The following is a 136,723-nucleotide window of genomic DNA, read 5'->3' as shown; positions in this document are numbered from 1 at the left end:
GTGTGTGTGTGTGTGTGTGTGTGTGTGTGTGTGTGTGTGTGTGTGTGTGTGTGTGTGTGTGTGTGTGTGTGTGAAAGAGAGAGAGAACTCATGTGGTCATGGTAGAGAGTCTGGAGAGTTAAGAGTGGAGCCTAGAGAGTAAAGATAGCATAGTTGGGCCTGGTCTTTTTTCCTTAAAATGGACATTCTGATAGGAATCAACTAATCAGAACAAAGGGCTATAAGAAGGAGTATCCTTCCAGTGTGAAGTCCAGGAGCAGGATTAGGAGTCAAGAGTAGGTCCTGGAGAGGAATAAAAGCATATCTGGCCAGGGATTTTTTCTTAAAATGAAGGTTTTTTTAAATGAAATCAATTAGAGGAATAATATACTTTAACTATGGTGGACTAGCAAGTCACAATGACATTTTATTCTGTAGTTTCTAACCAGCATAGTATGAAAGTTTCTGACTGTACCCAAGACAGCCTAAGAGCCATGGTACAAAGGAGTAGCAGTTAATTCTAGAAGACTGGGTCCAAGTCTGCTATGGGCCCTAGCAGCAACAGCTACCAGACAGAGATGCAGGTTCTACTGAGAGAAGCAGGCTCCAGGAAAGCAGAGAGCAGAACTGGTCCCAGTGCCAATAGCTTAGCAGAAGAATCAGCACACATAGAAAGTAGCAAAAAGCAGATCAACTTTCTGTTATTGCTTATTGTAATCTAGTGCTGATTGACTCCTCCACATTGCTGCCAGCAAAATCCCCAGTGAGGACTTGAAGGCAACAATGGGTGACATTGTTGGGAAAGTCTTGCTTTCTGGTAACAAGGGGAAAAGTATACTTTTCTACCCAGCTCTCACAGAAGACATGAGGAGTCTTTCAGAGGCCTGTCAGGGGATAGAGTTCAAATTCTGTCCCCTTCCTGCCATGTACTCAAAGGGAATTCCTGATTGACCAGAGAACATTAAGTGGGGAGTGTCACACATCTCTGTCACTCATCATAAGCATTGGTAACCAGCAGGATCAAAATATTCTCTATAAAGTCCAGTTTAAATGGTTTCACTACCTCTTAATTGGCAAGTTTCCTTTCTTTTAATACCGGTCCCCATAACAAATTTTGAAAAGACAATTTTACTTCCTATATACCAGTAAAAAAAACCAAAGTATCAAAATAAACCAACCTTTAATCTTCCCAAAACCTTGTCTAAATCGTCTTTAAAGAAAGAAAACCTGCCATATGTGTACATGTACATATACACATCCATATGTATATATGAACATGTCTCCTGTTTTCTAATGAGAAAAGTAGCCATTTATATTGTGGTTGTATTCCTTTGGAGCTTATTGTGGTATATGGTATAAAATTTTTGCCAAATTACTTTCCAGTTTTCTCAGAAGTTCAAGTTAAATTTCTCAGTAAATTACATTCTGGAGTTTATCAATCATTGGATTAGTGTGCTTTAAGCCTCCCCACCTCTAAGCCCAGTTCTTATTGTTTAGTCTGTTCCCTGATTTACTTTTCTATTTTTTAAACCAGTATTGAATATTTAAAAAATTAATTTTTATTTTATTTTCAGCTCCAGATTCTCTCTCCCACCTTCCTCTCCAAGTATGGATTAAATTAGAAAATCAAAACTCAGTGCATATATAGTCAAACAAAGAGATGGAGTTTTTAATTTTTTAAAATTTGTCTTTACAATTCTGTTATTGTAAAAAGGATTCTCTTGGTTTTGCTTGCTTCACTTCTATCACTTCAAACAAATGTTCGCAGATTTCTTTAAAAGTATTCCCTTCATAATTTCTTACAAACAATAGTACTTCATCAACTTCCTATCATAACTTGTTCAGCCACTTCCTTGTTTTAGGGGGGAAACCACTTAGTTTCCAATTCTTTGCTACTGCAAACCAAGTGCTATAAATATGTTTGTACTAGGGGTTCTTTTTCTCTTTCTTTTATGTCTTTGGATACAGACGCAGTATCAGTATAACTGAGTCAAACGGTAGGTAACATTTTGTAACTTTTGGAGCATAGTTACAAAATACTTTCCAGAACACAAAGAACAGCTCACAACTCCACCAACCACAAGTTAACCATTAATAGACCTGTTTTCCCACAACCCATCTAGCATTTGTCATTTTCCTTTTCTGTCATCTTTGCCAATCTGATGAATATGAGGTGATACCTCATGGTTATTTTAATTTTCAGTTTTCTAATAAGTGATTTAGAACATTTTTCATATGGCCATTCATAATTTGTATTTCTTCCTCTATAGACCTTTGACCATTTTTCAACTGGGGAATGACTCTTATTTTTATAAATTTGAATCAGTTCCCTCCTGTATATCTTAGGAATAAAACCTTTATAAACTTGCTTCAAAGATTTTTTTTCTTGCTTCTCTTTTAATTATTTTTGTCTAAAAGCTATTTAATTTTATGTAATCAAAATTGTCCATGTTATCTCTTGTGACCCTCTCTGTCTTTTGTTTGGTCATGGACTTTTCTACTTTGCATAGATATGACAAGTAATTTCTTCCATTCTCCTCTAATTTGTTTATGATGTCACCCTATATAACTAAATCACATGCCCATTTGAAGGTTCTTTTGTTATATATGTTAGGTGATGTTAGTCTATACCCTGTTTCTGCCAGGCTGATTTCTAGTTTTTCCAATAGTTTTTTCTCAGATAGTAAGTTCTTCTTTTTTTCTTTTCTTTTTTTTTTTTTTTTTAAAGCAATTGGGGTTAAGTAACTTGCTCAAGGTTACACGGCCAGTTATTTCTGGGTGTGGTGCTGAGTATCTGAGATGGGATTTGATCCAGGTCATCCTGACACTGGAGCCCGTGCTCTTACTCGCTGAGCCACCTGGCCGCCCCTCAGATAGTAAGTTCTTGCCCCAACAATTGACATCTTTGGGTTTATCAAATTCTATGCTACTGTGCTCATTTGCTTCCATATATTTTGTACCTAATCCATTTTGTTGATCGACCGCTCTATTTCTTACCCAGTACCAAAAATGTTTTGATGACTATGTCTTTGTAGTATGGTTCTCTCATTTTATTACTCTAGCTAGCATTTCTCGAACTTTTAATAAAGAGAGGAGAGGGCATATACTTTTTTTCTGTGCTTATAGTACCAAACCTTCCAGTATTTTCAATTTGCAAATAATGCTATTAATAATACAATGCCAAATAAACTCTGCAAATTCTTATCTTCTTTCAATGTGTATTATCATTCTTTTGGATGTATTAATTCCAAATCAATAAACAAATATTTATGTATGTATGCAAAACATATATGTACCTATATGCATAAATATATAGGCACATATGTGTATATGTGTGTGTTTTCCTAGTACTATTTGTGATAAATACTACTAGAAGCTAGAAGCTTTCTCAATAAAGACATGAATAAAGCATGGATGAAATTATTCGTGCTTTCAGGCAATGTGGTGGCATATTTAGAAAGTGTTAGAAAATCAGCAAATGAACGAATTGAACTGATTAATAGCTTCAGAATAGTAGTGAGAGAAAAAATTCACAAAAGGAATACATGTATATATACATATGTGTATATATTAAGACATATATATGTGCCCTTCTTTATTATGATCAAAAGGATATAGGTATAAATACCTATATGCTTTTGTTAATAATAAAATGACAATAAAAATGACAGAAAGTAATTTTTCCCAAGTGCTTAAAATAGCAAAGTGAGGGCACAATTTAGAATATATAAATCTTCTTCTTGAAGTTGATTAACTTCATCAAGAAAACTACAAATCTATATCTTTATTATGTATATAGATGTAAAAAATTATTCTAAAAGACACTTATATAGATGAACATTTTCTTTCCTTATAGAAGAATAAAAGTTGAATATAATTTTTGCTATACAGACGACTATGCTTTTTTAAAAAATTCAGCCACTTTATTTTTTTTTCTAACCTATCTCCTATTTGATATGCATTAACTCCTTGTGGATAGATAGTTTATTTTATTTTGACCTCTGAATACATAGCCTAATATCATATGCAATTGAGTTTAATAATACTCTGCTGAAACATAGGAGTTCTAAGTGTGTGTGTGGGGGGGAAGAATCATTTGAATTTTCATAAATTCAACACAAAATTCACATTTACTCACCATTCTGATGCCTCTTCTACTGTCCTTCTTCCTGTAGCTGCCAATGCTTTTTGTCTATGGAAATTTTAACATAGAATATAGCTAAAGACTTAAATTCACATAACTGAGAAAGAAAATAAGGAACATCCTAATGATCTTTCACAGTTGTCACTAAGTCTTTTAAAGACATAAACAAAATAGAACCAGGAAATCACTTATTTTTCAAATCTAGGCCCCAAGTCACATTTTTTTTTTCAGAACTAAGTTTAAAAATCCAGAAAATGAAATAGATGTAAATGGAAACTGTGATCACATTTAGACTTACATCGTTCAGATGTTTTGGATTTTCCAGAATAATCTAGCTTTCAAATATTCTATAATCATTCCCATTAATTATTGAAATCTCATTGAAATTTGAATATTTCATCAAATAGTACTTGAACAAATCAAATGAATAAGCATTATAAAATAATTACAAAAAATTGAGAGGCAAAAGAGATGAAGAATCATAAATTAAAAAACACCATGATTATTCATGAAAATACATCTACACTCATCTTTATATATGTTTTATAATGCAAATATTATTAGTATATAGCATAATATGTAATGTATATGTAATAAATGTGAGGTAGATGGTAGATTGAAGGTGGAGTGGAAGTAATGATAAATAATGAAGATGTTTTTCATCATAAAGATCACAAATTCCATACTATTATAAAAACCTATACAATTATGATACCAGAGTGGTTGATTTTTCACCGATCTCTTTTTTTGTAAAAACTTGTGAAAATGTGTTCATTACATATGTATATGTATACACACATATAATTATTTTGTTTAAAGAGGGAATACTGCTTCACAAATAACAACATATAGCTATCATAAATAACATTTTGATCTGACCTAAACATCTCTTGAAAAGCAAGTGGGGCTTGTGCCAATAAATATTCCAAAGAGAGTTTTTTTTTCCTTAGGAAACTCAGTTGCTGAATGAATTACAAAAGCCTTCTCTATCCCTGAAAACTCATATGATTTTCTTCTAGTCATAGGGATGGATGTGGATACTGGTCTAGAATGGCACTAATGCCTTCTAAATGAATACCAGACCATGTTTCTAGGAGAGCTTGGGTTGGATTTAGTTTAAACTTAATCTCTAGTATTTCAGGTCGGTTTTTCCGAAGTCTGGCTAGAACATGCAGTGAGAGAAGGAGGATTCTGGTTGTGAAGTTTTTTAAAGGCCAATCAGAGGAATTTATATTTTATCCTAAAGGCCCCTGAGTTTATTAATTATGAGTGTGACATGGTTAGACTTGTGCTTTCAGAAAATCACTTTGGCATCTGGTTAGAAAATGCATTGGACTGGGGAGAGACTTAAGGTGGGGGTACTAATTTATTTTTAACCCAGGCCAGAGGTGATGACGGCCTGCCCCAGGGTAGTGACTATGAGAGCAGAGATATATGTGAGAATTTCTGGGGAGCTCAAAGGGACAATGTCTTACAATTAATTGAATGGGGTGAAAGGGGTAGGGGAGGTTAGCAACAAAAGAATATGGAATAAAGAATAACACCAAGGATTACTAGAGGGTGGTGACCTTGGCAGAAAGAAGAAATTTCAGAGAAGGCATGTTTTTTGGGGGGAAAGATGAGTTTCATTTTGGAGAAGTTGAGTTCTAAATGTTAAATATTTATTTTTATATTTTCTGTAAGAAATATTTTTAACTCTACACTAGTAAATGCTTATTGAGTGTTTGTTAAGATGGACTTAAAATAAAGAATGAGACATACTTTTTGGTCATGGCCAATGTGTGAATTTGTTTTGCTGGAGGTAGGGAGAGAAAGTACGGTGGGATGGAATGATAAATATGCATATAAATAAATGTTAATTGCCAAAAAGACAATGGAGTCATGGAGAACTCACACAGGACAAGCACTCACATGGTGGTTAGAAGTGATACAAGGACACTCTCAAGGTCTCTCTTAAGAATTTTGGAATTGATTGTGTGACATAGGAGACACTGGCACAGGACCGCTCAGTGAGCATGGTGTGCCCTCATCAGAGAAGGTCCTGTGTTCTATGAGCTAAGCATATTTGAAGCAATTAAAAAAGTGCAAGATGTACAAATTTAGAGAATCCACCCCAAATGTTCACAAGGACTTTGTGCCTGACCTGTGGTAGAACATTCTTGAGTTTATATCAATCTGATCAACCACAGTTGGACATACTGTAACTTAATTCTAGCATAGTGATGTCATTTTGGTCCTCTTAAAGAATGAAGGACAACAACCTATCTACCTACCTAATTCATTTATTCATTGAATTTGGGTGACTCTTGCCCGGGGTCAACCAGCTTCTAGATGTCAGGCAGAATTTGAATCCCAGGTTTTCTTACTCCAAGCCAACATTCTATCCACTATATAATGTTGCTTCTTTCTAAGGCAGAAGTCAGGATATTTGCTACTGAAGTACAGAAAGATGTCATCCATGTTGGAAACCATTCTTTGCCAAATTACACTACCCCAACTAACAACCAAAACAAAAATAAGAGGCTTATTTGTGGTCCAAATGGGAAATGTTGTTGAAATGAATTGCTTTTTTTTTTTTTTAGCATGCTATCTAGCATCTATCCATATAGATGTTTTTTGGATGATTAAATATAAAATGTTTTTTGGATGATTAAAATGATAATGATGATAATTCAGTTTACAGAGAAAAGTGTGAGCACTGAAGGTTATTTCATTCAACTTACCCTGTTTTAATATTAAAATTTAATTAAAAATTTTTTTTTGTCTCTAACCAAAACCTCAAAACCTCCTTGTGCCCTAAAGATACAACTGTAGAATTTTTTTCCTGGTAATTATAGATCTGAAACAAATTCATCCTAACAACCCCTGAAGTCAGTTTAACACAGAAGTCTTAATTTAAATGATTCACATAGTAGCCACTAAATACTGAATTATTGGTGGTAACAGTGCCTCAATTTTCTGTCCTGATAAATGGGGATTAATAATTTATAAATTTTTGACAGAAAGCATATTGACACAGCAGATGGAAAAGGAGGAACCCAAGAAATGTGATAGATCCATTCACAAGAAAACAGCTATATTCAAACCTATTTACTACTTTACCTTGGTAGTTAATAAAACTTTGCATTTCCAAAACTGCTGAAGTATATAGTAGACACTCAATAAATTACTGTTTATTGATTGATGGAGTACTCCTTGACACACAAACCTTCCATGTGATCATCTTCATTAAGCAAAGTATTTCTGTAAGGTTCTGAGCTACCTAAAGCATATATTTAAAACATTTACCTCCAAAAAAGTTAAAGAACATTGTTTTCAGAGTCTAATATTCAGTTAAACTTCTGGAGGAAGAGTTTCAAGCTTGAGATATAAGCCAAGAATGAGAGAATGGTAGTAACAGATGCCTGTGGCTTGAATTTCAAAGAGCTCAGAGTTACAGGTTCTCCAAGGCAAGCTTTCAGGCATATCAAAAGCAAAATTTCTAGAAAAGAGTACTCACGCTGTGTGCGCTGGGAACCCCATGGCCAGAAGTGCTTCCAAAAAAGGGAAGGTGGTTTGGTCTTTAAGCTTCTTAGCAATCTTTGTGTAGAGCTGAGTTTCTCTAGCAGCCATATTTTGCTACCTCCAATTAAATAGCTATGCCTGACAGACTAAAATCAGTATATTTAGTTTTATAAGAGAAGAGAGATTGAGGTTAAGTACAAACCCTACATTTACTTATGATCTCTCTGACAAAGCCAACATCCTGTTTGCAGGATGGTGGTTTCCTCTAGGCATTTAAGTAACATGAATTCTCATTTTTTCTTCTTCCTACTACATGCTTTTACTTGAACAAATCTATAGAGATTCTAGATGTCCAGTCACACCCATGCCAGGGAACTCTATGTAGATGAAAGAAAACTTAATGGTTTCAGTAATCATCTCCAGATTTATTTGTTTCTTGCATGTTTATTGTGTGACTTTTCATTTTTTTTAGAAGTCATCTCATAGCTGGGTGATTTAAATTGACCTTACTAGAGTGAAAATAAATGTCAGTTCCCCACAGTGTGAAAAAATTTGAGGTCCGAGACTCAATCTCATATTAGATATATTTTCTTTTTTTTACAAATTATTTTCACCTTTAAGAGAGATTGAATTAATATACATTGCATATCACCTTAGAAGTTAGCATTCTGGAGTGGATCTAAGATGGCAGAGTAATAAGAAGTACAGTGAGCTTCCCTCTCCCCCCACCCCCAAACTCCTCCAAATGGATCAAAGAAAATGCACCAAAGTCTTGATTAGGAAATCCTATAAAAAGTCACTGGGGGGTATTTCTACATCTCAGTCAGCATAGAAGACATACAGAGAGGTCCGTGGTCTCTGGTGACAAAGTCTAATCAGAAGCAGAATGCATGGAGCATTCTAGTACAGGGTAGCAATGTACCAGGTCAAAAAATGTCCCCAGATCCTGGGCTCTAAACCTGTGGAGGGTGGGAGAACAGATGCTAATTGGCATATTTGCCATCTCCTACACAATTCCAGTTCAAAGACCCAGGGCAGATTGAGGAGGAGATATCATCATGGGTGGTATTCTGGGGGTAAAGAACAGTTGCAGGCCTTTAACTGTGTTCTAAAAGGAGTAATTTTAGAGGCAAGAAGCAGCTGGGTGATTTGGCTCCCTGGAGCTTGCCAATATTTCCAGTCCATATTCTAACCCTGCCTGAAACCCACAGAAGACTAACCAGGGCAGGTATCCGAGACTAAAGAGAAGACTAGAGGTCTGTCACTCTGAACCAGCAGAGCTTTTCAGCTAGATGATAAGTGGCTGAATTCTTTAGCAGTGTACTGTTTCTCAGACCTAGACACAGTTCAAGGACTTGCAGAACTCACACCAGGGTGGGCAGCAATTATACTTTGCCCTGGATCAGACCACTTTAAGAGCACTGAAAGTTTGCAAGTACCCAGCCTGAGCTTTCCCTGACATCCTGAAATAATACAACATTCAATGTCCAAAGAAAGCAGCAGCAGGAGTAACACAGATTTTGAAGTACTGCAAAGCCTAGTCTTAACATCAAATTGAAAGTCAGGAAGTAGATTAGAAGAATGAATAAACAAAGAGACAAAAAAGAATTACCCCTTAAATGACAGGGATGCTTCAGACACAAAGTGAGAAGACAATGACTCTAAATCATCTACAAGCAAAGCCCCAAAGGGAAACACCATGTGGGCACAAATTAAACAAGAATGATTGAAAGAAATGAAGCAAGAGTTAAAAAAAATCAAATTATTTTTTAATATAAATGAAACAACAGGGTTGCAGGAAAAACATTTCCATGGAAGAAGGAACCAGAAAGGGAATTAATAGCTTGGCACAAGACATACAAAGACTTAGTCAAGCAACAAACTCTCTGAAAATTAGAATGAACAAAAGAAGCCAATCAACAAGACATTTTAAAACAAAGTGAAAAGACTGAAAAAAGAAGAATATTTAATATATAATAAAGCAAAAACAAATGACCTGGAAAATGGATCAAGGAGAAAAAAATTAAGAATTATTGGATTATTTGAACATTATGACCAAAACCAGAACTTAAACATTGTGTTTCAAAAGATTAGGAAAGAAAACTGCGGGGCGGCCAGGTGGCACAGTGAGTAAGAGCACTGGCCCCAGAGTCGGGATGACCTGGGATCGAATCTGGGCTCTGATACTTAGCACCACACCCAGAAATAACTGGCCATGTAACCTTGAGCAAGTTACTTAACCCCAATTGCTTAAAAAAAAAACCTCATGTAGGGGCAGCCAGGTAGTACAGCAAGTAAGAGCACCGGCTCCAGTGTCGGGATGACCTGGGGATCAAATCTGGGCTCAGATACTCAGCACCACACTCAGAAATAACTGGCCATGTAACCTTGAGCAAGTTACTTAACCCTGATTGCTTTAAAAAAAAAATATATATATATATATATATATATGAAAAGAAAACTGACCAGGTGTCTTAGAACCAGAGGGCAAAGTGGAAATAGAAGAATCCACTGGTTATTTCCTGAAAGAAATACCAAAACAAAAACTCCCAAAACATTATAGCCAAAGTCCAGAGCTTCCAGTGCAAAGAAAAAATACTGCAAGTCAACAAAAAGAATTTAAACACCGAAAAGCCAATCAGAACCACATAAGATTTTGCAGCCCCCATAATGAAAAAAACAAGAGTTTGGAATATGGTATTCCAGGAGGTAAAGGAGATAGACTCACAGTTAAAAACAACAACAATGTTTCCAGAAAAACTAAGTATAATGCTATATAGGGAAATAGATTTTTTTAAATGACATAGAGGTCTTCCCAGCACTCCTGATGAAAAGATAAGAGCTGTACAGAAACTCTGAAGTTCAAATACAGGAGTGAAGAGAAAAATAAAAAGATAAATATGAATGAACAGTAATAAGGGATTGGACAAGGCTTAACTGCTTATATTCTATTATGAGAAGAGCATAATGTGTCCCCCTGAACCCTATTATCATAAGGGATCATAGTGGGAACCTAATTAGAAGAGGCCTGAGAGTCAATTTATTATGTCTTAATGACATTAAGAGAAGAATGGGGAAGGGAAGAGGAATACACTAGTGAAAGAGGGGAAAGAAAGATTAAGGAAAATTACCTCATCTACTATATAGGTATACAAGTAGAAGTCTATACTGACAATGAGGAAGGGGCTGGGAAAGTGGCTGACTTTAAAATACACACACACACACACACACACACATACACACGCACACATAGCTTTTTGGAGGGGCATTTGGGGATAAGTGACTTGCCCAAGGTCATATGGCTAGTAAGTGTTAAGTATCTGAGGCTGGATTTGAACTTCTGACTCCAGGTCTGGTACTCTATTCACTGTGCCACTTAAGCCACCCCAGTGGTTGACTTTTGAATTGGGCTCTCATCTGAATTGTTTAAAGGACAAAAGGATATGCACATACAGTTGGTACAGAAATACATTTTACTCAACATGGAAATATAGAAAGGGTCAAAAAAGAAAAGAGAATTAGAGAGAAGGAAAACAATTTATATAACCACAATATTTTAAAGACAAATGAAACAATTAGGAACTCTGATGAGTGTAAATGAACATTCTGGAGCACTGATGGATACAATATGTTACCCACCTTCTTATAGAGAGGTGAAAGACTCATTGTGTAGAATGAGATATGTGTGTGTAACCAATGTGAAGATTTGTTTTGCTTGACTATATATATCTGCAATCGGGATTTTCTTTCATTCTCATTTGGAGGTGTGGGGGTGGGAATGAAAGAAGGCAGATTTTTTATGATTAAAAAAATTAAATTGTTTCTAAAGGAGTTAAAATTCTGTTTATTTCTTTGGAAAATAATACAAAAAGATTAATTTGTATAAGAGATATTACTTCATTTTACTCAGCTTCAATTTTTGCCCACCCCCCTTTAAAAATTCCTATCTTAAAACTGTCAGGATAAGATCTTTCCCAGTTACTTAATCCTAAAATATTTCATTCATCCTATGGAAAACATATGTAGCAGTGGACTCTTCAGCTCTCTTTCAGATTTAGATATGCTAAATTTCTACTTTCCTTGCAATCCCTGTACACAAAACTCATACCTTATGGACTTTTGTACAGGCTGTCCCTAATACCTGATAGACTCTCCTTAGTTTATGTCACAGAGAAACTCTAGTTTCCTTCAAAGCTTAACTTTGCTGCATCTCCTACAGAAAGCCTATTCTGATACACCCTTCCTTACTTTCTAGTGTCTTCCCCATTCCCTGGAATTTACTTTTATGCACTTTGCATAAATTTTGTATTTATTCCTTTCCATAGATGCTTCCTCCTGATAGAATATTGGCCATCAGAAGTCACTATGGCTGGCCAGGGTGTGACCTTTGCTTGAGGTATCTGCTCCCTTGACCCTCTGTCAGGCTGGTAGAGGAAAACTCAAAGATTTCTAGTGCAAAGCCAGCTGTCATCTAGGAGAAAATTATATTAGTTCAGGTGGTGGAGTTTTCAATCTAAGTCCTAGTTTTTCCAGCCCCCCTCCCCCAACAACAACAAAACCCTGAATATTTGAATATATGAATAGTAAACAGTTCACAAAATGCTTCTATCCGCCAGGCAACATTTTCGTTGACAAACCAGGAGAATGATTTTACATCCAGTTAAACTGAACTTTTTCATAGGTTTCTCTTCCTCTCTCTATATTGCAAAACACAAACTTAGGAAATAGTTAAAATGATCTTACCTTTATCTAAACAGGGAAAAATCATTGACTTTAAAGTTTGTCTCTTGAAGAGAGTCTTCCATCTGGGTTGCTCCCACTCCTCCCCCGTCCCCAGAATTGCAGCTTGCATGCATGGCAAATTCCATCCAGATAAAATATCACTAAGCAACTAGGTGGTATAATGGATAAAGTAGTGGAGTTGGAATCAGGATTGACCTGTATTCATATCTAACCTTTTCTATCTAGACATTCATTTGCTGTGTGACCCTTGGCAGTTCATTTTAACTGTTGCCTGCCTCAGTTTCTTTCACCTGTAAAATTGGGATCAAAGTAGCATCTATCTCACAGGGTTGTTGTAAGAATAAAATAAGACCATATCTATAAAGAAACTAATCATCATTATTAAAATAATTATATTCTATTTTTTTTTCTCCCTTAAAGCAAGAATTACCACTTCATAGTGTTTAAATAATTATCCTGGATGTAGACTATGGCTGAACCAATGGGGGATGGATAGGACATGCATTATAGCTCTGAAAACCATGCTGCCTTGTCCCCATAGTTACTTCTGGAAGAGTTAGGGAAGAAGAGCAAGAGAGCATTTATTAAGTGCCTACTATGTATAAGGCACTGTACTAAATACTTTTACAAACATTGCATTTCATCCTCATTTGACTTTTGGTAGGAAAAAAGAGTATCTGATGTGTTATTGATTGTAATAATACATTAAAATAATGATGTGTTTTTGAATACAAAGTGAATTTTTTTAGCTGCCATGTAATTATGATCAGTTATAATAATGGAACAAGAAATAAACTATAAGAGCCCAATTTTATCCTGTTTTATAGTCATCAGAACTATGTGAATGTATTATGAAAGTCAGTCTCTGAAAAATCACCATGTTGCTGGTCACCAAGTTGAGAGGTGGTAATGACTATGTCTAGATAAAGAGAAGGCCCATTGCTCTTAATATGCAGCAAAGACAGGATAAATTGATCAAGAAGCATTTTGGGATATACCACCTGCTACATGCTAGGTGCTCAGAATCCTACCCATATGAGGGGGAAAAAGCATCTGAGATGAAGTATCCTAAGTATTAGACTATCCACCAGCAGGAGAAGAAGGATTGTATTCTAGTTGATTGGATTCTAGTAGGAGAGGGATGTAGAGATGTGAGTGTTATCTTGCCTTAGGCACCTCCTGCCTGGCCATTCAGCTGCCAAAATGATTTTTCCTAAAATGTAGTTCTGACTACTGGAATTTGTTGACCCATGTTTAGGAAAATCACTTTGGTGGCTTAATGGAGGATAGACTGTCATGGGGAGACACTTGTAGCAGGCAGCCCAACTAGCTGACTGTTGTAATAGTATAGACATGAGGAGATGAGGGTCTACAACAGGATGGTGGCAGTATTGGAGAAGAGAAGAGGGGACATTGAGAGATATTGCAAAGGTGAAATTTCTAGGCATTGGCAACAGATTAGATATGGGGAGAGGAGTGAGTGAAAGTGAGAAGAGGATGACAAAAAGGTTGTGAGCCTGAGAGATTGGGGGAATTGTGGCACTTAAAGTCGTAATAGGGAATTTAAGGTGGATAGGGTTAGGTGAAAAGATAATCAGTTCCATCTGGGACATGGTGAGTTTAAGATATCTGCTGGACCTATGGTTCAAGGTGTCTGAAAGGAAGAATGAGACTGGAGGTCAGCAGAGAGGTTGGGGCTGGAAAAATAGATTTTGCAATCATTAGCACAGAAATCATAATTAAATATATGGGAGCTAATGAGATCATCAAGTGAAATAATACAGAGGGCCCAGGACTTAGTGCTGTAAGATGATACCTATGGTTATTGGTAATGATCTGGATGAAGATTGAGCAAAGGAGACTGAGGAATGGTCAAATAGGTAGGTGGAGAACTAGGAGAGAGGAATGTCATGAAAACCTAGACAGAAGAGAATATCAAGGAGAGGAGGATGATTGACAACACCAAGGCCTGCAGAGACTTCTAGAAAGCCTAGAGAGATATTATTGTTCAATCATTAAGTGAAACATTTAGAGAGATTTTTATTCAATGGTATTATGACCTCAGGGTGGAGCCCTTTCAGAGTCATTGACATTTTGGGTAAGGAAACAAAAACTTATAACAGAAGAAGCTATGATATTCTCCTTCCCAAAGGCAATAGGGCAGGCTAGAGACTTGATGATGTAATGGTGTTTCTTCTCTTCCCCACAGCAGGCTTCATACAGGTAAGAGATAGAATATGATCATAAAGGACTCACCTCTCCATTTCACAAGCCAAAAGGAGACTGAACACCAGGCTATTACCTGAACCTCTTTATTCTCAGTCTTATATTCTTTCTAGTACAAAACACTACCGCTTTCCAATATAGCTTACAGATAGGGAAGCCTAAATTGAGATGAGCTTAAGCCTATACAAGGTAAGAGATTGAACTGCATATCTGTGTAATTTGCTTTGTAAAGTTTCATATATAATTAGACTTTGAGACTTTGATTTGCCTCTTTACAGAGGACAGGTACAAACTTGGACTAATATGATATCTATTCTCCAAATTATGTCATTTTGAGAACAAGCCAGGGGGTGGAAGGCCTCCATACTAATTCACTTATTTTTGTTTTATTCACAAGCTGCTTCATTGGACTATGAATTTCTTGAGATCAGAAATTTAGTTTTATCATAGGGGAGAAATTTCATGTCATGTCTTAGTGTCCAATATTTCCATGAATATGATAGACAATTTTAAATGTATACTGTGGTTCATAGATAATAGAATTTAGAGATAAAAGGACCTGTTGAGATAATTTAGTTCAATCGCCTTATTTTCACAAGGGAGATCAGAGGCACAGAAGGTGAATAGTGTGTAGCAGACTAAATATTCTAACACTTTAACTTTAATCCTAGACTATTTATTACTATTTTTATTGGACCAGTAAAATAAAAGGACCAATAAAACAAAGTTCAGCCTTACCCTAGTGAGAAACTACCATTGTACTATCCCTAGCTTCCTATGCTATTCTTAATGAAAATGAAAACAATCTATTCAAAAGATTCTTTTTTGAGAGGTCCCTGGAAGGGTTTGATTACCTTAGCTGCTCACACTAATTGAAAAAGAGGCAGCCTTTTTTTTTTCTCCTTCCCCATTTCTGTAGTCCTGCCATGTAGGCTATCAGATATCCATAGATAGCTTGAATGTCACAGACCAAAGCAATAACATCGTTTGCTACAATTACTGAGTCTGCAGTGCTGAGTGATTGGTGAAAATATTTCCAAAGTGGAGTAATTTGTTAGACTAGTTTCCCACTGAGTTGATTTTTATAATGAAAAAGGAAAACCTTTTTGTTTTGAATGATGGATTCTCCAGACGTGGTGAGTAACATGGGGGTGGGTGGGCAGTGATGTATCTTTGAAAGGAAGAATTCCTCATGTTTTTCAGTGTGCTATATACTCAATTACCTGTTTGAGAGAGAAGATTCTGTACTCATAAGTTTTACATTTTAAAAAGCATTTTACACTCTATCTCATTTATCTTTGTTTTTTTTCTCTTTGTTTTTCTCTTTTCTCTCTCTCTCTCTCTTTCTTTCTTTTTTTCTTTCTCTCTCTCTCTTCCTTCCTTCCTTCCTTCCTTCCTTCCTTCCTTCCTTCCTTCCTTCCTTCCTTCTTTACTCTAAATAATTTGCTGAATGCCGATAGTAAGCTGCAGATACTAGCTGGGATGTGAAAACAAAATGGCTGAAGTATATACTCAAGAACTACATTGGATATTCCATACAGCTAACAGAATGAAGGAGTGGAAGGCAAAATATCAGCATGTTTTTCTTATTTGGAATTGAACTGTGTGTTGAAAAAAAGATTAGATTGAATTTGTGTAATAGGAAATGGGGCTGGTCAAATAGTCCAAGACCAGCCCTGGGCCCCCTGTTACATGTTTATATAGTTTAATAAAAACACCTTTGAAACATTTATAAAGTAAAGGGAATTAAAAAAGTAAAGTGACGAAGAATAGTGTCAAATATCTGTTAAGATATATGTTTTAAATTTGTATTAACTATAGCTATGCAAAAGTTCTTGACTGCTTCATTGGGGAATAGATGGAATTCCTTGATTAGGGAATGAAGCCATGCTATAGTAGTTGTTGAAAGTGAGTTGCTCTATGCTTCTTCAGACTTTGCTATATAATGGCAGCTAAGGGGACAAAAGTGCATAGGGGACACCCAGCTCCAGCATTTATTCTCATCCTTAATTAAGCCACATGTTTAATGACCAGAAAAAATTTTGTAGAGGCAATATTTAGAATTGTCTTCAGAATTAAAATGTATGGTAGTTTCATGAGCATGAATAAAGATAGTACCCTTGGAAAGTCATAGGCTTCACCTCATGAAAAAAAAAGCCTAAGGGTAATCACAAGACAGAGTAATCAAAGATTTGAAAATATCCTCTCTCTCCCTCTTTCTCTCTCTTCATTGAAAAGGAGGTGGAAGTGGAGTTGGAGACCAGCCATGGAAATTCTGAAGTAGTCACTGGGACTAATTCTGAGCTCTCAACAGCTGAGGCCCCTTTTTCTTTTAGATCATTCTTTGGTTTTGATGATTTAAAAATGGAACCTGCTGACATTGGACCAGGTAGGTTTCTCTCTCTCTCATCCTTATGGTTAACACTATACAATATGCCTTTTAATCTCCCCATGTGTTTTCATGTCCTAGAGGGTATCGGATAAACTTCTTATGATCACAGAATGCTACAGTCTTAAACAAAAACAAGTGATTTATTGGTTCAACACCCTGCCACCTTCAGCTAGGTATTCAGAATGGATAGTTATTGAATTTCCTAAAGCCTCCTCTCAGTAGCTTGTTAACAGTGTTTTATTATGATGACAATCAAATTCTCCCTCATCTCTCTTTTTGGATGAGATCATTATAGGGAGGTTTCTGTAAGGAGCTTCCTCTATCATTTCGGATGGGCATCTTTTCTTACAGAATTTCTAGGGGGTCCTAAGATTATGTGACTTACTTAGGGTCAGAGAAGGGACTTGAACTCAAATCTTCCTTTCTTTGAGGCAAATTATTCACTGACACATTGTTCCTCCCTACACTTAGTAATTCTTTCTTTTGTCCAACCAAATCCTCTACCTTGCTTTAAACCCATTTTTCCATTAGTATTCCAGGAGCATGGAAGCGTCTGAAACATTATATATGTAAAGGAAAGAACATTGAATTGAAATATAAGACCTTGATTTGAGTGCTGGTGTCACACACAGCTTAGGTACTTCTCTGAGACTCAATTCTCTCATCAGTAAAATGAATAATGTAGAATTCATACTATATATTTCACGGAGTTGTTTGAGAAATAAAAGCAAGATGCATGTGAAGAAAGTGCTTTGTAACCTTAAAGCATTATACAAAGTGTTTTTATAAATTTACAGCAATGTATGTCATAAGAATATGCCTGTCCCTCATTAAGACCTTTTATAGAAATGAATCATCATCCCTTATCTACTTCAGTTCAGATCATATTGCTTCTTATGTGAAATCAGGTGGTTGGTTTTAAGTTTCCAGAAATATTTGTAGCAGGTTGCAGGGGAGGAGGAGCAAGATGTGTTTTTCACCTTATTCTCTGATTCATGGGGAAAACAAGCTGTATGAATTATTTAAGTTATGAATGAATGAATGAAATGGCATTTACCAGGTGCTTACTATGTGCCAAGCTCATGTAAAGGCAGTGAGGATATGAATACAAAAGCAAAAAGAGGCCCCACCCTCAAGGAATTTTGTTCTGTTGTGGAAAAATCACCTACCTACTCCTACTAATGTCAGCCAAAGAGAGCATTGGATTAAGAATATTACCTGAGGGGTGTCTTGGTGGTGCAGTGGATAGAGCACTGGCCCTGGAGTCAGAAGGACCTGAGTTCAAATCAGACCTCAAACACTTAACACACACACACACACAATAGCCATGTGACCTTGAGCAAGTCACTTTAACCTCAATTGTCCTACCTTCCCCCTCCCTCACCCCAAAAGCAAAAACAAACAAAAAAGAATATTACCTGAGATTGTGAGGAAAGCCATTGGGTAATAAATTGACACATATCATCTAGGAGCAACAGCAGGTTTGATATGATCATCAGTGGCTCATAGTTTTCAGAGCTCCAGGCAAGTGGGGAAGAAAGTGTTCTGGAATAGATAGTTGGTAAAGAGGTATAACCCCTATCCCAAGACTCATCAATACGGGACTCTTTCCTTACTGGTGGAAATGAATGCTCTGCCTTGCATGAGAGGCAGAGAGGAGTTGGGGAGAGGCAAGAGTTTTAGTTCTCCACCAATCCCTTTTGGAACTCTTCAAGGTCAGTTGCTTTGTGACTCTCCAAGCATTAGTCCTCTTCAGGACTCTTAAATCTTCGAGGTTTTTTTTCAGAACTCATCAAGTGTTGAATTGCTTTGGATGCTTCTGGCTTCCAGCTTTGATAGATAGCATAGCAGAAGTTAACCCCATTTCAGGTTACTGAAGGAAAAGATTCTGGGAAGACATGAATAAAGTTGCCAATCTTCATAATGTCCCTAATCCCAGTTTACTACACTGAAGACTTTCAGGAATTTTCCCTCGGATGAAATCCAAGACTCCCTTGAATTATCTTAATCCCAATGGAAGTTTCTTCATTCTGTACTGTCTAACACATATTCTCCTATGTATACCTTCTCTGGTTTCTGCCTTTCTGTGATTTATATCAATGTTTTTCTTTGCTATTTGTTATGCGTGTTCATTGCAGAATTTTTCTTAGGTGGGCAAGGAGTCAAACCTTGGATATAAAGCTTGAGATTCACCTTCCCCTTGATGATGATGACCAAACAATTGGAAGTTAGATTGAATCCCTAGATCATATCCTCTAGACTAATAATATTTAAGGGAGTACATATAATTCTAGTTCAGTATCTCTCTCTCTGAGTAGAGCAGAGAAGCTTCTGGTCCTAACTTCTGGCTTCCCTCTTGGCAGGAATGACCTCCCCCCAACCTGAGAAGGATTGGCATAGAAAAGGTTAGCAATATCCATTCTGCCTCCCTTTGGGCCATAGCACAACAGTTTTCTCCTTTCATGTGGGCCTCTCTATACTTGAGGGGTTTTTTTCTACAGAGGTTATGGAGGAGGCGGCCAAAGTAGAGAGAATGAAGTGAAATGAAGGATGACTGGAGCTTTCCTGAAACTGTGTTTTGGGAAAGGCAGTCACCAACCAGGAGAATAGTGTCAGATAGCAGAAGTTCCTCCAAGTCAAAATCTTTGGTGTGGGCCTGAAGGGGTGAATGAGTAGTTGTGGAAAGTAAGAAATCACTTAAAGACTTTTCAAAGCGATTTGTTGATTTACTTATTCAGAGAGCCACAGAGATGACTATGAAAGAAAGGATCATGTGAGAATTTGGTCCAAGCCTCAAAGAATAATTAAATGGATGTTACCTTAATTGATTTCATTAAACATTCTGGACTATTGATCTAGAGAGAAGCATTAATAGTTACCTCAGAAGGAATTAACTCAATATCTTCTGAAGTGTTTTTTTTTTTCAGACTTTCTCATTGAGATAGAAAAATGGGCAGGGGCTATGGTCATAGTGACTACAGTTCTTTGCCAGTGTGAGACCACTAGAGGCCCCTAGAAGATCTAAGGAGATATTAATTTCATGAATAGGAGAACAGTTAGCAAGCACACAAGAGTCTGTTTAGTATTTCTAACTCAGAAAAGAAAATATTGGGGTTTTGATCTTATGTTTTGAACTCTAGTCCTAAATGTGCTTTTTTGAAACCATAACTTGTACAATGATATACATAATTTAAGATGCCAACTTAAGAAAACAAAACGCTAAATTGAAATAACACATTTAAATTCATGCATTTATTACTTAGAACTAGGGTTCTTAATCTGTCTTTTACCATGGACTTTGGTATTCTTTCAAAGTCTATGGGGCGGGGCAGAGCCAAGATGGAGGAATAGAAGCACGACCTTCCCGGGACTCCAGCTTCCACCCTCCCTAATCCATGTAAAAAGAGGATTCTAAACAAACTTTGGAGCTACAGAACCCACAAAATGACATAGAGAAGCTAACCTCCCGCTGAGAACAGCCCGGCAGGCCAGCAGGAATCCAGCACAGTGCTCGGGGAGCCAAGACCAGCCCCACACCAAGGCTTTAGCCCCAGGGTGGGCCTGACCAGCCTCTGTCCAGAGGGACTGCAGATCAGCAGCAGCTGTGGCAGTTACCAGATTTATCAACACATAGATGCGAAGGACAAAGTGAGAGGTCAGTGCAGTCTGGACTTTGGGACCAGTAAGTGGGAGTGCGTGGCTTTTACCCCCGGGGTGAGAAGCCGCTGAGACGCTGGCACAGCCAGCAGCACCACATGGGGGCTTCAGCTCCTGGCCTGCAGAGTATAGGGGGATCAAGCACCAGTTTGAGGGGTAATCGCTCTTGCTTTAACCTGCTTGGATCTGGATTGCAGTCTACGGTGGAGGTTCTGGGGTGTGTGTCCAGCTTGCCAGAGCATGTGGAGACCTCAGAGAGGGCACCCATCTAATACCTCCAGCAGCTGAAAAAACCCTAGCCTTCGGGATGAAAGCTCCCCTGTCTGGTGGCAGAGTCCTACTGTGGCAAAACCCCAAAAGTCAAGTAATTGAGTGGCAAAATGAGCAGGCAAAGGAAACAAAGCAGACAGAAGATTCCAACAATACAGTCCTATTTTGGGGACAAAAAAGAGCAAAGCATAGAACAGGAGGAAAACAGTGAAGTCAGAACTCCTGCATCAAAAGCTTCAAAGGAAAATACAAGCTGGTTACAGGCCATAGAGGACCTTAAGAAGCAGATAAGAGAAGTGGAGGAAAAATTGGGAAGAGAAATGAGAACAATGCAAGAAAATTATGAAATGAGAGTCAACAGCCTGACTGAGGAAAATCATACCTTAAAAAACAGACTGACTCAAATGGCAAAGGAGGCTCAAAAAGGCAATGAGGAGAAGAATGCTTTAAAAAGTTGAATTTGCCAGATGGAAAAAGAATCTCAAAAGCTCAATGAGGAGAATCATTGCTTCAGAATTAGATTGGAGCAAATGGAAGCTAATGACTTTATGAGAAATCAAGATGCTGTTAAACAGATCCAAACAAATGAAAAAATAGAAGGCAATGTGAAATATTTCATGGGAAAAACCACTGACCTGGAAAATAGATCCAGGAGAGATAATTTAGAAATTATTGTACAAAGTCTATGGACCCCTTCTCTGAATAATGTTTTTAAAAGCATGAAATAAAATAATTTAAGATTACAAAGGAAGAACATTTTATTAAGGATTAATATTTTTATATAATATAAATTTATCTACAGGTAAAGATAGGGATTTCTTAAAGATTCAATTTTTCCTATGCAATTTTATAGAACCCTTGAAATCTACACATAGACTCCAGGTTAAGAACCTTTGATGGGGAAAGAGTTTTCTATTCTTCAAGTCTTCCAAGTCTGCCACTTTCTTCTTCTATTAAGCAGTCCTCCTTTTCATCATTGCTTAATTGAAAATGAAGTAACTTTACCTGTTAACTTTTGTCCTACTTCTCTTTTCACTTGCTATATGAACATTAACTTGTTGACATTCAATCTTTATGTCCCATTCCTTTCCCTTCTCCTATTCTGCCTTTGCTTATTTTCTTTTGTTTTCCTCTTTTCCAACCTCTTTCCTTAGCTTATATCTTTTTTGAATTTCAGCAGATCAACATAATAAATTAATCACAACTCACATTAAGTAGCATTTTGACTTGCAAAACCCCCTCCCCCTGTGTCTTAGAGGTGGATAGTACTTGTATTATTACTCCTATTTTATGTATGAGGAAGCTGAAGCTCAAAGGGGTTTTGTCTTGTCCTTGACCACACAGTTAGTCTAGAATTCAAATCCAGATCTTCACATTCCAAGTCCATTTCTCTTTCCACTACTCCAGCATTAAGTACCTGCTGACACTAAGACACTAATATAAATAAGAAGTGATTCCTGACTATGATCCAATGTAGATTAAAAAAACAAACAAACCTATATACAAAGAACAAGATTACAAAATAGAATGCAGTTAGTCCTTAAAAGACATATAAACAAATTGATATGAAAATTCATATCATCAATATGATTTTGGGTCAGGGAAAGGAAGATGTTATGGAGGAAGTAGCATCTGAGCAGGACCTTATGAATGAACTGGATTTAAATAAACATGGAAAGGGAGTGAAGAGATGAGAGTGTAAAAAGGAAGAGGGAATGAGTTAAGCAGGAAAGAGTGAGGTGAATTCAGGGATCAGTTCATAAATGATCATGCTTCAGAAACTATTTGACATTTTTTCAGAGCTATATATACATTTCACAGGACAGAAATACAGATCTGCACATCACACAGTGGGTACTTTTTCACTTGTTGCTATAAGCAATATGGCATAGTGAATAGAGTGCTGGACCTGGAATCAGAAAGAACTTGACACCAATCTTGCATTAGCAACTTACAAGCTGTGGCATACTGAATGAGTCACTCTTTCTGAAGCATTATTGCCTCATCTGCAAAATGGGATTAATATTAGCACTTCAAAAGTTTTTTTGTGAGGATGAAATGAGGTAATTTATATACAATGCTTTACAAAATTTAAAATACACTAGTATTTCTGAGTATTTATTATAGTCATTGTTTTCATCTAATTGTCATCTTTTTCAAGGTGTTCAGATAGAAATGGTTATGGAATATGTCATTATCTTACTTTTACTCATTTTTGCATTTCAAATTAAATAGTTTTTTAAATTAACAAGCATTTATTTTCTTTCCTCACCTCCACATACATCCTCCTTAGGGGGGAAAAAACTTTTATAACAAATATATGTATTAAAAAAAACCTCCTACACTGGTTACATTTTGCTCTTTGTCAGGAGGTGGTAGCATTCTTCACCATTGGCCTTTTGGAATTATGTTCATTCATCCCTTGGACAGAATTCTCAAGTCTTTTAAGGTTATTTGGTTTTTAAAATGTTGTTATAATGTAAATTGCGCTCTTGGTGCAACTCAGTTCACTTTGCATCAGTTCATACAAGTCTTCCCAGGTTTCTCTGAAACCATCCTCTTTGTTGTTTCTTATAGCACAATAGTATTCAATCACATTAATATAATTTAATTGTTCAATCTCTTCTCAATGATAATTTTCTGAGTTTTTAATTCTTTGTCATCATAAAAGAACTGTTATACATTTCTATGTACATGAGGCAGCTGGATAGTTCTAATAGATAGAGCTCCAGGCCTGGTGTTAGGAAGACCTGAGTTCAGCCTGAGATGCTAGCTCTGTGACCCTGAACAAGTTACTCATTTTCTCATTTGTAAAATGGGGATAATAATTGTACTTACTTCCCAGGGTTGTTATGAGGATCATAACAAATGAGACAATAATTGCAAATCATTAGCAAAATGCCTGGCACCTAGTAAGTGCTATGTAAATGTTAGCTATTGTTGTTGTTATTATTATATAAATCTTTCTTTTTCTTTTTCTATGTTTTAATAGATCATAGCCTAGCAGAGTTTTTACTGGGTCAGTGTTTGCACATTTGAGTAACTTTTGGGGTATTGTTCCAAATTGCTTTTTAGAATGGCTGGACCAATTCATGGTGAATTAATGTGCCTATTTTTCTGCAGCCCTTCAAATATTTGTCCTATACTTTTTTTTCTCTGATGATTTGAGGTGGAATTCCAAAGTACCTTTAATTTTCCTTTCTCTAATTATCAGTGATTTAGAGCAGTAGTATCAAACTCATATAAACAGGGGCCACTAAATTATACATAAGGAATCCTATAGGCTGTATACTGACTTTGTTTTAAAATATAATATTATCCATCTTTTATTGTTTTTTATTTTGTTAAATATTTCCCAATTTCATTTTAATCTGGTTCACACTGTGCTTGGAAATGCTGTGGGTTGCATATAAACCATAGGCAATATATTTGACACTAACTTTAAAACTTTTTTTTTACATGGTAATTGGTAGTTTGACTTTCTTCACTTTGAGAACTGGCTCTTAATACCCTTAACCATTTATCAGGAAGCATGGAAGAGGAAGCTGATAAGGAAAGATATAAAGAGAAAAGTGAGGATGTTATGACTAAAGCCAGGAAAGAAGACAATGGGATTGTGATGATCTCTTCAGGGTCAAAGAAGGACTAATTCTTATAGATTTGAATTAGTTCCTTACATCTTTTAGAAATAAGATCTTTATCTGGGAAAACAAGCTATAGAGATTTTCTCCTACTTTACTGTTTCCTCTTTAATCTTTGCTGCATTGTTTTTTTTGGAGGGGGATGCAAAAAATTTTTTTAAATTTTATATAACAAAAATTTTTATTTGATATTTTATGATCTTTTCTTTTACTTGCTTCATTATGAAGTTTAGCTGTAGACCTGAAAGGTAATTTCTTCTTTTCTCTAATTTTGCTTATGTTGTGGTTTTTTCTCTCTCAATCTAAAGTATGTATCCATGTGGAGATTTGGAGCTTATTTTGATAGATGATGTGAGATGTTGATCTAAACCTAATTTTTGTCAGACTACTTCCCAGTTTTCACTTCAGTTTTTGTTAAATAGTGAGTCCTTATTCTAGGAACTGAGGTCTTTAGGAACCTAGGCCACCTGTGTGTGTGGCCCTTATTTGTTCCACTTATCAACCTCTCTATTTTTAAACTAGCACCATATTACTTTCATGATTATTGCTTAGAATTGAGATCTGGTAGTTCTATCCTAATTCCTTTTTTAAAAAATTACTTTCTTTGTGAGTTCCTTCAGATACATTTTATTATTATTTTTCCTACACCAAATAAATAAATTTAGCTAATGTAATTTTATGCATTCAACCTATACATGAGTAATTAGTATTTCTCTAATTCTCTAGTTTCCATTCCTTCCTCTATTCAGTTATCAAAGTGATCTTCCTAAAGCACACATCTGTCCATGTCATCCTTCATTTATTAAAATTCAGTAACTTCCTATTATCTCGAAAATGACATGTAAAATTGTGTTTGACTTTTAAGGTCCTACATAAGGTAGTCCCTTATTTCCTTTCTTTGCTTTTTCATACCTTACTCTTTTTACATACTTTTTAATCCAATGACATTGGGCTTCTTGACATAAGAACTTAATATAACATACTCCATTTCTTAACTCTCTGGATTTTCATTGACTGTTCCTGTGATTGATATTTTTTCCCTCCTCATCTCCAGCATCTGGTTTTCCTGAAAATATCAGCTAAGATCCCATCTTCTGCAAGATGCCTTTCCCATTGTCCCTTAATGGCAATATCTTATCTCTGAGATTATCTCAAATTTATCCTGCATACATCTTATTTGTGCATAGTTGTTTGAATGTTATTTTCTCCATGAGACTGTAAACTCCTTGAGAACAGAAACATTTTTTTTTTAACATTTATTTGTGTCCCTGGTGCTTAACACAATGCTTGTCATGTAGTAGTTTTGTAATAAGTATTTGTTGACTTGGCTTGCCTTCTCTATAACCATAAAGTGTGTTATAAAAGTGACTTATGGGGCAGCCAGGTAGCACAGCGAGTAAGAGCACCGGCCTCAGTGTCAGGATGAACTGGGGGATTGAATGTGGGCTCAGACACTTAGCATCCACCCAGAAACACCTGGCCATGTAAACTTGAGAAGGTTAATTAACCCCAATTGCTTTAAAAAAAAAGTGACATATAATTGTTGTATGTATCTTGGCAGGTAAATTTTCAAGTACTTTATATATTCTCTGATTATTATTATTATTTTAATTTTTTATTGAATTATTTATTTAGTTAAGGGTTTTTTTGGAGGGCAATTGGGGTTGAGTGACTTGTCCAAGGTTACATGGCTAGTTTTTGTGCTGAGTGTCTGAGGCCAGATCTGAACCCAGGTCCTCCTGACTCTAGGGCTGGTGATCTATTCACTGCACCAACTAGCCACCCTCTGATTATTTTAAAGGTGATTTTTCTTTCTATTCTTCCTGGGTTTTATTTGCAATTCACAGAAATACTAATAATCATGTGGATATAGTTTATATCCTGCAACTTACTTCCAGAAAAATTTTTGACAAAATCCAGAGATTCCATGATTTAAAAAATGCTACAATTACCCAAAGGAAAAAGCTCAAGTTTAAATGAGTCACAGTGAGGTTTAAAAAGATTTGGCATTTACCACTATAAAGAGGAGAACTTGGAATATAATATGCCCCAAAACAAAAAATACAGGTTTTCAATAAAAAGTAATTTAGCCAGAAGAATGCAGTATAATTGTACAGGGAGCAAAAAAGGATCTTTAATGAAAGAGAGGACTTCCAAGAATTCCTAATGAAAAGATAAGAGCTGAATAGATACCTTGAAATGAAGACACAGAAGTCAAGAGTACTCTAGAAATGTAAATATGTTAGAGGAATATAAAAGAATGACACAAAGATGAAGTGTTAACATTCTGATAGACTGAGAAGAAATAAATGTCCCTTCACAACCCTAATGTGATTAGCTGGAGGGAATGTCAAAAAGGGAGTTTTATATATAACAAAGGATCTGGAAGTACTATTTATAAGTTTGTTTTAAATAAAGGCAATGGGAGGTAAAAAGTAATTTACTAGGGAAGAAAAGAAGTGTGTTTGTGTGTGTGTGTGTGTGTGTGTGTGTGTATGTTGGGGGGCTTATTATTCATATAACTGAGGTACACAAGTTATATATTATACCAAAAAAGAAGTGCAGCTAATTAATCACTTGAAACTCAATTCCTTCTCAGTGCATCAAAGGAGGATAGAACACACACACAGAGACAAGTTTGATATAGAAATACATTCGACTTAAAAGAAAAGAAAGGGATTGGATGGTGGAGAGGGCAGAACTGAGATGGCAGAAATGATTGGTATAGTCATGGAGATATTAGTCATAATTAAAACAAATTATAACCTTAGAGAGTGAATCATGAAAGGGGTTTATAGAAAGAAAGGTAGTAAATAAATTAAAAATAAAAAGAAAAGAAAAAAAAGAAAGGTAAAAAAAAACATGTTTGTGGTCTCAACAAAAGGAAGAAAAGCAAGGAAGAGCAGTAGAAACAGATTGAATCAAGCATATACCACTCATGTTGAACATATTCAATTTTTCTGACTATTCTCTTCTACATGGTTAAGTTATAGATTTCCATGTACCTGTTGTGCACACACACACACACACACACACGTTTACCCCCAAATACATGAAAAAAGCAAACAAATGCAAGAAGTTAAGTACCTGGATAGAATTTTAGAAAGTTTAGCTCTTTGTTGGTTGCTAATTGGAAATGTAAAAGAATGTATGTGTTACTCTGTGTGTATACATATACGCATACATATATTTATAGAAATATACATGTGTAAATGTATATAAGTGTATACATATTTTTCTATCCACATGTCTCCATTTCTTCCTTATAAATATTTATTTCTCAAAATTACATGGCAATTTTTAAAATTGACCACATTTCAAGACATTAAAAACCCCACAAAATTTATAAAATCCTACATATTAAATGTACTCTTTATTGACCAGAATGTGATAAAATTTTAATCAATAAAGGGCATTGAGCAAGGTAGATTAAATAACCTTAAAGAACTGATGGGATCAAAGAATGTCATGGAAAAAAAGACATAATTTAATCATTAAATATAATCACAATAACTTTCCTGCAACCATTTTAAAGCTGCATACAACCAACCACCAGTGTAATGTTATTTCTATACTACTTGCAACCATCAGATATCCTCTCTACCATGGAACATGAGTAAGTACAAGTGGAAGATGCTTTGAGATCCAAAATCAATGAAAACTAGAAGCAACAAGGTGGTGGTAAAATGTTTTTTCAGAGACTAAGATGGGATACAGGTAAGAATGATCGATCAAGTACTTATCTTATTTTGGAGAGGTGCTAGTGTAGCAGCAACCACCCCACTGTTCCTAGGGTGTCTGCCAACACAGGTTCTTGGATTTGCTTTGATAAAGGAAAGCAACTCAAAATGGGTTAACAAGCTTACTTTAATCAGTCAAATATGTATCGTTTGCCTAGTTCAGGGGAAAAAGGTCAGCACCCTGAACTTCAGAATACACAGAATTATCAAGACAGAGAAACAGATCAAGTATACAGTTTCCAAACTGTCCAACCATTACATCCATACCAAATCAACATCTGGGTTTCAACATCTGGGTTTTTCAAAGCCAGGGGGCTCTCAACAACGGCTTCCCAGAATCTCATCTGATCAAATCACAGAACACTTCTCAAAGTGAGCCCCAAAACAAAGCTACACATCAGGGCTTATATAGCCTTCTGCTGGCTCAGAGAATGTAACAACCTTATTGACTCACTGCCCAATCAAAAAGTATCCACTGAAAAATAAGCCTCCGACCCCAGGCTCTAGGTGCACTTTAGCCTAGGGACAGGGAAGATCTTTAAATTTGCATTTCCATTACAGCTAGGCAAATGATTAAAACAGATCTAGTCACTGGAATATCAAGGCAATTTGGATTTTTGCTTTGCAAAATGCTGCCAGTGTTCATAGGGTCCTAGAAGTTAATAAATAATAATAATGTTATCACTATAATAGTATTACATAGTTTATTCTATATCATATATTATACTTAACTAATAGTCTGGATGATAAGTTCATAGAACTTCAAAAAGCCAAAACTTTAAAAAGAATTCCCCTCTCCCAAAGTATTTGTAGATGGATTGAGCATGTATAGTTCTGAAAAATAATCTGTGAATGTTTTGGAACATTTGTAGAGACTGACAAGATCAAAGTTTCTATGGACAAAAGAACAAATGAAAGAAGAGAATTTTGTCTTCTCACATATTTATCTGAAGAGCAAGTGAAGAAATTGCTAGAAAATAGACATCTAATCAGTTCTAGAAAGTATAAAATCGAAATCACACAAACCAAAGAGTTATACAACCAAGAACATCAGAAACACAATGAAGAAAGTGGTCTTATAGCTGATGGACAAGGTGGTACTAGGGTTCATGGTCAACAAAATGCATATGACAAAGTATCATCAGGGTATAATAATCATCAAAAACAATTAGCAACCATAGTAAAGGGAATCTTGGAGAAACCAAGCTCAGATGCTATAGAAACCTATTTTGCAGGATGATGATATTAAATGGTAAGTTGTCTTCTACTGATCTGAGATAATTTTGTAACAGCCTTTTAGGGTACAATGTACACATATGTCCAATTATTGGAAATAATTGATATAGTGTTTTTCTTTTGTCCCTTCTGACCTGTGTAATTACAGATACGTACTTGTGTTTGTAAAAATGTTTTGGCGATAATTTCATGCTAAATTACTCTTTAAAAATACTTGTGGTAAACAATATCAAACAATAAAAAACAAAGATAATGACAGCACTAAGGCAACATAACCAAAATGTAAAAGATTAAGCCAAAGCTGGCCTGAGGAGAAAATTTTAATCTGACTACTTTCATGAACAAAAGATAGAAACAAAAGAACAATTAGTTGGGCATTCAACTAAAAAGTGAATAGATAGCTAATAAAGTAATTACATACAGGTTAGAATTTCTGGATCTCAAAGAAGAAATTAACAAAATTGAAAGTAAATACCTCAAATATTAAATTGATAAAACTGGGAGTTGACTTTAAAAGAATATGTCAATGAGGGGTGGAGCAAAGATGGTAGCATAAAAACAGGACTTCCACATGGCTCTGGCTCTCACTACCTCCAATATATGTAAAAAAAACGACTCTATACAAATTTCAGAATCCACAAAGTGACAAAGAGAAACAAATCTCCCACTGAAGGCAGTCTGGCAGGCCAAAAGGAAGAGTCTATTACATGGGGCTGGGATCCAAGAGCAGTACTCCATGAGCCCCGTGATTTTGACCCCAGGATGTCCCCGACCAGCTGAGGCTGGAGCCAACTTCAGGAGAGTGAATCACCAGCAGCTGTGGTGGTTTCCAGACTTCTCAACCCATAAACACCAAAAAGAAAATAAAAGGTCAGTCGGGAACTCTGCTGGAACTGGGTGGAGAAGAGTGTTGTCTGGCCCCTGTCTCTGGGGTGAGAAGTGATGGAGGTGCTGCGGCTGCAGTTGTTGCCTTGTGGCTGCCTTCAGAGCTCCTGGTCTGCAGATCATAGGGTGACCAAGTGACCATTCAGAGGTAATCACTCTTTCTTTAACCTGCTTGGATATGGATTGCAGTCATGGGTGGTAGCCCTGGGGTGTGTGGCCAGTGTGCCAGAGCTTATGGGTACTGTAGAGAAGTGCCCTCTTAATAGCTCTGGCAGCTGCAAAAACCCCAGCGATTTGGAACATAGCTCTCTGCAATCTGGAAGCAGAGTTCTACTGTGGAAAAGAGCTCAAAAGTCAAACAATTGGCTGGAAATATGAGCAAGCAGAGAAAGCACAAACAGACCATAGAATCCTTTTTTGGGGACAGAAAGGACAGAGGAAGACAAAGAAGTCAGAACACCTGCATCAAAAGCTTCCAAGAAAAATATGAATTGGTTACATGCCATGGAGGAGCTCAAGAAGGATTTTGAAAATCAAGTAAGAGAAGTGGAGGAAAAATTGGGAAGAGGAATGAGAATGATGCAAGAAAATCATAAAAAGCAAGTAAACAGCCTGCTAAAGGAGACCCCCCCAAAATACTGATGAAAATAACACCTTAGAAAATAGACTAACCCAAATGGCAAAAGAGGACCAAAAAGCCAATGAGGAGAAGAATGCCTTAAAAAGCTGAATTTGCCAGATGGAAAAGGAATTTCAAAAACTCATTGAAGAGAATAATTCCTTCAAAATTAGATTGGAGCAAATGGAAGCTACTGACTTTCTGAGAAATCAAGATACTATAAAACAGATCCAAACAAATGAAAAAATAGAAGGCAATGTGAAATATCTCAATGGAAAAACAACTGACCCTGGAAAATAGATCCAGGAGAGATAATTTAAAAGTTATTGGATTACCTGAAAGCCATGATAAAAAAAAGAGCCTAGACACCATCTTTCAAGAAATTATCAAGCAAAATTACCCTGATATTCTAGAACCAGAGAGCAAAAAAGAAATTGAAGGAGTTCACCAATCACCTCTTGAAAAAGATCCCCAAAAGAAAGCTCCTACGAATATTATAGCCAAAATCCAGAGTTCCCAGGTCAAGGAGAAAATACTGCAAGCAGTTAGGAAGAAACAATTTGAGTGTTGTGGAAACACAATCAGGATAACACAAGATCTAGCAGCTTCTACATTAAGAGATCAAAGGGCTTGGAATATGATATTCTGGAGGTCAAAGGAACTAGGATGAAAACCAATGATCACCTACCTAGCAAAACTGAGTAGAATGCTTCAGGGAAAAATATGATCATGCAATGAAATAGAGGATTTTCAAGCATTATTGATGAAAAAACCAGAGCTGAACAGAAAATTAGACTTTCAAGTACAAGAAGCAAAAGAAGCATGAGAAAGTAACCAGGAAAAAGAAATTATAAGGAACTTATTAAAGTTGAACTATTTAAATTCCTACATGGAAATATGATAATTGTAACTCATAAGACTTTTCTCAGTATGAGTACAGTTGAAGGGAATATATACATGTATACATACATGTATGTGTGTACATACATATACATGTATACATATATTTATATGTATGTATAGAAGGGTGCATGTATATAAATATATATGTGAGTGTGTGAATATGTATGTACATGTATTCATAGACAGAGGGTACAGGAGGAGTTGAATATCAAGGGATGATACCCAAAAATAAATAAATAAAACGAAGAGGTGAGAGAGGAATATATTGGGAGAAGGAGAAAGGGAGAGATAAATTAGGGTAAATTATCTCATATAAAAGAGGCAAGATAAAACTGTTACAATGGAGGGGAAGAGAAGGAAGGTGAAAGGGAATGGGCCAACTTTACTCTCATTGAGTTTGGCTTAAGGAAGGAATAACATACACACTCAATTGGGGGGGGAGGGGATAAGAGGAGGGATGATAGAAGGGAGAGCAGAATGGGGGAGAGGATAGTTAGAAGTAAACACTTTTGAAAAGGGACAGGGTCAAAGGAGAAAATTAGAATAAGTCGGGGTGGGATAGGATGGAGGGAATTATAGTTAGTCTTTCACAATATAATTACTATGGAAATGTTTTGCATAATTACACATGTACACTCGATATTGAATTGTTTATCTTTCCAGTGGTGATGGGTAAGGAGGGTAGAAGGGAAAAAAGTCTGGAACTCAAAGTTTTAAAAACAAATGTTAAAAAAATGTTTTTTACTTGCAACTGGGAAATAAGATATATAAGCACTGCGGTATAGAAATCCATCTTGCCCTACTCGAAAGTTGAGAGGGGGAAGAGGGAGGACACGAGAGAAAACAGATTGGGGGAAGGGGTATTCAGTAGACTCACTACTTTGGGGTGGGGGGCAGGGAAAAGATGGGGAGAAAAATTTGTAACTCAAAATCTTGTGGAAATGAATGTTGAAAACTAAAAATAAATAAATAAATTGGAAAAAAAAGAATAGGTCACCAAAATTAACAACCCATTAATTAATCTGATTTTCAAAAAGAACTAGCAAAATCAAATTACAAATATAAAAAATGAAAATAATTCACAAGTGAAAAGAAATGAAGTAAATTGTTATAAACTATTTTGCTTAGCTATATGTCAATAATACATGTGAAAGCACATGTGAAATGAATGTTTTTTAAAAACTAAAAATTTACAGATTAAAAGAACAAGAAAAAGTCAATGTAATACACCCTCAGGAAAGGATATTTAGCAACACATACATGAACTATCTTGGTGAGCCTGGGAGGGAACCACAGGACCAAATGGGTCTACAGTGAATTCTCAAAGTTAACTAAAAAAATTAATTTCAATTATATATGAACTTTTTGCAAAAATAAGGAAAAACTATCCTTCCAAATTCCTTTTATGACATAATTATGGTATTGGTATCTAAACCAAGAGAGACAACATAGAGAAAGAATACTGTAGCCAATGTTCCTAATGAGTATCAATGGAAAATTTTTTAATATAAAATAGTAGAAAAAACTATTATAGTAAAATGTCAGAAAGATTATATTCTATGATGAGATTGCAAAGCAAGATTGGTTCAATATTAAGATTATTATAAGCATAATATGTCATATTGAGAACAATGAAAATCACATGCAATAAATATTTTGACAAGTTGCAACATGAATTTTTGTTAAAAATGCAAAAAATAAGAATAAATTGAACTTTCCTTAAAATGACAAATATTATCTATCTAGAACCAAGAACGTGCATTGTCTAGAAATATTTATAATGGAGTTACTAGAAAACTTTCCAGTAATATTAAGGTTAAGGCAAGAATGTCCATTAACATTAGCATTTTTAATATGTGTTAGGAATTCTAGCTAAAACAATGGGACAAACATAATTCAACAAAAAGCACAGTCAAAAAAGAAATAAAATTACTGCTTTTTTCAGATAATGCTTATAAAGCCATAGAGTTAATCATATATTAAGTGAAACAACTTCAACAAAATTGTAGATATAAACACACATAAATGGTTAGTATTTCTGTTTATTACCAATAAAAGCTACCAAGATATTATAGGAAGAAATTTCATTCAAAATTACTATAGAACATATAAAATACATTCTATATACCAAAATAAAACTATAATGAATGCAACTGAACTTTATAATAACAAACCAGACCTAAAACACTGAAGAAATATTAATTGTTCAGAAATAGGATTAAGCAATATAATAAAAATGACAATACTACCTAAATTAATTTACTTATTCATTGCTATAACAATCAGTTTTCCAAAGTATTGTTTTGTAGATATAGTGCAAATAATAATGAAATTTGACTGGAGGAACAAAAGTTCAAGTATCTCAAAGAAAAGAATCTAAAGAGACCCTGCAGTTCAAGATCTAAACTATACTACAAAGCAGTAGTCAGCAAAATGATTTAACACTGGTTTAAAAAAAATAGAGATTCATCAGTGGAACCAATTAGATACACAAAATAAAGAAAGAAAAGAATTTACTAGCTTCATCTTAAAAAAAAAAACATAAGACCCCAACTACTAGGATAAGACCTCCTCAACTGACAAAAATTGCCAGGAAAACTGGGAGGGGAGTGAGGGGGAAATGGATACACGGCTTAGATATGAAAGCTCATGTAAACTAGAGGGCAAAGAAGAAATTACTTTTTGCAACTCTGGATAGAGGAAGAGTTAATGACAAAACAAGGGATAGAGAGTATTACATAAGATACAATGAAAAATTTTGATTGCATAAAATTATTTTTTTTGTACAAACCAGTTTATTTTTTGTTTTGATTTCTCTTTTTTTCATTTTTTCAAATGCTTTATTAACTTCTGATTTACATCATTCATTTCTGCCAGATTTTGAGTTACAAATTTTCTCCCCGTTTTTCCCCTACCCACCACCCCAAAATAGCAGTCCCACAGGATATCCCCTCCTCCAATCTGCTCTCTCCCATATCTTCTCCCATACCCCCTTAAAATTTCCAGTAGGGCATGGTGGATCTCTATGCCCCAGTGCCTGTGTATCTTATTTCCCAATTACATATAGAAAAGTATTAATAATAGTGTATATATATGTATATATTTAACATTTTATTTTAAAACTTTGAATTCCAGATTCATTCCCTTCCTCCCTTGTCACCCACCCTTACTGGGAAGATAAGTAGTTCGGTATAGGTTGTACATGTGTAGCTGAAGCAAAACATTAACATAGTAGTTTTATTGTAAAAGACTGACTATATTACCCTCCCTCCTATCCCATCTCCCACTTGTTCTATTCTCTACTTTGATCTCGTTCCTTTTCAAAAGTGAGTGCTTCCAACTTCCTTCCCCCCAAGCCTGCCCTCCCTTCCGTCATCCCCTCTCTCATCCCCTTCTCCCCCTACTCTCCTGTAGGGTGAGATACCCTATTTAGTGTGTATTTCATTCCCTCCCCAAGCCAAATTCAATGAGAATAAGGTTGACCCATTCCCTTTTGCCTTCCTATTCTTTCCCTCCACTGTAACCCTTTTCCCTTGCCTCTTCTATATGAGATAGTTTACCCCATTCTGTCTCTCCCCATCTCCTCTCATTATATTCCTCTCTCATCTCTTTATCTCACCTTTTAAGTATCATCCCTTTCTATTAAATTGGTGCTGTGCCCTCTATGTATACCTGTAAACATATATACAGACATACACATATGTATTCATATGCCCATATACCCTCTGATATAGACACACACACACACACACACATATATATATTTCTATTCTCTTCAACTATTTTCTTTTTTTTTAAGCAATTGGGGTTAAGTAACTTGCTCAAGGTAACACGGCCAGTTATTTCTGGGTGTGGTGCTGAGTATCTGAGCCCGGATTTGATCCAGGTTATTCCGACACTGGAGCCAGTGCTCTTACTCGCTGAGCCACCTGGCCGCCCCATCTCTTCAACTATTTTCATACCAAGAAAAGTTTCATCAGTTACAATTATCGTTTTGCCATGTAGGAATGTTGGTAGTTCAACTTTGATAAGCTTCTTATGATTTCTTTTCCCTGTTTACCTTCTCATGCTTCTCTTGCTTCTTGTATCTGAATGTCAAATTTTCTATTCAACTCTGGCTTTTTTCATCAAGAATACTTGAAAGTCCTCTATTCCACTGAATGACCATATTTTCCCCAAAACATGATACTCAGTTTTGCTAGGTAGGTGATTCTTGGTTTTAATCCCAACTCCTTTGCCTTCTGGAATATCATATTCCAAGCCCTTCGATCCCTCAGTGTAGAAGCTGCCAGATCCTGAGTTATCCTGATTGTGTTTCCACAATATGCAAATTGTTTCTTCCTGGCTGCTCATAATATTCTCTCCTTGATCTGGAAATTTTGGTACCTGGCTATAATATTCCTAGGAGTTTTCCTTTTGGGATCTTTTTCAGGAGGTGATCAGTGGATTCTTTTAACCTGTATTTTGCCCTCTGGTTCTAAAACATCAGGGCAGTTTTCTTTGAGAAATTCCTGGAGGATGATTTCTAGGTACTTTGATCATGGCTTTCAGGTAGTCCAATAATTTTTAAATTATCTCTCCTGGATCTATTTTTCAGGTCAGTGGTTTTGCCCATGAGATATTTCACATTGCTTTCTATTCTTTCATTTGTTTGGATCTGTTTGACAGCATCTTGATTTCTCATAAAGTCATTAGCTTCCATTTGCTCCAATCTAATTATTCTGAAAGAATGATTCTCCTCAGTGAACTTTTGAGATTTTTTTTCCATCTGGCAAATGTGGCTTTTTAAGGCATTCTTCTCCTCATTGGCTTTTTGAGCCTCTTTTGCCATTTGAGTCAGTCTGTTTTTTAAGGTATTATTTTCTTCAGTCAGGCTGTTGACTCTCATTTCATAATTTTCTTGCATTGTTCTCATTTCTCTTCCCAATTTTTCCTCTACTTCTCTTATCTGCTTCTTAAGGTCCTCTATGGCCTGTAACCAGCTTGTATTTTCCTTTGAAGCTTTTGGTACAGGAGTTCTGATTTCACTTTCTTCCTCCTGCTCCATGCTTTGATCCTTTTTGTCCCCAAAATTGAAGTCGAATGTCAGATTCTTCTGTTTGCTTTGCTTCCTTTGCTTGTTCATGTTGCCACTCAATTACTTGATTTTTGGGCTTTTTGACACAGTAGGACTCTGCTACCAGAGAGGGGAGCTTTGTGCCAAATGCTGGGGTTTTCTTAGCTGCTGGAGGTATTAGTTTGGTGCCCTCTATGAAGCCTCCACATGCTCTGACAAGCTGGTCACCCACTCCAGGACCTCCACCCTAGACCACAATCCAGATCCAAGCAGGTTAAAGCAAGAGCGATTACCCCTCAGACTGGTTACTTGGTCCCCCTGCATCCTGCAGGCTAGGAGTTGAAGCTGCCACTTGGCAGCATCTACACCTCAGCCCTCAGTGGCTTCTCACCCCAGGGGAAAAAGCTGATGCACTCCAACTACTAGGTCCCAAAGTTCATAATTCACTGACCTCTCACTTTGTCCTTAGCATCTATGTGTTGATAATTCTGGACCACCACAGCTGCTGGTGATCTGGAGTCTCTCCAGCTGGTGGCTGGTCAGGCCCACCCTGGGGCTAATACCTTAGAGTGGAGCTGGCCTTGGTGTCCAGAGTGCTGTGCTGGCCAATTCCTGCCAGCCTATCAGGTTGTCCTCAGTGGGAGGTTAGCTTCTCTGTGTCAATTTGTGGGTTCTGTAGCTCCAAAGTTTGTTCAGAATCCCCTTTTACTTGGATTGGAGGTGGTGAGAGCTGGAGCCATGCAGAGGTCCTGTTTCTACTCTGCCATCTTGACTCCCTGTTTTGATTTTTCAATGAGTAAGAATTAAATTTTCTTTTTCTCACACCTCAATTTAAGAGAAAAAGAAAACCCACTTAATAAATATATGTAGTTAAGCAAAATAAATGTTCACATCACCCATATCCAAAAATGTGTGTCTCTTCAAGCATCTTTTTTTTAAGCAATTGGGGTTAAGTAACTTGCTCAAGGTTACACGGCCAGTTATTTCTGGGGGTGGTGCTAAGTATCTGAGCCTGGATTCAATCCCCCATTCATCCTGACACTGGGGCCAGTGCTCTTACTCACTGAGCCACCTGGCTGCCCCTCTTTAAGCATCTTTTATCTATTGCCTCTCTGTTGAGAAGAGGGTATGATAGATCATTACCAGTCCTCTGCAGTCATACTTTGTCATTTCATTCATCAGAGATCTTAAATCTTTTCTCTTTAAAATGTCGTTATTATATACTTTGTTTTCTTAGTTCTGTGCTGTCCGATTCAGTTCATGCACATCTTTTCAGGTCTCTATGAAGTTATCTTTGTTGTCCTATTTGAGCCAATAAAAAAATGATCAAAGCTCACAAATTGGCAGTTTTCAAGGAAGAAATTCAAGCTAACAGCAAATGAATGAAAAAAAAATTCACGTAATTAATAATTTTTAAATGAAAATGAAAGTGATTCTTAATTTGTACTTAGACCCATCAGAATTGCAAAGTTTAAATCCTCCCTCAGACACAACCTGTGTGAATGTGGGGAAGTCTTGTAGCCTCTTTCCGTCTCAGCTTCCTCATCTCTTATATGGGGATAAAATAATACTTACCTCACAGAGTTGTTGTGAATACTAAGTGAGATAATATGCATATCCTTCCACCCAATGGAACACATGGTTTATCCATCATTTATCCCTAGTATTTCACTATGTAATCAGCTCATTCTTTTTTTCCTACTCTATGCAAAAAATATCAATGCCCCCACCTCAAAAATATATAGTTATCATTTAAAGCTTATTTTTAAAGGAAAAAATAAGATTAATTAATTATATTATTTACCACTGCCTTTTAACTGAACTAAAATGAATGAGGAACTAGAACAATTCTATCAAAATTTATAGTGACAGACTAAACTGGCCCAAGTTTAATTCTTTGTCAAGTCTTTTTGGGTCCAGGATTTGTCACTTGTTTTACTTTAATCACTTTAATCTTGTGATCCAGGAGTTTCTTTAAATCTAAAACTATACCCCATATGACTGGACAAGCAACAAATGGTGATTTTTTGAAATTTTAATTCACTGTTTAAGAAACCTTTGCCAAAAGTTGAGGGTCTTTCTCTTTAATGTAAGATGTATAAAGTATGATATATAAACCTTAAAAACTTTGCAAACCTTAAATTGCTGTCTAAAATTAACTAGTATTATATCACCTTGTTTTCTTTTGTTTATAGATAATTTTTGGGATACTGTCTCACATATAGTACAAGAAAATTAATTGATATAAATTGGGAGATATCGCTGGTACCCTCATCTTTTGGAAATAGTTATGTGATTCTGTTAAGAAATGTGGAATTAAACTTATGTCTGAGAGGAAGCTAGTAAAATGTGTTGCTAGGAAATCTGAAGCATTTGAGTCAATAATCTTGGACCTTATATTTCCTGTCTGCTTTCCAGTTTTGCAGAGAATCTTGAGTTTCAGTTACCTTCCTTGACGTAACATGTTATTCTTCATGTTAATAGTGGACAGACTTTAAACAATTTGTGATTTCCTTCTGTCGAACTTTCTGTAACTGCATTGATGACTAGAAATTCTTTATATCCTCTTTGAGTATATCTGTCTTATTTTTGATATCCTTATTTCTTTTGCCTTTATTAATTTGTTTGTTTTCTTTTAATTTACAAGATTCAACTCCACAATTCCTTGAATTTAAAATTTTCTCCCCCTTCCTCCCCTACTCCCTCCCCCCCCCATGGTGGCTTACAATTACTTATAGGATCTGTAAATACTTTCACATTAGACATTAGTCAGGTTATAAAGAAGGATTGTATTGGGTGGAATGAACAACGGGAGAGAGGAAACAAAACCAAACAAGAAAAAGGAAGAGAGCAGGTACTTTGCTTCAATCTGCATTCATACTCTGTTCTTTCTAGCTCTTTCTCTGAATGTAGACATCTCTCTCCATCAGGAGTCTTTTGGAGTTGACTTATAACCCTGCATTGCTGAGAAGAGTTGGTCTATCAAAGTTGGTCATCACACATATGTTGTGTCTGTAATTGTGTACAAATTTCTCCTGGTTCTGCACTTCTCACTCAGCATTAGTTCATATAAGCCTCTCCAGGTAAACATGAAGCCCATCTGCTCTGTGTTTCTTATAGCGCAATAATATTGCATTACATTCATATACCACCACTTGTTCAGCCATTCCCCAATTGATGGGCATCCCCTTAATTTCTAATTCTTTGCCACCACAAAAAGAGCTGCTATAAATATTTTTGTACATATGGGTCTTCCTTCCACTTTTATGATCTCTTTGAGATACAACCCTAGAAGTGGTATTGCTGTATCAAAGTGTATGCAATTATTTATAGCCCCTTGGGCGTAGTTCCAGATTGCTTTCCAGAATGGTTGAATCAGTTGACAACTCCACCAGCAATACATTAGTGTTCCAATTTGTCCACATCCTCTCCAGCATTTGTCATTTTCCTGTTTTGTCCTCTTAGTCAATCTGACTGGTGTCTTAACATACATCACTCTAGTCAGCAAAACCCTTCCCTTCCACCTCCTACTGTTCACGGAATGGACAATAGGTTGGACTTTAAGGAGAGTGTTATAGTAATAACAGTAAAAATAATACTTATTTTCATTATCCTTTGCAGTGGTAGTACGGTAAGAGTAGAAAGAGCACTAGTTTTGGAGTCACGTGACAGATCTAAATCTTGGTTTTACCACAAAGAGTATCTGTGTGGCTTTTTTTTTTTTTTTTACAAATAATTTACCGTAACTGGGCATGTTTTTCAGTCTGTAAAATGAAGGAGCCCAGAATGTTTTATTTGACCCAAGATTCTTTCATTCCTTGATTCCAGACCAGGGGAAGAGACAACTTTTTCTAGTAGTTTAACTGTGAAAGAAAAAAGTTACAAGATAATAGCTTGAGGGGACAAAAGAGTTCAGTGAAGATTTTTAAATGTTCTTTATTTTCATTTTTTTGAAGTTTGGGGGAGAGATGGGTATATTTATAGGCTCAGGAAGGAAAAAGTTGTTAAGGAAAGATTTAAGATTAAAAAAAGAAAATTATCTAGGTAGAAAGTTCCTGAAGGACCCTGGGATTAGGGTACAAATAGAGGGGCTGGCCTTGTAACAAGGGCTCCCTTCTTGTCTGAAAGTAGAGAAGAGAATGGCAAATGATATACATGGAGTTTTGATATGTGTAGTAGAGGAGAAACAGGTGACCTCCACTTTTTCCTTATGACTGATGCCCTTTATTTTCTCAGTAGAGTAGGAGGCAAAATCTTCTATTAAGAAAGAGCAATATCTTTTCCCCTCTATTCAATTTAGGTTACCTTTCCACACTTAAAGGTATTAAAGTAATCCTTGGGAGTATATTGGCTCAGGGGACTAAACTTGAATTCAGACTGTTGACAGCTCTTCCTGGTTGCCAAAGTACAAAGTTAACTATGAGGAACTCCATGGACACTCTGATACTTGGCTGGTGGATTAGGTGGGCAACTCAGACACAGGAGCTTATGAATCAATTGTTTTCCATGCTCGTCCTCATTGAATATCCTTTTATTGCTATGGTAAGTAAATTATTTTTTGTTAACTCTTGAATGTGTTTTCTAGTGTCTCATTTGGTTTCATTATTGAGCCTAAATGATCAGAAGATTGGCTTGAGTGAGGCCCAGCACAGAACTGATGGGGAGGGAGGGCTTTTGAGGATGTTAGGAGATAAATATCATCTTTCAATTATGGCTATTATTCTCATTTTTCCATTTGCATTATAGATGCTGATGCACTAGCTGCGCAGATCCTTTCTTTACTTCCATTAAAATTTTTCCCAATCATCGTCATTGGAATTATTGCACTAATCATAGCAGTGGCCATTGGTCTGGGCAGTGAGTACAATAATAAAAAATTATTATATAATAGGTCTTAAAATAATTATTAAAAGATTTAAATGTTCACAAGTTTCCTCTTTAGATGAGTATTTTGTTGCCACATAAGCTTAATTACTGAAGCAAAATGTCCTGTTGGTAAGGTCAATCTGCTGATTCTAAAGCAAAGTGTGGTGGAAAACCAGGGCTACATCACTAAGGTAACTGAAACAATGAGAAACATTCAAAGGGAGATACTGTAACTGAATAGCGTCAGGTTTGTCAATATTGGCTGGAGCACCCACACACACAAAGAACCCCATTCACTCATTTATAGAACATTTATGCTGTTTGAAAAAGAAGTTGGAAGCAATTTTAGTGAAGATCCATTATTTCAAAGTCTGTCATAAAAGGAAAAATTTTTGCTCATCAACTGGATTTACTGAAATAATGATTTAATGTGTTGGTGGATCCACCATTCACTTGCTCCTTGTCCAGAATAAAGGAGGAAAAAAAAAAGAAAGAATAGGTTTAATGAACAGACTATGTTTAGAGCTCCCTCACTAAACTTGCTCAGTCATTCAGTCCTTTTAAATACTGGAATTTCCCTTCTCAGATTAAACTTTCAGATAGTTTCTACTCTGTGAGAGGAAGTTATATCTCTCCTGAGTTAAGAAATAAAAGCTGAAAGGGACTAGAAAAGGTAGAACAGCAGAAGAGAATACAGCTTCTACAAATTTTATTATTAATTTAAACAGGACTGAGCAAGAACTTTCCTATTGTTTTTAGATAATATTTTGAGCAGAGATTTGTTTTCCTTCAATTTAAAACTGTAATCTGTTAACATTCTGGTTTTTTTTTAAAATCCAATTTCCTTTAGTACACTTCAATTGCTCTGGGAAATACCGGTGCAGATCATCTTTTCAGTGTATTGAACTGACAGCAAGGTGTGATGGTGTATACAACTGTAAAGATGGAGAGGATGAATACAGATGTGGTAATTTAATTTGTTCTTCTCCTTTAATATTGTTAGTGGTATGAATAAGAGGAAATCTATTCAATTACTACTTTTCCTTATCTGTAAACAAAGTCATCCTCAGAAATTTGTGAAAAATACATTTATCAACAGATATTAAGTGCCTATTCTATGAGGTCCTGTGCTAGGCTATGTGAATAATATGAAAAAGTGAGTTTTGTGCTCTGCCCACAAAAAGTTAGAGGAAAATATATGTATGTGTGTATGTATGTATTGTACCTCTATACACATATATATCTTTGCACATGTATTTATATACACATATATGTCTCATAAATGATATAAATAAATGTCACAGGGGTACAGATTACTGTGGATTGCAGCAATGGGGGGGATTCAAACAGGGTTACCAATGACCCCTGGACAGTAATAATGAACAAGAATAAACAATGGAACAATTGTGATTAACCTGATAAATAAAAAAGTACTATTTGAATTGTAATATTGTGTAATGAAATCTTGCACATTCATCCTAAAGTCATAAGCCAGCTAATCACATTTTTCTTTGTATGTTCCTACCAGTCCGTGTGAGTGGCCATAATGCTGTGCTTCAGGTGTTTGTTGCTGCTGCATGGAGAACGATGTGTTCAGATGACTGGAAAGGTCAATATGGACTTATAGCCTGTGAACAATTAGGTTTCTCGAGGTAAGTGGGAAAAAAAAAAACCTCATTCCAATCTGTGTGTTTGTTTTGAAGAGTTAAGTGCAACAGATCAAAATTTTGAAATGCTATAATATAGGAAAATAGTATAAAGTCTTTAAAAGGTTGCAGGTTTGGTATGAACATCAATACAAACACAAACATATTCTCTCTTCCTTTTTGGCTAAGTCTATGTGAGACCAGGGGCAGCGAGGTGATGCGATAGATAGCATTCCAGACTGGAGTCAGAAAGAACCGAATTTAAAATCTAACCTCAGACACTTAGTTGCCAGGTGACCCTGGCCAAGTTACGTAACTAATTTTCTTCTTCTATAAAATAATCTGGAGAGGGAAATGGCAAAACTACTCCAGTATCTTTGCAAAGAAACCCAAAATGTGGACACAAAGAGTTGGAAAGACCTGAAAAAACTAAACAACAACATGAGACCAAAGGAATTTTTAAAAAATTGTTTTTAAGAAGTAGTCGTTCAAATCCATTACTAGGTATCATATAAATAGAACTATTTCAGTAAACTTTTCATTTATTAACTATTTGTTTTATGTACATATGATGGCATCAAGTAAATACATCCCCATACTTATTTCAATTTCCTCTTCCTTTCTCAATTTTACTTTTTTTTTTTTTTTTGCTTTTTGGAGGGCAACTGGGGTTAAGTGACTTGCTCAGGGTCACAGGGCTAGTTTTTGTGTTAAGTATCTGAGGCTGGATTTGAACTCAGGTCCTCCTGACTCCAGGGCTGGTGCTCTATTCACTGAGCTGCCTAGCCACCCCCTCAATTTTACTCTTTACCACTTTCATGTGTCTTCTCCAATTTCTCCAAGTGTTCTATGTTTCTAAAATTGTAGCTCCAGCATGAAACTTAAATAAAACTTTGAAGTAAACATTCCCCACTTATGTACCCCAGCAGTCTCTCTGCCCTGATACTCTCTTTTACTTCTTGGTGGACAGACTGCTAGCTACCTTTTCTCTTTGCTTTCTTTCCCTCATCAAAACTGCCTTGTGTCCCATTGCCTTAGGGCCTTGCTGACCTGATTATTACAGGACCATAGATTCTAGTTGAAAAGTGTGGTGGGTAGAACCACCCTAATATCTGGGGCAACCAATATACCAACCTTATTGGTTCTACCAAAGTATTAGGCTATTCCAGCAGATCATGAGACCTCATCTAAGTAAATATTCAAGTTGGTTGCTACTGTCATGTCACCATTTAGAAAGTTTTCTGTGATTCCCGGAATGGAAGGAATTGAAATCTATACTCATGTCACAATCTGTAGTTCACTCACAGATTTCACCCTTGTAACTCTGGCTATAAAAAGATTTTGAGTAAAAGTAAATACTTAAAAAAAAGATTGTGGATCCTTGTGATAAATCACTGCTAATGTCTTAATGTGTCACATATACAGTATAGCACATCATGTATTTGAAATGTCTTCTACAGTCAGCAGGCATTTTAGATACCATAGCAGGCTTGTTATTCCCACATGCCTCGGTTTGACACTGAATTTCTCTTGTAAGATTTTATAAAAAAAGAGTACCTAAATAATAATACATCAAGATGACCTATACCACATTTTCTCATATTAGAGTATTAAAAGTTAAGACTATTTACATTCTTTACCTCCCTTTATTTTCTTAAATATATTTTAATACCAATATTTTACCACTATTGTGGTGAAATTATGGAAATTCAAGAACAACAGTTTCCCAGGCATTAATGGGTTATGATCTATAATGCTGGAAAGAACATTCAAAAGGATGAGATTTCAGATTTATTTTAGTATTTAATCTAAATTTAAACAATTACCATTTTATATCACTTAAATTTTTCTTTGTATCTATTCCCTTTTTCTGAAAAAGCCATCCCATATAATAAAGAATATTTTAAAATAATCTTTTATTAATATATTTTGCTTTTTCACTGCCTAAATTTCACCCTGTTTCTTCCCCCATCCTCCATCTTACAGAGAACCACCTCATACAACAAAAAATGTTTTTTTCAAAAGAAAAGAAAAAAGGAATAAGAGGGGAAAAAATCAAGGCTTCCAAAAATCTGAAAATATCTAGTTTTCTGCAATCATTGGAGCTCCCACTTCTGCAAAGAGTGGGTAGAGAGGTGTCTTTTCATACCTATTTTTGGGATAATTTTTATTCCTAATAATTTTGCAGCATTCACTTTTTCTTACATTGTGTTGATTGTTCTTTCCATTTATATTACTGTTTTCATTGTGCATATTGTTTTCTTTTCCTCTTCTAACTTCATTCTGCATCAGTCCATGCACATCTTTCCATGCTTCTCTGTACTAATCATATTCATTGTTTTTACACCACAGAAATATTCCATTGCATTCATTTACCATTATTTGTTTAACAATTATTTAGTCAACAGTACAAAAGTACTAATATAAGGAAACTCTCTTTATCATTGACATGCTTGGAATATATATCTAGGAGAAAAATTTCTGAGTCAAATACTAAGAATATTTTGCATATTTATCTATTTATAATCTTTATTTATATAATTCCAAATTTTTGAAATGATTGTACCTATCTCCCCACAACTACTTCAATATTGACTATCCCTATCTTTTGTCAAATTTGCTAATGTGCTATGAGTGAGGTGAAACTTTAGGTTGTTTTGATATGAATTTTATTAATAGTGATCTGGGCCATTTTAAAATGTTGCTATAAATAGTTTACAATTCTTTTGGGAACTATTTAATCACATCCTGTGAACACTCATTTACTGGGAAATGACTTTTGGTGATAGACAGACAGACAGATAGCTAGCTAGCTAGCTAGATATGTTGATTGTTTGAATATCTTTGTTACAGCATTGATTTTGTTTGTGGAGAAGTTTTTCTATTTCAAGAAATAAAAATCATGTATTTTATTTTTTGTAATTGCTTCTCCCCCTTGTTTGGTTAAGAAGGCACTTCCCACCCATAGTAGTGAGAAGTCTGCCATCTACTAGTTTCCTAATTGTTTATGGTATAATTTTTAATAATAAGGTCAAATATCCATTTTCAAGTTACTGTGGGAGTATGGTATAAAAAGTTGGTCAGTTTGATTTCCAGTTTTTCTTGTAGTGTTTTATCAAATAGAGAACTCATTCCTAAGTACTTCATGTTTTCAGTTTTATCAAACAGAGTTATTAAGCTCTGTTATTTTTGAATCCCTTGATTGTATGTTCTATTGATATACTCTATTTTTTAAACTAATACTAAATTATTTTTTATGACAACTATTTTGTATATAATTTAGTATGTGGAAGTGCTTTTTCTCCTTCATTACTATAATTTGTCATTATTTCCCTTAATATTTTAGATTTTTTGTTCCTCCAAATGACTTATTTTATTGAGCTGTATAAAGTATAAATTTGATCATAGGACTGGTATAGTATTAAAATTGCAAATTAACTTTAATAGTGGAGTCATTTTTGTAATACTGACACAGCCTAGCCTTACACATTGGATATTCTTCCTACAGTTTAGGTTGTTGTTTATTTCTTTGTTAATTGCTTTGTAAGATTGCCCCGCAAATATTTTATGTACTTTTAAAACTATTTGGAATACTATTTCCCTTTCTATTGTTGTCTCTTAGATTTCATTGTTATATAGAAAAACTTGATTATTTTTAGTTTTCAACTTGGTTGAAGTTATTGCTTATATCAGCTATTTCTTTCCTGATTCCCTTGCATTTTTAAGTAAATATGACATCACCAGCATGTAATATTGTTTTTGTTTCCTCTTTGGCTATATTCATGCCTTTATTATTTTATTTTCTTGCTATTGCTATCATTTTTAGAATGATATAAAATAAAAGGTGGGAAAATTTGTATTACTATTGCATATTTTGGAACAAATTTTAGTGTATTTTCATTGCATATGATTAATGCTTTTAATTTTAGAGAGACAATTTTTATTTTGCTAAAAATGTCCTTTTATGCCTGTATTTTGAAGGATTTTTAATGTAAGCAAGTGTTTTACTGTGTCAAAGGTTTTATAAAAATGCTTTTAAAATCTATTGAGATAATCATGTGATTTGGGATTTTAAAAAATTATTATTAAGTTGTTGATTGTTGAATCATCTTTGCATCTCTGGCATAAGTACAACTTGGTCATAATAATAGTTAGCATTTAAATAATAATCAAAGGTTTGCAAATTACTTTACATATGTTAACTCATTTGCTACTCATATGAACTCTGGGAGGTAGGTATAATATTATCTCCATTTTACAGATGAAGAAACTAAGGCATTTAGAGATTAAGTGACTTGCCTAGGATCACATAGCTGAGGCAAGATTCAAACTTAAGTCTTCCTGATTCCATGTCCTGTATTCTATTCACTGTTATCTAGCTTTAATAATTTCTTGAATTCATTACTGTTATCTTTTTGACAGACTTTATTTAAATTTTTTGAATCCACATTTTTTAATGATTAAATCTCTAATTCTCTTTTGCTTTCTCTGATTAGGGTATCACATTCTGGTATTAATTATTTTTTCTGGTGGCAGCTAGTGGGTGCAGTGGATAGAATGTTGGACTTGAAGTCAGGAGGAAATGAGTTTGAATTCTCTTATTAACCTTATATCTCTGAGCAAGTCATTTAACTTCTTCAGACATTCTATAAAGGTAATCAATATATAAAGTAGATTGGATGCCTACTTATTTACTACTTATTTTCCTTCACTACAAAATAAATATTTCAAGTATGTATTGACAAAAATTGCAGCACCTGTTATATGCTCTCTTTGAGATCAATAATTAAAACATGATAGACTTTGTAAGAATATTGTTTGAGCAACTGATTCATGGTCTGTATGATGTTGGTCAGCTTCTCTGAAAAGTTTTTTTTAGAGATCACTCCTACTGGGCATGGGAGTCTCTTGGACATAGGAGTCTCTTGAAACTACAAAGTTGCCCATAAGGCTAGAAAAATTAATCTTAGTATTGCTGCTTAGTTACTTATACTCAGGGAAAGAGACACAAAACAGAAGAGGCAGCCAGAAAAGTCTGCCTTGGCTTTTTAGTTTAGAAGAACATAATGACTAGGTCCAGGGCTAGGAATTGTAAGTGAGGCCTGTTACTTATAACAGGACACAATCACCACAAAAGTATAAAGCTCTTAATGTACACACACACACACACACAGAGGAAACAGCTAAATTTTCTAGTTAAGTGCCCGGATAAAAAAGAAAACTGACAGGAATATATTTTTTTAATTTCCCTCTTTTCACATGAACTGAATATGTACAGACATGAATACTTTAATATGTAAAGAAAAAAGATATATGAAATTGTATATATGAAATTGCTAATTTCTGTTATGTATAGTTTTTTCCCCATGTGCAAATTGTATCATAATTTTTTTAATTTTGTTTTTTGGAGGGGACAAGGCAAGGCAATTGGGGGTAACTGACTTGCCCAAGGTCACACAGCTAGTAAGCATTAAATGTCTGAGGCTGGATTTGAACTCAGGTCCTCCTGACTCCAGGGTCAGTGCTCTATTCACTGTGCCACCTAGCCACCCCATTATACCATTTCTATAAAAATAAAATTTAACATGGTAATTACAAATCTACTCAGATTGTGCACAATTCTGGAACTTCTTTTGCTCTTCTGATTTCTTTCTTCCTTTACAAATCTACTCAGATTGTGCACAATTCTGGAATTTCTTTTGCTCTTCTGATTCCTTCCTTCCTTCCTTCCTTCCTTCCTTCCTTCCTTCCTTCCTTCCTTCCTTCCTTCCTTCCTTCCTTCCTTCCTTCCTTCTTTCTTTCTTTCTTTCTTTCTTTCTTTCTTTCTTTCTTTCTTTCTTTCTTTCTTTCTTTCTTTCTTTCTTTCTTTCTTTCTTTCTTTCTTTCTTTCTTTCTGCAATTGGGGTTAAGAAACTTGCTCAAGGTTACATGACCAGTTATTTTTGTGTCGGTGCCGAGTATCTGAGGCTGAACCGATCCCAGGTCTCCTGATGCTGGGGCCGGCACTTTTACTTACTGCGCCACCTGGCTGCCCCTTCTGATTTATTTCTTGATGATTTATTGACATTCTTTTCTTTCTTTTTCTTAGTATCATTCACTATACTGTATTTCCCATCCCCAACTTTGCACTCTGAAGAAAAAATAAAAGGCCTTCTTTGTAAAATATAAATATAGATGTGAAAATGAGGGGGGGGAAAGAAAATAAAGGGAAAAGGATCATGGATGCATTTTAAAAACAGAAGACAAGAAATAGAATTTTAGGGGAAAACAAATGAGCAGGATAATTTTGAAAATTGCTTATTGAATTTGTTATATGGTTCAAAAGAAGAACTATTTGTTTAGAGATTTGTGGTTTCAAATACAATCTCTAATTTGTAAGTGAAAATGCTCCTTTTATTTAGTGTTTAAGTCAAAATATAAAAGTTAAACAAATTGAATCAATATTCAAAAGTATTTTAGTCTGTATCTTTTTCTTTGATTTGCCTTATACACATATCAGACCAATAGAAAGAGTTTAAAAGGAGGAGCTTTTCCTTTCCTATTTTTTGCAAACTATGTAATATTTGAATCAATTGTTATTTGAATATTTAACATAATTCACTTGTAAAACCACTTCGTCTCTTCTTGTTTTCCTTCAAAAAGTTCTTTTAATGTCTTTTTTAAAGTTCTTTTAATGTCATTAAATGTCTATTCCTGAGACTGCATTATTTCAATTCTCTATTTCTTGCTTTGTTTGTCTACATCATATTTCTGTAACTATTCATTTACTTTAACAGTTTTATTTGAAAATAGTTGAGGAAAATTATTTCTAAAAATTTCATGATATTTTTCTTCATTTCTTGTGAATGCTCCCTTTTCAATTTAAAAAAAATTAAGCTTGGATAAGGGAGGGATCTCTAGAGAGGAGGGTGAGGGAGTGGGTTATGTGGGGTGCTATAGAAGGGTGCTTATATTTATGGGAATGAGAGGATGGGGGGCTAGGCAAGTAATAAAAGGTCAAGGTAGCAGGTGGAAGTAAAGGAGAGGAGGCAGGAGGTATAGGAAATGAGATATAAACAAACATAAAAAAATCAGGAGTAGAATTTGTTTGGAAAAGTATATATCTATAAATGTCTGTATATATGTAAATATATATCTATAGACAGAGAGGAATATATCTGCACTGAATTGTAGCCTTCTTGGCTGGGGGGAGGGGGAAGGGAAGGAATAAAAAAAAGCAAAGTAAAAAAGTGCATAGCCAGAACAAAATAAAACTTACAAGGAAGCAAAGGAAAGATGGACAACTCTCAACACAAAGTGTAGTATTTATCATACAGGCTCTCTTGATATGAAAATATATTGTTACATATTTTGAATCCTTTCTTATGCCCTGCTATGCACATAACATGCTTCCCCCCTTTCTCACTTTCTATTTTTTTCATTTTTCAAATGCTTTATTAACTTCTGATTTACATCATTTCCACCAGATTTTGAGTTACACATTTTCTCCCCATTTTTCCCCTACCCACCGCCCTAACTTAGCAGTCCCATAGTATATTCCCTCCTCCAATCTGCTCTCTCCCATATCTTCTCTCATACCCCCTTTGACTTTTCCAGTAGGGCATGGTGGATCTCTATGCCCCAGAGCCTGTATATCTTATTTCCCAATTACATTTGATTTTAAAACTTTGAATTCCAGATTCATTCCCTTCCTCCCTTGTCACCTGCCCTTACTGGAAAGATAAGCAGTTCAGTATAGGTTGTATATGTGTTGCTTATGCAAAACATTAACATAGTTGATATATTGTAAAAGATTGACTATATTTCCCTCCCTCCTATCCCACCTTCCACAAGTTCTATTCTCTACTTTGATCCTGACCCTTTTCAAAAGTGGGTGCTTCCAACTTCCCTCCCCACCAGCCTGCCGTCCATTCCATCATCCCTCCTCTCATCCCCTACTCTCCTGGAGGGTGAGATGCCCTATTTAGTGTATATTTCATTCCCTCCCCAAGCCAAATTCAATGAGAATAAGGTTGACCCATTCCCTTTTGCCTTTCTATTCTTCCCCTCCATTGTAACCATTTTCCCTTGCCTCTTCTATATGAAATAGTTTGCACCATTCTGTCTCTCCCCATCTCCTCTCATTATATTCCTCTCTCACCTCTTAATTTCACCTTTTAAGTATCATCCCTTCCTATTAAATTGGTCCTGTGCCCTCTATCTATGTCTACCTGTAAACATGTATACACACATTCACATGTGTATTCATATGCCCATATACCCTCAGATATAGACAGCTTCAACTCTTTTCATATTGAGAAAAGTTTCATCAGTTACCATTATCATTTTTCCATGTAGTAATGTTAAAGTTCCTCTTTTATAAGTTCCTTAGGGTTTCTTTTCCCTGTTTACCTTCTCATGCTTCTCTTTCTTCTTGTATCCGAATGTAAAATTTTCTATTCAACTCTTTTTTTTCATCAAGAATGCTTGAAAGTCCTCTATTCCACTGAATGACCATATTTTCCCCTTAAACATGATATTGGGTATACTGGGTATTTTGCTGGGTAGGTGATTCTTGGTTTTAATCCCAGCTCCTTTGAACCCCCAGAATATCATATTCCAAGCCCTTCCATCCCTCAGTGTAGAAGCTACCAGATCCTGGGTTATCCTGATTGTGTTTCCACAATATTCAAATTGTTTCTTCCTGGCTGCTTGTAATATTATCTACTTGATCTGGGAATTTGGGAACCTGGCTGTAATGTTCCTAGGAGTTTTCTTTTTGGGATCTTTTTCAGGAGGTGATCGGTGGATTCTTTCAACCTCTATTTTGCCCTTTGGTTCTAAAACATCAGGGAAGTTTTCCTTGAGAATTTGTTGGAGGATAATTTCTAGGTTCTTTATTTGGTCATGGCTTTCAGGTAGTCCAATAATTTTTAAATTATCTCTCCTGGATCTATTTTCCAGGTCAGTTGTTTTTCCAATGCGATATTTCACATTGCCTTCTATTCTTTCATTTGATTTTGTCTGTTAAACAGCATCTTCATTTCTCATAAAGTCATTAGCTTCCATTTGCTCCAATCTAATTATTCTGAAGGAATGATTCTCCTCATTGAGCTTTTGAGATTCTTTTTCCATCTGTCAAATTTGGCTTTTTAAGACATTCTTCTCCTCATTGACTTTTTGAGCCTCTTTTGCCATCTGAGTTAGTCTGTTTTTTTAAGATGTTATTCTCCTCAGTCAGGCTGTTGACTCTCATTTCATAATTTTCTTGCATTGTTCTCATTTCTCTTCCCAATTTTTCCTCCACTTCTCTTATTTGCTTCTTAAGGTCCTCTATGGCCTGTAACCAGTGCATATGTTCCTTTGATGTTTTTGGTTCAGGAGTTCTGACTTCACTGTCTTCCTCCTGTTCCATGCTCTGATCCTTTTTGTCCCTAAAATAGGAGTCTAATGTTGGGTTCTTCTGTTTGCTTTGTTTCCTTTGTGTGGTCATGTTGCCACTCAATTACTTGACTTTTGGGCTTTTTGCCACAGTAGGACTCTGCTACCAGACAGGGAAGCTTCCTTCCCAAATGCTGGGGTTTTCTCAGCTGCCAGAGGTATTAGTTGGGAGCCCTTGCTGAAGCCTCCACATGCTCTGGCAAGCTGGACACACACCCCAGGACCTCCACCCTAGACCACAATCCAGATCCAAGCAGGTTAAAGCAAGAGTGATTACCCCTCAGACTTGTCGCTTGGTCCCCCTACACTCTGCAGGCCAGGAGCTGAAGCTGCCATGTGGCAGCAGCAGCTGCACAGCAGCCCTCAGTGGCTTCTCACCCTGGGGGCAAAACCTGAGGTACTCCCAACTACTGGGTCCCAAAGTTCACACTGCAATGACCTCTCATTTTGTCCTTCTCATCTATGTGTTGATAAATCTGGAAATGACCACAGCTGCAGGTGATCTGGAATCTCTCCAGCTGGCAGCTGGTCAGGACCACCCTGGGGCTAAAACCTTGGCGTGGAGCTGGGCAAGGCTCCCAGAATGCTGCATTGGATGACTCCTGCCAACCTGCCAGGCTGTCCTCAGCAGGAGGTTAGCTTCTCTGTGTCATTTTGTGGGTTTTGTAGCTCCAAAGTTTGTTTAGAGTACCCTTTTACATGAATTGGGGAAGGTGGAAGCTGGGAGCTGTGGGCAGGACCTGCTTCTACTCCACCATCTTGACTCCACCCCCCAATTATTCTCACTTTCTATTTGTTCTAATATTTAAGTTTATGATATGTTTTTGTTTCTTTTCTCTATTCTATATTCGTGTTCTGGTGTTTGAGTTCTAAAATAAAGTAAAAAATTCAGGCTACCTAATGGTTTTTCTTAAACAAGTCTTATTTTTGCTGATTCAATTTTTAAAATTTTTGTTTTTTTCACTTTCAGAATTTTTAATTTTTTCTTTTATTTAGATTTTTGTATTTTGTTGCTTTTCATTTTTTTTGTTGCATAGTAATTTTGTGATTTGTACTTTATTTTATTAGTGAAAGTATTTAAGGACATATATTATTCCTGAGGTGTGCCTTAGCTGTATCCCAAAGTTTTCTTTTTGTTTCATTGTTGTCATTTCTTAAATTAATTATCTTCAATTTGTTCTCTGACTTGTTTAGGACTAAATTACTTAATCTCCATTTATATTTGAATACTTTCTTCAAGGATCCTTTAATTGTAATAATTTTTGTATATATTGTCAGTAAAGAATATATTTCTGTCTTTCTACATTTGTTTATAAAGTTTTTTGGCCTAAGACATGGTTAGGGATTTTTGTTTGTTTGTTTGAGCTTGCTATGTCAGGCTATGAAATATTAGTTATTTATGATTACTACTGAGTAATTGCCAGAAATCTGTGATAAACAACTTTTCTAAACTTCAATTTGTGTCCTTAATTTCCTCCTTATTTATTTTTTTTACTGTATTTGTTTATGTCTAAAAGAGGCCCATCAAGGTCTCTATTATGGTTTTTCTATTATTTCCTATGAATCAAGTTATTCCTTTAAGTTTCCTTTGAATTTCAGTCAATTTCCTTAGCTGTTATGCCACAGAGCATAACAGGGAGGTGGATATGGAGATGAATAGGTACTAGGTCTGTGATTACATTGGTATAGGAAACTTCCAGGTGAGGAAACTCTCTCTGCCAGTACAGGATGACAACTTCTCTTCAACATATAGAGCAGAGGTTCTTAACCCGGGGTATATGAACTTGTTTTTAAAAATACATACATTTTGATAACTGTATTCAATATAAATTTCTATTGTAATCCTATTTTATTTCATGCATTTGGGAATATTATTCTGAGAAGGGGTCTACAAGCTTCACCAGACTGCTAACAGGGTTGGTAACACAAAGATTTTTAAGAACTACAGGCCTAGAGATTTGCCCCAACCCCTCAAGGGCTAAGTTACCTGTTTAGGGTTACAAAGCCAGTATGTATCAGAGGGAAGACATTAATCTAGGTTTTCCAAGAACAGCTCTCTATCCACTGTCATTCTACTTCTTATATATTAAGTAATGATACTATTTAATCATCCCTGATATTTAATATAATTTCCTGCTTATCTCTTTGAACTTATGTCTGTTTTTATTTTTTTTGCTTTTTGGAGGACAATTGGGTTAAGTAACTTGCCCAAGGTCACATGGCTAATTTTGTGTTAAGTGTCTGAGGTTGGATTTGAACTACAGTCCTCCTGACTTCAGGGCCAGTGCTCTATTCACTGTGCCACCTAGCTGTCCCAACTATGTCTGTTGTTACCATTGCATTGTCTGAGACAGTTTCCTGCCTTGAGTTTTTAAATTTTACTTTGCCTGAAGCCTAATAAATTCTTTTTGGACTCTCATTTTAATCCTGTATAGACATTTATGAGGAACATATTAATCCAAAAGTAACAGCTTGCACTTCCCTTCATCCATATAGTCCTGCCTTATAAAAGATGAAGAAAATAGCTTTTAAAAATAACAGCAACTTTGATAGTGTTCTAATGAGTTAAGATGAAATTCATCTGAGTTATAAAAATCCATGTAATAGTAATGATAGTAGTTTATATTTTTATTTGTTTGCAGTTATATAAGTTCACGTTCCATGAGGGTAGAGGCAGTTGAGGAGGAGTTGCAAGAGGAATTTGTTTCCATCAATCATCTTATACCAGAAAATAAGGTGACTTCTTTACACCATGCAGTATATGTAAGGTAAGTTCATAATTCCATTGATGGATGCAGTTCCTCCACCAATACAGACTGAAATTCTTGCATGCCTCAACAAATAGCCATCATGACTTGCTGAATCCCTTCTTCTACCCAAACATCTCATTTGAAACCTGTCTTTTGTTAAGTGGAATTCGAATAGATATGACTTTCCAGCTTAATTGGACTGACCAGAGCTCTTGGTAGACTTCAGGGACCCAGGATAATAACGAGTAGTTGGACATTAGCATCATAAGAAATAAATGATAAAACTGTCTCAAAAGCAAAGAAATCCAAAGAAATTTAGATTCTAACTTGGAGGATATTGGAAATATCTGCAGAAACATAGATCACTTTATTTGATTCTTTGCCTAAAGAATGTCCTAATGACTTACGCATTGCTAGAAGATGCAGGAACTCAGATCAGGGGTTACTTGAGTGACTGAAGCCTAGATCACATTTTTAAAACTGGCTCTACTCATTCCTGATCAGTTTCCTGAAATCACTTTGTGTTTTGTTTCATAACCTATAACAATAAACACAAATGATCCTCATTGCTTTTCTTAGTAAGGATGAATAAAAAGTTTAGGAATATATCTCATCTAGTTTTAAGTCATTTGCATTAAGCTTATTGCAGACAGTTTGTTAGATGTACAACCTGTTCTCATTATCCTTAGGCTTCTTTTTTCTCTCTCTCTTTTTAATTTTTTTTGTTTACATTATTCATTTCCACAAGATTTTGAGTTACAAATTTTCTCCCCATTTTTCCCCTGCCCACCACCCCAAAACAGTGATCCCACTGAATATCCCCTCCCCCAATCTGCTCTTTCCCATATCTTCCCCCATACTCCCTCTGACTTTCCAGTAAGGCATGGTGGATGTCTATGCCCCAGTGCCTGTATATCTTATTTCCCAGTTACATGTAAAATAATACTACTACTAATACACACACATACACACACACACACACACACACACACACACACATATATATATATATATATGTATATATATACTTAAACATTTGATTTTAAAACTTTGAATTCCAGATTCTTTCCCTTCCTCCCTCATCACCCCCCCCCTTACTGGGAATATAAGCAATTCAATATAGGTTGTATATGTTTAGCTTATGCAAAACATTAACATAGTTGATATATTGCAAAAGACTGACTATATTTCCCTCCCTCCTATCCCACCTTCCCCAAGTTCTATTCTCTACTTTGATCCTGTCCCTTTTCAAAAGTGGGTGCTTCCAACTTTCCTCACTCCCAGACTGCCCTCCATTCTATCATTCCCCCTCTCATCCCCTACTCTCCTGTAGGGAGAAATACCCTATTTAGTGTGAATGTCATTCCCTCCCTAAGCCAAATTCAATGAGAATAAAGTTGACTCATTCCCTTTTGTCTTCCTGTTCTTCCCCTCCCCTGTAACAGTTTTCCCTTGCTTCTTCTATATGAGATACCCCATTGTGTCTCTCCCCATCTCCTCTCATTATATTTCTCTCTCACCCCTTAATTTCATCTTTTAATTATCATCCCTTCTTATTAAATTGGTCCTGTGCCCTCTGTCTATGTATAGCTGTGCACATACATATACACATTCACATATGTATTCATATGCCCATATACCCTCCTATCTCATACTGAGAACAGTTTTATAAATTAAAATTATTGTTTTTCCATGTAGGAATGTAAATAGTTCAACTTTGATAAGTTCCTTATGATTTCTTTTCCCTGTTTACCTTCTCATGCTTCTCTTGCTTCTTGTATCTGAATGTCAAATTTTCTAGTTAACTCTGGTTTTTCATCAAGAATGCTTGAAAATCCTCTATTCCATTGAATGACCATATTTTCTCCTGAAACATGATACTCAGTTTTGTTGGGTAGGTGATTCTTGGTTTTAATCCCAGCTCCTTTGCCCTCTGAAATATCATATTAAAAGCCCTTCAATCCCTTAGTGTAGAAGCTGCCAGATTCTGTGTTATCCTTTAAGAATTTCATCTTATTTCATTTGGTCCAGTGTTCTAGCCTGTCAAGATTTTTTTTGGTACCCTAACATTGTTGTTCCAGTGGGTTGATCCTGTGTTATCCTGATTGTGTTTCCACTGTATTCAAATTGCTTCTTCCTGGCTGCTTGTAATATGTTCTCCTTGATCTGGGAACTCTGGAACCTGGCTATAATATTCCTAGGAGTTTTCTTTTGGGGATTTTTTTCCAGGAGGTGATAAGTGATAAGATTCAACCTCTATTTTGCCCTCTGGTTCTAAAACATCAGGGCAATTTTCCTTGAGAATTTCTTGAAGGATGATTTCTAGGTTCTTTTTTTTGATCATGGCTTTCAGATAGTCCAATAATTTTTAAATTATCTCTCCTGGATCTATTTTCCAGGTGTTTTTCCAATGAGATATTTCACATTGTCTTCTATTTTTTTCATTTGTTTGGATCTGTTTAATAGTATCTTGATTTCTCATAATGTCACTAGTTTCCATTTGCTCCAATCTAATCCTGAAGGAATGATTCTATTCAGTGATCTTTTGAGATTCTTTTTTCCATCTGGCAAATTTGGATTTTTAAGGCATTCTCCTCCTTATTGCCTTTTTGAGCCTCTTTTTCCATTTGAGTTAATCTATTTTAAGGTGTTATTTTCTTCAGTCAGGTTGTTGACTCTCTTCATAATTTTCTTGCATCTTTCTCATTTCTCTTCCCGATTTTTCCTCCATTTCTCTTATTTGGTTTTCAAAATCCTTCTTAAGCTCCTCTATGGCCTGTAACCAACTCATATTTTTCTTGAAGGCTTTTGGTGCAGGAGTTCTTGCTTCATTGTCTTACTCCTGTTCCATGCTTTGATAATTTTTGCCAACCAAATAGGAATCTAATGTCTGATTTCTGTGCTTATTTTGCTTCTTTGCTTGCTCATGTTCCACTCAATTACTCAACTTGTGAGCTTTTTGCCATGGTAGAACTCTGATACCAGAAAGGGGAGCTTTGTCCCAATTGCTGGTTTTTTCTCAGCTGCTGGAGCTATTTTTGGGTGCCCTCTATGAAGCCTCCAAAGCTCTGGCTCACTGATCACACACACCAGGACCTCCACCCCAGAGAGTGATCCAGATCCAAGTAGGTTAAAGCAAGAGCAATTACCCCTCAGACTGGTCACTTGGTTCCCCTACAATCTGTAGGCCAGGAGCTCTGAAGTAGCCATGCAGTGGTGGTTGCATGGCCGTGGCACCTCAGCTGCTTCTCCCTCTGGGGGTAAAGGCCAGACTGCACTCCCAAACTCCCAGATCCCAAATCCCACACTTCACTGACCTCTCTTTGTCTTTTGCATGTATGGGTTGATAATTCTGGAAACCACCACAGCTGCTGGTGATTTGAAGTCCCTCCAGTCAGTGCTGGTTGTGGCTGCCCTCAGGCTAAGGCCTCCAGCTCGTGCTGGGCTGGTCTCTGGCTGCTTGCTGCCAGCCTGCCGGGCTGTCTTAAGTGGGAAGTTGACTTCTCTCTATCATTTTGTGGGTTCTGTAGCTTCAAAGTTTATTTAGAGTCATTTTTTTACATCAGTTGAAAGAGATGGAAACTGGAGCCACACAGAAGTCCTGTTTCTACTCTGCCATCTTTACTCTGCCCCCTATCCTTAGACTTCTGGAATTATGAATGAGAATAATTCTCTAATGGCAAGAATGAGGCCCTCATCAGATATGGTTAGACTGGGTGACTTGGTGTATTTTTTCCTTTGGTTATGTTATTTAATGATTGAAATTATAAATATTACAGAGCCTTTGATGAAAGGAAATACAGATTAAATAATTCAACACTAAAGAAATGATTAGTGGAAGAAGAACTTGTGAAAGAAAGAGATAATTTAATTATAGAAATAAAAATTGGTGATGATGAAATGATAGATACAACAAATAGAGGATCCTAAGCTTAAAAAGGTACATAATGTTCTCTGGAAAAAAATCAGTCACTAAGCATCTATTAATTGCCTACTATTCACCAGGCATTATGCTAGGCTTCAATGTTTACTTTTCACCTAGTCAACTAACAAGAATATATTAAGCACTCACTGGGAGTGTGAATCAAAAGCTGGAATTAAGGTAGTTTGGAGAAATATCAACAATCTCAGTTATGCAGATGATTCCACTCTGATGGCAGAAAATGAAGAGGAATTATGAAGTCTCTTGATGGTGAAAGAGAAAGATGGAAAAGCTGGCTTGAAGCTTAACATTAAAAAATAAAACCCTAAGCTTTTGGCAACTGATCCCATCATTTGCTGGCAAATGGAAGGATAAGAAATCAAAGCATTTTCAAATTTTATATTCTTGGACTCAAAGATGAATGCAAACAATGTCTGCAGCCATGAAATTAAAAGACAATTGCTCCTTTGAAGAAAGTTACAAAAAATAAATTATACTAAGCACCTTAGAATTGATGCTTTTAATCTGTGGTGCTGGATAATCAATGCTTTTGAATTGTGATGCTGGAGAAGATTTTTTAGATTCCCTTGGAAAGCAAGGAGATCAAATCAGTCAATACATAAATTAATTCTGAGTATTCTCTAGAAGGTCAAATACTGAAGGTGAAACTTAAATCCTTTGGAAAAGACCCCGAGGTTTGGAAAGATTGAAGGCAAAAGGAAAAGGGCTTGGTAGAGGATAAGATAGTATCATGGAAACAATGAACATGAACTTGGAAAGACTTTGAGAGAAAGAGGACAGAAGGGCCTGCTGTGCCCTTTGTTTCTATTAAGAGTCAGATACAAGGGGCGTCCAGGTAGCACAGCGAGTAAGAACACAGGCTCCAGTGTCAGGATGACCTGGGGATCGAATCTGGGCTCAGACATTTAGCATCCACCCAGAAACACCTGGCCATGTAACCTTGAGCAAGTTACTTAACCCCAATTGCTTTTTAAAAAAAGTCAGATACACCTGAGCAACTGAACAACAAAAACAGTGAGAGGAAAACATGCCTTGAAAAAAAAACAGACTTTTAAGGAAATATTTCATCTCTAGAATCCTGAGATTCAATTCTGAGATCCCAATGAGTCATTTTGTATTTTTGTTGGAGTAAACTACAAATACTTTCACATCTGTTTCTCATGTTATAAAAAAAGCATTTTTCCTGCTTCAATATAAATAGTACCAAATAATTACTGTTTACATATATATGGTGCTTTTCAAATTGCAAAGTAGTTTCTTCACAACACTCTGATGAAGCAGCATCATATAGTGACTAGGGCATGGACCTTGAATCAGGAAAACCTAGGTTCAGATCTCACCTTGGATACTTAATAGCTATGTGATCCTAGTCAAGTCACTTAAACACCTTGGAAATTAATTTCCTGATCTATAAAATTAGGGGATTGGATTTATTGGCCTCTAGACTCCTTCCAGCTCTAAATCTATGATTCTATGAATCTTGTGACATAATAGTGTAAGCATGACATAGAAGTGACTTGCTCATTGTCACACAGATTGTATGGAGAATATCTGGTAGTCAGAACCAAGTCTTCTTATTGCAACCCCACTTTGTCTCTCAAAAATAATTTTGTCCAGTTAAGGCTATGATCACCTAATGTATATCTAAGGCTAAAATCCAAGAAAATTATGTGCAGAACAGCAAAAAATGTTTGTGTTGTTCTGGTGTTTGTTTAAGAGACCTATTTCATTTATCTTTATCACAAGGAAAAGGTACTCTATGTAAATCTTAGAAATAAATTAATCAGTAATGTAGTATATAATACATATCTTTTTTTTATTATTTCTTCCTTTCTAAATCTCTTCCTCTTACCCTAACAATAATTATAACTTACCCAAACTCATTCCTCAATGATTAACATACTCCCATTGCATTATACCCTCATCATTACACCTTTTCATTGGGGGTATATGGAGTGTTTAGGGAGGACTTGTACCTCTGGTATGAGGATTGCCCTTTTCAGGGCTACTTATCCACCTTTGGTGTTTTCCTGTTACTCGTCACCTGTGGCTGTGCAGGGGCCACACCCCAGGAAAACCATCTCAGCAAATAGACTACAGCAGGTTGAGAGTAGCTGAGAGATCTTAAACCCTTTGGTGATTTAGGAGGATGTCTACCATTATCATCCACCAGAAGAATGAGTGAATGAGAACAATTTGTTCCAATGGCCATGAAGACAGTCAATGTAAGCACTGTGGAGTGCTTAGATCTTGTTCAGACATCTTAGATGCTAAAATCAATAACTGCATCCCAGGCCATTGCCAGTCATTCTGAATTTTGTCTCACCTCTGGACTTCAATGATTCTGGAAGAGAGAGTGAAGCTGATAACTTTGTGTAATGCTGCCTTAGTGAAATCCAGTTCATGAAAGAGTCAATTCATCACCCTGTGATGTCATTGGTCCTCTTGGAAACAAAGGACAAAAAACCCCTGTCATCCCAATGATTTTCAAACCTTTGCTGTCATAGTTCAAATCTAATTTTCCATTCCCCACATTGATCAATCTCTTATTTTCATCTCCTATAACCCAACACCCCTAATATCCCACTTTAAAGCTATCCAGACCTGCTGAGCTCTCTGGAATGCTTAGCAAATAGGTAATTCTGGATTAGGTAGCAAGCTTACTTCCCTTTTAAAACTTTTCTTTTCTCAATTATTTTCATCTTTTTGCACTCTCTAAGGCCTGGTTCCTTCTTAAAGACTCAGCATCCTGGGGCAGCTAGGTGGTACAGTGAATAGAGCACCAGCCCTGGAGTCAGGAGGACCTGAGTTCAAATCCATCCTCAGACACTTAACATTTACTAGCCGTGTGACCTTGGGCAAGTCACTTAACCCCAATTGCCCTGACCTTCCTCCTCCAAAAAAAGCAAAAATAAAATGGTCACCGTTTTCAATACTGCTTGCACTTTCTCGCATACCCTCAATTCACAAGTCATGATGGGGAAGACAAAATAAACCTCACTCTTCATTGCCACTGTAAAGCTTTCTTTCTATCACTATAACCTTTGTGATTCATTCATTCCATATTTATAATCTGAAGTTCTAGTACTCATTATCTACAATCTTCAAGACATTTTTTTCCTTAATCAATGTATTCAGTGAGTGACTCAATCTTTCCCCTACTTTTGCCCTCACAGGAAATGATTTCAATATGCATATTTATACTTCAAACAGCGAAAACTTCCAGTTTCTTAGGTTACTCATTTCTCATGATCTATTCCTCCACCCTACTTCAGCTTATCACAGAGATAGTCATAGCTCTGATCTTGCCATCACACACAAGTGTTCCTTTAGCATAGTCATGAACTCTGAAATTCACTTACATGAACAAAATTTGTTGTCATTCCACCTCTCTCTCTGCCTTGCAACCTTATTCTTCATCCTCACTGTGACCTTTGATGCCTTCGTCTCCCAGTTCTTTCCCAACCTATTAGCCAATACAAAGACAATACATTCCATCCTTCCCCATCTTGATTACCTGGTGAACAAGTTTACTTTTTTAAAAATATATTTATTTTTTAACATTTATTTAAAAAAAATTTGAGTTCCAAATTTTCTTCCTCTCTCCAGACCTTCCTCCACTCATTGAGAAGCCAAGCAATACAATATCCATTATACAAATGTAGTCATTAAACACATTTCCATATTAGCAGTATTGCAAAAAACAAAAAAGGATAAAGAAAATGAAAAAGAATACTTCTTAATTTGTAATCATATTTTATCAGTTCTCTCTCTGAATGTGGATAACATTTTTTTGTCTGCTTATTTCACTTTGCATTAGTTTATATAATTCTTCCCAGGTTTTTCTGAACTCATTATCTTCATCATTTGTTATAGCAAAATAGTATTCCATCATAGTCACATACAACATCTTGTTCAATCATTCCCCAATTGATGAATTTTTAATTTTTATTTTTTGGAGTGGGTAAGGCTGGGCAATTGGGGTTAAGTGACTTGCCCAAGGTCACATGGCTAGTAAGTGTTAAGTATCTGAGACTGGATTTGAACTCAGGTCTTCCTGACTCCATGGCCAATGCTCTATTCACTGCCCCACAGTTTCTAATTTTTTGACATAACAAGAAGAGTTACTATTAAATTTTTTGTACATATACATCCTTTTCCTTTTTCTCTAATCTCTTTGTGATACAAATACAGTGAATTGCTGGGTCAAAGGGCATGCAGTTTTATATCCCCTTGGGCATAGTTCCAAATTGCTCTTCAGAATGGTTGGACCAGTTTACAATTATACCAACAGTGCATTAGTGTACCTATTTTTTAATGTCCCCCTCAATATTTGTCCTTTTCCTTTTCTGTCATGTTATCCAGTTTGATTGGTGTAAGACAATACCTCAGAGTGATTTTAATTTACATTTCTGAAATTACTAGCATTTTAGGGAATTTTTCCATATGATCATTGATAGCTTAGAGTTCTTCCTCTGAAAACTGCTTCTTCATAGCCTTTGACCATTTATCAATTGTAGAATTTCTCTTATTTTTTATAAATTTGCCTCAGTTCCCTATATATTTGAGAATGAGACCTTTATTTGAGAAACTTGCTGTAAATCTCCCCACCCTCACTCCTGTTTCCTGCATTCTTCTAATTTTGGCTACAATAGTTTTATTTATGCAAAAACTCTGTAATTTCATGTAGCCAAAATTATCTATTTTATCTCCCATATTTCCTCTACCTTTTGTTTGGTCATAAACTTTTCTCTTGTCCATAGATTTGATCCATAAATAAAAGTTTCCATCTTCCCCTAATTTGTTTATGTCACTCTTTATATCTAAATCATTGTTTTGATTATTGCTTTAATTTCATCTTCATTGATGGTACATTTACCTTTTTCATTTTTAATCTTGATAATTAGATTTTCTTTCTTTTCAAAATCAAATTAAACAATGATTTATCTATTTTTAGTAAAACCAACTCTTTGTAGTATCTATTAATTTATTATTAAAATTACTTTCAGTTTTATTAATCTTTCCTTTGATTTTCAACATTTCTGTTTTGTTGATTACTTGGGGATTTTTGATTTGTTATTTTTCTATGTTTTTTAGTTGCACACCCAATTCATTGACATGACCTTTCTCTCTTTTATTTATGCAATCATCTAAAGGTATAAAATTTCCCCTAACTACTACTTTGGCTGAATCTCATGAAATTTTTGTATATTGCCTCATTGTTGTCATTAGTTTTAATGAAATAATTAATTATTTCTAATATTTGTTCTTTAACACACATTTTTGAAAAAAAAATTACTTCTCAATTAATTTTTAATCTCTGCTTACAAGGTTCTTTACTGAATATAAATTTTTTTATTTCATTATGGTCTGTAAAGTATGCATTTAATATTTTTCTTTTCTACTCTTGTTCATGAAATTTTCATGCCCTACCTAATACTTGGTAAATTTTTGTGAAGGTGTCATGTACAGTTGAGAAGAAGATATAATCCTTTCTATGTCCATTCAATTTTCTCCAGAAGTCTATCTTATCTCACTTTAAAAAAATTAATTCATCTCCTTAAATTTGTTCTCATTTATTTTATGGCTACATTTATCTAGTTCTGAGAAGGGTAAATTGAGGTCCTATACAAATACAGTTTTACCGTCTCTTCCTGTAATTCATTAACTTTTCCCTTAAGGATATGAATGCTATGCCATTTGATTCATGTAGGTAAAATATTGATATTACTTCATTATCTATGGCGTCTTTTAAACAAAATTAGTTTCCTTAATTCTTTCTTTTAAATAGGTCTGTTTTTTCTTTGTCTTTTTTTTTTTTTTGAGATCATGATTGCTATCCCTGCCTCTTTTGCTTCTGTTAAAGTCCCAAATTTTCAACTCTGTGTGAATCTTTCCATTTCAAGTGTGTTTCTTGTAAACAACATATTGGTGGATTCTGGTTTCTAATCCATTCTGTTCTCTGCTCCCATTTTATGGGTGAGTTCATCCCATTCACATTCATAGTTCTGATGATTAACTTTGTATTTCATCATATTCTGTTTTCCTTTGTTTATCCTTTTCTCTCCTCTTTTCCCCCTGTCGCTCCTCAAAAATCTCTTTTGCTTTTGACTTTTACTTCATTTAATCTGCTCTCCTTATCAGTTCCTCTCCTTTTTCTTAGCCCCTTCACCTCCTGCTTCTCTGGTAAGATAAATTGCTATACCCAATAGTGTATAATTATGTGTGTATGTGTGTGTGTGTGCAAGTGCATGCATGTATGTGTATGTACATGTGTATTTCTTTCCTCTTTGAACCACTTTAGATGAGAATGAAATTCAAGAAATGCCTGCCTCTCCTTTCACTATAAAACCTATTCTTTCTGTGTCTCTTTTATGAGAGATAATTTTCCCCTTCTTCCTTTCCCACACCCCTTTTCCCATTTCATCCTTGTTTCTCATCATTCCATGCTTTTGGAAGGATTCATTCCAACAAAATAAACTTGAAATCATGCCTTCTCTCTTTGTAGATTTCTTCTACCTGCCCTAATGATGATAAAATTCTTACAAAGTACAAGTTGCAAACATCATCTTTTCATATAGGATTGTAAACAATTTAACTATATTAAGGTCCTTTTAATTTCTCATTCATGTTTACCTTTTTATACTTCTCTTGGGTGTTGTATTTGAATGTCAGATTTTCTATTTAGCTCTAGTATTTTCATCAGGAATTTTGAAAGTCCTCTATTTCATCAAATATCCATTTTCCTTTGAATGATTATACTTAATTTTTTCTGGGTTAAGTTATCCTAGCTCTTTTGCCTACTGGAATATCATATTTCAAGGTCTCTCTTTCTTTATGATGATAGCTGTTAAATCTTGTGTGATTCTGATGCCACAGTATGTAATTTTTTTTTTGGATGTGTGAAGTAGTTTCTCCTTGGTGTAGATGTTTTGGATTTTATAATATTTCTGAGAGATTTCAATTTTGGATCTGAAAGTGAACAGTGAATTCTTTCAATTTCAATCAAGAAACAGTAGTGTGGAGCAGTTTTGTGTTAATCATGAGGTAGGAAGCCCACCTGTATCTCAAAGAAAGCAATTAGAAGTCCCGATTGTAGGCAGTACTCTCAAGGTTTTAAGCCATAGAAAGAAGAAATAGAGAAGGGACAATAGCTAAGGGAGATTATCATTCATACAAAACTGCTTCTTTAAAGTCATCAATGATCTTTTAATTTTCAAATCTGACGACTTTTTTCAGTCTTCATCCTTTTGACCTCTTTGCAAACTTGGATACTATTTATCACGTTTCCCTTGGATTAGCTCTCCTCTCTAGATTTTTGTGACACTACTCTTTCTTGTTTCTTTTATTATCTCTCTGACCTCTCCCTCTCAATTTCCTTTGCTATATCTTTTTTTTTGCAAGTTTTAGGTGGATTTTTTACTTTTATTTTAAATTAATTTATTTTTAGTTTTCAGCATTCACTTCCATAAGATTTTGAGTTTTCAATTTTCTCCCTCTCTCTCTCTTCCCCCTTCTCCAAGATGGCATGCAATCTGATATAGGCTCTACATATATACTCATATTAAATCTATTTTCGCATTAGTCATGTTGTAAAGAAATATTAGAACCAATGGGAGGAACCATGAAAAAGAAGAAACAAACAAAAAAACCAACAAAAGAAAGAAAAAAGAGATCAAATAGTATGCTTCAATCTGCATGCAGACTCCACAGTTATTTCTCTGGATGTGGAAAGTATTTTCCATCACGAGCCTTTTGGGATTGTCTTAGATCATTTCATTGCTGAGAAGAGCCAAATCTATCAAAGTTAGTCAGTGTCCAATGTGGCTGTTACTGTGTACAATATTATCCTGGTACTGCTTACTTCACTCAGCATCAGTTCATATAAGTCTTTCCAGGTTTTTCTGAAGTCTGCTTGCTCATCATTTCTTACAGCACAATAGTATTCCATCACATTCATATAATGTTCAACCATTGTTCAACCATTCCCCAATTGATGGGCATTCCCTCAGTTTCTAATTCTTGGCCACCACAAAAAGAACTTCTATAAATATTTTTGTACATGACTCCTTTTCCCATTTTAATGATCTTTTAAGGGATACAGACCTAGATAGAAGTGGTATTTCAGGGTCAAAGGGTATGCACAGCTTTATAGCCCTTTGGCCATCATTCCAAATTGCTCTCCAGAATGGTTGCATCAGTTCATAACTCCACCAACAATGTACCAACAATGTATTAGTGTTCCAATTTTCCCACATCTTCTTCAGCATTTATCATTTTTCTGTTTTGTCATGTTAGCCAATCTGAAAGGTGTGATGTGGTGCTTCAAAGTTGTTTTGATTTGCATTTCTCTAATGAATAGTGATTTAGTGTATTTTTATATGACTATAGATAGTTGTCATTTCTTTCTCTGAAAACTGCCTGTTGATATCCTTTGACCATTTATCAATTGGGGGATGACTTATGTTCTTGTAAATTTGACTCAGTTCTCTATATATTTTAGAAAAGAGGCCTTTATCAGAGACACTGGCTGTAAAAATTGTTTTCCAGCTTTTCTGCTTCCCTTCTAATCTTGGATGCATTTGGCTTAATGTAATCAAAATCATCAATTTTGTATTTCATAATGCAAATCCCCTGTTTGGCCACAAATTCTTCCCTTCTCTATAGATTTGACAAGCAAACGATTCCTTGCTCTCCTAGTTTGCTTATAGTATCAGCCTTTATACCTAAATCATGTACACATTTTGACCTTATCTTGGTATAGGTATAAGATGTTGGTCTATGCCTAGTTTTTGCCATACTATTTTCCAGTTTTCCTAGCAATTTTTGTTAAATAGTGAATTTTTATTCCAGAAGTTGGAGTCTTTGGATTTACCAACAGTAAGATTACTGTAGTCATTGACTATTGTGTCTTATGTACCTAGCTTATTCCGCTGATCCACCACTCTATTTCTTAGCCAGTACCAAGTAGTTTTGGTGATTGCTGCTTTATAATACAATTTAAGACCTGGCATAGCTAGGCCACCTTGTTATTTCTTTTCATTAATTCCCTTGATGTTCTTCCAGATGAATTTTATTATTTCTTCTAGTTCTATAATCCTTTGCTAGTTTGATTGGTATGGCACTGAATAAGTAAATTAATTTAGGTAAAGTTGTCATTTTTATTATATTAGCTTGGTCTACCTATGAAGAACTGATATTTTTCCAGTTACTTAGATCTGACTTTATTTGTATCAAAAGTATTTCGTAATTGTGTTCATATAGTTCTTGGGTTTCTTTTGGCAAGTTGACTCTCAAACATTTTCTATAGTAACTTTGAATGGAATTTCTCTTTCTATCTCTTGCTGTCAGGCTTTGTTAGTAATATATAGCAATGCCAATGATGTGGGTTTATTTTATATACTGCAACTTTGCTAAATTTGTTTATTATTTCAATAAAGTTTTTACTTGATTCTCTAGGGTTCTCTAAGTATATCATCTGCAAAGAGTGATAACTTTGTTTCTTCTTTGCCTATTTCTATTCTTTTAATATCTTTTTCTTCTCTTCTCTTATTTCTAAAGCCAACATTTCTAGTACAGTGGTAATAATGGACATCCTTGTCTCACCCCCAATCTTACTGGGAATTCTAGCTTATCCTCATTACATATAATGCTTGCTAATGGTTTTATATAGACACTACCTATCATTTTAAGGAAGACTCCATCTATTCCTCTGCTCTCTAGTGTTTTTAATAGGAATGGGTGTTGCTTTTTTGTCAAAAGCTTTTTCTCCATCTATTGAGATAATCATATGGTTTCTGTTAGTTTTGTTGTTGATATGGTTAGTTACACTGATAGTTTTCCTAATATTGAACCAGTCCTGAATTTCTGGTATAAATCCTACCTGGTCATACTGTATTACCCTTGAGATAAGTTTCTGTAATCTCTTTGCTAATATTTTATTTAAAAATTTTGCATCTATACTCATTAGGGAAATTGGTTTATAATTTTCTTTCTCTGTTTCAACTCTTCCCAGTTTAGGTATCAACACCACATTTCTATCATAAAAAGAATTTGGTAGGATTACTTCTTCATCTATTTTCCCAAATAGACTATATAGTATTGAAATTAATTGTTCTTTTAATTTTTGATAAAATTTGCTTGGAAATCCATCTGATCCTGGAGACATTTTCTTAGGGACTTTATTGATGGCTTGTTCAATTTCTTTTTCTGAAATGGAATTATATAAGTATTTTATTTCCTCTTCTGTTAACCTGGGCAATTTATATTTTTGTAAATGTTTATACATTTCACTAAGATTACCAAATTTATTGGCATACAGTCGGGCAAAAAAAGCTCTTAATTATTGTTTTAATTTCCTCTTCATTGGTGGTGAATTCACCTTTTTCATTTTTTTATACTGGTAATTTGGTTTTCTTCTTTCTTTTTTTAAAATCAACTAACCAAAAATTTATCTATTTTTTTTCATAAAACCAGTTCTTAGTTTTTTAAAATTAGTTCAATAGTTTTCTTAATTTTAATTTCATTAATCTTTCCTTTGGTTTTCAGATTTTCTCATTTAATTTTTAAATGGGGATTTTAAATTTGTTCCTTTTCTAGCTTTTTTAGTTGTACACCAAATTCATTGATCTCCTCTTTCTCTATTTTATTCATGTAAACATTTAGTGACATAAAACTTCCCGTAAGAACCATTTTCACTGAATCCCACAAGTTTTGGTATGTTGTCTCATTATTATCATTCTTCTGGATGAAGTTATTGATTGTTTCTATGATTTGTTGTTGGATCCACTCATTCTTTAGGATTAGATTATTAAATTTCCAATTGATTTTTACTTTATCTTTCCATTACCCTTTATTACATATAATTTTTATTGTATCATTATCTGAAAAGAATGCTTTTAATATTTCAGCCTTTCTGCATTGGATTGTGAGGTTTTTATGCCCTAATATATGATCAATTGTTGTGCAGGTGTCATGTACCACTGAGAAAAAACTATATTCCTTTCTATCTCCATTCAGTTCTCTTCAGAGGTCTGCCATATATAAGTTTTCTAAAATTCTATTCACCTCTTTAACTTCTTTCTTGTTTATTTTGTGGTTAGATTTATGTAGTTCTGAGAGAGGGAGGTTAGAGTTGCCTGATAGTATAGTCTTGTTGTGTATTTCTTCCTGTAATTCCCTTCTCCTTTAAGAATTCAGATGCTATACCACTAGGTGCATGTATGTTTAGTAATGATATTACTTTATAGACTATAGTAGCTTTTAGCAGGATGCAGTTTCCTTTCTTATAGCTTTTAATTAAATCTATTGGTGCTTTTGCTTTGTCTGAGATCAGGACTGCTACCCCTGCATTTTTCTAAACTTCAGTTGAAGCATAACATATTCTACTCCAGCCTTTTTACCTTTACTTTGTGTGTATCCCTCTGTGTCAAATGTGTTTTTTGCAAACAACATATGCTATCTGCTTCCATTTTATGGGAGAGTTCATCCCATTCACAGTTATGATTACCATCTGTGTCTTTCTCTCTATCCTATTTCACCCCCCCCCCACATTTATGCTTTTTTCTCTCTCCTTCCTTACTATAGTTTTGCTTTAGACCACTGCCTTCCTCAATCTGCCCTCCCTTCTATCAATCCTTCCCCCTTTCTTCCCCTTTCCCTTACTACTTCTTTCCTCTCTTCTATCTACCCCCTCCCTTTTCTTTCCCCTTTCCTCTCCTACTTCCTGTAGGGCAAGTTAGATTTCTATACCTAACTGATTATGTTATTCCCTCTTTAAGCCAAATATGATGAGAGTAAGGTTCAAACAATATGCATCTCCTTCCCTTCTTTCCCTCTACTGTAATAGGTCTTTGTGTCTCTTCATGTGATGTGATTTATCCTTATCTGCCTGCTCCTTTCCTCTTCTCCCAGTACAATTACTTTCCACCACTTAGTTAAAATTTTAATCATCACATCAAAGTCATCTTATACCCATGACCCCTGTCTATGTAATACCCCTTTTAAATGCCATAATAAAGATACAATTCTCAAGAGTTACAAGTATCATCTTCCCTTCTAAGGATGTAAACAGCTTGCCCTTATTGAATAACATGTTTTTTTTTTCTTTCCTGTTTACCTTTTTATGCCTCTCTTGAGTCTTATATTTGAAGATCAAATTTTCTGTTGAGCTCTGGTCTTTTCATCAGGAAGATTTGGAAGTCCCCTATTTCATTGAATATCTGTCTCCTCCCCTAAAAGATTATACTCAATTTCACTAGGTAGTTGATTCTTGGTTGTAATCCAAGCTCTTTTGCCTTACAGAATATTATATTCCAAGACCTCTGATCATTTGCTATATCTTAATCTAGGTCGTGGTCACTAACCATTGGTGTCCCTCAAGGCTCTGTCCTGCTTAATCTATTCTCCATCTATACTGTTTCACTTGGTGATCTCATTACTTCCTATAAATTCAACTATCATTTCTATGCAGATGATTCTCAGATCTACTGATATAGTCTTAATTTTTCTTAAAATTCAGGATTAACTTCTAACTGCCCACTGGTATCTCAAGTTGGATGTCCCATAGATATCTTAAAGCTCCAAAACTGAACTTAATATCTTTCACCTAATCTTCCACTCTTTCTAACTTCTTTATTACTATCAAGGATGTCTTCATCCTTCCAATCACCCAAGCTATCAATATATGAGTCTTTCTTGACTCTGCATTCTATCTCTTCCCTTATCTAATCTGTTACAAATTCCTGTTGATTATAATTTTACAACTTCTTTTTTATATTATCACCATGACAGACTCACACCACCTTATTCCTTCATTATTGCAATAATAATTATTATTATTATTATTCTGGTTAGTCTCCCTGCCTCATCTCTCTTCCTGTCAAGTCTATCCTCCTGACCATTCTCTATCCAACTGTCAAAATCACATTTCTAAATCATATTTCACTTACATTCAATAAACTCCAGTGTTTCTCTGTTATTAATTCTTAATTAATTAATAATATGAAATACAAAATCCTCTATTTGTCTTTCAAAACCCTTTATAACATGGTCCTTCCTAACTTCTCCCCCACATACTCTGTGGTCCAATGATACTAGCCTCCTTGCTCTTCCTTGAACATGATACTCCATCTCCTGACTGTGCATTTTCACTTGCTCTCCTCCATTCCTATAATGATTTCTTTCTCCTATCTTCCCTGGATTCCTTCATGTCCTGGTCAGAATTCAAACTTCTGTAGGAAGCCTTTCCTTATACCCTTTAATGCTAGTGCTTTCCTTCTAAGATCATCTCTAAGCATGTATACAAAGATATGTACATATACAATGCATATATGTAGTGTGGCTTCTTCCCACATACATTAACATATACATAAAGTGGTATGAATGTGTACATATATGTGTATGTGTACATACATAATCTTATATAGTAGTTTTCTCTCATTAGACTATGATGATCAGGGACTATGTTTTTTGCTTGTTTTTCCCTGCTTTCTTTGTGTTACTAGAATGTAGCACAATTCTTGGCACAAAGCAGACACTTCATTAATGCTTGTTGGCTCAATTGGACTTGACCACTGTTCAGTGTTCCCACATTGAACAATTAAAAACACACAACAACCACGTGTAGTTCATAAAAGCAGATTTCTAATTTTGTTATATCTAAAAATTCATGCCACATTCTAGATTTTAATTATATCTTCTCATTGGCCAGAGTTATGTGGTTTGCTCTAGCTTCAGTATTTTGGACTCATTGTTTATTGGCATATAGCACTTGGACACTAAATTTTTGTTTATACATCTTGTTGAAGCTGTTATCCTTGTTCTACCATGGGAGAAATTTAGATAATCATTATCCTAGAATCAAATAAGACTTAATAGTCTCACCAACCAAGAAATATATTGCATGAAAAATGTGTTTTGAGAAATAGACTAATGATAATTTCTATTTTAGGGACAAATGCTCTTCTGGACGTGTAATCATCTTAAAGTGTGTGAGTAAGTATTTTGGAATATCAAAGAGTTGAAAATAGAAAAGGAAAAACTCTCATTTGGGAGAACTAAGATATATGTCTGTCTATTTGTCAATCTCATGTCCTCCAATAGACCATTGTGTTTATCATCTTTTTAGATTAAAGGCTAAGAAATGTATATATTTTATTTCAGTCTAAAAAAGTTTGTTTGTCCCAGATATCTTATAGGATAGGAAATCAGAATGGATGCCCTTCCTGTAATAGGAAGGATGTATTCGCATCATATTTGTTTTTAAATAACAGTTTTGGGAAGGAGATTGGTGTTCCTTCCTTATAGGTAATAAGGAAATTATTTGTTTATTCTCTTGGGCTAGTTCTACTCTTGTCAAACTAGGTCAAGTAATATCAACAGCAATTTTAAAGCAACTATTACCAAACATTGTGTGAAGCATTGGGAATGTAAAGGAAGGCAAAAAATCCCATATGTGATAACAGATCAGATTTCTATAGCACTTTAAGGATTACAAAATTCTTTAATAAAACTTCCTGAAATGGGAAGTGCAGTTAGATTAGATTACTAAGGGAAATAACATTGAGATGGAGTAAGAGAGTGTCTGGCACAGATCCTTAAGGGGCTTGAGGGTAGATGGAGGACCCTGGCAAAGAGACCAGGAAAGAGAGACTAAATAAGTAGGAAGATATGCAGGAGAAAGATGAAGATAGGAGAAAGAGAGGAGAGAGAAAAGATAGCCTGAAGAGATGGCAGAGTTAAGGATAAGAGAGACCTGACTATATTTGTATGCAGTGCAAAGAAGCCAAGTGATGGGAAATTAGAGATCATGAATTTGTAGTGTATGCATATGGCAAAATTTCATGTCTCTGGAATAGACATTAGGAGAAGAGCAGTGAAAAGACCATAGATTGTATGAATGGAAGTGTCTTACTGAACTGACTAACTATAGATTTAAGACTATGAAAAGAGGGTGATGAGACAGAATTAATGTGAGACTGTGGGGATAAAGTAGGACTGAGAAAGAGTAAGGAGAGGAAAAATATATAATCAGAGAATGAATTGACCTTACTTTACTTTAATTCATCTGACTTCATGGTTGTATGTAACATGGCTCCTTCTCAGACAGCAATCTATTTGAGACATGGACTAGAGAGAGACAGAGAGAAATGGCTTGGAGATAGGTCACTGACTGGGGAAATATTTTACTTTTTTCTTCTCACTCCTTCAGCCTGTGGTCTGAGGATAGGCTATACCCCACGCATAGTTGGTGGAAACATGTCTTCCCTTATGCAATGGCCCTGGCAAGTTAGCCTCCAGTTCCAGGGATATCATCTCTGCGGTGGTTCTCTCATCACTCCTGTGTGGATTGTCACTGCTGCCCACTGTGTTTATGAGTGAGTACTGATATGCTTGATTGTCTCACTGCTACTTGAACAGTGCCTGATAAAAACTAGCCCCTTCTTAATTTCTTAAAGCGCAGCAGTATTCTATCACATTCATATATAAAAAAACTTGTTTAGTCATTCTCCAATTGATGGACATGCTCTCTGTTTCCAGTTCTTTGACACCACAAAGTAAAAGAGCTGTTGTGAATATTTTTGTTACCAACTCCTCCCCAGTCCTTGTTGGTATAGATTTCTATTTACTCACTGTGTTTGCTAGACAATTTTCCTTAACCTTCATTCCTTCATCCCCTGCAGTATATTCCTTTTCCCTTCTGTTTCCATTCTTCTCTAAGATCATCAAGTCTTATAATGTAGACACTTTATTCTTATTTAGTCCCTTATAATCTTTCATTTAGGCTTTCCTTTTTATGTTTCTGTTAACTTCAAAATTTCAAAGTTTCTACACAGTTCTGGTGTTTTTATCAGGTATGTTCTCTATTCATTTAAGGTACATATTTCTCCTATAGCATTATGATCAATTTTCTAGGTAAATTATTCTTGGCTATCTGCCTATATATATCCTTTGCCTTCTGGAATACTATATTCCAAGCTATCTGCTCCTTTGGTGTGTTGACTGTTAAATTATATGTGATTCTTACTGTTTCTCCTTAGTTCTTTATTTGAAATAAAAAGCCAAATGGAGCATAACATGTGACATGAATGTTAACATTTATCAGAACCTCCTTCAACATTAATTTCCTCCGTGTTTATGGGTGAATATTTTGTTTCACTTTTTTGTGTTTTTACAATCTTTAATTCCATTTCAGCCTGTACGTGCCCAGTTCATGGACCATACAAGTAGGCTTGGTGACCTTGATAGATACACCAGCTCCTTCTTATTCAGTGGAGAAAATCATATACCACAGCAAGTATAAGCCAAAGAGACTGGGGAATGACATTGCTCTGATGAAACTAGCCATACCTCTCATTTTCAGTGGTAATTTAAAGTGTGTCTTTCTTATTATTTTCTTGATTTTTAAATTGAAATGATGGTACAGATTTCCAATATTATATTTTTTCTCCTCTTGGAACTATTCTGAAATGATAATCTTTATTTATCTCCTGAAGTGAGTTTCACAATTTTCTGAATTCCCCAAAGTAGATAGTCTTACATTTCAGTGTGTTCTATGAGAGAATAAAGGCAAATGAATCCTTGACACAGGTAGACAACATTGTCATATTGAATTGTACTTACTAAAGGCTTACAAATAAATAGAAATATTTTAGGCATACCTAAAATCCCATTTTGGTCTCAGTTTAAAATAGAACATTACTCTACCTTCCCCCAGAGACAGTGTAATTAAATATGTTTTCATACTTTGTTACAAATCCCTGGCAAAGGGGTCTACATATGTGACCTAGTATGTATGGTTACATACACATAGCAAATTGTAAGTTAAGTAATTGTAAAAAAAAAGGGGGAAGGAGAAGGAAAGAAAAATATATGAAAATGAAAATAAATGTTACATTCAAAATGTTAATGTGATCATTTGACATATTCCTTGTAGTCATCTCTATTCTACTCTAGGGCTTTTGTTATGAGAGAAATTCTGAGATAAATTGATATATCTTAAAATTATCAAGAACTCATATTTTCCATATGGTTTCATCTTATTCATACTGATAAATGCTGAAATGAGGAGAAATTCAATTTTTGCTTTATCTTGCCTCTTTAGTCGGATCTAAAACAAAACATTTCTTTTGTAAACAGATATGATTCAACCAATTTGTCTGCCTAATTCTGAAGAGTACTTCCCTGATGGGAAAATGTGCTGGACATCAGGGTGGGGGGCTACAGAGGAGGGAGGTGAGTACTTAGAATTTAATATTGTAGAAACTGATATGCCAACATAAATTTTCATAGGATTATGAGGACTTGGAGAAATTTTTCCATAAGTAATTTTGGAGGAAAGTAAGCTCATTATCATTAATATTATCATTATTTTGTTTTTGACATTTTTTCCCAAATTCTTTTTTTACATATTAATTGTCTGTAAAAATCTGAGGCACTTTTCTCTTGTCTATTAAGGGTCATAAATTTTTCTCTCCCTCTGTAGTATTTGGGTCATTCTTCCTGACAAATGAACTTCTCAGAAAATCTGCTTCAGGTTCAAAAAATCTGTTGGTCTGTATCTACTCATAACCACAGCTTGCAACCCCCCACCAATGTGTTTACTTTTATAAGTCAGTCAGCAGACACAATTAGTTCAATGGAAAGTTGTTTCATGAAATAGAATAGTAAGAAAAACTTGCAACCAAGAATTCCTACTATTAACCTGGGATACACATGTAAATCCACCACAAATGTATACACCATCTTTGTTAAGAGTTGATGAGTGAAGGGATCATGCTAGAGCACATATATGGAACAGATGAAAAGTAAAAATACTCTCTGGATTATCTTTCTTGTATATTTTGTACATATTAAGTTGAAAAAATTGGAGTCCTTTGTAGAAGAGGTAATGTTATATTCATGATAAAATTATTCTCTTTAATAAACTTTACAAGTCTTGCAGCAAGACAATTATGTCAACCAACTGATAAAATGTTCCACACTTGATTTGCTGGTGACATCTTTTCTTTATAAATGTTTTTTTTTACTAAGAAATGGGATGTTGAACATTCTAGTTCACAAGGATCACCTAGTAAAATGGGTAATGTCTCTTGTACTGAATTTGAATTATTATTAACAAAAAAATTATTTTTCTTTTTTAACTTCAGAATCTATTTTAACATAAAGTTCATCTTTATACATGTTTTTACCTGTCATGAGGAACAAGGCAGGTAGACATTAAAGTAAAAGGTTTTAAAATGTTAAAAACAAAAGGTATATATGTGGGAAGCTAATAATTCAGTGTAGAGATGTGGATGGACAAACATATCAGTGACAAACATATCTACAGCATGTGTGGAGGGAATATGTGAAGACAATTCACTTGTGTAAAATTACAGAGCTGTGCCTTTCTTTTGAATATGTTATAACAGAGTTTATGATGAATTTCAACCTTATCTGGACTTCATGTCACATTTCTGTTGCTACTTCTTTTTTTGTTGCCACTTACTAGACTTCAATTTCTTAACTGAGGTGCTTTCTTTTTCCTTTTTTATTTTCAAAGGTTAAGTGAACCTCACACACAATCCCTGGACTTGATAAAAACAGCTTTTTACCTATAAAGACACTATGGTCATACATTTAATCTGTCATTTTGAATTTATTTTCTCCTTCTATTATACATATCATTGGTTTAAAGGCCTATATAGCTTGGATTTGTAAATTCCTTGTAACTACCAATGCATATGGGGATCTGCTGTCCCCTTGCCCAAGTCCATTTCAAGGGGATCCCATAACAACTACATGGGTCTGGGGCAGCACAGTTTCCTTCAGTCACCCAAGATCTTTAGCAAGTTTGCCATGAAAATGAAAAGACAAGATACACACATACATGCACATGGGTAAGTAAACATATGTATGTATATGTGTATACACATATATAAACTAGGTGAGACTGTTATGACACTTGTTACTCTATACATAAAATTCATTTGTCTATACTCCACTGAAGAGGCAAATATGTCCGAGAACAAAGATACAAGGCTTTGAAACAATTTACATTATTTTATTGTTGAAGAAACAGGGTTACAGTAAGTGATCAAACAACAAAAAGTAATCAATTACAGAGCTGGACTATCAAGTTTCCATGAATTCACACCACCTTTCTAAGTTTTGTTCACTTCATTCCTACTAATGTATAGTTAATCGACGAATCTCAAATTTTTTGCTTCAGCTGTGTTTCTTGTAGACTACATATTGTTAGATTTTGATTTCTAATCCATTTTACTATCCTGTTACTTTTTATGGATGGGTTCATCCCAATCACATTCACAGTAATACTTGTTGATTGTTTATTTCCCTTCATCCTAATTTTCTTATACTTTTCTTCCATTTCCCTCCTCCTGTTTAGGAGTTTGTCTTGCTTCTGACTAATCCTTTCCTCAAAACATTTTCACTCCAATTCCTCCTCTTTCTTTTAACTCCTTTCTCCCCTATTTTTTCTCAGTTAGACGAAATTTACTCCTAAACTCAGAATGTGTGTTTATATGTGTTCTCCCCCCTTTTGATCACTCCAACTGAGGGTTAGTTTAAAGTGTCATCTTCTCCCGTATCCCCTTCTCCTTGTACAGAGTTCTACTTGTTCAGTCAAATTCTATGAGATAATTTTCCCCATTAATCTTATTCCTCCCCTTCCTTAGTATACTTCTTCCTTTCCATTCTTCTTTTAAGATCATTAAAACATGTGAGAACCAATTTCAGGCCTTCTGTCTAATTAGACTACTAATTAGACCCCTGATGATGAAAATGTTCCGAGGGGATAAATGTATTATCATCCTTTTTAGGGATATAAACTTTTAATATTTCCTTTAGGCTTTTCTTGTAAATGTTTTGTTGTCATTCTCTTCTGGGTTTGCATTTTGAATGTACTTTTTACCATAATGATATATGCTTTTTATGGTGCAATGTGTGCTTGCTATTCTTCTAGTTTACTTCTTGATCTTGGACTTTATTTTAGGGATGGATTCTGCACCTTTCTCAAGGGAGTGACTGTTTAGAGATTTTGTCTTCTTGTATTCTTATTCTAACTTGAGGGTATTTAGTGTTGTGTTATTCTAGGGTCTCAGGGACAGCTTAATCTGGGGAGCTATAAGCTTTCATTTCTCCCAAAGTGGTGTACTCTCGGATGACAGCTGATCCCTTTCCTCTTGGTTTGAGCTCTGTGAGTTCCTGAGCCAAGTTTGATTCTGCACAAAACTGTAGTTGGTTTATCCAAGGTTGGAAGTTTCAGTAGACTGCTCCTGGACTCAGTCACTATTCACCAACTGGAAGGCTCTGCAGTTTTAGAAAGGTTTAATGATAGGCTCCCTTTTATTCTGGGATTCTTACCCTGGTTATTCCATTGCAGCCTTAGCCTGGAATGAATGCTAGAAATGAGGTCCTTCTCTATTCCTAGGCTCAGAGCCACACAACTAGTGAGTGCCTCTGAACTAATTTCTCACACAGTTTTTACCTAGGGCTCAAGACCACAGCTACTATCACTAATTTCTGTCACTTCAGGTGCAAGTTTTCTCCTCAGTCTACCCTACCTATGGGAAACACAACTTAGTGGTGGTGAGCAACATAGATCAGGGAGGGCACCTGTTCCTGCATGATACACTATTTCAGAGAACTCTTGGGACCTCTTCCTGCCCTAGTCTTTTCTGTTCTTGAATACAGTTCTGACCCTCTTTCACTCATGGGTGCTGGAGTGTTTGAGTGGGAGGCCCCCCCCCCCCCCTTCCTATTCAGATCTGGACCTCAGTGTCTGCCTACCTCTCTATTTTTCTCCCAGTGCTGACCTGGTCTAGAAAAAAATGACTTGCTATGATTTTTTTTGGTTGAATTTCTCAATCAAGATTTGATCTGGTGTGTTTTCTATATCTTGGCAAAGACATGTAATGGGGAAGTTGGGCTATGCATCTTGTCACACTACCATCTTAGCTCTACCTTGTTTTTTTTCTTTAGTGACTACACTCAAGTTTTCATTTTGATTTGCACCTTGAACTCCTTTATTAGAATTTGCACACACATACATGTGCATACATACACCCACATACATATTTAACTCTCTTGCATAGTTACTTTTTCTTTCATGTGTTTAAATCAATTTTCCAACATAAAATTTTCAAATGTGTTAATTGAGTTTTTAATAGACTTCTGCTTTAAGAGATGTAAATTTTAACATTTGTTCCTTCCTAATTTATTCTTTTATGTACTTCATTTTTTTTTCTTTGAACCATCCTGGAATTTCTTGTTTTATGCTTTCTTGAAATGAATTAATTTGGAGACTCTGTAGAGAAAAGGTCCCTGGTGAGCACATTTTTTTTGCTTTTTGGAGGGCAATTGGGGTTAAGTGACTTGCCCAAGGACACATGGCTAGTTTTTGTATTAAGTGTCTGAGGTCAGATTTGAACTCAGGTCCTCCTGACTCCAGGGCCAGTGCTCTATTCACTGTGCCACCTAGCTGCCCCCCTGGTAAGCACTTTAAAGATTACTATTCTCTCACATGAAAATTTCAGGCATTTACATTGACATTGTCTTATGTCCTGTGGATTCAGTTCTAATTGCTCTACTTTTGGTAAATAATTCACCTATGACAGAGTGTTAGAGAATGCCCAGATTAAGTGATATGGAGGGAGCTGCTTTTGGGGAGAAGACATCCTGTGTTCCACTAATAGATGGGTGGGAGTAGTCTCCTTTGATTGATGGCAGTCAGAAAAAATGGTGTCTTTTAAACTGCCAAACAGGGACAGTCTTGCTCTCTCTCATATACACTCTTTCTAGTAGTACCGTGTTTCCCCGATAATAAGACCTATCCCGAAAATAAGCCCTCCCCTTACTGTGTAAGATTCCTCTAAAATAAGCCCTCCCCCGAAAATAAGCCCTATTGAGATTGCTACTGTAGTGAAGGTGATCCCCTGCGCTACACGCTACATTATGAACTGTCCCCCCCGTGAAACGCACGCCGCGCTCCGAGCTGCATCCAATCAGAGCTGCAGCAGTGAGCACGTCATCCCCAGTGATTTGCTTATTGAATAAAGGTACATTTTTTTTGTTCACATTTACCTGTTTATTAAAATTGCTGTCAATGTTCATTAAAATAAGCCCTCCCCTGAAAATAAGCCCTCTGGTGTGTTTTTCTGTCCAAAAAAAAATAATAATAAGACAGTGTCTTATTATCGGGGAAACATGGTAGTATCCAAAAAGGGTTAAGGTCATACTCATCCAAAGTACAGGCACAACAAACTGATTGGGTGGTGGAGAGTGAAATCTTTCCCTCTCCCCTCTATTTTACCAAGTAGACTCAAGAGTTGGATGGGGATTGTTTTAGTTTGTTTGTCCTTTTTAGGTTCTAAGTGCAGGTAGCAATCCCCACTGGACCCAGAATTAAGCCATGCAGGCCTTCAGAAAGAATTCCAAACTGGATATTACAGCTTGTCAGTCCAGCAAGAAAGTCCTAAGGAACCCAGGTGTGTGGGATTTCAGCTCTAGGAGGGCCTTGGACTTTGAACTTGGGACTGTGCTACATAGGAGCTGAGCTAAAGTGTGAACCTAATTCCCTTCCAATATCTAGAATGTGAGGTTGTGATGGGAAATTACATTCCATATCTTGGGGTGGATGTTTGTATATTTGTTATTACACCTTAGAAGCAAATATTACCTTGTAAAAGTTCATCAAAATGTTAAATGACTAAATGGGACTGAGGTGCAAAGGACTCTCCTACAGTTGAGGAAATACCACTATGGGAGCTGGAGCCATTTGACAGAACACCATAATACCAATTGAGGAAGCCTGGGAGAGGGGCAAAATGTAACACACCTGGTCTCCAGGCAGTGGGGGCCAGACTAATCACTGTTATGCATCTTTTTGGGGAGGTTTATGAGACTTAGTTGTGACTAGAAGAAATATCTAGTTTCCCAGGTTGTTATTCAAATGCCCCAGAAGTTCCTTATTTTTAATTTCTGAATTTTTAAAGCAAACTAAATTTCTGATATATGTTATGTCTAGGTATAATGACTTGATCCACTGATTAATTCTTTGCATATAGTAGGCACTTAATTGGCTGACTAATTGAAGTGAAACATCTGCATTTTAAAAAATTTTCATTTCTCTAATTATTGATGATTAAGGACATTAAAATTTATCTATATAGCTTAGATTTCTTCCTTTGAGAGCTATCTGCTCATCCATTCATTAATTACTTAATGGTTTTTATTCTTATAAATTAGAATAAATTTCAGAGACATATGAAATGAAAGTACTATCTTCATGAAAAGTCCCCCCATTAGTTAACTTTTCCTATTAATCTTAGCTGTATTATTTCTTGATTATATAAAATCAATGTTATGTAATAAACCTCACCTACTTTATCTTCTGTAATTATCTTTATCCCTCATTTGATCATGAATGGTTCCTTGTCAATAGATATGAAAAGTAAAAAAAGTTCCCTCCTTTTCTCCCCCCTCCTCAATATGATCTTTAAAATCTAGATCATGCTTTCATTTAGTAGTTTTCTGGGTATATGATTTGGGATATTTTTCTAAGTCAAATTTCTGTCAGACTTTCAGCTACTTTTCACTGCAGTTTTTGTCAAATATTGTAACTACACATGGTTTGCCAGCAGGTTAGTTCATTCATCTCTAAGAAGGCAGTGTTTAATTCCATCAAAAGTAAAGAGCAAGTAAAACTTAGAGAGATGCAGAATTCTTGGCTCAGTAAGAAGGCAAATGAAATTCAGTTCTATGCTGATAGAAACAGTTCAAAAGCTCTTTTATGATGCCTTGAAGGGTATATATGGTCCCCAAACCTATGGTGTATTTGAATTATTCAGTGCTGATGGAGCTACATTGATTAGTGAGAAAAACATAATCTTGGAGAGATGTGCTGAGCACTTCCATAGTGTTTTCAACCAGCCATCATCAGTCAATGCTGAAACCATTGACCATATACCTCAGGTTGAAGTGAATCCCTCTTTACCTGAATTTCCAAGAGAAGAAAAAGTTTTGAATGTCATTAACCTCCTCTCATGTGGCAAAACACCTAGTGCTGATTTTATTCTAACTGAGATTTACAAGGCAGGGGGAACACTGCTAATTTAAAGTTGACTGGAATCTTCTGTATTATATGGCAAGGGGAGTTCAAGGATGCCTCCATTGAACTTCTCAACAAAGGTAAAGGAAATAGCTTGTCCTGTGACAATTACATGGGAATCTCTCTCTTAGTCATGGCTGGCAAGATTCTCACCAGAGTCCTCCGTAAGAGGCTGATTCTTCACCTGGAAGATGGTCATCTACCTGAGAGCCAATGTGGCTCCAGAAAAGGCTGAGTAATGGTCAGCATGGTGTTTGCTGCTTGGCGACTTCAGAAGAAATGTCAGGAGAAGAGCAGAGGTCTGTACACCATGTCTGTAGATCTAACAAAGGCCTTTGACACTGTTAGTCATGAGGGCTTGTGGAAAATTATGGAAAAATTTGGTTGCCTGGCAAAGTTCATTAGTTTTGTACATCAGTTTCCTGAAGGCATGCTGGCCCAGGGTCTGGATAGTGGACAATGCTTTTTCACTTTCTCAGTGACAAATGGAATTAAACAGGGCTGTATGCTTGCCCCAAGCTTTTTAGCATGATGTTTTCTTTGATGTTGTCAGATGCCTTTAACAAGGATGAAAACAGCATCAAGGTCAGCTACCACATTGATAGCAAATTTTTTTTTTTAAGTAATTGGGGTTAAGTAACTTGCCCAAGGTTACACAGCCAGTTATTTTGGGCTGATAGCAAAGTTTTTGGGTTTTTTTTTTTGCCTTTTGGAGGGCAATTGGGGTTAAGTAACTTGCCCAAGGTTACTCAGCTAGTATTTCTGTGTGGGTGTTAAGTGTCTCAGGCCAGAACTGAACTTGGGTCCTCCTGACTCCAGGGCCGGCGCTTTACTCACTGCTCCACCTAGCCACCCCCTGGATAGCAAAGTTTTTAACTTGAAAAAGTTACAAGCCAAGGTGAAAGTGGAGGGAGAGTTGGTGCACAACTTTCTGTTTGCAGATGATTGTGCACTCAATGCAGCCTCTGAGGTGGAGATGTAACACAGGATAGGTCAATTCTCTGCTCTTTGTATTAATTTTGGCCTAACAATTAACACCAAAAAAACAGAGATTCTCCCCCAGCCAGCACTGCACCATCCATACATGGATGACAGCAAATGGAGAAATTTTGGATGTTGTGGATAAGTTCACTTACTTTGGCAGTATACTTTCTAGGGAAATACCCATAGATGAGGTTAATGCATGCATTGCCAGAGCTAACAGTATTGGAGAGGTTCCAAAGGAAAGTTTGAGACAGAAGAGGTATTAGACTGACAACCATCAACCAGTCCTTCAGAGTGGAGCAGTTCTGATGTCTCTATCACTTGTCATCAGACTCAGATCTATCCCAAGTTTTGGTCCTATAATTGCTTTGACATTCCCCTTGAATAGTTTGTGATAAATTCCTTCTCAGCCTCGTTTTTTTTTAACTTTTAATCTTTATTGCTAACCTCTGAGCTTCAGAATTCCTTTTGTTATTCTTTCAGCATCATGCTCTGCTTTGTATTCCTCCACCTTTAAAAATAGATGTTGAGTAATGAGTTCCATTTTCATGCAAACTGGTCAGATCAGTTCTTTCCTTTCCAGGGGGGTGGACTGGGCTGAAGAGTGCCTAAATTCCTAGATGTAACCACTAGGAGCCAGGGAAACTATGCCAATCTGGATATGATTTTTTGTTCTAGGTATTCATAACTGGTGAATTTGTAAAATATGTCTGAGTAGCTTGTATACTTTTGATTATAAGAAAAAAAATGTGTTCCTGAGGTGAGGGGAGAGACAACAATGGGCTGTTTATGATCAATATTTTGTCCTAGAAAGACTTGATGGGTCCTAGTTGGACCTCATATGTACCTAACATCTATCAGGATCAGGACAAAAGGCTGGAATCCAGTATGTCTATGTCATAGAGTATTTACATTTCCTCTGTATTTATTGGTTTGGTATTTTTAAAATTTGTGATTAGCTTAATTCCTGAGCTTCAGTTGTTTCTATTTCCCTAGATTGTGCATCTGATATATTTACTACATTTGTCCATCTGTGTTCATCAATTCGGACAATTCCCCTTTTCTTCTTCAGAATTGTTTGTGTCAACAGAATTTCATTCTCAAGTGTATTCTATTTCTTTTCCTCTGAAAAATTTTAGGTTCTAGGATCCTATTTATAAGAGATTCTGGATTTGATTGCTACTTTTAGCTCAAGAGGAAGAAATCATGTTTCTCTTCCATAAGAAAAGGCTCTTTCTTTTCTTCCCTCTTGGTTTTCTGAGGACAGTTAGGGTCATGTCCCCAAATACTCTGAGAATGACCATGCTATTGCTTGTGCAGCATACAGAGAAATGCAATGCAATACAATTATCAATCAATCAATAAGTAGTTATCAAATGCTTAGTAAGCACTCAGTACTAGGAAAATCATTTCTATGTGTTAAAATTTTCTCATAGGATGTTGTATGAAAATACAGCATTAACTACACTTAACTCAGCTTGCCTTTGGCCTGTCCTAGGCCTTAATCAATAAAAGTATCATGTTCTTTTTTTTCTTTTTTCCCCATTTATTTATTTATTTTTAGTTTTCAATATTCATTTCCACAAGATTTTGAATTACAAAATTTCTCCCCGTCTTTCCCCTACACCCACCCCAAGACAGAGAGCCTACTGAATACCCCTTCCCCCAATTTATTCTCTCTTATACCTTTCACCCCCCCATAACTTTCTAGTAGGGCAAGGTAGATTTCTATACCCCAGTGCCTGTATATTTTATTTCCCAGTTGCGTGTAAGAAACAATTTTTTTTAACATTTGTTTTTAAAACTTTGATTTCCAGATTCTTTTTCTTCTTCTCTCCTCAAAAGAATCATGTCCTTGAAGATGTCAGTGCATATCACCTGCAATCCTTCAATATATTTTTGTACGCCGAGTGAATATTCTTTCCTCCTCAGATTAGCCTGTTAAGATTATTATGAAATAGGTTTATGAGCCATTTTTTCCAAGGAACTGGACAATCAGGTTTTTTTTTTTTTTAAAGAGCTCAAGAAACCAGTTTGTTGGCAAGCTTATAACACTCTTTAAAACAATGGATTAATTTGTTTCCCTAGACAGTGTAAAATTTCCATTTTTCTTATCTATGTGCATTGTTGGTGATAATTTCAAATGCAATAGAGGTACAGATTCCAAAGTCTACCCAAAAAGAATTGCATGAACTACTCACTTTTTGTGTTCATGATTACTATTTTTAGGGTAGAAGTAGATGGCATATTGTATTACATGTTGGAGCTTTCTTCACTTACAGAAATGTGTTGTACTGAAATATGAATTTGCAAAAAAAAGAGATAAATTAGGGATTTGGTTTTCATTTTATTGAAATATTCATCAGTTTCTTTTAATAAGAAGTATAACTTGGTTAATTAAAATATATGTATCATTTATGTGAAGCATTTCTATCACATAAAGCCAAATATGCCTTCATTGATTACATGGAATTTGACTAGTTCATAAGATTTTCTGCTTGCCCAATGTTATTTTGATCTAAAATATTTTGTTTCCCTACTCAGATTTTCTCTCTGTGGTATACAGCATATTTAATCTCACTTATTGAACAAAAATACCAGTTAACTTAATTCAGCTTGTGAGAAGGGGAAATTTGCCTCTATAGACATATAACAATACATATTTTGAAACAGGAGATGCCTCACCAGTCTTGAACCATGCTGCAGTTCCTTTGATTTCGAACAAAGTTTGTAATCATAAAGATGTGTATGGTGGAATCATTGCTCCTTCAATGCTCTGTGCAGGCTACTTAAAGGGTGGTGTGGACAGCTGTCAGGTAAGGAGTCTTCACTAAAACTTATTCATAGGACCCTAAAACACTAAGAGAGTAAAATAAAGCTTGACTGGATCTATTTAGTCAAAAGTACATATGTACTATAGACTATGTCAAATTTCTATATTATTTACACTTCCTACAATTATTCATTTGATGGATAATCGAAAGGTCCCTAATGATCAAAGAAAAATTTGAGAGGGTTTTACTTGATTTTCTTGGTGTATATTTCAATTAGGGACATTCATGGCAGAATTGTTAGTTTTCAGTGTTTGAAGAATTTTAAAAATAATACAATCAGTTTTCTACCACCCATTTTAATTCCTACATGTGGTATGGAAGAACAATCCAAATAAGTTATTATGGAGCATCTTATGATCCATGTTAGGTAAACAAAAAAGAAAAAAGTCCACATATAAGACAGGTGTCCAAATAAAATTTATTAAGTTATTCCTTATTTCTAACTGGAAATGGGATTGGGATTCCAGAGTTCTTCAAATCTAGGTCACTGCCTGTTCTGTGGGGCTGATAAGCTAAGAATAGTATTTTTACATTTTTAAATAAAATGTTTTTGTATTTAAAAATGCAAAAATTATTCTTAACTCAAGGGCCATACAGAAAGTTGACAAAAAGAAGGTGGGACAAATTTGGTCCTGGGCTCACAGTTTGTTGACCCCAATCTAGAAAATCAACCAATAAATTGAGCTTGATTTTTAGCATTGGTGTTCTTTTACAAGGTGTATGTATGCTCTCTCTGAAAATTTAACAATCAACTCTTCAGAGCCACTATAAAACTGACTCCAACATAACCCTGTGTCAACTATCAAGATAGCTTTCCAGATTCTTCTTTTTGTAAAGGAAAAGTTCCATGTCTACTATGTGTTAAAATTCCTTATTCTTTTTGGAGCAAGTTCCAGGACTAGTGAGGAGTAAACTGCTGTTTTTAACCTCTACTTACAGTTCTATGGTTTAATGTCTTTGAGCTCAGTAGTAGAGGTTGCATGAAAACATGGAATTGGAATGCTTTCCAGTTTATTCAAGGTAGGCTAACAAGGGATATGTAGAAGGTTTATCTCAATCCCAGGTGCTATGGAGTTGTTTCTGTCTAGGTTAACATATAAATGAAATTATAATTGGGGCTGATTCCAGAGGTGAAAACAGGAAGCAATTAAAATTATATAGGCATTCAGAATAATAGATATGTAATATAGTTATTAACTTTCCCAAGGAGTTATATCTTAATCTTTTTTTTGACCAGAGCATGAAACTTTGGATTGTTTTCTCAAAATAAGGGTCAAAAGCATCTGATGGAGGGACTTACTAATTTTTCCGTTTGGCCTTATCTACCTATCATGCCAACTCAGATTCTATAAGGTTGGAGGAAATAAAGTTCCAACACACAAAGATCTTAACATGTAGAAAAGGTCTCATTCTTTCATATTTCTAAGTATAAATGTATTTATGTGTAACTATATATATATGTAATTATTTCTGGGGCCAGTGATCTTGGGTCCCTCTCATTTTTCAAAATGAAACCTCTCTCAGATCTTAGTCTATCTGGACTAAGTTCAGTGCTGGGAAAAGTTTAGCTTCAAAAGAGAACGGTTATGCTCTTTCCCAGCACACTCCCCCTCTCCCCCATCCAGGGTGGGCATGAAACACATAAATCTCATGTCTGGTTCATCTCTAGGCTTCCTTCAAAAGAAGGTTACTCAGTGTACAACTTAAGTCAAGAGTAGGACAACTATTTCTTGCATACAAAAGAAATGCTTAACACAAGAGACACACAAACACATTTGATAAACCCTTAAATAAGCAACAGTAGCAAACTATTATACTCTCTTGAGTAGGTAAGACTTAAAGCATAAAAATGTGAGACACTTTGTATGACTGCTAAGCAATCATTTCGGTTTTTCTTTGGCTCTGCACTGTCCAACTCCCTCAAATCCAGAGAACTCTGGATCATGGCTTGGGTTCATTGTCCTACTGGTGGCCATCTCCTCTTCCAAGATGTCCTGTAATAGATGAAAGGGTCACCTTTAATAGTGTTAGCTGGTGCCTACTGGGGGGAGCAGGAGCCCTTAAAATGAAATTCATGAGATGGCCTCTAAGGCTTGAAATCTTCATCCCTTGCTATTTGATTACCTATGCTCAGTAAGCAATGTGACCCAATGTATGAGGCTAATTTTACAGGACTTATGTTGATCGATAGTTGTTTCATTTTGCATTCACATTAAGGGTGATAGTGGAGGACCTTTAGTTTGTGAAGAGATGAAGATATGGAAGTTGGTGGGGGCCACCAGCTTTGGAATTGGTTGTGCCGATGTAAATAAACCAGGAGTCTACACTCGGATCACTTCTTTCCTGGACTGGATACATGAACAGATGGAGGTTGGTATCAAACTCTATAACCCACTGCCTGTATTTATGTTGAAATCTTACCTAACTTCAAGCTCCAGATAACTCTCTGGTTCAAACTAAAGGGACTCCACTAGTTCCTATAAAAATATAAATTAGGGACTCTTCCCTCACCTGACAGATGTCTCACAAGATGAGCCATTGTTTTAGATAAGATTAGGGTCTACAGGAGTGTGCATAACTAGAATAAGGCAGAGTAAGAACCTAGATTAGCAACACATACATGCAGATTATCCACTCAAATATTTGTGGATTTACTTTGATAGATATTTATCTGCTTATAAGGCAATAGAATCTTAGATTAAATCTGGAAGGGACATAAGGGGCCTTAGAGTACAACCTCCCTTGTTTTCACAGATAAGGAAACTGAGGTCCAGTAAGGTGAAGTGACTTCCACACTATCACACAGATAGTAAGTATGAGAGAGAGCCCACATTCTTTGATTCCAAATTCTTTGCTCTTTCTACTATACCATGCAGTCTCTTAATGACTGTGGATTCCATCTCTTGACATTGTGGAAGGATATTTTAATATTTTTTAAGGGAAATGATTAAATAAAGCATGAAAATACCCAGAATTAGTTTTTCTCTCTCTAAATTTTTATGAAAGGCTACATGAGGAAATTACCTTCATGTACCCAATGGATCTGAGATACATACAACTCATTATTGCAGTATCAGAAGATGTTCCATTTGAAAACTTTTGTTGGCTAGCATTTTGAATATTTGTCAAATAACCCATGAATTAAAATTAAGCTTCATTCTGACACTCTTTCAAAAGATATAAAATTCACCAAAATTAGAAATTCAATGAAAATTAATATGAAAAAGATGAATATGAAATGCTTTAAAGTATAGTTAAAAACTTGCTTCATTTGGTTAGTTAAATGTAGTATAGGTGGAAGCCTGGTGCACAGATATGCCTTGTATGCACAAAGCAGTGACAGATAACTAATATGGCATTCCTCATAATCATTATAGATTAACCTGTTGAAAATATATCAGTATTGTTGGGTGTTTCTCACAAAGTTGCTATTTAACCAGACAGAAGTATGGTGCAATACAAAAAGCTTTAGATCTGAGGCCAGAGGATGTGGGTTTGAATCCCAGCTCTTATGTGTATGACTTTGTTCAAATAATTTAATCCCTCTGAGTTTCAAGATTTTTTACTTGTAAAAGGAGGGGGTTAGATTTCCTCTAAGATCCCCTTCATTTTAAAATCTATGAGCTTATGATACTTAAAAAAGTAACAAAAACACTTGAATAAAGTGGTCTTATCTATCAAATACTATAATCCACACAGTAGAATGAAAAAAGTCTTTGTATGGAAAGGAGGGAGTTTTTCTCCATTGATGCTAAACATCACATACACATGCATGCACACACACACACACACACACACACACAACCTCTTCATTCTGTTCATTCAGTCACTTTCTCTAAGACATTTTCAATTTCTCTTTTACCCTCAGTATAAAAACAATCAGTTTGGTGTAGGTTTAAAAAACAGTAACAAGTACAGTGAAACCTTCCTTTAAATCTACCATTGCCTCTATCTCTTTTTTCCCCCTTTTACTGTCAAGCTTCTAGAAAGCAATCTTCACTCACTACATCTACTTCCTCACCATTTACACTTCAACCCATGAAATATGTCTTCTATTCCCTCCATTTAATGAAACAATTCTCTTTAAGATCACAAATTGACATTATCACTAAGTTCAATAGCCTTTATTTATTATAAGACAACCTCATTTTTTGTACTCTAGGTTTCCACAGCAGTTCTGATGGTTTATAATATTTTCTTCCCCCTTAAGTGTAGTTGTCCCTTAAAGTTTTGCCTATAGTTTTCTACCCTTATTTCTCTGCACTCACCATCCTACATGATCTTATCTACTCCAAATATCTTCAATAATACATGCAAGTAATCCTCAAATATGTATCTTTTTTTTTTTTTTGCCTTTTGGAGAGAAATTGGGGTTAAGTAACTTGTCCAAGGTTACATGGCTAGTTTTTTTGTGTGGGTGTTAAGTGTCTGAGACCAGAACTGAACTCAGGTCCTCCTGACTCCGGAGCTGGCACTTTACTCACTGTGCCACCTAGCCGCCCTCAAATATGTATTAGTATAGACTCCAAGAGCTTTAGACCTGTATTTCCAACTGTGTGTAGGATATTTTATAATCCCAGAATTTCAGAATTGAATGGGACCTCAGAAGTCAAATAGTCAAACAGTCTTAAGAAGAATCCTCTTTCCATATATCTGAAAAATAGTCACCTGATCTTTCCTTGTAAATTCCAGTGAAATAAAACTACCTTCCAAGATAGCGTAATAACTCTACATTTGAATAACTATAACCATAAGGAAGTTTTTCTATACATTTGATTCAAATATTTCTTTAAAAAAAAGATTTATTTTAACACTTAAAAATTTCTGAGTTTCAAATTCTTATCATCCCTCCCATCCATTACCCACCCCCAGAGAAGGTAAGCTATATGATATGAATAATACATGTGACATCATGCAAAACACATTTCAATATTAGCCATATTGAAAAAAAAAACAAGAAGAATAAAAGAGTGAGGAAATTATACTTCCATTTGCATTTAGAGTTCATAAATTCTCTCTCTGAAGCTGAAAAACATTTTCTCCTAATTAGTCCTTTGGAATTATCTTGGATCACTGTACTGTCTAGAGCAATTAAGTCCTTCACAATTGATCATCATTACAATATTGCTGTTACTTTGTACAAAGATATGGTCTGCTCACTTCACTTTGTATTAGTTCTTGTAGGTCTTGTCATATTTTTCTTAAACTTTCTCTCTTGTCATTTCTTAGAGCACAGTAATACTCCATAAAAATCATATACCACAGCTTGTTCAGTCATTCCTTAATTGATGCGCATTTCCTCAATTTTCAATCCTTTGCTACCACAAAAAGAGCTGCTATGAATATTTTTGTACATATTGGTTCTCTTTCTTTTTTAAAAAATTTCTTAAGGGTATAGACCTAGTATTGGCATTGCTAGGTCACAGCTAGGCCTAGTTCCAAAATGTTTTCCCGAATGGATGAAACAGTTTACAGTTGTACTGAAAATCTACTGATAACTCCCTCCTCCCACCCCAATTTTTCTTTTATCACTCTTTTCTCTTGAACTCTTCCAGAAATTCTTGTTGGGTTTTTCCGGTACCTCTTAAATTAGTTTTTTTTTCTTTGAGGCTTTGATTGTAGCTGTTTTCATGTTGCCATCTTCTGAGTTTGTGTTTTGGTCTTCCTTGCAACTGTAGTAGCTTTTTATTATGAAGTTTTTTTGGTTTGCACTTTTTTTCCAGCCTATTTTTTGATTTTGTGCTTGTTTGGATGATTGCTGCTTTGTAATATAGTCTTCTCATGGCTACGTCCCCTTCTTTTCAACATTTTCCTCTGTCTCTTGAAATTCTTGATTTATTTTGTTTTTTTTTCCCTAAATAGTTCAATTGGTTTGGCACTGGCTAAATATATATGATGTAGTGGAAATATATATATATATGATGTAGTGAAAAGAGCACCTGGCCTGATGTCATGAAGAATCATCTTTCTGAGTCCAAATATTGCCTCAGGCACTTACTATCTGTATGATCTTAGGCAAGTCAAGTACTACAATTTTATTATATTGACTCAGCCTACCTATGAACATTTAATATTCCTCCAATTATTTACGTCAATTTTTATTTGTGTAAAATATGTTTCGTACTGTTCTTGTGGATGGTTTGGCAAGTAGGTTCTCAAATATTTTATACATTCTGTAGTTGTGTTAAGTGGAATTTTTCCATCTCTTCCTAATGTATTTTTCAGCTAAGATAAAAAAAAATGTTAATTATTTGGGGGGGGGGGTGTTATTTTATATCCTATGATATTGCTAAACTTGTTTCAACTAATTGTTTCAATTAATTTTTTATTGACTCAAAGATTCTCCAAGTCAAATTTCCTATCATCTGCAAAAAGTGATAATTTGTGTGCCTATACTTATTCCATCCACTCTTTTTTCTTATCTAATCATGCTAGCTAGCATTTCTACCACTATATGAAATAGTAATAGTGTTAATGAATATCTGGGTTTAATTCTCAATTATACTTGAAAAGCCTTAATTTATTCCTGTAACGAAAAAATGCTGACTTTTGGTTTTAGCTAGATACCATATATTATACTAAAAAAAGTTCTGTTTATTCTTTTGCTTTCTAGTGTTTTTAAAAATAGAACCAAGTATTTTATCATGTCAAAAGATTTTTATATACCTCTTAAATTATATAATTTTTTCTTGTTTTTATTATTAATATCATCAATTATGCTTATAGCTTTTCTAATATTGAACAAATTCTGCATGCAACCTTGCCATGATATATAAGATTTGTGATATGGTCTAGTAGTCCCCTTGAAAATATTTTATTAAAAAAATTTGCAACAATATTCATTACTATATTGGATTATAATTTTCTTTATCCATTAAACACTCCCTGGTTAAGGTATCAGGACCATATTTGTAGCAAAAAAAAAAAAAGGAATTTTATAGAACTCCTTCTTAAACTTTTTTTAAAATAAGATTTGAATTATTCTCCAAAATTGTTTTGGAATTTATTTGTTCATACATCTTGTTCTGGAATTTTATTTTATTTTCTCTCGGGAGCTTGTTTATGGCATGTTCAATTTTTCTTCCCAATACTAAATTATTTAAATCCCCTGTTTCTTGTTTTGTTAATGTGGGAACTTTGTATTTTTGTAAGTATTCATATATTTTATTTGGAGTCAGTTTTATTGACATATAATTTGGTAAAATTCTTTTAAATAACTTTATTTTTTAAGTGGTTGTGAACCTTTTTCAATGTTATTATTATTTGTTATTTGTTTATTGTTGTTTGTAATATTTGTTATTATTAATTTGGTTTTCTTCTTTCTCCTCAAAAATCAAATTATCTAATGGTTTACCTGTTTTATTGTTTAAAAACAATTTCTATTTTTATGTATTAATTCAATAAGTTATTTGTTTCCAATTTCATTAATCTCTTTTATTTTCAAGATTTCTATTTTGGCATTTAATTATGAGGGTTTGACCTCTTAGTTTCTTATTCTTTTAGCTGCATGCCTAATGCATGAATTTGTTCTTTCTCTCTTCTATTAAAGAAAATATTGAGATATAAATTGTCCCCTACAGATGTACCTTAGGTATAGCTAAAAAATTCTGGTATATTGTTGCATTGTTGTCATTAATTTTAATGAAATTATCTATTGATTATATAGTTTTTTTGATCCAGTGATTCTTTAGGAATAAGTTATTAAGTCCCCAATTAATTTTTAATCATTCCTTCAGCATATTTTTATGGTGTTTTGGGCCACAAATAATGTGTTCCATATTTCTGCCTTTCTTCATCTGTTTGTGAGGATTTTATAATAGCTCTAGAATTTATATGCCACTGTTAACAAAAAGAACTTTACAAATAAATCTGTTTTATCCTTACAACAACTCTGGGAGTTAGGTGTGATTATTATACCCATAATACAGATGAGGAAACTGATGCAGACAGAGTTTAAGTAATTTGCTTAAGATTACACAGTCAGTAAGTGTCTGAAGTTAGGTTTGAATTCAATTCTTCCTGACTCCAGGTATAACAATCTATCTGCTATATCAGCAAACTGTCTAATCTAGGGTCACTTTTTGTAAAAGTACCATGCACAACTGAGTCATATGTATACTCTTTTCTTTTTCCATCCACTGATCTCCAGAAGTGTAATACATCTAACTTTTCCAAATTTCTATTCAGGGCCTTAACTTCTTTATTATTTATTTATTTTCTTTGGTTCAACTTATCTAGTTCTTAAAGGATTACATTAAGGTCCCTCACTATCATATATATATATATATATATATGTATATATATATATATATAAAAATATATATATATATAAAATTTACATTTATATATATATTTATAATATATTATATAAATATATTTATAATATATTTCTCCATATAAACTTTCCTGTAAATTATTTAGGTGCTGTATCATTTGGTGCATGTATATTTGGTATTTATATAAATTCATTGTCTTGGTAAACTTTCAGCAAAAATGTAGTTTTCCTGTCTATTTTAATTGGGCCTATGCTACCTTTTTCCTAGTCTGAGACCATGATATCTTCCCTTGCCTTTCTAAAATTTAGCTGAAACATTATAGATTTCTTTCCAGTCCCTTATCTTAATTCTACATGAAGATGTTTTAGGTGAATTTCTTATGAACAAGATATTGTTAGGTGTAGCGGCAAGCACCCCAAGCATCCTCAGGGTGGCTGCCACTACAAGTTCTTAGATCTGCTTTGTTAAAGGAAAGCAACTCAAAATTGGTTAACAAGCTTACTTTAATCAGTCAAACATATATCGTTTACCTAGTTCAGAGGAAAAAGGTCAGCACCTCGAACTTCAGAGTATACAGACAGAATTATCAAGACAGAAACAGATCAAGTAGACAGATTTCCAAACTGTCCAACCATTACATCCATACCAAATCAACATCTGGGTTTTTCAAAGCCAGGGGGCTCTCAACAACGGCTTCCCAGAGTCCAGATAAAATCACAGAACACTTCTCAAAGTGAGCCCCAAAACAAAGCCTCAAATCAGGGTTTATATAGCCTTGTCCTGGTTCAGAGAATGTAACAACCTTCTGGACCCACTGGCCAATCAAAAAGTATCTACTGAAAAACAAACCTCCCACACCAGGCTCCAGGTGCACTTTAGCCTAGGGGCAGGGAAGATCTTTAAATTTGCATTTCCATTACATTAGGTTCTGCTTTTTTAATCCATTTTGTTGTCTTCATCTGCTTTATGGCTGAGTTCATCCTATATGTTTTCTCAGTTAGAATGATTAATTGTATACTTCCATTCTATTCTTTTATACTTTTTCTTAACTTGAGTCACTGTCCTCTATTTATAAAGAACAGAATGATGAGAGAGATTCATGCTTAGCATTAGTTCTCTAGGTCTGATGCAATCTGCTTCAGTTCCACTGTCACTCTTCTCTTTCCTTTGCACAGAGCCCAATCAGTCAGTTAATACACATTTATTAAGCACCTACTATGTGCCAGACACCATGCTAAATGCTGGATATACAAAAAGAGGCAAAAGATAGTCCTTGCACACAAGGAAATAACAATCTAATGGGGGAGCCAACAAGCAAACCGATATTTGTCAACACACTATATATAGCATAAAAAGAAAATAATTAAAGGGGGGAAGGCACCAGAATTAAGGGAGGTTCAGAAAAGCTTCCTGTAGGAAGAGATTTTAGTTGAGACTTAAAGAAAGCCAAGGAATCCAGAAAGCTGAGAGATGGCTAGGTAATAAAGGGTTCTGACCCCCAAATCAAGGATTTTTTATTTGATCTTTTAGATGTTAAGGAGCCACTGGAGTTTTCTGAGTATCAGGATGATATATTCAGACCTGCATGTTAGGAGAATTACTTTGGTGGATGAATGGAGGATAGATTGGAGTAAGGAGAAGCTTGAAGTTGGCATAACCACAAGCAGGCTATTACCATTGTCTAGGTATGAAATGATGAAGGCTTTCACTAGAGTGGTGGCAATGTCAGAGGAGAGAAGGGGCCGGCCATATTCAAGAGATCTTACAAAGGTGAAATCAATAGGTCTCAGAAACAGATTAGATATAAGGAAGGAGTGAGCTATAGTGAGGAATTTTGTCATTCAGTAATTTCAGTCACATCAAACTCTTCATAACCTCATTTGGGGTTTTCTTGGCAAAGGTACTGAAGTGGTTTGTCATTTTCTTCTCCAGCTCATTTTACAGATGAGGAAACTGAAGCAAACAGAATTAAGTGACTTACCCAGGGTCACAGTCAGTAAGTATCTGAGGGCAGATTTTAACTCAGGTCTTCCTGACTCTAGGATTTGGTCTAGTGCATTTTCTAGGATCTGTTCAGCGAACACCATGGAGAAGAACTCAGGTTATTGATTCCTATTGCTCTTCCATATTGGTTCTATTTCTCTCTGTCATTGTTTTTAAATAAACTCACTTTCTATCTCCACCTGCCAAAGCCTTTTCCTTCAAAGTCCAATTTAGGTGTAGCTTTTCCTGATATTTTTCTCATTTCTGTCCTTTGGTGAAAGTTTTTTCTCCTTCCAATTTCTCAGAAAGAACTTTGCTTGGACCTTTTCTTCATATTCATCTTCTGCTCCCCTTATACTATTGCTATCAGTGTTTACTTATGCCATAACCTTTTAGTTATATGAGTCTCTCACCAGATCTCCATTAGAGTCTATGGTTCATGAGAACAGAGTCAATGTCATATATAGCAGTATAATCTTAGAGCCTATTACAGTCTCAAGTACAGTGTGTTTAATAAATGTTTGAGGAATGGAAAGACTAAATTAATTGTCAATACATTTCCAAGTGAGCAATATGGCTTACTGGAAGATATATAGAAGGAATTTTTATAGTCAACAGGAAAATACAGAAGGATTTAATGAAAGTTACATGTTATCTTCTTCAAGATACAACTGGAAATCATGCATGCATTCAGATATTCATAGATTTGACAAGCTCCTAACTAATATGTTATATCTGGAAAGATCAGGAATGTTTTACAAAAGAGTTAATAATTTGTTTCTATAAACTACACCATGGACATCCTGCTGTATGATCTGATATTATTTTTCAGTAGTGTTTAGCAATTTCAATAGTACTGAGTGGAGAAACCCACCTGAACAGAATGCTCAAGTTTATAGAATAGAAAGAGTTTAAATATTTAAAAATGATTAATCAATGTTTTTATTTTTAGAGAGAACTAAAATTTTGAAGATTCCATAGATGAACAACTGGAGTATTTTTCTCACCTTGAATTCCCACTCTGCAGAAAGCTGTCCTGTCCTATTTTGGACTGATATGTAAATCTTAGCTTCTTGGTAAGATCTGAGATTTTCAATACTTTCCTTGATTATTCTTTTCATATGCAAAGAACATTTTGGATATTGACTATAATACCTGGCACTGAATAAGCACTTAATAAGTGTTTATATCTGTCACAAATAGCAAAAACCACCCAAAATGCACTGGCTTTCCCCAAGCATATCTTGGAGAAATGGAAGGAACTACACTGAAAGGATTTTATAATCACTTGAATGAAACACTGCATGGAATTAAAGAAAAATGTCATTGTAAATTTAATGCCTTTACACCAGAAACCAGGACACTACCAAAGACCACTTCCAAGACCTATTTACATGTGAAAATCATATTCATTAATAAATCATTTTCATGTACTAAAATTAATTGTTGCTGTTTTTGTTTTGAAATTTTTATAGTTTGAGGAGAAAACTAGGTTAATCTTGATATGAATTAATTAACACTCAAAAGTTTGTTGGCATTGAGAAACCAAAAGCTTAATTCCTTGTGTATGATGCAAATAATGAAACTCATAAGATAAAAAGGAAAGCAAAATTACTTTTAAACTTGTTCTTGTTTGCTGTGCAAGTCTAAAATGCCTCTGCTGGGCCTGAAGACTGTATCACTCCTACCCTCCTCTTTCTCCACTAAAAGGTCCCTCTGCTTTGAATATATATATATATACATTTATTTTCTACATATAAAATAAATAGCAAACACAAACACAAGCATACATTAGAAGAAAGTCTTAAACAAGAAGCAGAAATAAATTCTGTTGTATTCTCTTGAGAAGTTGATATTTTAACTTCATCTAAACTTTAGACATTTTGCAGGATTAGCATTGGGTATTTGCTGCCTGTCACTCTGAACCAAAGGACCCAGGGTTGATGAACCTCTTGAAATCCCAAAGTGGATTCCAAACCTGGAAACTTCATTTTCTTTCTTTCTTTTTGCTTTTTGGAGGGCAATTGAGGTTAAGTAACTTGCCCAAGGTCACACGGCTAGTATGTGTGTGTGTGTGTGTGTGTGTGTGTGTGTGTGTGTGTGTGTGTGAAGTGTCTGAGGCTGGAATCAAACGGGTCCTCCTGACTCTGGGGCCAGCACTCTACTCACTGCGCCACTTAGCCACCCCAAAACTTCATTTTTCCGAATCACTATTCATTTACCTCAGAACACAGAAGAGACAGTCCAAAATCTAAGATCAGTTTTGGGATTTTCCTTTCATATGCAAGCTAAGAATACCCTTGTGCTTTATAGGAAGTATATACAAAACATGTTGACAATAGCATCATAAATATAGAACTAAAAAGGATCTCAGAGGTCATGTAGTCAGCCCACTCATTTTGCAGATAAGGAAACTAATACCAAGGAGGTCAAATGATTTTTTCATGGTCATACAGGGAGCAAGCTTTAGAAGTAGGATTTCAAACAATGTACTCTGAATCCAGAACCAGTCCAGTGCCTATTCCCATATACGATGCTCTTTCTGATCCAGTATGTAGATAGGCAAAGTTAGAAATCATATGGTGAGATTAATTTGAAGGTTATAAAAAACTCCCTAATATACTCTAGTAATTTCCAGGATTAAATTTATTCCATTGTACCTCTACAGGTTTCTTATTCCATTACAAATCTTACAGGAGATGGTAATTGTCAGCCACTAAAGCTATTAAATTAATATTTAACATAAATGAGCTTATCTGATTAGTCAGTTAATCACTTAGTGAAATTTTGAGGAAAAGAGACAGAATGTTTTAGTTGTGTTGGAAGGAGGAAGTGATGGTCCAAAAGAGATCAGATGAAATGGAAGTCTGAGAGGTAGGATTTCTTGAGGAGCATGTAAAAGGGGAAATAGGCTAAAGACAAATTTTGCCTAGAATCAACACTATTTTAAACCACAAAAGTAAACTATAGAAATCTCTCTCCCATGCCAGAAATAAGGGAAAGGGATGGGAATAAACATTTACATAGAACCTACCAAATGCCTGGCATGGTGCTAGGCACTTTGCAAATATCTCATTTGATCCTAACACTATATAGTGCTTTAAGGTTTACAAATCCCTTTATGTATATGAGTTCATTGTACTTCATAACAATGTATAACAATACTATAGTCATTATGATCACTACTTTCCTGACAAAGAAACTGAGGCTCAGAAAGCTAGTGATTTGTCTTTAGTGACACAGTTCATAAAGATCAGAGTAAAGGACTCAGAACCTGGATTTCCAGAATCCTATACTGTATCCAAATTATTGTGTATGTATATGTATATTGTACATGTATACTTAGACATGGATATACACAAATGTATATCCAGGTATATATGAATATATAATATAGATATGATATTTATGTTATATATAACATGCACGGGTATATTACATGCATGTTATACAAACATATGTGTATACAGACACAACTAATAGTCATTCCCCAATAGAAAATGGTCAAAAGATATGAACAAACAGTTCTGAAAAGAACAGCAAAGTGTTCAGAATATGAAAAAAATGCCTCAGATCAACAATAAGAGAAATGCAAATGAAAGCAACTCTGAGATTTTACCTCATGCCCTGCAAATTGTAAAAAATGACAACAGTTGATGTTGGAAAGGCTGTACGAAAATAGGCACACTAACATATTGTTGATGAAATGATACTGCCATTTTGGAAATAATTTGTTATTATGTAAACAAAATGACTAAAATGGTCCTTTGAACCAGACTCCATAACTGGGTTTATATTCCAAGGAAGCTACAAATAAGAAAAAAAGTCCATATATATATTCCAAAATATTTATAGTGGCACTTTTTGTGATATCTGAGAATTGAAAATGAAGTATATGCCTGTTAACTGGGAAATGGCTAAACAAACAGTACATGAATGTAATGGAATATTACTGTGACTTGTGTGGTAAATACAGAGAAGCATAGGAAGATCTATATGAATTAATGCAAATTGAAATTAGTAGAGCCAAGGAAACAACATGCATAGTAGCCACAACAATGTAAACAGAAAATAATATACCAAAAAAAAATCAAGAGTAAATGCAACAAAATCACATAGATCAAATAGTACTCAAATGAAGAGATAGATGACATCTCTAAGTATAGCCATTCATGGAGTTTACACATTGTATATGATTTCAGACTTTTTCCATGTGTCAATCAGTTGTGCTAACTTTTTTCCTTTATTAAAATAAATATTTATCACTGAAAAACTCTGAAGGTGGGAGGGGAGAAGGATACATGAGATGACTGAGATGATAGTGGTATTTTTTTTTGCCAAAAAAAAGTAAAATTTATTAAAAGTTTGCTTGCATTAGACACAGAGTAAGTCTGTGCTAGGTCATTCTATGGTGCTCTCACCATTCTATGGTGCTCTCACTATTCCATGACATTCTATGGTGCTCTCACACCAATATTTAGTATTCTTAATAGCAATAGAAAAGTATCATGTAATAAGTTCAGTTTGGGACTTATTGAGATTGAAATGCTTACAGGTCATATTCAGTAGACTGATAATGAAGTGTGAGTAGAGCTAAACTACAGATGATCATGCAGATTTGGTAGTTATCTGTACAGAGATGATAATTGAACCCCAATGAAAGGTGACAAGTTTTCTAAGAAAGTATGTACAGATAGAAGAGAAGAGAACTCAGGAGAGATCCTTAAGGAACATTCATGTTAAGAGATCAAGATAGATTATGAAGTAACAAAGTAGACAGAATAATGTTCAGACAGGGAAGAGGAGAACCCAGAGAAATCAGTGTCATGAAAGTCAACGGATACCTAATAATCCAAATGATCAAAGTGGGAATCAGAAAACCATGATTGTATTAGATCATTTTAGTGATGGGTCAATAGTATCATCTTCACTTTTAAACAATGGTATTTTTGAATAAGGGAATTGTGATATTGTTTGGAAGTGCATTGATTGTTTCACAATAATTGATGGAGAAATGTAGAGGTTTCACTAGGAATTACTGTAACCTTTCAAGATCCTGAAGTTATTCTTATCACCATTCCTAAATTTAGAGAAACCATGGGGATATAATTTTTCTCCCATGAAGATAACATTTCTTTAAATTTCTGCTGCTATCACGAGTCCTGTCTCCACTGACTCAGATCACAATTCTTTTGTATCTCCAAAGATGATCATTAAGAGTTTCTGTGGTAAAAAAAATTCATCACCTTCTATCCAAACTAGCAATGAGCATTTTTGAACCTAGCCAGATTGGTTTTTCTATAGCAAATAGTCTACTCCTAAGCCCAAACTCAAACCCAGCTTTTATTCTATCAGCACAGTCTTTAAGAACCCAGGTATTCCCCTATGCTAAGTAAGTAAGGGGATTTAAATGGAACCCAATGAGGATACAGTCACTGAGAAGGCATGAGATTTGTATTATCTCGTGCCCTTCTGAGTATTACATTTAGTGCAGTTTTGCCATTTTCTTGAATATAGTTATCTCATGGTATTTATATAACACAAAATCTCCTTGTGCTATGAACATGACAGCATAATGTAACAGTTGAAAAAGAATAAATTGAATGTGCCACTTCCACTTTCCAATGCTGGAATTCCTTGAACACATCTGAGGTGCACCCCCCACCCTCCAAAAGGAGAGGCATTACCTTGCCAACGAACTATGGTTTTTCCAGTACCAATGTATGGTTGTGAGAATTGGACTATAAGGAAAGTTGAGTGCCTCAGAATTGATGCTTTCAAATTACAGTGCTGGAGAAGACTTTTAATAGTCCCCTGGATAGCAAAGAGATCAAATCACTCAATACTTAAAGAAATTAATTTAGGCTATTAACTCTAAGGTCAAATATTGAAGATAAAGCTTAAATACTTTGGCCACATAATGAGAAGACAAGATTCATTGAAAAAGACCCTGATGTTGAGAAATGTTTATGGCAAAAGGAAAAGGGGACAGCAGAGGATGAGATAGATAGTATCATGGAAACAATAAACGTGAACTTGAACAGACTGAGTGATAGCAGAAAATAGAAGGGTCTGACATGCTATGGTCCATGAGGTCACAAGGAGTTAGATATGACTGAATGACTGAACAACAGCAACAGACATGATATCTTTTAATTGCTCCTTTATTTCTTACATAATGAAATTGTCTTGGGCAATGCCAAAAGGTAAATGAAGATTTGAGTTTATGGAACTTTTGATCATGTAACCTACTTCATTTATGTTTTTTTTAATAGTTTAGAGATTTTGTTCTAATAGCTTTAATTACAGTGCTTGTTTGTTGAAATGAAAACTGAAAACAAGTGTACAAAACAGTCGATTACTAATTGTGTATTGAAAGCAGTAAGAGTTTCCACAACACCAAACAAACCAGTTCTGAGTTTTTCCTGAGATAAAGTTTAACAGCTCCAGCTTCTTCAGTGTTTATCAAAATACAAAAGAAAAAAAAAAGTAAAGATCTTTTTTTTTTCACATGGCAAATCTGACCCTTGTAGTAATGAGGGGTAGTAAAGGACATTTCACACATATACAGATAGGGGGATTGTTCCAAAACCAGACCGAATACTTCTAGAATGGAATGACTCCCCAAGCTCTCATGCTCAATTTATTTTCTTTCAAAACCTAGACACCATAGAGAAATGCCTAGTGTTCTTGACTGTGTTTTTGAAATATCTCCAGCCAAGCTTTGGGGCTAATGCAGGCTGTGCTTACTGTGGAGAGGTTTCAAACAGAAGCACCACGCACACACTTGACCAAAATTAAAAGACTGGTGTTTTGTTATCCAAATATGCCAGAAAATTCTTCTCACTGTTCATAACCAGCCATAATTGTGTCCTTCCTAAGAATTATTCAAGTGCAATGGAGAACTAATCACACCCTGACCTGAACTGCAAGGGTGGGGGGAGGGAAGTCTAGTTAGAAACGGTTTATGATTGAAGATCTAATGCTCTCAATGTGCAGCCTGCTCTGAACCACAACCTCAAAGCTTTTTTTCCTAATATGTATCCATGTGAGCACAAATACAAACACAAACTCTATGAAATACATAAAGATCCAAAGACATAGCATTACATGGATCTCTATTTTAACCATGCAAAATTGATTACTTGTTTGATTTTTATCATCATTTCTCAAATTTAAAACAGAAACTGCAGACAATTACAATGGTCTGGTATTCAAGTTGTTACTGCAAAACCTACACTAAGCATATTTCTCTGTTCTGTGTGTTCAAGTGTTTTACTTGTCTTTTTTTTTTATTTTTTTACTATTTAAAAAAATACAGTTCAGGTTAAAAACCAACCACCAAAATGGATCTCAACACAGATCTCACAAGCCAGTAGGAGTAGCATTCGGCTCTGCTGCTGCACGTTAACCCCCAGCAAGCCAAGTATCAATGTGCTTAAAATCCCTTCCCAGTACTAAATGGTGAGTTGATTTTTTTTACAATAAAAAAAGCTGAGTAATATTGCATAGGAGTGCCAGAAACTGCCCCATTGGAAACAAAAACTATTTACATTAAATAAGAAACCTGTGTTTCAGGCCTGTATTTGCCACATTTACAGCATGGTGCAATACACACTGTGACAAGGGGTAGGAAAAAAACAGCTTCCGGCACTCAATACCACAAAGTAGCACAGTTTGCCACATGAGAGTAAAGCGAAGGGCGAATAGGAGGAGATAAGAGGGAGAGAAGGAAAGAGGGAGGAGGAACTTTTGTTGATTCATTTCTGGTTTTGGAGCTGATTGGACAACCACTCCAGTCCTTCATAGAGCTCATCCCCACTAGTGGCACAGGTGGCTTGGATGTACCAATTTCTGTGACGAAGAGAATGCAGTCCAAGTTTATCTGTGATTTCAGCTGCATTCATGGCATTCGGAAGATCCTGTTTGTTAGCAAACACTAATAAGATGGCATCTCTAAGCTCATCCTCTGCCAACATTCTCATCAGTTCTTCTCGGGCCTCATTCACTCGTTCTCTGTCATTACTGTCAACCACAAAAATCAGTCCTTGTGTGTTCTGGAAGTAGCCACAGGGGTCGCATCTTGTCCTGGCCACCTACATCCCACACTGTGAAGCTAATGTTTTTGTATTCTACAGTTTCTACGTTGAAACCTATAGTGGGAATAGTAGTTACTCTTTCACCCAGCTTCAGTTTGTACAAAATAGTTGTCTTTCCTGCAGCATCCAGACCAACCATTAGGATCCGCATTTCTTTTTTGCCAAAGATCCCCTTGAAGAGGTTAGCAAATATATTCCCCATGGTTCAAGTGTGATGTATTGAACGTTGGCAAAAGAAACCCGTGAGCGGCTGCCACTCCTTTTTATCGGCTCTCCAGGCGTTGGTTTCGCTCCCACAAGATGGCGACTCCCCTTTGTTTATGTTTAAAAAAAGACAAGTATGAAAGTATGATTAGAGGCAGAAGTTAGAGATTTGGCTACAGAATTGAAAAGCACATTAAATTCCACCACATCACATATCTTTCATACTATAAGATTTGCCTGTTGTAGTAACAAGGAGCTGTTATATATACTATATAGAGTATAACTCTTTAAAAAAGTGAAAGAAATTTCCCATGAGTGAGTCTTCAATATTAGCAAGCAGTGTCTTAAAGTAATGTTAAAGGCATCAACATTAAGCAACATTCATTTTTCTATAAATTATTTAGTTTTTGTTTAGTAGTGTTACTAGGTAACCTATTTTTTTAATGCTTTATTAACTTCTGATTTACATCATTCGTTTCCTCCAGATTTTGAGTTACAAATTTTCTCCCCATTTTCCCCCTATCCACTGCCCCAAAATAGCAGTCCCACAGGATATCCCCTCCTCCAATCTGCTCTCTCCCATTTTTCTCCCATACCCCTTTCTACTTTTCCAGTGGATCTCTATGCCTCAGTGCCTGTATATCTTATTTCCCAATTACATGTAAGATGGTATTAATAATAGTATATATATATATATATATATATATACACGCACACACATATAATATATGCACACACATATATACATATATACGTATGTGTATATGTATATATATATATATATGAATATTTGATTTTAAAACTTTCAATTCCAGATTCATTCCCTTCCTTCCTTGTCACCCACCACCCTTACTGGGAAGATAAGCAGTTCAGTATAGGTTGTACATGTGTGGCTAATGCAAAACAATAACATAGTAGATATATTGTAAAAGACTGACTATATTTCCCTCCCTCCTATCCCACCTCCCACTTCTTCTATTCTCTACTTTGATGCTATTTTCAAAAGTGAGTGCTTCCAACTTCCCTCCCCCCAACCTACCCTCCCTTCCCTCATCCCCCCTCTCATCCCCTTCCCTCCCTATTCTCCTGGAGGGTGAGATACCCTATTTAGTGTGTATTTCACTCCCTCCTCAAGACAAATTCAATGGGAATAAGGTTGACCCATTTCATTTTGCCTTCCTATTCTTGCCCTCCATTGTAACCATTTTCCCTTGCCTCTTCTGTATGAGATAGTTTACCCCAATCTGTCTCTCCCCATCTCCTCTCATTATATTCCTCTCACCTCTTAATTTCACATTTTAAGTATCATTCCTTCCTGTTAAATTGGTCCTGTGCCCTCTATCTATGTATACCTGTAAACATATATACACACATTCATATGCCCATATACCCTCATATATAGACAAATTATATATTTCTAATCCCTTGAACTACTGAGGAAAGTTTCATAAATTACAATTATTGTTTTTCCATGTAGGGATGTTAATAGTTCAACTTTGAAAAGTTCCTTATGATTCCTTTTCCCTGTTTACCTTCTCATGCTTCTCTTGCTTCTTGTATCTGAATGTCAAATTTTCTATTCAACTCTGGTTTTTTCAGCAAGAATGCTTGAAAGTCCTCTATTCCCCTGAATGATCATATTTTCCCCTGAAACATGATACTCAGTTTTGCTGGGTAGGTGATTCTTGGTTTTAATCCCAGCTCCTTTGCCTTCCGGAATATCATATTCTTAGCCCTTCTATTCCTCAGTGTAGAAGTTGCCAGATCCTGGGTTATCCTGATTGTTTCCACAATATTCAAATTGTTTCTTCCTGGCTGCTTGTAATATTCTCTCCTTAATCTGGGAATTCCAGAACCTGGCTATAATATTCCTAGGGGTTTTCTTTTTGGGATTTTTTTCAGGAGGTGATTGGTGGATTCTTTCAACCTCTATTTTGCTCATTGGTACTAAAACATCAGAGCAGTTTTCTTTGAGAACTTCCTGGAGGATGATTTCTAGGTTCTTACTTTGATCATGGCTTTCAGGTAGTCCAATAATTTTTAAATTATCTCTCCTGGATCTATTTTCCAGGTCAGTGGTTTTTCCCATGAGATATTTCACATTGCCTTCTATTCTTTCATTTGTTTGGATCTGTTTAACAGCATCTTGATTTCTCTTAAAGTCATTAGCTTCCATTTGCTCCAATCTAATTCTGAAGCAATGATTCTCCTCAGTGAGCTTTTGAGATTCTTTTTCCATTAGGCAAATTCAGCTTTTTAAGGCATTCTTCTCCTCATTGCCTTTTTGCGCCTCCTTTGCCATTTGAGTCAGTCTGTTTTTTAAGGTATTATTTTCCTCAGTCAGGCTGTTGACTCTCATTTCATAATTTTCTTGCATTGTTCTCATTTCTCTTCCCAATTTTTCCTCCACTTCTCTTATTTGGTTTTCAAAATCTTTAAGTTCCTCTATGGCCTATAACCAGCTTGTATTTTCCTTTGAAGCTTTTGGTGCAGGAGTTCTGACTTCACTGTTTTCCTTCTGTTCGATGCTTTGCTCCTTTTTGTCCCCAAAATAGGAGTGTATTGTTGGAATCTTCTGTCTGCTTTGTTTCCTTTGCCTGCTCATTTTGCCACTCAATTACTTGACTTTTGGGCTTTTTGCCACAGTAGGACTCTGCCACCAGACAGGGGAGCTTTCATCCCGAATGCTGGGGTTTTCTCAGCTGCCAGAGGTATTAGATGGATGCCCTCTTTGAGGTCTCCACACCCTCTGGCAAGCTGGACACACAGCCCAGGACCTCCACCCTAGACTTTAATCCAGATCCAAGCAGGTTAAAGCAAGAGCGATTACCCCTCAGACTGGTGCTTGGTCCCCCTACACTCTGCAGGCCAGGAGCTGAAGCTGCCACGTGGTGATGGCTGGCTGTGCCAGCATCTCGATGGCTTCTCGTCCGGGGGGTAAAAGCCACGCACTCCCACTTACTTGTCCCAAAGTCCAGACTACACTGACCTCTCACTTTGTCCTTTGTGTCTATGTGTTGATAAATCTGGTAACTGCCACAGCTGCTGCTGATCTGGAGTCCCTCTGGCCTGCGGCTGGTCAAGCCTGCCCTGGGGCTAAAGCCTCTGCGTGGGGCTGGGCTCGGCTCCCAGAGCGCTCTGCTGGATTCCTGCCGGCCTGCCCGGCTGTCCTCAGCAGGAGGTTAGCTTCTTTGTGTCATTTTGTGGGTGCTGCAGCTCCAAAGTTTGTTTAGAGTCCCCTTTTTACATGGATTGGGGAGGGTGGAAGCCGGAGCTGCAGGAAAGATGTGATTCTATTCTGCCATCTTCGTATTTTTTTCCTTTAAATGAAATAGGAAAAACTCACTGGATAAAGCATGTATGAAATTATCAGAATTGCATTTTATTGAGAATGGGCAGAAATAGTAAGCAATGAATATCATAATTTCCAGACCAATGGCTCACTCAGACAAAGCTCATTCTCAAGCCACACTTTCTCCATCAGTGTCTTTGGTAATTTATTTGTTTTCTCTTTCCATTTTGAATTTAAAGACAACATACATTTTTGGCAGAGGCTTCATTGTTTCCTCTCCCTCCTTATTCATGTATATCATTATCATTTCCCTTCATCATTTTCCTTCATAGCATTTTACTTTTAAAAGAGTGTTGCACTGGCCTAAAGTTCATACTTATTTGATTCAGAGACTAGAGGAACAACCACTTGTCAAGAATTCAATTCAAGGTGAGGGTTCTACAAACATTTTAAAGTGCTAGTCAAAGATGAAAATGAAACATCTGCATTCTGCTGGGGGTATGGGGATGAGAAGAAGTTAGAAAAAGAGTTAATTCACAACCTAGAATCAGAGAAGTCAGAACAGGATATGAATTTAGAACTAATTAGCTAATCCCTCCCACACTTTTTTGCAAATAAAGAAACTGAAACCCCATGGATTAAAATAGTTCTCTATGTGTATGCAGTTAGTCTCATACTAAAGTTGGGAAAATCTTTAAAATTAAGCAAAATTATAATATGACTAAGATTGGGAGAAGACTGGTGGAGGAAAAGAACCGCGGTAATTATAGAACTTATGGTTTCCTCTCTACCTAAACAAGAAAAATTAAAAAGACAAAAATTCACTGCTGAAAAGAACTACTTAAAAAAATTAGCTGAGTGGAAAAAGATATACAAAAAATCACTGAAGAAAATAATTCCTTAATAATTAGAACAAGCAAGTGTAAAATAATGACTCTTTGAGACATCAAAAATCAATCAAACAAAGTTAAAAGAATAAAAACATAGAAGAAAATGTTAAATATCTTATCAAGAAAAAACAACTGACCTGGAAAATAGATCAGGGGGAGATAATTTAAGAATTAATGGATTACACAAAAGCCATGATCAAAAGACTCTAGAAATCCTATTTCAGGAAACTATTAAAGAAAGTGGCCCCAATATCCTTGATCCAGGGGGTGAAATGGAAATTGAAAGAATTCACTGATCAGCTTTTGAAAGAGATCCCAAAATGAATATTACTAGAAACATTATAGACAAATTCCAGAGCTTCCAGGTCAAGTAGAAAATAGAATAAGTGGGGGGCAGGATAGGATGGAGGGAAATATAGTTAATCTTTCACAATATGCCTACTATGGAAATGTTTTGTGTAACTACACATGTGCAACCTGTATTGAATTGCTTATCTTCCCAGTGGGGGTGAGTGAGGAGGGAAGAAAGGAAAAAATCTGGAACTCAAAGTTTTAAAAACAAATGTGTATAAAAAATTTTTTTTACATGCTACTGGGAAATAAGATATATAGGCACTAGGGTATAGAAATCCATCTTGCCTTACTAGAAAGTTGAGTGGGGGGGTGGGGCGGGGAATAGGGCAGGATATAAGAGAGAACAGATTGGGGGAAGGGGTATTCAGTAGGCTTGCTATTTTGGGGTATGGGTAGAGGAAAGATGGGGAGGAAAATTTGTAACTCAAAATTTTGTGGAAATGAATGTTGAAAACTAAAAATAAATTTAAAATTTGGAAAAAAAAAATCTTCCCTAGAAAACCATTATACAAACAACCTGTATGTATAATTTAAAATAACAGAAACAGCCTGTTGCATATGATAATAAAAGAGAAAAGAAAAGCAGAAAAAAGACATTTTGAGTATCTCATTTATGTGAGATAATTTACCCCATTCTACCTTTTTAGAATCTAAGAATAAAGTCCAGTGTATCCTTTTTTCTCACTTCTCAATTTTATTTCTTTAGATATCATTCCATTACACCTGTGCCTTTTGTCTATGTATACTCCTTCTAATTGCCCTAATAAGGGAGAATATTCTAAAGAGTTACTTGTGTCATCATCCCAAGTAGGAATGTAAACTGTTTAACCTTACTGAATCCCTTATGTTTTCTATTTTCTCTGCTTCTTTTGAGTCTTGTATTTGAAATTCAAATTTTCTATTCAGATTTGGTATTTATATTAGGAATGCTTGAAAGCACTCAATTTAACTGAATATCTATTTCCCCCGAAAGGAGATACTTAATTTTGCTGGGTAGGTTATTCTTTTTTAATCTTAGTTTCTTTTTTTTTTCTTTTTGCTTTTTGGAGGGGGAGGGTAGAGCCATTGGGGTTAAGTGACTTGCCCAAAGTCACGTGGCTATTTTTGGTGTTAAGTGTCTGAGGCTGGATTTGAACCCAGGTCCTCCTGATTCCAGGGCTGGTGCTCTATTCACTGTGCCACCTGGCTGCCACTAATCTTAGTTTCTTTACCCTCTGGAATATCATGTTCCAAGTCCTCCTATCCTTTAATATAGAAGCTACTAAATCTTGTGTGATCCTGACTGTGACTCCACAATATTTGAAATGTTTCTGTGTGGATGCTTGCAATATTTTCTCCTTGACCTGAGAGTTCTGGAATTTGGCTGTATTACTGCGAGTTTTCATTTGTGAATCTCTTTCAGAAGGTGATTAATGAATTCTTTAAATTTCTATTTTACCTTCTGATTCTAAAGTATCTGGGCAGTTTTCCTTGATAATTTCCTGAAACATGATTATTTACACTCTTTTTCTGATTATCGCTTTCAGTAGTCCAATACTTCTTGAATCTATTTTCTAGGTCAATTGTTTTTGCAATGAGATATTCCATGTTTTTCCTATTTTTTCATTCTTTTGACTTTATTTTATTGTTTCTTGATGGCTCATGAAATCATTACTTTCCCCTTGCCAGAATGTAATTTTTTTAAGGAATATTTTCATTAGTGAGTTTTTATACCCCTTTTCCATTTGGCTGAATCTTTTAAGAATCTATTTCTGAAGGGTCCGCTAGGTGGTGCAGTGAATAGAGCACGGGCCCTGGAATTAGGAGGACCTGAGTTCAAATTCAGCTTCAGACACTTAACATTTACTAGCCATGTGACCTTGGGCAAGTCACTTAACCCAACTGCGCTGCCTTGCCCCCTCCAAAAAGCCAAAAACCTTGTGTCTTGAGCATTCCTGTTGTCATAACATTTTTTTAATGGTGGGATGCTGTTTATTTTTTTGCTCATTCTCCCACCCTACTTCTTGATTTTCAAGTTTAAGTTGGTAGAATGTCTCAACAGAACTTCTGTTTTCTTGGATCCATCTTTTGTTTTCTTGGGATCTCAGAGGCAACTCAGGGTGGGGTCTTGCAAATTTTCCATACTCACAGAAGGCATTCTCAGGGTGACATCTGTTCAGTGCCCTCCTAGCCTGAGCTCTTCTCATCACTGACCCAGGTTTTGATTTGAGTAATATTTCTATGGGCTTGTCCTTGATTAGAAGTTTTAGTAGACCCCTTTGTATTCAGCCACTGAGTACTAGGAATCTCTGCAGGTTAAGAGGGATTGAACTGTTAAACTCTTACTCATTACTCTTAACTCATTAAATGTGTCCTTAATGTCACAGGTTCCCCACCCCTGACTAGTCATATCTGTCCCTGCAGTTGCTATTCCATGAATTCTGAAAACCTACAGTATCTGAGGGGGCACTAATTTGAGAAAGTATCTCAATAGGCTGAGCTAAAATTGTCTTATTTGTCCCACCATAGAAGAGACCATGAGAACCAATGAAAATGCTATTGACAAAACTGAACCCTTCTTTGGGCCATCTTTCACTATGAGTCACTTTTTAAAAAAAATTGGTTTTTATTAATTTTTTTTACTTTTAGTTTACAAGATTCATTTACACAATTCCTTGAGTTTCAAATTTTTTCTCCTTCCTCCCCCCCCCATCCCCCGCCAGTGGCATACAATCAAGTATAGTATCTGCAAATACTTTCACATTAGACATTAGTTAGGTTATAAAGAAAGATCGTATCAGATGGAATGAACAATGGGAAAGAGGAAACAAAACCAAACAAGAAAAAGAAAAAGAGCAGGTAGTTTGCTTCAATCTGGATTCAAACTCAGTTCTTTCTCTGGATGTAGAGATCTCTCTCCATCATGAGTCTTTTGGAGTTGACTTATAACCATGAATTGCTGAGAAGGGTCCAGTATATCAAAGTTGGTTGTCATACATGTTTTGTCTGTAACTGTACAAATTTCTCCTGGCTCTACTCTTCTCACTCAGCATCAGTTTGCATAAGCCTCTCCAGGTAAATATGAAGTCCATCTGCTCCTCATTTCTTATAGCACAATAGTATTCCATTCCATGCATATACCACAACTTGTTTAGCCATTCCCCAATTGATGGACATCCCCTTAATTTCCAATTCTTTGCCACCACAAAAAGAGCTGCTATAAATATTTTTGTACATATGGGTCTTCTTCCCACTTTTATGATCTCTTTGGGATACAACCCTAGAAGTGGTATTGCTGGGTCAAAGGGTATGAAATTATTTATAGCCCTTTGGGCATAATTCCAGATTGCTCTCCTGAATGGTTGGATCAGTTCACAACTCCACCAACAAATATATTAATATTCCAATTTGCCCACATCCTCTCCAGCATTTGCCATTTTCCTGTTTTGTCATTTTAGCCACTCTGACTGGTGAGATGTGGTACCTCAGAGTTGTTTTGATTTGCATTTCTCTAATCAATAGTGATTTAGAGCATTTTTTCATATGCTTATAAATATCTTTAATTTTTTTCCTCTGAAAACTGCCTGTTCATATCTTTTGACAATTTATCAATTGGGGAATGACTTGTATTCTTATAGATTTGACTCAATTCTTTGTATATTTTAGAAATGAGTCCTTTATCAAAGACACTGGTTGTAAAAATTCTTTCCCAATTTTCCACTTCCCTCCTAATCCTGGTTACATTGGCTTTGTTTGTACAGAAGTTTTTCAATTTAATGTTATTAAAATTATCCATTTTGCATTTTATAATACTCTCTAATTCTTTTTTGGTCATAAAGTTTTCCCCTCTCCACAAATCTGACAGGTAAACAATTCCTTGCTTTCCCAGGTTGCTTACAGTATCAGCCTTTATACCTAGATCATGTACCCATTTGACTTGATTTTGGTATATGGTATTTGATAATGGTCTATGCCCAGTTTCTGCCATACTATATTCCAGTTTTCCCAGCAGTTTTTGTCAAATAGTGAGTTCTTATCCCCAAAACTGGGCTCTTTGGGTTTATCAAACAGTAGATTACTATAGTCATTGACTGCTGAGACTCATGCATCCAATTTATTCCATTGATCTATTCCTCAGCCAGTACCAAGTAATTTTGAGGACTGCTGCTTATAGTACAGATTAAAATCTGTTATAGCTAGTCTACCATCCCTAGCATTTCTTTTCATTAATTCCCTTGATATTCTTGAAGTTTGTTCTTCCAAATGAATTTTGTTGCTATTTTTCTAGCTCTATAAAGTAGTTTTTTTTTTTGTAAATTGATTGGTATGGCACTAAATATATAATTTATTTTAGGTAAAATTGTTATTTTTATTATATTAGCTCATATGAGTCACTTTTGTAATAAAAGATTTTTAACTTTCCAGAAAGCCCCTTAACTGATATGAAATGGATCATGGGCAGGTCAGGACATACTCCCATAGGATAAGAGAGACTATCTTTATTGTAAAACCCTGTAACAAGATGACTACACAAAAAGGCATTTTCCTCTATCAGCAAAATTCTCAGTTGGCTTTTGGTAAGTTTAAGAAACACCTTTTAATCAACAGAGATTATTTCAAGCATAGGGCTGCCAGACCCTCCTTAGGTAAATGTTATCTAAAACTCTTAAAGCAAATATACCTGGGTCTATATAATAAAAAATTTAGGCTACTTCTCATCCTTGACACAAATTCTTCTTTTGTCCAGATAGAAAGAAAATAGAAGCCTACAATGGAGTACAGGGTGTTTTGCACACTGATGATCACTCTGATGCTGGGGCTCAGTGTGCTGACCCAGGAAGCCTCTGGTAAGACAAACTTATTTTTTGCGTATTATGCTGAAGTTCCAGAACTAATAGAGTAGAATTCATAGTTTTGCCACTCTTGAAAAGTGATTTTTTCCACAATTTAAGTTCTAAGGTGGGACAGGTAGGAAGAAATGTCTCAGATAAAAGGCAAAATCCACATGGATTGTATGGAATGTACAAAATATTTCCTGTGAGTGCATTTCTCCCTAAATCATTACTGGTAGTAGATTAATCACCACAACTTCACTACCACCACCACCACCACTACGATCACTACTTTTACTGAGAAAATATTTTGTATATGATACAAAAGGATCAGTGATAAGCCTACCTGCTTGGCTATAAGTTATAGCAAGAGCTATATTGTTGAGTCCAGAGGGCAAAAGTAGGAATTACAGAGGAGGATAATAAGCAGATAGATTTCAGGTTACCATTAAGACTATCTTCCTAGTAATTAGAACTCTGCATTGAGATCTTTAAAAAGAGGCTGGATGATCCCCTTATAATTTTGTAGATCATATTCATGATGTGGGTAGGGACTGGACCAGGGGATTCCTGAGATCCTTTCCAGTTTGGGGTCCAGGCATCTATGAATGAGTGGCTGGGAAATTAGGAAAGATGTTACAGCATTACAGGATAACAAATGTCCTGAGTTTCAAAATGGGGAATAAAATGGCAAAATTCCAAGAACATTTTAAAGGGATGGCTATAAAATATTAAGAAAAGGAGGAGATAAGCATTCATTAAGTACCCATCATGTGCCAGGCATTGTATAAACACTTTATCAACATTATCTCATTTGATCACCACAGTACCCCTGAAAGGTAGGTGCTATTATCTCCATTTTACAGTAAAGGGAACTTAGGCAGACAGACTAGACTGTCCTGCCTAGGGTCACACAACTAGTGATTGAGAATGGATTTGAATTAAGATCTTTCTGACATTAGACTTAAACCTCAGCGCCACCTACCTGCTCCTAGCTGTAATTAAGACAATGAACCAAAACTGTTCTTTATCAAGAACCATGTCGAGCTAATCTCTTTTCCTTTTTTTTGACAAGTACATCAGTAGAATGTTTTATGTTCCTTATCCCAATTTTAGAAAATAATTTGACAAGTTACTGATATAATTCTTATGTAAAGATATGAGACAGGCAATGTCACAGGCAGGTCCTTTTGGAACAGATTGAATGACTTGACAGAGAATAGTTCAATGGTTTTATGTCAGTTTGAAAGGAGGTACCAAACAAATATCTGTTCTCCTTATGCATTTAATATTTTCCTCAATTACTTGAGGACAAATAAATAAAAAATAGAAAATAGAAAAAATAGAAAATAGCATGTTTATTAACTTTGATGAAGAGATAAAGTTATCAAAGATGTTTGAAAATAGAAAGTATAAAAATGATTTCAATAGAGGCTTGGTTGAATCTAAGATGTCACTGAACAGGTACAGATGTAGTTTTTATGTTTGGGCTTAATATGTCCTCTTCACAAGTACAACATGAAAGGGGAGCCATTAGGGAGGAGTTTGTTTGAAACAAAATGATATGTGAACGAAAAAGATAAAGCAATATTTTCTTAAGTTGTCTTAAAAGAAGTACAGTGGCAGGAAACAAGATACTGATAATTCCACTGCAATTCTTCCTTGGTTAGGGCATAGTATTAATGTATTAAGTTCTCAGGGCCATGGTTTAATAAAGACATTATTCCTTCAACAGAGTAAAATGATCAAGATGGTGAAGAACCTTGCTTTTTCAACTGAAGATCCTGAGGATGTTTAGTTTAAGGAAAGACAAATGTCAGAGCCTAAAGGCAGCCTAAAAATACATTAGCCTTTTTTTTCACTCATGTATTGTTGATTCACATTGAGGTTGTAGTTCAATAGAATAACCTGTTCCGTTTCAGACAAACTCAAATCTAACCACTCCTCTTCTGTCTTGTCCTTATGAGATTGATGTTTTGAGTCTGAATGTATAAACTTTACATCTATCCTGATTCAATATAATCTCCTTAGATTCAGTCCAGTCTCAGGAAAACTGTTTTAAAGTAATTGAAATACTTCACTGTGAAATAGAAATGACATTCATTTGACTTGGTCAAGGGTATAGAACCAGAAATAATGGTGGATGCTGCAAAGATACATATAATTTTAATATAAGGAAAACCTTCCCAATAATGAAAAGTTCTCCAAAAACAAATTGGGCTTTCAGAAGGTTGTAGATTTCTCTGCACTAAGCAGAGGCTGAATAATCATTTGGACCTTTTGTAGACAATATTATTGTTTAAAAACAGCATAATGGAAATAAAATTGGGTGAAATAAGCAAGGCTAATTCTGGTATTCACAGTAACTACACAATTATTTCCACTTAATTTCTATGAACCTTAGTTTTCTCATCTGTAAAACTGGCATAAAAATGCTTTCCTAACAGGAATGTTGTGAACATCAAATGAGATAGCCTATGTAAATTATTTAAAAAGCATTACTATTACTGTTGTTCAAGTATGGATTGGACCAGGAAGTCTCACATCCCAGTGAACAGAGAGTCAAACTATATCGAAAAATAAGTTCAAACTCTGCCTCTGAACCATATTGACTGCATGGCCATGGGCAAATCATCAAACCTCTAAGTAACACTTGGATGGGCAAATGTAGAAGAATATAAGTTATGGGTTTGAGTTACTGACTGGTTTTGGTGTAGGGAGTTTATATGCTAGAGGTTCCCCATATTGAGGCAGTCACAGGTCCAAACCATCTCCTTCACTATTTTCACCCCTCCCCCCCAAAAGAGGGATCAGGCAAGATAAGTTCTGAGATAATTTCTAACTGATATTCTGGGATGATTTATTCAATGGATGAAGATTATCTGATGCTACATGAACTGTTTACTTTTAATTTTATCTTATACATTTTCAGAAATATGTAGAGTGGAACCAAAGCAAAGAATTAATTGTGGTTGGCCTGGTGTCACAGAAAAAGAATGCCAAGCAAAAAATTGTTGCTTTGATGACACTATTGCAGGTGCTCCCTGGTGCTTCTCCCCTCAGACTATAGATACAGAAGAGGGTATGTATCTTTGGAAAGTTATTACATTGCCTTCATGCTTACAGTAAATCAAGAGGTTGGATTAAGGGATGTGTAATGTTTCTCTCCAGATCTAAATTCCTGCTCTAATGTCTCATCATAATACATAGATGATTCTAGAAATCAAAGTTGAATACAATTATATATTTGTATACAAATAAAGACAACAAATTTAATTTAAAGCTTGAAGCATAAATAACACATGATAGAAAAAGGGCTTCTGATAGGAGATATAGTGAATGGAGAGGCAAAGTGCTGTCTTTTAGCAAAGATATTTTAATAATAGCCTTTTCCAAAGAATCTCAACTCACATTTCCCCCCCAAAAAATATTCCAATGGCTTTAAAGCATGAGTTTTTAATAATTTTTGAATATTTCAGAAACTTTGGGCAGTATGGTGAAGGTTATGGACCCCTTCCCAGAATAACAGTTTAAATGTATATAATAAAACATTTAGTATTACAAAAGAAACCAATTATATAGAATAAAGGTATCAAAATATTTTTAAAAGTTCATAAATCCTGGGTTAATATAACTGTCTCTAAACAAAAAGATGCTGCAGGAAAAAATAAGTGCTGTTAATCATCAGCAAAATTAATAAAAATTTTATCATTAGTTTATATAGACATCTATGGTAGATTTCATAACCTTTACATTAGTTTGTTTCTTCATATAACCACACACAATCTTCATTCTTCACTGTGGTGAAACTATTTGTATACCCTTTTGGAAGGTTATATCAATGAAGTGCAAGCTTTGGCAGGTCCTACAAAGTTTGAAGGGGTATCTAAGTGGCTGGTCCTGGGGTCAGGAACAGCCATCTTCCTGAGTTCAAATCTGGCCTCAGGCACTTACCAATTGTGTGACCCTGGGCAAGTCACTTAACCCTGTTTGCCTCAGTTGCCTCAGCTGTGAAATGAGGAGAATGAAATGGCAAACCACTCTAGTAGCTATGCCAAGAAAACCCCAAAAGAGGTTGCAAAGAGTCAGATACAACTGAAACAACAACAAAGCTGGAAGGATTTGGTACAAGATTGAAGATGACTTGCTTATTGTTAGATAAAGATCACTCTCAGTAAGGTGGGACAGGTTCATCATCAGAAGCGTAGGCACCACATTATCAATGTTTCTGACAATACATGAAAATTTACCAACATATAAAAGGGTCAAAAATCTAGATCAAGGGAGAAAGTATTCATACAAGTGAAATTGCAGATCTATTGAAATATTTAAGATGGTAAATTGGTAATTTTACCATGTAAGTTTATAAGTTTTTCCTGACTGACACAAAGATTAGATTTTTACATAGAACTGCCAAATGAATGCTGAAAGTTATCTATAACTAAAAAGTGGTCATTGATATGTCCAGGAATCAGAATTTAAAAGGAAAGAAGAAACGAAACTTGGAAAGAGTAGAGAATTTATTAGGCTGGTGCGCTCAGTACTTTGACCTCTGTCACTGGTTTTTCCTACAAGTTTCTCAGCACTTTGACCTCTGTTGTTGGTTTTGCAAAGAAGTTTTTCACCAGACTTTTACATTTTTCTATTTATTTTTTAAAATTCTTAAAAAAAAAATTTGAGTCCCAAATTTCCTCCTGCCCCTTAGTAATTATAAATGTGAAACCAGTCAAAACATTTCCATAATAACCATGTTACAAAAAAGCCAGAAAAATAAAGGGAAAAATTAGACGTCAATTTATCATAGCAGTATTACTATGTACAGTGATCTCTTGGTTCTCCTCACTTCACTTTGTATAGGCTTTGCCAAGTCTTTCTTACACTGCCCCTCCTCCATTATTTGTTATAGCAAAATAGTATTCCATCACAATCACAACCTCTTGATCAATTGATGAGCATCCCCTCAATTTCCAGTTCTTTGCCACCACAAAAAGAGCTAGTATAATTTTTTTTTACATATATGTCTTCCTGTTTTTTTTATCTTTTTGGGATACAGACTTAGTGATGGTATTGCTGGGTAAAAGGGTATAGACATTTGTATAATCACTTTCACCAAATTATTTTGACAGATGACCAACCCCCCATTTGGTTAAAGCAAAGTGACTTGGCTACTTTGCTGCAGGACAAAGATTGACTGTTAATGTGGGGAAAATTAGTCAATAGTTCTTATAGAACCAATTTTAAATTTAACCTCATTGAAATAATTTTATTTTTTCTAATAGCAACAATATTTATCATCACTAACAAAGTTATATTTTGTTTGTCTTTTAGAATGCACCATTTAAAGAACTCTTACTGCAGGATCTTGCTTGCTTCATCCAATGGAAATCTTACTTTATGGCAATGGGAGATGTTTTTAACTTTTACTGTATTTTCTATAACTTTGTCATGGGTGTTTTATCACTTTTAATTTTACATTTTCAGTGGCACAATCCACCACTTCTATTCAAATACTTCTTTGGTAGCTAATATATAATTTGAACTTAAAATTAAAAAATAAATGGAGATCAAAAATTTCTATAAATGTTTCTCAGTTCCTTAAACATATCTAAAATGATTTTACTTATTGAGAAATAAAGAATTTTCATATCTATTTGCAACTTGTTTCCTAGAATAGAATCTCAGAAGAAAACACTGTTACTATTATTAGGAAGAATTATAAGAGTGGGTACAATAATAAGGTAGTCACAGAAAGGCATCTTAATTTTTTTACATAGTTATAATCACTTATTAATTCAATAAACATTTATTGATTGTGTACTATATGCCAGGCACTGTGCTAAGCACTAGGGAGGTGAAAAGAAGCAAAAGACAGTGCTTGATTTGAAAAAAAAAAAACTTGAATCTAATGGAGGAGACAATATGCAAACAAATGTAATACAAAGTAAACTATATACAGGGAAAAAATAGGAAATATTTTAAAGGGAAAGCACTGGAATTAAGAGGGATTGGGGAAGGCTCCCTGTAGAAGATGGGATTTTGTCTGGGATTTAAAAGAATCCATGAATATCAATAGTCAGACTGAAAGAGGGATTCCAGGCTTGAGGGAGAGCCTGAGAAAATGTTCAAGTAAGAGAGATGAAGTGTCTGGTTGATTAAACACCTAGAAGGTCATTGTCACTGTATCAAAGACTAAGTGTTGGGGAGTAAGGAGTAAGAAGGCTAGAAAGATAGGAGACGGTGAGGTTATCAAGGGCTTTTAATGACAGAGTATTTTGTATTTGCTTCTAGAAGCAATGGGAAGTCACTGGAATTTATTGAATAGGGGTTGGGGGATATGATCAGAACTGGTAAATCAACTTCATGGTTTCATGAATGGAGGATAGATTGGAATGGAGAGAGACTTGAGGCATGCAGACCCACCAGGAGCCTATTGCAGTAATCAAAGCTTGAAGTGATGAGGATTTACGCTAGCATGTTGGCAGTTTCAGAGGGGAAGAGGGAACATATCTGAGGATATTGCAAACTTGTTGACAAAACTTGGCAAGAACTGGGATGGTGGTGGTGGGGACAGTGAGAGATAGTGAAGAATCCAAGGTGACTCTTAGGTTTACATGCCTGAGTAACAGGGAGGATGATGCTGTCCTCTACAATAATTTGGAAGATGGGGAAGTTTAGGGGAATCAATAATGAGTTGTGTTTTGAACATATTGAATTAAAGATGTCTACTAGACATCCAGTTTGAGATACCTGAAAGGTTGTTGAAAATGCTAGATTGGAGATCAGAAGAGAGATTAGAGTAGGAAAGGTGGATTTGAGAATCATTGGCATAGAGATGATAATTAAATCCATGGGAGCTTCACTAAGTGAAATAGTACAGAAGAAGAAGAGACTGGACAGAACCATGAAGGACACCTGTGGTTAGAGTTTATGATCTGGAAGAGGATTCAGCAAAGAGACAGACAAGGAATGGTCAGATAGGTGGTAGGAAAGTAAGAGAAAAAGATTTCCCCAAATCCCAGAGAGAAGAGAGTATCATGGAGAGAAGACAGTGATCAACAGTGTCAAGGCTTCAGAGAGGTCAAGGAGGATGAGGATTGAGGAAAATCCATTGGATTTAGCAACTACAAGATCATTAGCAACTTTGAAGAGAACAATTTCTGGGGAATTCTAAGGTCCAAAGCGAGATTTAAGGTGTTAAGAGAATGGTGAGAGGAAAGTGGAGGTACCCATTATAGATGACTTTTTTTGAGGACTTTGACTATGAAGGCAGAAGAGAAATAGGATGACAAGAAGAATGGAAGGATCAAATGAGGGTGTTTTTTTCAAGATAGGAAAAGCAATATGAACTCTCCCCCCAGGAGAGGAGGAGAGATTGAAAATAACTGAAAGAGTTGGAATGACTGAGTGGGTCATCTGCTGGAGGAGATATGATGAATTGGGATCACTTGAACAAATAGAGGGGTTAGCCTTCATGAAGAGTAAGGTCATTTCATCTTGTGGAACAGAGGTGAAAGAAGAAATAGTGGCATAGAGCATTTCAGAGACAGGAGATGAAGAAGGGGAGGAGGGAGTTCATAGTGATAACCTCACTTTTTCTGTGAAATATGAGACAAGGTTCTTCGCTGAGGGAGTGGGACAGGGGGAGTCATGGGAGGTTTGAGGAGGGATGAAAAGGTTTGGAAGAGTTTCTGTGGAGAGTGGGATAGTGAACTATGGAAGGGTTAGTAGAATTAACTAGTAACAGTGAAGGCCTATGAGGTTGTCTCTTTCTGTATCCTCTTCCATAATTTGTAGTTGACCCAGTGAGAATACTTGTGTGATTTTCTCTTTGTTCAGCAGGACAGAGGTGAGAGATTCAAGAGAGGAGAATAGTGTAGAGTTCAATTCACTCACCAAGGAGTCAAGATGGGACGAAGAGTATAGAGAGTAGCTAGTGCAGGGAAGATGACCTAAGAGAGAATTGAGGAGTCAAAGGGATTAGAGGTCATGCTGAGGATGGAGAATAGGGTTACGTAAGGGAGGGCAGAGGGAGAGGTTAAAAACCAATAGATTATTGTTGGATAAAAGGATTTCAGAATTCTTGAACATGAAGGTGGTATGTTTGTGGGTGATGTCAAGATTAAGGGAATAACTTTTTGTGTGTGACTAAGGTGATGTGGAAAAGTAGTTAACAAGGTCAATAGGTTGGGGAACTGAATGGTTATGGTATTTGAGGGAGAATAAATATATTTGATTAAGTCCCCTAATATGACTGCAGGAATTGGGGAGGATTGAAAAATTAACTAGGTATCAGATTTATTGAGAAAGGAAGAGGAATTACCTAGAAGGTCTGTAGATAATAGCTACCAGGATTTTAAAAGGATGGTAGATTTAAATGGAGCAGCTAGATGGCAGAGTAGATAGAGCGTGTCAAGATCTTCATGCTAAGACAACCCCTCTCTTTTTTACTACTAGGAGATACCTTGTTTTTTAGAGCCAAGGCCCAGCAAGCAAGCTGTGCTTTGGGCTTGGAATAACAATTATCTTTTGCACTCACTCTCTGGATGAAATCTGCTGTAGATAAATCATAAAATAGACTCAAGTCAGCACCAGGTGTTTCCGTAGCTCAGACAAGCACTTGTATATGAACCCCTGCTACAATTAGACTTTTTTCACTAGGCAAACTTACCTCATTGTTGTTGTTACCCCTCACTGCTATGGATATACCTCACTGCACAGTTCTTTGTATAGCCATAACTGTACATATCAAAGCTTAGCCTCATTGCCTTGGATCTTCACAGTCTTCGAGGAGACCTTAGTATGTGTGTCTAGTTTCTCTCCTCCAATGCAATAAAGAAGGCCTTTTGCCTATAACTCCTGTGAGCTCTTTGGTTTTATTTTGTTTTATTTTTCAGAGTTAAGAGTTGGTGTATAGCCTCTGTGGCTCTTTGGTCATTGATTTTCAGTTTGACAAGCACTGGACTTGGAATCAGGAAGACCTGAGTTAAAATTTGACCTCAAACATCGACTATCTATGTGACCCTGAGCAAGTCACCCTATTTGCTTCAGTTCCTCAACTTTAAAATGGGGAAACACTGAAGAAGGAAATGGTAAATCACTTCAGCATCTTTTCCATGAAAGAGTCAGACACTACAGCTATAACTAATTATAATAATGGGCAGCTAGGTGGCACAGTGGATAAAGTGCCAGACTTGGAGTCAAGAAGACTCATCTTTTATGAGTTAAAACCTGACCTCAAACACTTACTATGTTTCCTTCAGTTTCCTCGTCTGTAAAATGAGGGAAAAATAGCAAATCACTTCAGTATCTTTGTCAAGAAAACCCCAAATGAGGTCATGAAGAGTTAGGCATAACTGAAATGACTGAACAACAAAGATATGAATGGCATGAACCTTAAAAGAAGAGAAATTACCAAGTGAAGAAGGACATGGGAGAACTTAGAAATGGCAATGGGAAGTAAGTAGTATTACAGCTTTGGCAGGACAGCATAACAGGAATTACAGGCTTGAGTCCATTTAGCAATTTCATTGCTACTACTACAGTCTCTACCACCACACAGTGCTCCTGCCCTCAGTCTATTAGTCTGTAGTGCAACAAGTAGCAGAAATCAACTCTACCCATTCCCGAAAAAGTGTATGGAAGAGATGGAAGTAGAGTAAATCAGAAGTATGTTGTGTCTGGAGTGGCAGTACATTGCTATACAGCATTGCTTAGATGAAGAAATGAAGGATTGAGACAACTGGAAGAGGTCATCAGAGTATGTGTGGAGCTGCATAAAGCCTGAAGAAAGAGGGACTAGTAGCCAGATGGGGACAGTTCTGCCCCAGCTACCCCCATTTAGAAGAGAGTGGGAGGCAGGTAGGAAATGAATTCCATAGCATGGGAAGAGAATGAGATAGCTCTAAGGTACAGTCCTGGGTGATCTATCATCTATGGAGATGGATTTAGAAAATGAAGGTAGAGGAATATAAAGAAAAAAGACCAAAATTGGCAAAAAAAAAAATCTCAGAAGGAAGAAAAAGCATAAAATCTTGAATGGAAGTGGATATATTAAAAGAAAATATGTTGATAATACAAGGGCAGATACACACAAGAGCAAATCAAATGAGATAGATATTTTGTAGTGCCTGGCACATAGTAGGTACTTATTAATGCTTATACTATTCCATTCCAAACATGTCTGAATAAATATTGCAAGACAAAGGAATCAGCATGTGAAAAGACAGAGACACCTGGTGATTTCAAAGGAACATGTGAATACAACAAGATATTCTATTCAATTCAAGAGAGAAATAAAAAAAATAGGAAAACAGAATTCATGGCATGCACAACAGAAATAATTGACAGAATATAACACACTTGAATCCATGGTGGAAAATTTCACCAATGAAGTGAAAGAGAAAACAAGGGATGAGAAAGACAAATATGTAGAAATTAAAGAGAAACAAAAAGCAATGAGGTTAAAAGAAAATGTGATTTATAAATAAGTAAAACATATTGGTATTGAAGACAGTTTAGGTATTAAAGATCTTCCCAAAAGAACACAACAAATTAAAAAAAATCACCCTAAACATCATAATGTGAGATATAAAATAAGAAAACTGCCCTGAATTTCTGTATACCGATAATAAAGTGCCAGTCGAAAGGATGTACTAATCAACTCCTAGGATAAGGAGAGAGAGGAACTATACTCCAAATTTCAAGATATATATGGCCAAATTTAACAATTCCAATGAGAAAGAGCAAAATCTGCAAGCATTCTGGAGAAATGTCTTCCAAAACAAGAAAAGGAAAGTCAAACAAAGGAAGACTTCTGTATCCAACGGTTACTGCAGAAGGGAATGGAATAATGTGTGCAAAAGAGCAAAGGAGTTCAAGCTACAGCTCAAGGTAATATGCTTTGCAAAGGTGAGCCAACTCATCATCAAAAAAATGGACATTCAACAAAAGAGAAGCATTTAAAGTATTCAAAAGTAGATTGTGAAAAACATTTGCTTGCAAAACCCTAAGACAACAGAAATACAAAAGTATATAAATAGAGCTACCAAAGAAAATATAAGTAATGAAATAAATTACCTCAGAAGAAAGAGGGGAAAAATGAAAGTTAAAAAATAATAAAAGTTTAAGACAATAACAGAAGGTCTATTATGATATTTACTTTTCAAAACATTAAAAAAGATGAAAGTTTACCTTAAAAGAAGATATGGTTGTGGAGAAACACTGTTCAAACACCATGTAGTAAACCTAGCAACACTCCTATTTACAGGTAAATCAGAGGGTTTTTTTGTGACTATGACCTGCAACATGTAAGAGCACATAAAAAGATAGGAGAAGGATGGAGGGAATTATGGTCTGCTCTGGAACAGTCAATGGTAAACAATGAAGAGAAAATAACTCTCAAGAACAAGAAATATTTTAAATGGAAAATAACCATTAAGAAGGGCTATGTTAGAATCGGTAAAGTGTCAATAAGAATGATATGGGGAAGAAGGGGATGATCTTAACTTAATGGTCAAAAAAAGTTCCACTGCAGAACATTCCCATGGAAAGAGATATAGTCTATAACAAAAGATATTTCTGTTATAGACTATATATCCTGATTATATCCTAATTTCTGATTATATCCTTAAAATGGATATAATTAACAGGGATTTGCTTCCCAAAGATAGCACTCCCTCTGAAAAAGTGTTGCACTGCTGCATTCATGGATAGCATCTTGTTTCAGAAGAAAGACATCCAGAAAGGTGAAAGTACATGACCCAGAAAATATATTTTATACAAAATGGGAAAGAAAATGATTTTGGGGAAGTCAGGGAGTGATTTAGTCCATCATGAATGGACCAAACAATCAGGGACACAGGAAAATTTCAACCATAAGGCACGACTTCTATCTTCTCTATATTCTGTATGAATTGATACTTCCAAAAATGGAGCACAACAGAGAAAGGGGAAGAGGAAAGATTTAAAAGGCAATAATAAAAAAAAGTTTTAAAAAGGAAACTCAATGTAGATCCTTTAAGATCTTTAATTCCATGAAGAATATAGAGCCTTAAAAAAAGAAGAAATAAGGATGAGGGTCATTAATCATAGAAGAAAAGTTTGGAATAGACAGAAAGGGAAGCTGATTGTTAAAGAACATGAAAGAAAGTAATCTCTTTTATTAAAGGGAAAAAGCACAGGAAAAAAAAAAAAACCTAATAAAATAAGTTGAAGGGGAGGAGAGGAAAAGGAGTTTACTTACCTGAAAGAAGTAGAGGCAGGTAAAAGAAAGAAGGTAAAGGGATAAAAAAAAGTAAGGCAAAGTCCCAAAACTAAGTAAAGGAGTGGCAAATGAAAGGAGGTTGAGAGCTTTTAGGAATAGCATTGGCTTAAAGCAGATGCAGTAAAAATAACTAAAGGGACCAAATACAGTCTTTAAAGAAGAAAAAAAAATCCTAATTTGAAAAAAATAAACTATTACATAGAAGTGGGAAAATACAACTTTAATTCTAATAATTTTAAGTGTGAAAAAATTAATAATCCAATAAAATGAAAGAGCAAAAAATAGGATAAGAAAACAAAAACTCAAAAATCAGTGCTTATAAAAAAAAAAAAACCTGCAACACAGTGACCAGCACAGATAAAAATGAGAGACTAAAATAAAATTTGATATACACTGGGTGAGTCCAAAAAGACAGGAGTTCCCATCATGGTGTCAGAGAAAATAAAAATATTCACAACAAAATAAAATTATGTATCAACTACATTTAAAAAGACCAAAGTACAGTAACTATTAATTGAGAAATGAAATATAAAAAAAAGATTCAGGTCTAAATGAATAAAAATGCATTATGTCCTAAATAATGATTGGGTCAAAAGTCAAATCATAGGCCAATTCAATATTTTATTAGTGATGATATTAATAGTGATAAACATGCCAGAATATATGGGATGCAGTTAAAATAAGTTTGGGGTGGCCAATTTATATCCCTAGGTATTTATTAATGAAAAGACAGTGAGCTAATAAACGGAGCTTATAGTTTTTAAAAGCTAAAAAACCAAAAATTAATTATTCTAAAACAAGCCCATAAATTAAATTTTATAAATTAAAGGTAAAATAAATAAAATTTTTAAAAGCTTGAATTAATAAAAGAAAGCTCTTTTTAAAGAACATCATTGATAGCCTGTCAATTTTATTTTTAAAAATATAAACAAGAGAAAATGGAAAGTCATATTATCACAAGAAAAATTAGAAGAGAAAATAAAAATGAATGGTGAACACGCATACAGTATAATGATTAGAAACCATTATATCTTATTATATTCCTGAAAATTTTAAATGAGTGAATCAGTGAAAAAGTTATTAAACACTTTCCAGGTGCTGTGTGAAGCACTACAGACACAAATATAAAAGAACAATCATTCTTGCCCTGATTTAAATTCCAAAAAAAGAGAAAAATATATACAGGGAATTGTAGAATATGGGGGGAATTTTTATCTGGACAGTAACATGGCGGCAAGTTCATGTATGGGCAAGTGATTTGACAAGCTCTTTCTTTTTTTGTTTCTTTTAAAAACCACCAAGCACCCCTTTAATAAAAGTCTGCAGTAAAAAACAAAAAGAAAACAAACTAGCCCTATCTAGCTGCCCCATGGGTCTTTGCCTTCAGGAAGGGGAGGCAAAGGCCCCCTTGGCTGCAATCCCGGGCAGAGGAAAGCAAAGCACGTGGCAGCAGGGGGCAAGGAAGCCCTGTGCTGACCTCTAGAGTCCATCCACCTTCCCTGCACTCTGCTGGCTACAAATACACATGCGGACGTGCCGCTTTCAGGGCTGGGGCTGCCTCCCCGCCTCTTCTTTGGGGGCGCCTTGCTGCATGTTTACGCGTCTTCTGATTGTCAATGTCCAGACCAATAAGACTGGGAATCAATAAATGTCTCCAAAAACACACCACTCTTTGTCTTTGCTGCTTCTGCTGCCATTGCCACCTGGCAACCAGAGGGAGGGAATGGGCTAGGGGAGGTGGTCATTCAGGGATGTCAATCACGAGGTCATCATCGCCGTCCAGGGCATCATCTCCACTCCTTGCATCACTGAACATCTGGCGAGGGACGGTGCTCAGGATGTTATGTGGGGGCAGCTTGGGAGGCCCCAGAGGGGCCAGGGTCGCCCCTACCCCAGCACCACCAGCTCCCCAGCCTGGGAAGGTCAGTGAACCCCCCACTAGACACTCAGATGGTCCCACTGCCATCTTGAGCTTCCGGGGCAGGCGGGGCCGTTTCTCCCGCTTGGGTCTCAGGGAGCTGGGCTCAGGCAGCTGCAGGGCCAGGTAGTCGGAGAGGAAGGGTGAATATGGGGGGGGGGGGGGGGAGGCCAGCGAGGGCAGGGTGGGGGGGGGGCCCCGGGGGGCTTGCAGGAGAAACCCTGAGGATGGGGGTAGTGAAAGGCCAGAGGGGGATGGGGCACCCCCCAGAGGGGGACTTCTTTTCCTCTTGGGGGCTGGTGTCTCAGTGAGTTTGGGTGTGCCCTCTGCTTCACTGTTCTCTGAGGATGCTGTGGCATCTGAGTCGGAAGAGTCTTCATCCACATTTTCATACTGCAGAAGACGATCCAAAAGGAAACTCTTGTCCCGGGACACTTTCAGCAGCTTTCTCTGCGCCTTCCTCAGTTCCTCCTGAAAACACTCATGCTCGTAGATTAGGAATTTGGGCTTCCGTTTTAGGTTCCGGTATTTCTTCTTGTAGTCTACCTCAAAGTCCGCTTGCCCATTCATGGCTGGCCGGGGAAAACACAACCACTCCGGGAGTCCGATGCCCGATACTGCTCAGGCTCGGGCTACAGACCCTGCGGGGGAGGGGGAGGGGCCCCCGGCCCTCCCCGCCCCCCCCCTTCCGCCAAGGCCCAGGGAGAACCGTTACCTACTCCCCAACCCACAACAGGCGCTCTTCGGCACACAACTTCAGGAATCCGCCTACTCACTCCCCGACAAGCTCTTTCTTAGAAGCAATGATACCAATGATCTGATCTCTCTGCCCAGAGGAGAAGAAGAAAGGGAAGAAGGGAATGTATAGTGAATTCTAGTGGCAAGCAGATGGGAAGATGGCCTGTGTCAGTGGATTGCTGTGGGATGGGATGTCAAATTAAATCCTAATGAATAATGTATAAGTTAAATGGATATATATATGAAATATAAATACCCAGATTAACATCACAAAAAATAAACAGCCAAAACAATGCAATCTCACAAAAAGAATTTGAGAACCCCATAACTGAAATATCACTGAAAAATACTCCAGTACTTGGAAGTTTTAAAATTGATTCTATTCAAAGTTTAAAAAAAATCTCTGACACAAATTGTGTTCAAAAATGGAGAAAGAAGGTATTCAATCCTTCTCCTTTTATGAGATTAATATTTTCCTGATGCTCAACTCATAGAACATTAATGTAGAGACAGATATTTCTTAGCCCATATTATTAATGGACATGGTTTTATAATACTAAATAAAGAACCGTCAAGGGAGACTATAATAACACACCAAAAAACTATTCATATTGATGGTAGAATTCATAGAAGAAATGTAAAAATGTTTTAACATAAAAAATCAATGAGCAAAATGAATAAAATTAACAGCAAAAGTCAAAATGTAGCAATATTAAAAAAATGCAGGAGTGACCTTCAATAAAATAAGGCAGATACTTATACTAAAAATAAATGCTGAAAAACATTGTTGCAAAAGTCACCTGGATTTTTAGAATAATCTAATATTGAAGTTCTTTACCTGAGGTCAATAATTTAAAAATTAGTAACTATATTCCAATATAGTTTTATAATCATGCATGTTTTATGAAGCTAAAATAATCATCATCATAATAGCACCTGCTATTTTTTATATATATTATATAAATTTATATAGGGCCTGCAATAGTAAATAAGTGCGAAGAACTTTACAAATAAGACCTCATTTGATCCTCACCACCACCTGGGGAGGTATGTGCTATTATTATCCTCATTTTTGAGTTGTAGAAACTGAGGGAGGGAGAGGGCAAGTGACTCACCAGGACTTTGTCCATTGCACCACCTAACTGCCTCAAACTTTTTGTGAGAAGTGGTCTAAATATTTCACCAGACTGCCTAAAGAGTCCATGACATCCACAAAAAAAAAGAAAGAAAAACTTCTGATCTAAACCAAACAAGCATATTTGTAATAGAGAAATTATAGAGCTCTTTCAGTAAAATTAGTATAGAAACAGGGACTATCCTTGAAATCATTAGTATCTGACAGTGCTAAAAACTCTAAGATAAATCTTTGCAAAAGAAACAAAAAGAATAAATTTAGAGGAAAAGTGGCTAAAATGTCTCTAGTTGCAATCAATATGTCTTTAGGAAAGATTAAAGGGTCAATATAAAAATTGTGGTAATATATTTCTTCAGAAAAGTATTAAGATACAAAATATATCTATAAAATTATTTGCATTTCTATATATTATTAACAAAAAATATGGATATAACAACAAATAAAGTAACAAATGCATTTAGTATCTTTGGCTTATTTTACTAAGATATATGATCATAACTACAAAATAAAGATCTAAATAATTGAAATTATTTGACATTTATAGTTTAGTTACACGAGTAAATAAAAGATGATATTCAACCTATTTAATTTTTAAAAGACATTTATTAAACCCCTACCATTTGCCAAAGACTATAGTGTACCCTGAGAATACAGGTAAATATAATCTGGGACACAGAGACATAGATCAATTTAGTCCTGCTAGAGTTGACCCCAAAAGGTAAGCATCTCTTTTGACTTTTGTGACCATACCTAGAATTTATGCTGGGGAATCTTCAAAAATGCTTACATTCATGTCTCCACTAATGTGGTCAACAGAATTCCAAATTCTAATTCTCTTTACAATGGCAAGCAAACAAATACTTAGCACCTTGTTTCAGTTGAGCCTTGCCTGTGATTATATCAAGTCTTTGTTAAGAAACAGAACTTGTGAAACCCACAGTGGGAGGGACTTGCCAAAGACAGGAACAGAAAGGACATAAGAAGTAGGTAGAACAGGGAGGAGCTAATGACCATATAAAAGCAAAAGCAGAACTGGGAAGCAGAACTAGGTTACTAGTGTAGCCAAACTACAAATGTCAAATAATTTCAATTATTTAGATCTTTATTTTGTAATTATAATATATCTTAGTAAGATAACCCAAAGATACTAAATGCAAATATATAGTTTATTTCTTGTTATGTCCACATATAATCCATATATCCATAAATCGTGGTGGTTGGCACTCTGTTTGTCTCTTCTGTCTGTGTTGATTTGTGTTTGTAATACTTTGTACAGAAGTCCTGGGACCTTACTGGAAACCCTGAAAGGGGATTTTCTTGTTGTCTGTTTACATAAGTCCTGAAGGAGGATGTCAGAGGTCTAGGGAATATACTGACACTTTGCGTTGAGTTCTCAGATCTTGTTTGTGGGTCTGTGTTGAGTCCTCAGACATTGTTTGTGAGTCTGTTTTGATTTCACAAGCAGATAGTGAATCGATGGTGGTGCCAGCAAAGTGTGTGAATGTTGTTTTGCCTCTGTTAAGCTTTGTCTTCCCAGAAACAGAAACTGCAAAGGACTAGAGGTAGACTAGACACTGTGAGCTTCAATATGGAATGAGAACTAACAAGGAGCTGGATGAGGAACTGAGAGCTGCCTTCCTGTGAATCCAGGTGACAATTGGGTAGGCAAGAGCTGGACCCATGGAAGAGGAACCATGGAATTTGGGAGCCAGCCTCAAATCAAGATGGAAAGACCTTTCCTTTGGTACTTTTTCCTGACTGAGAAGATCATGATTTACTGGGAGAACTTTGTACTTTGTACCTTGTACCCTTTAAGGATGATTGAGTTAAGAATGATTGTAAACTAATCTCCAATCAAGAAGAAAGAAGACTTTTTGACTGAGAGATTTAAGACAATGTGACCTAGGGGTGTTAAAACTTTGACCTTTGTACTTTGTGTCCCTTATGAAGGATTGCTCCTTAATGATGATTGAGTTAAGGACTTATTGAATGATATCTTTTGTTTAAAACTATGTGGCCACTTTAGTGAGAAGTTGTTATGTTATATCATTGTAAATGCTGTACTTTGGTTTCTGTGAATGTTTTGCCTTGGTTGGTTGCTGAATAGAGAGTTCACTATACTATGTGATCAGAACCTTAAAGCTACTCACAGCAGCAGTCCTCTGGAGAGCTGCTCATGCTTGGCTTTACAGCACTCAAGATCACATGAGCTTATCAGGTAGAGGACAGCCTTTATTTCACCCCAAAGAAAATATAGAAAGATCAAGAGATTCATAGGAATCCATAAACTAGAGGTTCTTAACCTATTTTGTATCATGGGCTTCTTTGACAGGGTATGCATCTGTATGCAGAATAATGTTTTCTTAAAACACAAAATAAAGTACATAAGATTACAAAGGAAACCTATAAACTAAGATCCAGCTAACAAAATATTGAGAATAAAATACTTCAGTGACCTGAGATTAAGAAACAGAGAAAGAACACACATTATTTACCAATAGTAGCCAATAACATTGCTTTAGGTTTTAAAGTGTTTATATGAGATAAATGTATGTATAAAATCTAAATATATGTTTATGTGTATATAACCATATACGCATGTTTATATATTATATACATGTTCTCTCATTCCCATATACATATGCACATGTAAATAAATACATATATAAGACTTTTCATGGGCAATATTACAGTGTTTCCAGATCCCTCCCTTGACCATCTAGTTCTAAAGAGGGAATTAGAGAGAGGGGAAATTGAGAAAGGGATTAGTCAATCCTAAGCAAAATAAACTCTAACTAAGAATATATAAGTTAAGATCAAATAAAGCCCAGATGGTTCTTCCAGAATTGAGTAGTATCTATTTGCAATACAAAGTCCTGATTTGGGAATTTGGGCTAAAAGAATGAGTAAAAAAAAAACCCAATTCTCAGTATAAAAAAGTCTTCATTGTGCCAAGTATGCCCAAGACAGATGCCTTGAAGAATAAAATTACTCCAAAACATCTATAAGCAAAGCTTCAAAGAAAAATAACTTCATCTTAGACATAAGGTCTAATACAATTCTTAGAAGAAATAAAACAAGAGTTTTGTATTTTTTAAGAGAAGAAAATGATTTCATAAACTAAATTAGAGTGTTAGAGGAAAAAATTGGGAATGAAATGAAAACATTGGAAGAAAGTCTTGGAAGGAGAAATATAGTTTAACACATAAGGTAAAAAAAAAAAACCATCACTCAAGCAATATTCCTTGAAAACTAGAATGGACCAAACCAGTTAATGATGCCATGAATCAGCTAGAAATATTAAAAAAAAAAGTCAAAGGAATGGGAGAAAGTGGAAGGTATTTGTTAGCAAAAACAATTGATCTGCAAAACAGTTTGAAGAAAGGTAATTTAGGAATTGTTGGACTACCTGAAAGCAATAATCAAAGCATCAAGGCATTCTATTAAAATGAAAGAAACTGCCTATATTTATCAGAACTAGATGGCAAAGTGAAAGGAAAATATTCACCAACCATCCTCTCAAAATAACACAACAATGAAAACAGTCAGAAATGTGATAGTCAAAATTAAGATCTTTCTGGTCAAAGTAAAAATGTGTCAAGCAACTAGAAAGAAAAAAATTAAGGACTGAGAAGTCACAATCAAGACCATATTTGATTTGGTAGTTATTACTATAGAAGAGTTGAGGAAGACCTAAGAAATTTTGTTGTCTCATTTTTCACTCACATCTGACATGACTCCATGTGGAGTTTTCTTGGCAAAGATTAGTGGAGGGGTTTCACGTTTCCTTCTCTAGTTCATTTTACAAATAAGGAAACTGAGGCAAGTAGGGTTCATTGACTTGCCCAGGTTCCCACAGCTAGTCACTGTTTGAGGCCATATTTGAACTCAGGAAGATGAGTTTTCCTGAGTCCAGGCTTAGCACTCTATTGCCACCTAGCTTTCCAAGAGATCATAATAGGGTATTAAAAAAAGGCAAAAGATACATGTTCACAAAAAAGCCCTTGAAATGTAATCCCATAAGGTAGGAGAGAAAGGGGGAATAAATTTTTAATTAAATAGAGGACTTAGTCTAGGCATTTCTGATGAAAAGACAACAGCTGAGTAAAAACTTTGAGATACAACTATAGAAATCAAAAGAAACATTTAAAAAAATTAAATTATGTGTGAGTGAATTAAATATGAGTGAACAGTCACAAGGGACTAAACAAAGCTAAACAATCACATTTAAATGAGAGTGGGAAAGCAGATATATGTCCACTTGGAACAGGGGGACATAAGTGGGATGAATTGAAATAGAAAACCTGGGAGTGCTTTTCTTTCTTTGATGATCTTTAAAAAAAAATAGAGGGAAGGCAAAAGGAATACACAAAAGAAGAAATGATGATGAAGGGTCAGGTACACCATCTCATATAATTGGAATAATCAAATAGAAATCTATACACATAAGGGAGAAGAGTCAGCCCATTAACACCTGAATCACACTTTCATATGAACTGGTTGAAGGAGGATAGAATACACAGACACACACACACATACACACACACAGTGGGTATAAAAATACATTTATCTAGGGGCATCTAGGTGGCACAGTGAACAGAGCACCAGTCCTGAAGTCAGGAGGACCTGAGTTCAAATCTGACCTCAGACACTTGACACACTTACTAGCTGTATGACCTTGGGCAAGTCACAACCCTAATTGCCTTGCCTGCCCCCCCCACCCCCAGTTACATTTATCTAAACAGGTAAACATAGGGGAATGGTGAGAGGAAAGAAGGTAGAATAAAAGCAAGGGTATATCCAGAGAGGGATTAGTCATAAGCAAAACAAACTTAAGTTCAAAGAATTGATCATGAAAAAAGATTTAAAAGGAAAGGCAGAAAGAGTAAGAACTTGTCCTTGTGGTCTGTGAGAGAGAAAGAAATAGATTATGTAAAAGTGAAAAGACCTGGTACTAAGCACACCTTTTTTCTCACCGTCCTCTTTTTCTTTGTAAAAAGGAAGTAGAGAGAAAAAGGAGCAAAAAATAAAAGAATAATCTAGGTGAAAAGACACAATTATTATACACAATTAATGATCATAACTTTAAATGGGAATGGCATTAATTTACTCATGAAGTAGAAAAAGATTACAAAATTTGGAAGTGGAATCCAACAATGTATTGTTAATAAGAAACACACTTGAAATATATTCACACAGAGTAAAAATGAG

At 35.6% G+C, this 136,723-nt stretch overlaps 2 protein-coding genes, 1 long non-coding RNA gene and 2 pseudogenes across 3 annotated transcripts in view; 1 reads left to right on the top strand and 4 right to left on the bottom strand.

The window, feature by feature from the left end:
- The window catches only part of UBASH3A (ubiquitin associated and SH3 domain containing A), a 131,603-nt gene extending 123,667 nt beyond the window's left edge, over nucleotides 1–7,936 (bottom strand). The window contains exons 1-2 of the mRNA XM_069063412.1: nucleotides 7,623–7,936; nucleotides 4,118–4,171 (exon numbers count right to left, since the gene is read on the bottom strand). Of these exons, the coding sequence (XP_068919513.1) occupies nucleotides 4,118–4,171; nucleotides 7,623–7,735 (167 nt within the window). The 5' untranslated portion in view covers nucleotides 7,736–7,936. The remainder of the gene's footprint in view (nucleotides 1–4,117; nucleotides 4,172–7,622) is intronic.
- Nucleotides 7,937–15,711: 7,775 nt separating this feature from the next.
- TMPRSS3 (transmembrane serine protease 3) lies at nucleotides 15,712–89,992 on the top strand. The gene is made up of 12 exons (XM_069063483.1): nucleotides 15,712–15,732; nucleotides 16,835–16,985; nucleotides 41,742–41,852; nucleotides 42,712–42,828; nucleotides 43,390–43,513; nucleotides 55,570–55,695; nucleotides 73,572–73,615; nucleotides 74,832–74,997; nucleotides 75,816–75,985; nucleotides 76,760–76,855; nucleotides 87,390–87,532; nucleotides 89,768–89,992. The coding sequence occupies exons 1-12, from the start codon at nucleotides 15,712–15,714 to the stop codon at nucleotides 89,990–89,992; spliced, it is 1,494 nt and encodes a 497-aa protein (XP_068919584.1).
- Nucleotides 89,993–104,065: 14,073 nt separating this feature from the next.
- Nucleotides 104,066–106,197, bottom strand: LOC138142403 (ADP-ribosylation factor 1 pseudogene; annotated as a pseudogene).
- Nucleotides 104,066–106,220, bottom strand: LOC138142404 (uncharacterized). Its single transcript, XR_011163423.1, has 2 exons — nucleotides 106,149–106,220; nucleotides 104,066–104,531 (listed from the first exon to the last, which is right to left on the bottom strand). It is a non-coding gene; the product is annotated as an uncharacterized lncRNA (long non-coding RNA).
- A 22,104-nt stretch (nucleotides 106,221–128,324) lies between these two features.
- LOC138142402 (INO80 complex subunit E pseudogene) lies at nucleotides 128,325–130,333 on the bottom strand (annotated as a pseudogene).
- Between the last annotated feature and the right edge of the window lie 6,390 nt (nucleotides 130,334–136,723).

The sequence above is a fragment of the Petaurus breviceps genome, unplaced genomic scaffold (genome assembly GCF_028583685.1).
Source record: "Petaurus breviceps papuanus isolate PSGF00001 unplaced genomic scaffold, PetGlider_PUasm1.0 90574, whole genome shotgun sequence".
NCBI lineage: Eukaryota > Metazoa > Chordata > Mammalia > Diprotodontia > Petauridae > Petaurus > Petaurus breviceps.
Note: the sequence above shows the minus strand (reverse complement) of the source record. Positions and strands in the feature narration are given on the sequence as shown.

Excerpts from the sequence above, each read along its gene's own strand:
- TMPRSS3 (XM_069063483.1), top strand. The coding sequence starts at position 15,712 with ATGATGGATTCTCCAGACGTG. Across the intron at positions 15,733-16,834 it reads TGATGGATTCTCCAGACGTG|GAGGTGGAAGTGGAGTTGGA; the intron begins GTGAGTAACATG and ends TTCATTGAAAAG. Across the intron at positions 16,986-41,741 it reads ACCTGCTGACATTGGACCAG|ATGCTGATGCACTAGCTGCG; the intron begins GTAGGTTTCTCT and ends TTTGCATTATAG.